Source organism: Cervus canadensis, chromosome 2, assembly GCF_019320065.1.
Source record: "Cervus canadensis isolate Bull #8, Minnesota chromosome 2, ASM1932006v1, whole genome shotgun sequence".
Lineage (NCBI taxonomy): Eukaryota > Metazoa > Chordata > Mammalia > Artiodactyla > Cervidae > Cervus > Cervus canadensis.
This window is the reverse complement of record NC_057387.1, coordinates 17,427,813-17,544,663: the sequence shown is the minus strand read 5'-3', so window position 1 is coordinate 17,544,663 and position 116,851 is coordinate 17,427,813. Positions and strand designations below refer to the sequence as shown.

Genomic DNA, 116,851 nt, shown 5'->3' with positions numbered 1-116,851 from the left:
TTTCTCATACCCTCTGTCTTTTGCTTTTCAATATAAAATCAGGACATCTCATTCAGAAGCTGTAAAGCATGTAAGATAGCCTCCAACTTACCAGATTCCCAGGTTAGAAAGCTGATTTTTCTAAGGAGGGCAAATCCTGGGTGGCACGAAGGGACCTTTACATGGGTTTGTACCATACACCAGTGACATTTTCTGGTACCAGTAAGTGGCATTGATCTCTGTCACACCCTTCCGCAAGGGAGAGACCCATTGAGAGCCAATGTTTAGTCCAGGACTCAGCTCTTCACAGCTTCCTGTATTTTATAATCATTTCTGACCCCTCCCCCCACAATTATTTACCTTGAAAATTTTCAAACCAACAAAATTGAAAACAATCATACAACAAACATCTCTATTCTGTTCATCTAAATACAGCATTTTCTCATTTTCTCTGTCGGGCTGACACACACACTCATATCACTTTATTAAATGCAGACAAAAAGCCTGCTTCACTGCTAAACACTTCAGCATGTATTTCCTGATATTAAGGGCATTGTCCTATACAACCATAATCAATGATCAAATCTAAGTACATTAACATTATTTCAATAACATTACCTCATATATGCTCGAGGTATAAATTTTCCCATTGTTTAAAAACTGTCATATCTACATGCTTATATGTGTATGGATATAGCTATTAGACACATTTAACATATGCCTCTATATTATGCATATCTGAGAGAGGTTAAGAATTGCGTGTGTTGTGGTACTGATATTTCCCCATGTTCCAATTAAAGTTTCTAAATTTTGTCCTTGTGACCTGGAACTGTCTCCTGACTTGTATGGTTTTCTTGTTTCTGATGTCTTTGAATTTCTGAAGAGGATAGGCTAGTTATCTTGTTTAGTGTTCTACATTCTGATCAAACTAAACCTTTTTTTGCAAAAGATCAGCACATCCCATTTGTGCTTCCTACTGCATCCTGTCAGGAAGCAAGCTGTCCAAGAACAAAGCTACAAAATATTGAAGGAAACATACCATCTGCCAGCCAGGCTAGTAGTCCACATCATGTCTGCAGTCCTTCAATCCAAACTGCAATGTCTATCATCTACCTTGACAGGAATTGAGTTTAGGTTTGCTTTTATTCCCAGGACCAGCTGCGATTATTACTTGCAGCCATAAAGCAGGATTTACTGCTGACTCGCCTGCTCAATGTGATCTGGAGATGGGAAGGAGAACCCACAAACAAACCTAGAGCCAGGCTACTGGCAACATTGGATGTGCCCCACGTCTTAGCGTGCTCAGAAACTACTCCCAAAGGTGAAATTCTGCTGTCAAGAAGTCACTAGCTTCCACTAATGAAATGGTGCCATTATAGACATGTTTTCTGGGTGAGATATTTTAAATATTAGTGGGGCTTCTAGGGAGAGATGAGAATGAATTTAGTGCATTTAAAATAAAATCAAATTCTTTGCTATAGTTTACATTGGCTTATCTCAATCTCCCATACTCCTTTTTTGTTTTGCATGACATAACAAAAGAGACAGAACCCAACTCTGCACCAGGGACTGGAGCCAAAGATAGGTAGATAAAAACCTTCAGGCTTCATGAATTGAGTTGTCGAGGCGCAAAAAGGAGGCAGTACCTGCGGGCTTATCAGGAGAGGCTTCTGCAGCCAGACGGAGCCAGGTCAGAGGAAGTAGTGAGGCCCTGCCCCAGGCTCCTTGGTGTTGCCCAGGCTGGAGGGGGTGAGATGCCAGGTCCGTTGAGCAGCCACTCACCTTCATCTCAGAAATTTAATGTCTTGCTTTCATCCAAAGAGAAATTGGAACTTGAGTTCCCAAAACTCAATGAGAAACAAAAACATAAAATTCTTGAAACATAACAAAAAACTTGAAATACTAACATCATATATTCTGTACTCCAACATGCAAAGTTAACATTTTCCCGTGTTTGCTTTCTCTGTATACATGACTTGCTCCACCATTTGAGAGTAACTTGCAGATGTCTCAACTCAAGATCACTGGTTGGGCAGCTCTTGCTGCCTTGGAATCTCGGCATCCTTTGGCGCCTCCCTCAAAACCAACTTCTGCAAGACCTGTCCTCCAAGGCCAGGGAAAGGCCTTGTGCTGGTGGAAAGGACCCCTTGCCCCTTCAAGAACCTGAAATCCATTCTCTTCAGGCTGTAGAGACTTTCAGACCCTGTTTTATGACCCTCTCCCCTAAGTGCAGGGCAGGTGCGCCCTGGGCTTGCAGGAACATGGCTAGACTGTCACACACACCCCCTCCGAATCACCCTGGGACTCCTCTGGGTTGTCTTGGTGGGCAGTGGGGTCTTGGTTCAGCCTGAGCTCTAGAACCACCTTCCTTGGGAGAGACCCATGGGGAAGTGCATCTGCCCCCTTGGCTCTTGCCTGGGTCTCTGTGCCCTGCAGAGAGCAGAAAGGGTTCTGACAGGTCATAAAATGGAAGCATCTTGTCCTGTGGTGGGAGGGTGAAGAGAGCTGGTGGGACATGAGTCAAGAAGAGGGGAAAGTTTCTACAGAAAGATCAGCTGGTATGGGGGTTTCCTTGAGCGCAGGGTAGCTCCTCTCGTCTGCAGCCCCTGACTTCCGACGCGGGGTAGCTCCTCTCTGCAGCGCACCGTCGCAGCCGCCGCGCTCCCAACCAGTCCATCCTAAAGGAAATCAGTCTTGGGTGTTCATTGGAAGGACTGATGTTGAAATTGAAACTCCAATACTTTGGCCACCTGATACGAAGAGCTGACTCATTGGAAAAGACCCTGATGCTGGGAAAGATTGAGGGCAGGAGGAAAAGGGGACGACAGAGGATGAGATGGCTGGATGGCATCACCGACTCGATGGTCGTGGGTTTGGGTTGACTCCGGGAGCTGGTGATGGATGGACAGGGAGGCCTGGCGTGCTGCGGTTCATGGGGTCGCAGAGTCGGACACGACTGAGCGGTTGAACTGACAGACTGACTGATGGGGGTTTCCTTGTGTTATGAGTCATTGTTTTCCTCAGGCTGCCTTTAGATTTCTGTCTTTGTCTTTCACTTTTGCCGTTTTAATTATGATATGTCTTGGTGTTAGTCTGTTTGGTCTCATCTTATTTGGGACCTCTGTGCTTCCTGTGCCTGGATATCTGTTTTCTTCTTCAGATTTGGGAAAATTTCAGTCGTTATTTCTTCAAATACATTTTTGACTCTCTTCTCTCTCTTCTCCTTCACAGATCCCTGAACTTCCTTGCTGAAATTTAAATCACGGGAAAATGAAAAAGGAGATAAGTTAGTGGTCTAGTTAATTAGTGGTCTCTGTGCCAGGTATAAGGAAAAAAATTAAGTTGACAATAAGGATAAACCTTGAATACTTTTAAAAACTTGTAAGACTTCTAAAAATTGACATATAATGGCATGGAAAATATTTATATTTCTAGAGATGACTCCTTTTATGCATCACACTGGTTTAATAATTTTGGTCTAAAAATTATTTTGCTGTCTTTCAGATTTTTCTAATAATGTAGAAAATATTGGTTGCAGAGTATTCTAGTTTATACATGCCTTGGATTTATGTTCGCTTCATAATCCTCATGACACAGAATTGCCTAAGCTTCTTTTTCTGGTTCTACTGATCCAATAAAAGAACTTTCATTTCAATACATATTTAAGTTTATAACATTTAAAATTATATGTTTCAGTAAGTTAAATATACCATCTAATAGCTATTAAATAGAAATTTACTTTTATAATTCTAGAAATCATTGTTATCATTATTCCACTTACAGTTTGGGGGTGAATGTTTTTAGGTATCATTCAATATATTAATCCAGCATGCATTTCTCTATTATGATTCAGCTCAAGTTGCATTTTTAAGATCTATCACTATCTTTAAGTGCCTAGACTGACACTAAATTAATTAATGTATAATTTTGCCTGGAGAATTTCTAATTAAGGTGGAAATAACAAAGCCTTGTTTTTACATAATGCTCATGCATATTTTTATAGACTATAGAGTGGCCATAGATTAACAGGTTAAAAGGGGGTGTGGGTACAGGTTAAAAGGAGGACGTTGGTGGACACAGCCATCATGTCATTTGAAGAAGTGTAAAACACATGGAATACGTTTTTAATCTTAGTTACCTCCCTTCTAGATCTGGGTTCGTCCATTTTCCCGTTGTTCCTTATGCTTCTTTTGTCTCAAACACTGCTAGTGCCCCTAGGCCCAGGTGGGCAGAGGAGCCAGGAACCACAGGCCTGGAACTAGTTGTGTTCCCACAGCCCTGACACTTTCTCATGCCTCCAGAAGGGGGCGCCACAGGCAGAGATTGGGTTTGCTGAGGATGCAGCATCTCTCCTGGAGCAGGGCCTGACACCTAGTAAGTGCTCAGTGATTGAAGGAATTCTAAGGCAAGATCCTAGAAAGCTGAAGAGGAGGAAAAGAATGTGGGTGGATGGGGCAGTTGAGTGTGTGAGGGACAGAGGCAGATAAAAACATACATGAAGAGGGTGGAAAGAATGTTCAAGCACTGGTTATAAAAGCCTAGGAGCTCGTGTATGCTTGTGAAATTCAGCAGAAGAACCAAGAGAGGGAGGGCCAACAACTCTTGGTATCCAGGTCTGCACAAGAAGCATTGGCAGGTGCAGGGTTCTGTTGCTTCCAACCTTTGGTCTCAAATGGAACAAGTTTTTTTGTTTTTTGTTGTTTTTGTTTTGAGAAATAACCAAGCACTGTCAAGGAATCATACAGAGCTATTGGATTACTAACCCAACTTTGGGTAGGAAGGTGACCAGTCCATAGATGGTGAGCATCCAAGAAGGCAAAACTGCAATTCACAAAAGGAAGGGAAGATGAATAAATGTCTGGCACCAGTGATTATTCCCCTCGAATTGATCAGCTATTTGGTAGAAAGGAACCCAGGGCCATTCTGGTCAGTCTTTTCTGGACCCAATTAAGTAGGTCACCATCAAAACCAATAACAACTATTGAAAGACTTTCTAAACATTTTGGAAGTTATTAGCTGGACATATGCAATACAGAATCTCTGAGTAATGTCTACATTGTCCTTCTGTCTGTCATACCTCCTGCTTAGTTGAGTCAGGAGGCCAACACCTCTTATAAGAGTGTCAGATAGATGTAGAGAAAGCTTGTTGTACTAGAAAAAATATGAAGAAAAAGGATTTTTCATAGAGTTGGACAAATACATTGGTCTATAAAAATGGTACATCTCCTTCAGAAGTCAAACTGGGAACACATGAAGAGATGCCTTCAGCTTCTGGTAAAGGTGGAGTGACAGAAATAAGACTGGCCTTTCTGCCCAAAAACTCACCCTAGCCTTCTCCCCTGTCCCCCCAAAAAATAAAAAGATAAAAGGCATAAAATATCAGTTTTCAAGACACTGGAAATCGGGCAGTGAGAGATGAGAAACAAACAAGGTGAGCCCTACCTTGCGCCCAGCTTACTGCTTTCAGAGTTTCCAGGCTGAGCACAAGGAGGGGATCTGAGGCCAACTGCTTGGATTGTGGAGATGCTGCTGAGTGTCCATGGAGAGCAAGGCAGCTAGAGTTCATAGGACACATTTAGTGATGAGAGAGATGAACAGAGAGAACCCAGGCATTTGGAAAGCGTTTCTTTCAGGTAGTCAGCTGAGTTCTGATATGAGCATGTTTGAGGAGAAATGCCTGAGATGAAAAAAAGAAACCTTGGAAAAGATCATGGGACAGTGCCGGGTGTTCACCTGGTACAGGCAATTGTACTCACTCCCCAAGCCAGACAGGACTACTCACAAGGGTCAGTGAGAAGGACACGCAAAGAAGACCGTGCCTTACTACTTGGATTAATCAGCCTTAGAGTGACTTACCTTAAAAAAATCATAAAACCCAGATTCAAAGAAATCAAACTGTTTACACGTCACTTAATTCTATGTCAGAACAAAATTCAAGAAGATTTATAGGAATACCAAAATAATTGGTCCGTAGGAAGGTAAAGTTTGGCAATATCTGGCATCCAACCAAGAATGTCAGGCATGCAAAGAGGCAGGAAAACGTGACATAAGGAGAAGAATAGTTAGTGAACCAAAACTGAACCAGAACTGACGCAATGTTAAAATCTACAGAGAGGACTTTACAACAGTTATCATGACTGCATTACAAATGTCCAAAGAATTGTAGAAATGTGGAATGTATAAAAATGGCCAAAATAAAACTTTAGAGATGAACAAAATATGAGATAACTTCTCATATAATAAAATCACCAAATGGAATTAAAAAGACATGACTAACTGAAAACATCTGAAATGAAAATCACAGTTTAGTATTTAGTGCATAGCATCATTGAATGCTAGGAGAATTTTAAGAGGCCTAACATGGGAGTGTTTGAAGCTCCTGAACAGAGCAGAATGCTTTTTGAAGAAAAAATTTTTGAAGAAAAAAGAAAATATTCTAATCTTAATGAGAATTATAAAGCCACTGATCCAAGGAGGCAAGTACAATTGCCTATACCATGTGAATACCAGGCACTGTCCCATGATCTTTTCCAAGGTTCCTTTTTTTCGTCTCAGGCATTTCTCCACAAACATGCTCATATCAGAACTCTGCTGACTACCTGAAAGAAACCCTTTCCAAATGTCTGGGTTCTCTCTGTTCATCTCTCTCATCACTAAAGCACAAGGAATATGAAAAAAACCCACACCTAGCACATTACTATTCAACTGCTTAAATCCATAGAAAAAGAAAAAAATCTCTAAAGCAGCCAAAGCAATAAGGTGTGCTAGATATAGAAAACAAAAATAAAGGCAGTAGAGCAACATCTTTAAAAGACTGAGAGAAAAAAGAAAGTCGACATGCAATTCTATTAATCTTCCCTCATGAAATATCTTTCTAAAATAAAAGATATGATGAATAATGTCACTTACAGACATATAAATGCTGAAAGACTTCATCACCAGAAGATCCACAACATAAGAAATGTTAAAGGAGTCCTTCAGGAAAAAGGAGACTGCACCAGATAGAATTCTGGATGTATATAAAGGAATCAAAGACAAAATATGGTATCTGCATGGAAAAATATATAAGATTATTTCTTATCAAGAAAATCTCTTTAAAAATATGGGATAGTTTAAAGAAAAGTAATAACCTTGGATTTGGAGTTTATAATACATGTGGAGTAAAATGCATGACAATGATAGCATAAAGGCAGGTAATGGAGAAATGTGAAGAGGTGTGATCACTTGAGGGCAAACTGTGGTAAGTTACAGATGTCTGCTCTAAAGCCTAAAGCAGTCACTGAAACAACAGAAGAGTTATGGCTAATAAGCCAAGGAAGGTTAGAGAATGGAACCATAGGTAAAACCATGTAAACTCTCTTATAGAAGAATTGTCCTTCTGGCACTCTACCCATATGCCTGTGTACAAGAATTACGACTGCAGTACTCTTTGTAATAATAAAAGCACAGAAGCAAATTAATTTCAAAGACTTGCTCCTGCTAAATTACTTCAGCCGTGCTCGACTCTTTTCACACCTATGGATCGTAGTCCACTAAGCTCCTCGGTCAATGGGATTCTGCAGGCAAGAGTACCGGAATGAGTTGCCATTCCCCAAGCCAGGGATCGAACCCGCGTCTCTTAATGTCTCTTGCAGTAGGCAGGCGGGTTCTTTACCACAAGCACCATCTGGGAAGCCCTCAAAAAAACCACACCTTCCCTGACTGGGAATCAAACCTGGGCCACAGCGGTGAAAGTGACAAATCCTAGTCCCCAGACCACCAGGGGACCCTACTGTAAACGGGGGTCAATAAATACTAGTACAAACAATAGATGAAACCTCACTGTTAAAAGGAACTCAGAGGGTAACGATGAGATGTTGACTCTCCTCTCTTTTCGCGAAATCCTGGATTCCAAATGACCTGTTTTCTTCAGGGGCTCTTTTGTCAAAATAAGATCAGCAGTGAACTTGACTTAGGTTCTCCTGTTGTGGACAAGACATCGGCGACAAGAAGGGGAAAGAAGGCGAGGCCTTCTTCCATGTTTACGTAGAAAGGATGAATTAATAACCAGAAATAAGAGCGAACCCCTAAACCATATCCAAAAGCACCGTGGAGGTAGCCGTCCCTGGGTGGGCTCGAACCACCAACCTTTCGGTTAACAGCCGAACGCGCTAACCGATTGCGCCACAGAGACTCAAGGGGTGAAGTTTGCTAAAGAGTATCTGGTCCTTCCATTCCGGGAGCAGCCACTCCCTTTCGCAGGACATCGGCTCCGGTTCCTAGCCTCAGACAACCGGAGAGGTGGAGTCGATGCAGCGTGTTCGTTCCCGCGGGGAAGCCTGGCGTCAGGCCGACTCGAAAGTAGAAGGGCAGCCGAGCTTCCGCCGCGCCTTGCTCCCCACCCGCAGCAGATGCAGCGCCCCGGAGACGCCCCGAGCCTGAGCCGAGGGGGTGCCGAGGGGGTGCCGAGGGAAGCTGACCCCCGCCCCCACCCCCTCGGTGGGCTCTGTGACGGCTCCGCGTTTGCTCCGCGTTCACTCGACCATAGGAGAAGGCAATGGCACCCCACTCCAGTACTCTTGCCTGGCAAATCCCATGGACGCGGGAGCCTGGTAGGCTGCAGTCCATGGGGTCGCTAAGAGTCAGACACGACTGAGCGACTTCACTTTCAGTTTTCAGTTTCATGCATTGGAGAAGGAAATGGCAACCCACTCCAGTGTTCTTACCTGGAGAACTCCCAGGGACGGGGGAGCCTGGTGGGCTGCCGTCTGTGGGGTCGCCCAGAGTCGGACACGACTGAAGCGACTTAGCAGTAGCATACAAGTTTAAAAAGAGGTTTCTCTTAAAATTCTGTGTTGCCATAATGACACCTGGTTCCACCTGAACTTAACCTTTCTCAAACCTTGAACTAACCAATGCATTTTTCTTATGGAAATGTTTGTCTTAAGCTATGTTAATGTACTATGTATTTACCCTAGACTCAGAACCGACTTGACAAACCAGTATGTCATACATTGTTCTCCTAATCTGTGTTAATGAAACTATATATTTGTATGGAAATCTGCCTTTTTCAAGATTCATGCCAGTCGTTTTATGGCTCAGGATGACTCACCTGGTGCCATTCTCTGAGATTTGAGACATTTCCTTTCTTTACTTAGCAGACTGCTAGTAGCTACATACCATCCATCGAAAGACTAGCAGGGGGGTACTCTTTCTGCCCATTTCTGATGTCTATGTCAGAAGCTTTCTCTATCTCTTTTATACTTTAATCAAACTTTATTACCCAAAAGCTCTGAGTGATCAAGCCTCGTCTCTGGGCCTGGATTGAGTTCTCCTCCTCCGGAGGCCAAGAATTCCGGCATCTTTCATGGTTCAGCAACAACCTTTCAATTACACTCGGTACAAATCCAAGTTACAGCAACTAGGCCCCTTAAGAAGCGGTCAGAGAGCAGAGTTTACTCCTGGCCACACAGCGCAATGCCAGGAGAAGAGGAGTAAGTCCCATAGCGCACAAACCTGCCAGTGGCTGGTCAAAGCGAAACCAAGGATGATTGCTTGTCTCACTATTGAGCAAGAAATGTCCCTAAGGGTGAAATACTGTCTCTCAGGGGGCCTTGTCTGAGCTTAGCCACTTTGCTGTTAAAGATAATTCAAATACCAGTGAGGGTTTTTACACTAAATGAGAACAAGTTTGTATAAAATGCAAAGTAGTTGTCATGGTCTACACCAGCTTGTCTTCATTCTCCAGCCACTAATTTTGAACTATATAGTTCATGTAGAGTTTAAAGCACAAATCTTTAAAACACTACTTGTGGAATTTTAGCAAACATAATTGTTAGGGGAAGCACACTGTTTGAAACCTTCCACCCTGGCCAGGCACCATAGTAACTATTTGCATAAGTTGTTTTAGGACTGGAGGTCCTGGTAAGGAACATGGTACTAATAAGCCTCCCCCAACCGGAAGAGTTCAGGAAAGGTCAAAAGGAGACACCACAGGTTGGACCACCTCCCAGAATCCTTCTCTCTAGCATCCATCTTGGCTGAACAAGGCGTGCACCACCAGGAAGGACTCTGAGTCATTATGATTGCCTAAAGACAACCCGGAAACTAATCCCATCACCATAAAACCGAGACTGCGAGCCACGTGGCAGAGCAGTTCTCCTGCGTTCCCTTACCCTACTGCTCTCCGCCCGGGTGCAAAATACAGTTCCAATCCGGGCAGGAAGAGAGTGACTTCTTTGAGTGCAGACGCTGAAAGAAAGAAAGTTTTCCCTGACCAGGAATCGAAATGAATCCTAGCCACTAGACCACCAAGGAGTTGTAGACAAAAGGTTATTTCGCTTCTTCAGGAGAAAGATGAGTGTAAGATGAATCGTCAGAAGGCAGAAAAGGAAACACCTCAGCGTCCTACAGCTGAGTGCCTACACCCCGTGCCTGTCGCCTTTGCCAATGCGAAGGCAAATCTCCGCGGTGGGGGTGGGGGAGAACAACCTGTTTCCGCCCGGTTTCGAACCGGGGACCTTTCGCGTGTGAGGCGAACGTGATAACCACTACACTACGGAAACGGGATACCCTCTAGCACTTAACACTGTATCCATGAAATTCCGTATGCTGCCACCAGCATCCAGACCACCAAATTTTAATACTCAAACAGGAACCTTGAAGCCCCAAGCTCGCTCAGACGCGGAGACAGCGGTTCGTGAAGGCCCTGCTTTAGAGTTCCTCATCTCCCCTCAAGTGAGGACACTGGCCCCCACAGGCTGCATTCGGGGTCCCGCACCCAACGCAGAGTCCTCAGACCCTTAGCTCCGCCCCCGAGCTCAGGGGTCGCCCCAGCAGACTCCCCAGCTCCCGGAAGCCGCAGGAAGCGGGGACAGTGGGTGCGTCCGAGGCCAGGAGACCCCGCAGCCCAGCGGTGTGGACGCCGCCCCTCCCGGGCTGCGGGCCCGCGCCTCGGTGGCCCTGTTCTTGGCGCAGGCGGTCAGCACTCTGGGGTCTCAGGACTGACCGCCGCTTCCAGTCCCCGGGGACCCGCCCTCCCCGCTGCTCCTTTGTACCTGACTCCTGGGCTCTTTCTCTGCCTGCCAGCTCGCTGCTGCACTTCCCGGTGTTCTCCTGGCAAAAGGGAGTCTCTTTGGTGTTCTCTAAAATCTCACCCCACCGTCCCTGGATGGGCTCGAACCACCAGCCTTTACGGTTAACAGCTGAACGCGCCAACCGATTGTGCTGCGGAGACAGCAGTACCGGCCTTTTCTAGAGTCTTTGGAGTTGACACTTCTTCCTAAGATAAAACCTCTGCCCCCAGGGAAATGGTGCCATTTCCGTGCCCTCTACCGACCACAGATGCCAGAGCCCCCAGAGATACGAGCCAGGGCTCCAATCCTTCGGGCCTGAACGGAAGTTGATCCAAGAACAGCTAACACAAGGTGTGTTCCCATGATGGCTCTTCCCGCTTCCTCGCCTACACCCAGTGAAGGAGAGTTTGCCCACCCTGGCAAAGGCCTCCGGGGCCGCGGTTGTGCTTCGGTTTCCCGTGTCCACCAGGCGGTTTCCATCAGAGTGGGCTTCCCTGGGGCTCAGACGGTAAGAATCCGCCTGCAATGCAGGACACCCGGTTTCAATCCCTGGTTTGGGCCTATCCCCCGGAGGAGGGCATGCAACCCACTCCAGTATTCTTGCCTGGAGAATCCCCATGGACAAGGAGCCTGGCGGGCTAAGTCCATGGGGTGGCAAAGAGTCGGACAGGACTTAGCGACTAAGCACAGAGGTCGCCGGGATTGTCGCTCTGTGTCCGCACGCTGTCGGGCACTCTTTGGGATGCTCTAGGAATTGGATGAATACATTGTCGTCTTTAGCCCTTGTCCCATGAAGACGGTTGAGAATGGAAATACAGAAAAGGTTTCGAAGTGAACGGTTCTTTTTTAAAAGCCTTTATCCCAGTTTTTGGATTCCGCAGCATCCAGTCAGTGGGCAACGGAAAGGCCCCCAAAGCAGCGCCAGCTGGGTGGAGCTCCCGCATCCCAGCCTGGGTAGGTTGCGTTCTGTGAGGTCCTCCTGGGAGCGGGAAAGGGTGAAAACCAAGCTGGGACGCGGGTTTGGGAGGAGGGCATTGAGGCCTCCCTGGAGGCTTGGGCAGGAATCCTTAGAGCTGAACATTGCTTCAGCCAGGTAGTAGAGTGGGGAAGGAGGGAAAGGGCTGGTGTAGGCATGAATTAAGGAAGCCTAAGGAGAGGGGAGGAAGGAGAGAATAAAAGAATTTGTGCTTCTACTCTTCCCCCCTCCCTCTCTTGCCTTCTCTCCTCTTCTTGGTCTTCTTCCCATCCCTACAACTGAGAAATCTTGATACACCCACTTTTGAGAAGAGAGACCCATCTATCTGTGCACAAATGCTGGGTTGTAAAAATAGTTCTGTCCTTATGTGGCCTTAGACACACAAAGAAAATGTCTTGGGCCTCCCTTCTTTCTGCTTTAAAATGGGAGTTATGAAAGCATTTGTTGTCAGATGTGCCTGGGTTTAGAAACTACTGGATGAATAATGTTATCAGCTGTGAAATCATAAATATTGTTGTCACTATTCTCAGAATTTTTTGACAAATGTTACCCTTATCTATTTCACCTTGAATTAACTTGATACTTCTAGAAATTTCTGTAAACGGAATCAAGACAAAGGCTCCGTGATTGCTCTTGAAGTTTGCTCCGATGTAGCTGGACCACCCTTCATCACCAGTTCTCTGCTTGCAGATCAGGACCAATGTGCAGGCTGGAGGAAATGGGAAGAACACACATCTCCACCCATCCCAGTTCTAACCTCACCTGATTCTGTCCTTGCCCCTTGTGAGAGCCTGGTTCTCCAGGTTTCCTGGCCATTCTGTGATCTCTCAACATACCTCCTATGGATTTCTTTTCTTCCTATATGAGTCAGAGTCCATTTCAGGTCCTTGAACTCATAAACCTTGACTTTGTGTTGTTTGTTACCACTCAGCAGCTTGATTTTCCAAAAAGAAGTTTCATCTTCTCACCCTGGAGCTGTAAACTTCCTCCTCATAACAAGTGCCTCCCCTTTGCCTCCTTCCTCCTTGAGTCAACCTCTCTCCTGTCTCTGGAAACAAATATGTCTCCAGACAACACTAGCCATCTTTTGGACTCTTTTGACCAGCCAAAAAATGGTGCTATTTTTTCTGTTCTGTGTATTGGTTTAGGGAAGAAACAGTTTTAGGATACAATGAAGAAGTAAAGATTGTTATTCTGAGCCCTGAGAGGGTTTATACTTATTATCCATGCAAATGTTTAATGTGGTGGTATTTTGTGTACATAAATACTGTCTGTACTTAAGACAACTTGGATGTGCATCCTCTATGATTCAGTACTTGATATTTGTACACCTTTTTTAAAACTGCAATTTCTGGATTTGATATGTTAAGAAATGGAAGAGAAACTGACTTGATCGACCTGACCCAAGTGTCTGTGACTGCCTAAGTATCAGAGTCCTGCCTCATGTCCTCCACAACATGTTGATTTTGAGTCACCCCAGGTGAATTTGGGTCTTCCCTAGTGGCTCAGCAGGTAAAGAATCTGCCTACAATGCAAGAGACCCAGGTTAAATCCCTGGGTTGGGAAGATCCCCTGGAAAAGGGATAGGCCACCCATTCCAGGATTCTTGCCTGGAGAATCTCTTGGACAGAGGAACCTGGTCACAAAGTTGAACAAGACTGAGTGAGGTTCACTTCACTTTTAGGTGAGTATAGCTGGTTTGTCTGAGTGATGTAAATGGTTATTTTTACTTATATTGTAAATCTAACAAATATACACTTGTTGTGAGAAAACCTTACCCCTCCCCCAATCAGAAATGTGTGAAGAAAAGGAGAGTTCTCCTGCCTCCCTTCTCACTCCACTGCTGACACACTTCACATGTTACAGATAAGAGGTGGCCTTGTACTATGAGAAACCTAAGGGACCCAAGAAATCCCGCCTCCTGCCCTGACAATCATCTGCCCTCTTAGAGCAATGAGAAAAGGATGAAGACAAGGAAAAGGAAAATAACACTATTATTTGCAGAAATTTTACCTCAAGATGGGACACTCTGCTTAACCAAGGCAGAATATGTGGTTGATGATGGCGAGCTAGGGGGCTCTTCCATGGCACAAAATCCAAAGTGGATTTTACCTCATTTTCTGAGGTGAGAGTGAACTATGCCTATCAACGGAGAGGAGCAGGAAGAAAGCAAAAGGGATGAGCACCTACGCAGGTCAACTATGTTCAAGTCTTGTCGGGTCCGTAGGAGAACTGCCTTGGGAGTACCAATGGGACATATGGAGGCTGAAGAAGCAGATACCCTTTTCTGGCAGTGGAGAGAAGGTAGCTGCCGAAGAGGTTCCATGATGTAATGGTGAGGACTCTGAATCCAGTGATCCGAGTTCAAATCTCGTGGGACCTTCCTGTTTAATTAAAAGGTTGTCCCTGTGAGTAAATGGTGGCGTGGAGAGGCTGTGATGTCAGCAGCCGGGAATCCCGACAGCTTTCAGGTCGAGGGTTCCAGACCTGAATGAGAAGAACTATGTTTTATTCAAGTTCTCTATTATTCCGAAATTTTATTGACCCTGTCCCAGTTTATTATGATTTCATTCAGAGTTTCTCGCCCTTAAGTCTCCGTTGGACACACAAAGCCGCTGTTCGGTCAAGATTCGAAACTTGACTCCTGGAAATCGCGTCCTTTGGTCCCAAGCGCAGCCCGAAAGAGGATTCCGGCGTTTGAGGAGACCTCAGGTCCTTGACCCACGGCCGCCCGGCCAGGCTGCTGCGGACCAAAGGGGAGACGGGACGCTCGGAGTCCGCACCCCCGGCCGGGCCCCCTTCGTCCTGCCGAGACTCTGCTCCACCGAGAAGACACCCCACGACGTGAGCGGATGGAAACACGTGTGTCCTCTACTGCTCGGGAGAAAAACACGGATGAGGCCCGTGATGGACCTGAATAGCTAATTAAAGTTTTCCCTTCGCGGTGCTAAGAAGTAAGAAGCATATAATTTGGAACTTTCAGCGGTTACAAGGAAAGATGTGAGGCCGTCGGAAAGATCTGAGGAAGGGCAAAGATCAGGAGAGAACAGAGGATGAGCCAGAAGGGAGAAAGGGACTGGAAGGGAGAGGAGCGGGCGGGTACGCGGCGGGGAGGTCGCTAGGTTGGGGCGACCACAGCGCCTCACTGTGGAGCAGCTCCCACCCTTTACTGAAGTGTCCAGGGACCCTATTCACCCCAAATCGCGAAGCTGCTGGCCTGGCATTTGTTCCGACAAAGTTCCCTTTGCGGGTTCCGTGTGGAGTGGTGAGGTGGGCTATGTAGGTCTGCAGGTGGCGGCTGCCTTGGAGATGACTGGCGGGCAGGGAAATACACACACTCCACTTTCCGCTTTGCTGGCGGGTCTGCAGGGTCCGGCTCCGGAAAATCGGAGCTTAGAGATAAGGAGATATATATAGCCAAACAGTCAATGAAAGTGGTTATCCCTGGAAAAAAGGAACATGGGAAGGGATCAGGAGACTACTGTTTTGGGGCATGTGTAACATTGTATTACAATTACGATTTTTTTCAAAAGTTCATTGCTTGTATTTTGGAATTTAAATTTGTATGTAGTCATATGTGTCACTCTAAAAATTCTGGGTCTTGTGTCATGTGTGGGGGAGTGTTTTCCACTGTAAAACCATGAATTTTTTTTTTTTTTAAGTTCAGCATTCTTGAAGCAAGGAGTTGGACCATTATTGCTCTTTTGTTGAGCTAATCAGATGAGCTGATAAACTCAGCTCCTCCCAGTCCTGGAGACTACTGCTGGTCAAAGAGGACTGCTTTACTCTTCTCTTGCCACCTGAGAAGCTGGGCGGGCCGGGGGGGTGGGGGGAGGGCAGCATGGATTCAAATTGCTGGGAGCCAGCAAGGTGCAGGTGCATGGTGCACCTGGATGCACGCGGCAACAAAGGTTCTCAGGCAGCCGGTGCCCTTCTGGCTGCTCTGGTTCTGAACCCAACGGCAGTAACATCTGGGCAAGAAGAGACCAGTAGGAGAAGGGCAGTATCTCCTTTAAGTCCTGTATGTTCAGCATCCAGCAATGGTCTTGAAGACACACGGTGAAAGAGTGGGAATAGATTAGGGGAAAAGAAGAAATCCTCAGTGATTTCCTTGTCTAAACCACTCCTGAGGACGAAGTGGGTGTAGGCAGGGACCAGGCCCTCCTGGCATTGGTGAAGGTGGGAGGCGTTCCCCTCAGCAGCTGGAGCCAAAGCAGACAATCTTGGCCAAGCAGCCAGTGAGTAAGCAGGCCTTCTTCTTCCCCAACTGGGTAGCACTTGAACTTGCAGCACTGGGACATGTCCCCCTAGGCTTTTGATGGGTTCCAAAGATACAAGAGGTAGTTTTCTTTCTTTTTAATAATTTTTTTCTTCAACTTTATTGAGATATAATTGACATATAACATGTGTGAGTTTAGGGTGTGCAGCACGTTGATTGGATACAGTTATATATGACAAAATGATTCCCACCAGAGCATTAACTGGCACCTCCATCCCATCACATAATTCTCATTTCTTTTTGTGATGAGAACATTTACAATCCAGCCTCTTGCATCTTTCAAATACACATATAATGAAGTGCTTTGACAAAGTTTAGGTAACTTTGATGTTTAGGTAACAAAGTTTAGGTAACAAAGATGTCAGGTAACTGACATCTTAAGATGTGACAAGAATTCCTTGGCAGTCTAGTGGTTAGAATTTGGTGCTTTCATGGCTGTGGGCCAGGGTTTGTGGAACTAAGATCCCACAGTCTGTGTTCAGTCATGCACGCTCAGCCATATCCAACCCTGTGGGATGCCATAAACTGTAGCCCACAAGGCTCCTCTCTTCCTGGGATTTTCCAGGCAGGAATACTGCAGTGGGTTGCCATTTCCTACTCCAACAACAGATAGGTTTCTTCTTAGTGCACTTATTAAGGTTGGTAGTGGCTGGTGGCTAGATGGCACAGCATGCTTTGTTTGCTGATATGACAGACAACCTTTATCATTCACATTTCTCCCCTCTCCCTTCTGATCTCCTTTGTTTGGCTGCACCCATTGGATTCCATGAGCAAGAAAGACCTGGAAATGCTGGTTGCCAGGGTCAGCCTCAAGCACACGGATCAGGGGCGAAAGGTAGACAGGAAGCCAGGAACCAGGAACGGCAGAGAATATTTAGCCCAAATGTAATGAGCCCAACATCTGGGGGGCCTCCTATTAGTCCTAGTGCCACCACTTACTTTCCATTTGACCTTGGGTCAACTCCAGTTTGCTAGGTCAATTTTACAAGTGTCATATGAAAGGAATAATAAGTACTTCATAAAACTGTTGTGTACATTAAATGAGAGAATCAAATAATACAACTGGTAGAGCATATGGCTAATATTAAGTATGTTCCAGGAGGAAACAATCAAAGATAAGCTGGTACTTCAGTCTTTTGTAACATTTGAATACATCTTTTAAACATTTCAATAAATTTGTCTTTATGAATGTAACATCCATTCACAAAATAAATTTGTGAATTTATAAAAAAATTTTAAATGGAATTTATAAATCATATGCCCACAAAAGGAACTTGCTTATTTCAACTTTGTTCATAATAGTTCCCAAATTGAAAACCATTCAAATGTCCATCATGAAGTGAATAGATATAATTGTGATATATTCAGTCAAAGGAATACTACTCTTCAATAAAATGAAACAAATTCCTGATACATGGCAACAATACGGATTAAAACATGACCCTGAGTGATGAAAAGAGTATGTACTCTGTGGATCCACTTATGCAAATTACTAGATGAGGCAAACTAATCCCTAGTGAAAAGAACTAGATCATTGAGTACCTGGGACAGGGAGCAGTAGGGGATTGACTGCAAAGGGGCTCAAGAGGATATTTTGGAGTACTGGAGTTGCTTTTGAACAGAGTAGTGGCTCCATGGGTACATTCAGTTGTCAAAAGTCATCAAACTTGAAATGGATAGATTGTATTATTTTAAAATTAATTCTTAAGAAATTTTATTTTTAAAAAGTAATGAGAAGAATCATTCCAAATTTTAACAACTTAATTCAATTATAATTATTATTATTAGCATTAGAGGGTTCTTTTAGAAATATATATCTCTTAAAGTAAACAATTTGACTGAAAGTTCAACAGTTTCTTCATTTTTGTGTTTTTTCATTAAATTTATGCACTGTTAAATTGAAATACTTTAAAATAGGAATAGAACCTATAAGAGCTCAATATAAAAGCATATTTATATATAACCTTCTCTCTGTTGATATACCTAAACGACTCCATCAACATTTACCAGAATTAACAGAAGTTACTTCTGAATTTAAGATGTTTCAAAATTTTACATATTTGTAGTTTGTGCATTATTTGAAATTTTTTAAATAAGCATATATACTTTAGGGGCTTCCCAGGTGATACTAATCATAAAGAACCCACCTGCCAATGCAAGAGACACAAGAGATGTGGGGTCTATCCCTGGTTCAGGAAGATTCCCTGGAGGAGGATATAGCTACCCACTCCATATTCTTGCCTGGAATCCTCTCATGGTCAGAGGAACTTGGCAGGCTACAGTCACTGGGGTTCAAAAGAATCAGACAGGACTGAAATGACTTAGTATGAACCCATGCACTTTGGCTACAACTTAGAATAAAATTTTAAAATAGATTTGAAGGAAAACATGCAAAGATGATAACAGTAGTTCCTTCCAGGAGGTGGGACTATGGATGACTGCTTATTTTCTTCTTTAGATATATTTAATATTTTTAATTTAAAAAATGAATGACCTGGAAGTGAAAGAACAGAAGAACTATGGAAGAGGTTTTGGAAAGGTGAGAGGAAAGGATAAAAGGGAGGGAAAAAATCTAGTTCTTGCAGAAGGTGTGTTTAAGTTGAGGATTCAAGGGGAGCAGCTCTTGGAATAAGAAAGGTGTTTGGGAGGCAAGTGGTTCATGAGAATATTGCAGACAATTTTATTCATGTTATGTGACTCCTCCTTGGTGTTTTGTGAAAGAAATATACAGGCTTAAATTTCTTGCCAAATATTTTTACCATTTGTGTTCCTCTTTGATCAACACCATATCCTGTGGAATCAGGCAGTCTTCCAGTTCAAAACGCTGGTTTCAGATCCCACTCACTGATTGACTAGACAAGTTACTTAACCTTCCATGTCTCAGATTTCTCATATGTGAAATGAGGATGATGATATGATAGAAGCCTGTTGAAAGAATAAAGTGAGTACACCCATGTAAAACTTGTAGACCATGCCTGGGCACATGGCACTTTACATGTCATCATTGAGTGTAAGGTCTTGTATTTTGGCACAACACTGCATAAAGTCTGGGTGTGGTTTTAAGTTACTGATATCTTTCAGTGCCAGTGGAACTTTCAAGAGAGAGTGAAGGAATCCCGTCTGACCAGCAGTAGCCTCCTGGGCTAGGGGGATCTGCCAGTTTACTAATTCATCTGATTAGCTCATCAAAAGGAGAATAGTAGTCCAATTCCTTGCTTCAAAAATACCCCAATTAAAAAAAATTAAGGTTTTACAGTGGAAAACCTTCTTACACATGACACAATACCCAGAATTTTACATAAGATATATATTTATTTATGACTACATAAAAATTTAAAGTTAAAATATAAGCAATGGACCTTACTATGTATATATGTGTATACACACACACATGCACACACACACACACATATGAATGATACCAAGTTACATATGCCCCAAAGAGTAGTCAGCTGATCCCTTCTCATGTTCCCATCCGCACTCCCCCACCAACATAACCACTTTCACTGATTGCTTGGCTATTTATCTCCTTATCTGTAAATAAATATTGACATTGGCACTCAGATTTTCCAGTTTCCCACCCAGACCAGCCTGCAAAGGGGAAAGTGAATTTGTGTGTTTCCTTGCCCACTAGTCATCTCCAAGGTAGCCCATAGGTCTTGCATTCACCTGCAAACCCACACAGTCCACCTCGCCCTTCCTCATGGAACCGGCAAAGGAAAATGCCAGAACAAATGCCAGGTCAGCAGCTTTGCAATTTGGGGTGAACTGGATTCCCGGACACCTCAGTAAAGGGTGGGAACTGCTCCAGAGTGAGGCGCTGCGATGCCCCAACCCAGCGACGGCTCCACCGCGGTACCAGCCCGCTCCTCTCCCTTCCAGCCCCTTTCTCTCTTCTGGCTCATTCTCTGTTCTATCTTACTCTTGTCCTTCCTCGGATGTTTTCGCCGGCCTCACACCTTTCTTTTCCCGAAGTCCAAAGACAGGTAAAGCCTTTGTGTGGGTCACGACAAACTGATCTCTTTCCAGCTGTAGCCACAGGGACCACATGCACTAAACCGCTGCCCAGAAGCACAAATGGTCAGATGAAGGGAGAGCAAACACCAGGAGCCAGTAGCTTCCTTCGAGGGCACCTCGGCTCAAGCTCGGGTCGTCTCTTGGGCGCTGGCATCTGCGGCGGACTTGGAGGAATGCACGGCGGGGGCGCTCAGCTGACCTTCTATCCTAGGAATATCTCGGCTTCCCAACGGCAGCGAGCAGGCTGAGTGGACTCCATCTCTCCCGTTGTCTGGAGAAACGCCACGCTACGGAAACACTATTAGGCGGAAACTGCATGCTGCGAAACACAGGTGGCTCTGCCTAGGTCCCTAAGTATGCTTGCTTTCTGTGGGAGGCAGGAATAAACTCTCCTCACGTCTCTGTGGCACAATCGGTTAGCACGCTCGGCTGTTAACCTAAAGGCTGGTGGTTCGAGCCCACTCAGGGACTAGTCTCGCTCTTTTAGAATGTAAATGAGGTACTATTGCTTCTAGTCTGTGCATCCTCTTCCAAGCTCCACTACTACCCTACTCCACTGTGTCTTGTACACACACACACACAGAAGGACGTCCGACCAGATAGTCCCTGATCCTCAGAGAGGATCTCTGCAGGAAAACAGGTTGACTGGGAATCCTCAAATTCATGAAAGAGTAGGCTCATCATCATCATCCTGTAAACTCCTTTTACCAATGAAGTTTCTTCCACTGTTAGTAGTACTCTCTATTTAACTTTTTCCATATATTTTCATGAATAATTTTGTTCCATCCTTTTCCTCCGTTTTTCATTCATTGGATCATAGAAAAAGCAAGAGAAGTCCAGAAAGACATCTATTTCTGTTCCATTGACTCCGCTAAAGCCTTTGTCTGGATCACAAAAAAATGTGGAAAATTCTTCAAGAGATGGGAATAGCAGACCACCTTACCTGCCTTCTGAAAAACCTGTATGCAGGTCAAGGAGAGATGAAACCAGTCAGTCCTAAAGGAAATCAACCCTGAATATTCACTGGAAGGACTAACGGTGAAGCTGAAGTTCCAAGCCTCACTCCACGCGGCAGGCCTCCATTTTGTGTTTAAAATATGAGTTTAAAATGTTATGGGGAAGTGGCATTGTTTCCGCCCGGTTTCGAACCGGGGACCTTTCGCGTGTTAGGCGAACGTGATAACCACTACACTACGGAAACCACTTGGGCAACGGTGCCTGGTGACATATTCAAGAATTGCATGTTTGAACACACCTGACCGTCAAATTTTCAAAGGAAGAGGACTCTAGAAACACAGGCAATCCGTCAAGTAAGGATCTGCAGTTCCTGAAAGGGCCTAATTTAGGGTTCCACGCGTCTCCAGGAGCGAGGGCCCTGTGTGCCAGCTTTGCGCCCAAGCGCAGAGGTCGCCCCCTCTGAGTCCTCAGTTCTCAGGAGCCCTAGCAGCCAGGAGAGTTAGGTGAGTCTGATCCCCAGGCGGCCCGCCGTCCTGCAAGGTGGACGCAGCCCTTCCAGGCTGCAAATGCGCGCTTTAAAGTCTCTTTTCACGGCGCCAGCGGGCAGCGAGCTCGATGCTTTAAATTCCACTGTGAAACGAAAGACGCGCCCTCTCCTCTGACCTGCCCTCCCCTCTGCGCCGACGCGCCTGACCCCTGCGCTCTCTCACAGCCCTTTCGCAGCAGCTCTTCTGTGGCGCCGTCTGGCAATAGGCGGAGGTGGGGAGGGGGTTCCTCAGGAACCGCTGAGGTAATGCAAGACTTGCATCACGTTTTCACGTTTATCAGGAAGCGCAGCAAAGGCTGAGGCTCAGGTCATTTGTTGAGTTCGTTTGCCGACCAGGCCTCGCATAAAGCCGCGGAGAAGCCAGGCGCGGTCCACGCAGATTTGACCGTCTTCATTCCTTCCTCATCAAACTTGAGATTATTCTTGAAGGACAGCTTTGCTTTACATTTTACAATGTCTGAAACATCTTTTGTTTGCCTTTTATAATTTTCCAGTTCAACATTTCATGGAGAATGAATTTTAATAGAGGTATAGGCGGTTTTCTCAGACAGCAGGTGTCTTGAAGGTTTTTCGTGTTCGCCTCACAGCAAGCAGAGTTTCTTTTCGCTGAAAGACTTTAATGCAATGTTCTCTGTGTGTCTGTCTCTGGTTTCCTTTAGATGTAAAGCTTCTCAGGTTTAGGGATGCAAGTGCTATTTTCTCCAGCAGCGTCTTTTCTCCTTTTCTTAGTGCGGTGGTCACTGCGTTTCCTTCCCGTCTGAGATGCCCAGGAAGGCGCACCCAGAGTGCGCACCGGCCCCAGGGCCGCGGGACTCCGGCTGGTTCCGAGTGGACTCCGAGTGCGGTCTGGAGGCCTGAGTCCCCAAAGAGGCGGACTTGAAAATAGCTTTAGATCAGGGCGTTCCATGAGATTTCCCCTAGCTTTCCTCCCCTGCAGGTCCTAGTTTTCAGCTCCCACGTCCAGCCAGAGGAGCGGGTTCGTCGTCTTTCTGTGGCGTCCGGCGTACTGCCGTGCCACTTGGACCGGACGAGGGGTGCGGTGGTCCTCTCTCGGTCAGGGTGGAGGCACAGCGGGCGCCCGAGGGACCACAGACACACAGCGCCCTGCAGCACCAGGGGAAGGGGTGGGGATCCAGAGCCGGCGATCGGAGCGCGCTGAAGGGAGGGATCCATCCATTACACCCTAAGAAATGCCCAGAAGAGAAACGCAGCCCAAGACAAAGCGCAACGCCGGCTGCCTCACGCCTCGATCAGAGGTTCAGCCTCATCCAAGACCGGTCAAGACCGGCCGCGGGTCGTGGGTGAAGACCTGCTATCCAGGGTTGGTGAGAGGTCAAGCTCTCTTTCTGAACCTATTTCCTTGTGAAGCAGGGGCCACTTGGTTCTCAGCCGGTGTCAGTTTACTCCCTGAGCTCTGTCCTGACTCCGGGGCCTCCCCTGATAATCGCAGGAGGACCGACTGCTTTTCCTCCGCGACCAGCTGAACCTGCAGAGCCCGACCGACCCTCTTCACATTTGGGTCTTTGGCTCGAGCCCTGGGGTAGAGTTGAATTCGTTCCCTTTTGCTCTCTGACTCAAATCGGTTTGTTCCCCACGTGAGCCAGGGTGACAGAAAGCTAAGTTTCTTCACAAGGGATGAACTTCTTGGTTTTCAGAGAGCTAATAGGTGTCAGAGATAATAGGTGTCACCAGTAGAGATGATGTAGGGCCCAGATGAAAAGGTGAGGGGATATCAGGAGATAAAAGTATCCTGCAGTCAGCCTTGTCCTGTGCCCTCGTTGGATTCAGACTGTGGCTTGTTCTGCAAGGTGATTCAGAGCAGAGAAAGGAGGAGGGCTGGTTGTAGGGCTCATTGAGCTTTCAGGTGATAAGGAACTCCTCCCAAGTTTCTTCAGTTCAGTTGCTCAGTCCTGTCCGACTATTTGCGAACCCATGGACTGCAGCATTCTAGGCTTCCCTGTCTATCACAAATTCCTGAGTTTGCTCAAACTCATGTTGAAGAATGGAATCGGTAATGCCATCCAACCATCTCATCCTCTGTCATCCCTTTATCCTTCTGCTCGCAAGCTTTCCCAGCATCAGGGTCTTTTCCAAAGAGTCAGCTCTTCACATCACGTGGCCAAAGTATTGGAGCTTCAACTTCAGCACCAGTTCTTCCAATGAATATTCAGGACTGATCTCCTCTATGTTTGACGGCTTTGATCTCCTGGATGTCCAAGGGAGTCTCAAGAGTCTTCTCAAACAGCACAGTTAAAAGCATCAGTTCTTTGGTACTCAGTTTTCTTTATCGTGCAACTCTCACATCCATACATGACTACTGGAAAAACCATAGCTTTGGTTAGACAGACTTTTGTTGGCAAAGTAATGTCTCTGCTTTTTAATATGCTATCTAGGTTGGTCATAGCTTTTCTTCCAAGGAGCAAGCATCTTTTAATTTCATGGCTACAGTCACCATCTGCAGTGATTTTGGAGCCAAAGAAAATAAAGCCTGTCACTGTTTCCAATGTTTCCCCATCTATTTGCCATTAAGTAATGGGAACAGATGCCATGATCTTTGCTTTTTGAATATTGAGTTTTAAGCCAGCTTTTCCACTTTCTTCTTTCACTTTCATCAAGAGACTCTTTACCTCCTCTTTGCTTTCTGCCATAAAGGTGGTGTCACCTATATATCTGAAGTTATTGATATTTCTTCCAGAAATCTTGATTCCAGCCTGTGCTTTATCTAGCCTGGCATTTCACATGATGTACATTGCATAAAAGTTAAATAAGCAGCATTACAATATACAGCCTTGACATACGCATTTTCCAATTTGGAACCAGTCCATTGTTTCATGTCATGTTCTAACTGTTGCTTCTTGACCTGCATACAGATTTCTCAGGAGACGGGTAAGGTGGTCTGGTATTCCCATCTCTTGAAGAATTTTCCATCGTTTGTTATGATCCACACAGTCAAAGGCTTTGGCATAGTCAATAAAGCAGAAGTGGATGTTTTTCTGGAATTTTGCTTTTTCTATGATTCAAAAGATGTTGGCAATTTGATCTCTGGTTCCTCTGCCTTTTCTGAATTCCGCTTGAACATCTGGATGTTCTTGGTTCACATACTGTTGAAGCCGAACTTGGAGAATTTTGAGCATTACTTTGCTAAATATGAGATAAGCGCAATAATGCAGTAGTTTGAACATTCTTTGGTATTGCCTTTCTTTGGGATTGGAATGAAAACTGAGCTTTTCCAGTCCTGTGGCCACTGCTGAGTTTTCCAAATATACTGGCATATGAGTGCAGCACTTTAACAGCATCATCTTTTAGGATTTGAAATAGCTCAGCTGGAATTCCATCATCTCCACTAGTTTTGTTTGTAGTGATGCTTCCCAAGGCCTGCTTGACCTTGAACTCTAGAATGTCTGGTTCTAGGTGAGTGATCACACCATTGTGGTTATCTGTGTCATGAAGATCTTTTTTGCATGGTTCTTCTTGTATTCTTGCCACCTCTTTTTAACATCTTCTGCTTCTGTTAGGTCCATACCATTTCTTTGCTGAAATGTTCCCTTGGTAACTGTAATTTTCTTGAGGAGGTCTCTAGTGTTTCCCATTCTACTGTTTTGCTCTATATCTTTGCATTGATCACTTAGGAAGGCTTTCATATCTCTCCTTGCTATTCTTTGAAACTCTGCATTCAAATGGGTATATCTTTCCTTTTCTCCTTTGCCTTTAGCTTCTCTTCTTTTCTCAGCTACTGGTAAGGCCTCCTCAGACAATCATTTTGCCTTTTTGCATTTCTTTTTCTGCCCCCTGTTTCTTGGGTCAAGGAAAATGTAAGTGCACCTGCTGCCACACCTTCCACCCTGCTTTGTATTTCTTGAATGGGAATGCAAATCTCAGGAAAAGGGAAATTCTGTTTCCTACTGGGACCTTTCACCTGTGAGGTGAACATGATAACCACTACACTATGGAAACAAGGCCTATGTTTTGCTTGATGCTATGTCCATGTAAACCTCTGGTCCTGCCCACATTCTCCTAGTCAACCAGTTTTTCAAACTGAAGAATGAACCTGGACCCACCAGTGATATGTCAGATGAGGAGACTGCAGCTCCCAAGAGCCCCTTGCTCTAGGGCTCCTCCTTTCCTCTTGAAACCAGGACCCTTGGGCCCCCAGAGTCTGGCTTCCAGATCCCACACCCAGTGCAGAGTCTTCAGTCCCACTGCTATGCCCCTGATAGCAGCGGTCAGCCCGGCAGATGCCTCAGCTCCAGGAAGCTATAGGAGTGGGGAAAGTGGGGTTATCTTTGTTTGAACCCAAGGGAGCCTGTCGCCCAACAGTGTAGACCCTGCTCCTCCAGTGCTGTGGACCCACACCTGGGTTGCCCTGTTTATCACTCAGGGAGTCAGTGGCCTCGGCTCTCAGAAATGATCAGAGCTTTGAATTCACTCAGGAGCTATACAATCTGCTCTCCTCATCCTCCACTCTTCTCCCAAGCTTGAAGTTCAGGCACATCAGTGAAATGCTTCTGGTCAGTTACTTGTTCAATTAGCAAGGCCCAGATGCTTTAGGGAGCTGATAGTTGAAAAGCAAACATCAGAGTACTGCAAACCTTTGGGATTCTGCCTTCAAAAAAAAAAAAGGAGGCAGATGAGGAGGCCCCCAGCTGAGACATGGGTTCCCAAATATCACTAAGGACTGTGGATTCAGGAAAGTGGATGGCCTCAATGGATAATGCTATCAGGGAAGGTCCCAGGGTTCCAAGCAAAATTCTGGGTCTTTCCCCTTCCACCCCTGTGACAAGGGTATTTTCCCATCTTACTTGATGCTCTGTTTGCTCAGACCAAACACACTTCTCTTTGACACCAGTCTTTCACACCACACTGCCAACTTGTCAGAAAATCCTGTTTTTCTTTGATTAGTTGCTCATTTTGATGCACATAATCTTTTTCTTGGTCTGATTTCACCCCTCAACTTTCCTCATAAAGGCGTGGAGATGGATTCAATTTGAGATCTAGCTCTGCTGAAAGTTGAGGGTTTGAGAATTTTAACCTCCAGTGTGTGGGCTGAGCCACAGTTGAGACTTCTCTTGGCCAGTCCGGTCAATACTGGCCTCTCTCCGGCCTGTCCTCCAGGGTCAGGGGCAGGACCAGGCAGCCTCAGGCAGCCCCTGTCACCAGGTTGAGAGCCCCACACCTCACGTGGAGCTGGTGGAGAAGCTCCAGAGGGGGCATAAATTCAAATTGCCCAGAGCCAGTGAGGCTCAGGTGAGCAGTGCACCTGGGTTCACGTGGCAACTTTTGGTTCTCAGGCAGCTGGTACCCTCCTGGCCCCTCTGGTTCTGATCCCGTGGCTGGTAATGTCCAGGTAAGAAGAAACCAATAGGAGAAGGGCAGCATCTCCTTTAAAACCTGTACAGTCAGCATCCAACTATGGTCTTGAAGAGATGCAGTGAGAGGTGGGCATAGTTTAGGGGAAAAGAAGAAATCCTCGGTGATTTCCTCATCTAAATGCCTTATGAAGATGAAGTGGGAGCCTGCAGGGATCTGGTCCTCCTGGTGCTGGTGAAGGTGGGTGGAGTTCCCCTCAGCAGCTGGAGCCAAAGCAGACAATCTTGGCCAGGTGGCCAGTAAGTAAGCAGTCCTTCTTCCTCCCTAGCTGAGTAGCACTTGAACTTGCAGCACTGGAACGTGTCCCCCTTGGCTTTTGATGGATTCCAAAGATGTAACAGACAGGTTTCTTTCTTTTTTTAATTATTTTTTTCTCCAGCTTTATTGAGATATAATTGACATATAACACTGTGAGTTTAGGGTGTGCAGCAGGTTGCTTGGCTACAGTTATATATGGCAAAATGATTCCCACCAGAGCATTAACTAGCACCTCCATCCCATCACATAATTCTCATTTCTTTTTTGTAATGAGAACATTTACGATCCAGTCTCTTGCATCTTTCAAATACACATATAATGAAGTGCTTTGACAAAGTTTACACCCAGGTAACTGACATCTTAAGATGTGACGAGAATTTCTTGTCAGTCTAGTGATTAGAACTTGGTGCTTTAACAGCTGTGGGCCAGGGTTTGTGAACCTAAGATCCCACAGCCTGTGTTCAGTCATGCATGCTCAGTCATATCCAACTCTGAGGGACGCCATGGACTGTAGCCCACAAGGCTCCTCTCTTCATGGGATTTTCCAGGCAAGAATACTGCAGTGAGTTGCCATTTCCCTCTGCAATAGCAGATAGGCTTCTTTTTAACAAACTTATTAAGGTGGTGGGACCAGATGCCATGATCTTAGTTTTCTGAATGTTGAGCTTTAAGCCAACTTTTTCACTCTCCTCTTTCACTTTCATCAAGACGCTCTTTAGTTCCTCTTCACTTTCAGCCATGAGAGTAGTGTCATCTCCATATCTGAGGTTATTGATATTTCTCCCAGCAATCTTGATACCAGCTTGTGCTTCTTCCAGCCCAGCGTTTCTCATGATGTACTCTGCATATAAGTTAACTAAGCAGGGTGACAATATACAGCCTTGACATACTTCTTTTCCTATTTGGAACCAATCTGTTGTTCCATGTCCAGTTCTAACTTTTGCTTCCTGACCTGCATACAGGTTTCTAGTTCCCAAATTGAAAACCATTCAAATGTCCATCATGAGGTTAATACATATAATTGTGATATATTCATTCAAAGGAATGATACTCTTCAATAAAATGAAACAAATTTCTGATATATGGCAACAATATGGATTAAAACGTCACCCTGAATGATGAAAAGAGTACATACTCTGTGGACCCATTTGTGTGAATTACTAGATGAGGCAAACTAATCCCTAGTGACAAGAACTAGATCACTGAGTACCTGGGACAGGGACTGGTGGGAGGATTGACTGCAAAGGAGCACAAGAGGATATTTTGGAATACTGGAGATGTTCTTCTACAGGGTAGTGATTCCATGGGTACATTCACTTGTCAAAAGTCATCAAACTTGAAATGGATACATTGCATTGTTTTAAAATTATATCTTAAGAAATTATATTTTTTAAAAGTAATGAGAAAAATTATTCCAAATTTTAATTGCTAGATTAAATTATAATCATTGTTGTTGTTATTATTAGCATTAGAGTTCTTTTAGAAATGTATCTCTCAAGATAAGTTGAAAGTTCAACAGTTTCTTTGTTTTTGTGTTTTTCCATTAAATTTATGCACTATTAAATGGGAATATTTTAAAATAGAGATAGAACCTATAAGAGCTCAAATATAAAAGTTTATTTGTATATATTCTTCTCTCTGTTGATATGTCTAAATGACTCCATCAACATTTACCTACATTAACAAAGTTACTTTTGAATTTAAGATGTTTCAAAATTTTACATATTTGTATTATCTGCATCATTTGAATTTTATAGAATAAACATATATACTTTAGGGGCTTCCCAGGTAATGCTAATGGTAAAGAACCCACCTGCCAATGCAAAAGACACTAGAAATCTGGGCTCGATCCCTGGGGCAACAAGATTCCCTGGAATATTTCACTCCAAAATTCTTGCCTGGAGAATCCCATGGACAGAGGAGCCTAGTGGACAACAGCCCATAAGGGTCCAGAAGTGTCAGACAGGACTGAAGTGACTTAGCATGCACCCACGCACTTTTTGCCAAAACTTGGAAATTTAAAAATAAATTTGAAGGAACATATGTAAAGATGTTAACAGTAGTTCATTCCAGGAGGTGGGACTATGGATGATGGCTTATTTTCTTCTTTATATGTATTTAACATTTTTAGACTTAAAAAATGAATGACCTGCATATGGTGACTGCAGCCATCAAATCAAAAGACTCTTGGTCCTTGGAAGAAAAGCTATGATCAACCTAGACTGCATATTTGAAAGCAGAGATATTACTTTGCCAACAAATGTCCATCTAGTCAAAGCTATGGTTTTTCTGGTAGTCATGTATGGATGTGAGAGTTGGACTATAAAGAAGGCTGAGCACCAAAGAACTGATGCTTTTGAGCTGTGGTGTTGGAGAAGGCTCTTGAGAGTTCCCTGGACAGCAAGGTGATTAAACCAGTCAATCCTAAAGGAAATCAGTCCTGAATATTCATTGGAAGGACTGATACTGAGACTGAAGCTCCAATACTTTAGCCACCTGATGGGAAGAACTGACTCATTGGAGAAGACCCTGATGCTGGGAAAGATTGAAGGCAGGAGGAGAAGGGGAAAACTGAGGATGAGATGGTTGGATGGCATCACCAATTCAATGGACATGAGTTTGAGCAAGCTCTGCGAGACGGTGATAGACAGGGAAGCCTGGTGTGCTGCAGTCCATGGGGCCGCAAAGAGTCGGGCATGACTGAGTGACTTAACAAACAAAGACAATTCTGTCACTGAATCCTTCTTTAACCACTGAAGGTTCCCAAATATAAGAATCTGAGAAGTGCTCCTTAGCAACCGGGAGGGAACACTTTAATTAGCTAAAGTCCATCACGGTTCTCATCCATTTTTTTCTCCCAAGCAGTAGAGGACACAATTGTTTTGATCCGCTCACGTCGTGGGAAGTCTTCTCGATGGAGCAGAGTCACTGCAGAATGAAGGACCTGGCCCTGCTCCGGACTCCCAGTGGTTCGTCTCCCCTTTGGCCCCAGAGCAGCCTGGCCCAGCGGCTGTGTGTCAGGGACCTGGGGTCTCCTCAGATGCCAAAATCTGCAACCCATGCTCCTTTTTTGGGCTGAGCTGGGACCAATGGACGAGATATCCAAGAGTCAAGGTTCAAGTATCGGCCGAACAGCGGCTTTGCATGCTCAGCAGAGACTTAGGAGCAAGAAACTCTGAATAAAATCATAATAAACTGGGATAGGGTCAACTAATATTCAGAATAGTAGACAACCTGAATAAAACATAGTTCTTCCCAGTCAGGTCTGGAACCCTGTACTGGAAAGCTGCCATCCTGGCTAATCAGCGACATCACAGTCCCTCCCCGCCACCATTTACTTACTGGGACAACCGTGCAGTTACAAGGCATGTGGTGTGAAGCCCCCCCCGGGGGCCGGACTCAGGGGTCGCAGCCTCTCCCTTTTGCCCCCAAGACCCTGGGTAACCTGACGAGGGCGTGGCACTGGCTGGGTCGCTGCTCCCCTGGGCGGGGGATGGAGGGGAGGGCAGGGGCCAGGCCTCCGATGGCCAGGGATGTGCAGAGCCGCCTGGGTCCAGCGAGGACACCCTGGGTCAGTTCCACACTTGTCCACCGGGTCCATGTGAACCACGCCACTGGGGGACATGGGAGCTGGAAGACAGGTCCTATTAGGGGAGTAAAAAGTGTCCTAGTTCTAATTAACCAGAAAGGTCCCACTCAGTTTTCAGATTACTGGATTCAGAGTTCAGAGTGCTCACCATTACACCATGGAATCCCTTTGAAAGATACCTGCTCTTTCTCACCAGAAATGGATAAGGGCTTCTTTAGGCTCCATATGTCTGGCTGGTAATCCCAAGGCAGTTCTTCTAGGGACCCGACCTGACTTGTACACTGTTGACTAGTGCAGGTGTTCATCCCCTTTGCGTTCTTTCTGCTCCTCTCCTTTGATTGACTTCTCTCACTTCACTTCTTTTACCTCAGAAAATGAGGTAAAATCCACTTTGGGTTTCAGCCATGGAAAAACCCCTGAAATCTCCATTGTCAACCATGTATTCTGCCTCCGTTTGCCAGTGTCCCATCCTGAGGTGAAATTTCTCCAAATGAGAGTGCTGTTTTCCTTTCCTTTGCTTTCACCCTTTCACCATAGCCCAGAGAGGGCAGATGGTTGTCAGGAGGTGGGATTTCCCTTGCTCACATAGCATGGATTACCTCCAAAGCCACAACCATCTCCTATGTGTAATATATAAATGGTGTCAGCAGTCCAGTGAGAGTGGAGCTGGAAAATTCTATTCTTCTTCACACTTCTGATGGGGGGATAGTCTTTTTTTTTTTTTTACAAGTGTATATTTGTTAAATTTACAAGATAAGTAAAAATGAACAAAACACTCAGACAAATCAGGCCAAACTCACCTGGGGTGACTCAAATCAACTACATGCCACAGGGGCCACAGGCAGGGCTCTGACATTTAGGCAGTCACACATTTTTTGTCAGATTGGTCAAGTCAATTTCATTCCAATTAACATATAAAGATCCAGAAACTTCACAATTTTTTTAAAAAGCACACAAAATCAAGGTACCCAAGAGCACTGATTGCTGGATCATAGAAGGTATGTATCTAAGTTGTCTTACAGTGTAGACAGTATTATGTACACAAAATACTATTACACTAAATATTTACATAAATAATAAGTATAAATCCACATTATGGCTCAGAGTGATAGTCTTTCCTTCTGCATTTTTACCCAATGTCATTTCTTCCCTTATCCAATACACAAAACAGAAAAAGTAGCATCTGTTTTTGATGGCCAAAAACAGGGTCAGAAAGAAGCCCAGCGTTGCCTGGAGACTTATTTTGTTCCCAGAGACTGGACAGAGGTTGACTCAAGGAAGAAGGAGGCAAAGGGGAAGTTCTTTTATCAGGAGGAAGTTCATAGCTCTGGGGTGAGAAGATGAAACTTTTTTGGATAATGAAGAAGTTGAGTGGTAAGAAACAACACAAAGAGCTCTTCCAGGAGAAACTGAAGGTCAGTCAAAGTTTATAAGTGCAAGGATCAGAAATGGTCTCTGGCTGATATAGGAAGAAAAATATGTTGAGAGATTATAGAATAGCCAGGATGCCTGGAAAACTGTGCTCTGACAAGGGGCAAGGAGGGAATCAGGTGAGGTCAGATTGTATTGGGTGGAGATGTGTGTACTTCCCATTTCCTCCAGCCCATAAATCGGTTCCAGACCTGCAATCAGAGAATTTGTGAAGAAGAGCAGTCACAGTAGCCAGTGCCTTGATTCTGTTTACAGAAATTTCTAGAAGCAACAAGCTAAATTAACATGAAATAAATAAAGGTACGGGTTGTCAAAAGATTCAGAGAATAATGACAACAGTATTTATTATTTCACTGCCTATAACGTTATTGATACAATAGTTTCTAAATCCAGGCACATCTGACAACAGAATGAAGAATGGTCTTATTGCTTTCACTTTACAGAAGAAAGAAGAGAGGTACAAGAAGTGTGTTTATCTAAGACCACACATGGGCAGAACCATTCTTACAACCAAGAGTTTATGCTTCTGAGCACAGATTAGTTGGGTCTTTCTTCTCAGATGTGGTTGTGTCAGGATTTCTCAGTTGTAGAGATGGGAAGAAGAGCAAGTAGGAGAGAGAGGGCAAGAGAGGGAGGAGGGATGGGTAAAAGCACAAATTCTTTGATTCTCCCCTCCCTCCCCTTCCCCTCTCATCTCCCCCACTTCCCCACCTCCCTTGCCACCTGCTTTCCTTTTGGGGAGAGCTCTTTGCCTCATTCCCCACTCTTATGGGGACTGAGACAATGCTCCTCTCTCCCAAGCCTCCTGGGAGGTCTCCATGCCCTCCCCCCAAACCCACCTTCCCCGCTTGTTTTTCAATTCCCACCCCTTCCCATTCCCAGTGGACCCCACAGAATGCAGTCTACCCAGCTGGGCTATCTGAACTCTGTCCAATAGGCAGTGTCCAATAAGCTTTTCCATGGCCCACCCCACAGCATGCTGATAAATCAAGTAGCTGGGATAAAGGCTTTTTTAAAAGAACTGTTCACTTCAAAAACTTTTCCACATGTCCTCAGGGGTCTTCATGGGACAAAGGGCTAAAGACGACAATATAGCCATCCAAGTGTTAAGAGTGTCCCGCTGAGTACCAAACCCTGTCCCATGGGTGCAGACACAGGGCGACCAACACCAGACCTCTGCACTGGTGGAAATTACCTGGTGGACACAGGGAACCTAAGCACAACCTTCGGCCCCGGAGGCCTTTGCCAGGGTGGGCAAACTCTCATTCATTGATTGTAAGCGAGGATATGGGAAGAGCCATCATTGGCGCCCACCGAGGGTTCAGCTGTCCTTGGATCTCATTCGGTTCAGGCCCGGAGGGTCCGAGCGCTGGATCCCGGTATCTCTGAGGGCGCTGGCATCTGTGGCGGGTAGGGGGAAGGACGTGGCACCCTTTCCCTGAGGGTAAAGGTCTTACCCTGTGAGTGAGTAAGTAAGTAAGTAAAGTCGCTCAGTCGTGTCCAACTCTTTGCGACCCTGTGGACGGTAGCCTACCAGGCTCCTCTGTCCACGGGATTTTCCAGGCAAGAGTACTGCCATTTCCTTCTCCAGGGGATCTTCCTAACCCAGGAATCAAACCTCAGGTCTCCAGCATTGCAGGCAGACATTTTACCGTCTGAACCACCAGGGAAGTGTCTACTACATGCAGAGGCAAGCAAGAGTTTGCGTCATCGTCTCTGTGGCGCAATCGGTTAGCGCGTTCGGCTGTTAACCGAAAGGTTGGTGGTTCGAGCCCACCCAGGGACGGCGGGGTGAGGTTTTAGAGAATACCAAAGAGACTCACTTTTGCCAAGAGGACACCGGGCAGCGACCGCCGGCGCCGCGAAAAGGGCCACTGAGGTCCGCCTCGCGGGAGGGAGGGGCGGCGTCCACACCGCTGGGCTGCAGGGTCTCCTGGGCCTCGGGCGCACCCCCCGCCTCCTGCGGCTTCCGGGAGCTGGGGAGTAGGCGGGGGCGACCTCTGCTCTCGGGTGCGCAGCCAAGTCTGAGGACTCTGCGTTGGGTGCGGGACCCCGAAGGCAGTCTGGGGGGGCCCGAGGGTCCTCACTTGAGGGGAGATGAGGATCCCTAAAGCAGGGCCCTCGGGAGCCGCCGTCTCCGTGCCTGAGAGAGCTTGAGGCTCCAAGGTTTCTGCATGAGAGTTAAAAGTCGGTGGCTTCGATAGTGGCGGCAGAACCTTGGGTTTTCCTGGGTACAGTGTTCGGTGGCAGCGGTTGTCCCGTTTCCGTAGTCTAGTGGTTATCACGTTTGCCTCACGCGTGAAAGGTCCCCAGTTCTAAACCAGGCGGAAACAGATCGCTTTTTCTCCCCCAGAGATTTGCGTTCTCATTGGCAAAACGAAAAGGCGTGAAAGGCACCGGGTGAGGCAGCTGACGCAGCTGTAGGAGGAATTGGTGACCACCTGAAAGTCCAAGAAAGCAGCCCTCCTTTCTCTGCTCCGAGTCCCTGCGGAGTCCAAGCCCAGTTCATCCCGGGGGGGAAGGACAAGGCTGACTTCGGGTCACCTTTACGTCTGGAAACCCTTTCGGCTCCTTGTCGGGCTCCTGCATCTCTTTCACATGTTCACAGATTGTCACTGAAAACCAAGGAGCTCATTCCCATAAAGTTCACTTGCTTTTTCCACCTCAGCACACTTGAGGAGCAGTCTTATTTTCCTGGTAGAAGAAAAGAGACCGCACCCAGGTCTCACCGTGGGCTCCAGCCAAAGACACGAAAGTGAAGAATTTAAGGCTCCGCAAACTGAGACGGTCGCGGAGGGAAAGGAACCGGTACCTCTGCGGCCGTCAGGAGCGGCCCCGGGGCCAGGTCAGAGATCTGGAGGTAGACGGATCCGCTCATCGCCCGCTGAAAGCCAAGTCAGCGCCTGACTCGAGGGAAGACCGAGGTTCACAAAGAGAGACGCAAACAGTGCTAGAGCTAGACCAGGAGGGACCCAGTTAGATACTTTGTGACATGGTCTCAGAAACAGAAATGTCCCGCAGGAAAGGGGGTTTGAAGGGCGATGAGCAGCCGGTCAAGGGCTGGGAGCCTTGCACAGTTCCACACAGCTCTGGTTTGCTGGGCAATTTTCTGTTCTCTGCATCTCTGGTTTCATCTTTTACACTCTCAATTTTCACTTGGAGGCGCTAAGTCATCTTTTGTGTACAGCTCCCTGGTGGTCTAGTGGCTAGGATTCGGGGTCCACCGCTCTGCGGCCTGAGTTTGATTCCAGGTGAGGGGAAACTCCGTGTCTGTACTCACAGGAGACTTCCTCTTCCTGCTCAGATCAGAATTGTATTTTGCATCAAGATCCAATGCGAAAAAGTTTCTGCACTGAGTTCCTAAATGTCACTGAGTCTGGACCTCAGCGCACTTGACCTGGAACTGGCTGTTGGAGGTGAGATTTCAAAGAATAGCAAAGAGAGATAAGAAAGCCTTTCTCAGCGATTAATGCAAAGAAAGAGAGGAAAACAATAGAATGGGAAAGACTAGAGATCTCTTCAAGAAAATTAGATACCAAAGGAATATTTCATGCAAAGACGGGCACAGTAAAGGACAAAAACAGTATGGACCTAACAGAAGCAGAACATATTAAGAAGAGGTGGCAAGAATGGATGGAAGAACTATACAAAAAAGATCTTCATGACACAGATAACCACGATGGTGTGATCACTCACCTGGAGCCAGACATCCTGGAGTGCATGATCAGAAACAAAGTTAGTGGAGGTGATGGAATTCCAGCTAAGCTATTTCAAATCCTAAAAGATGATGCTGTGAAAGTGCTGGACGCAATATGCCAGCAAATCTGGAAAACTCAGCAGTGGCCACAGGACTGGAAAAGCTCTGTTTTCATTCCAGTCCCAAAGAAAGACAATGCCAAGGAATGTTCAAACCACTGCACAACTGCACTGATTTCTCATGCTAGCAAAGTAATGCTCAAAATTCTCCAAGCTAGGCTTCAACAGTATGTGAACCGAGAACTTCCAGATGTTCAAGCTGGATTTAGAAAAGGCAGAGGAACCAGAGATCAAATTGCCAATATCTTTTGGATCGTACAAAAATCAACAGAATTCCAGGAAAACATCTACTTCTGCTTCACTGACTAAGATTCTAGTCAAAGGAAGCCTTTGACTGTGTGGATCACAAAAAACCCTGGAAAATTCGTAAACAGATGGGAATACCATACCACCTTACCTGCTCCTGAGAAACCTGTATGCAGGTCAAGAAGCAACTGTTAGAACTGGACATGGAACAATGACTGGTTCCAAATTGGGAAAGGAGTACATCAAGGGTGTATAGTGTCACCCAGATTATTTAACTTCTATGCAGAGTACATCATGTGAAATGCCGGGCTGGATGAAGCACAAGCTAGAATCAAGACTGCAGGGAGAAATATCAGTAACCTCAGATATGTAGATGACACTACCCTTATGGCAGAAAGTGAAGAGGAACTAAAGGGCCTCTTGATGAAATTGAAAGAGGAGAGTGAAAAAGCTGGCTTACAACTCAACATTAAAAAAACTAAGATCTCACCAGCCCAGGTTGGATGCATGAGACAAGTGCTCGGGCCTGGTGCACTGGGAAGACCCAGAGGGATCGGGTAGAGAGGGAGGTGGGAGGGAGGATCAGGATGGGGAATACATGTAAATCCATGGCTGATTCATGTCAATGTATGACAAAAACCACTACAATATTGTAAAGTAATTAGCCTCCAACTAATAAAAATAAGTGAAAAAAAAACAAAAACAAAAAACTAAGATCATGGCATGTGATCCCATCACTTCATGGCAAATAGATGGGGAAACAATCTAAACAGTGACAGATTGTATTTTCTTGAGCTCCAAAATCACTGCAAATGGTGACTGCAGCCATGAAATTAAGACACATGCTCCTTGGAAGAAGAGCTATGACAAACTTAGACAGCATATTAAAAAGTGGAGACATTACTTTGCCAACAAAGGTCCATCTAGTCAAGGCTATGGTTTTTCCAGTAGTCATGTATGGATGTGAGAGTTGGACTATAAAGAAAGCTGAGTGCTGAAGAATTGATGCTTTTCAACTGTGGTGTTGAAGAAGACTCTTGAGAGTCCCTTGGACTGCAAGGAAATCAAACCAGTCAATCCTAAAGGAAATCAGTCCTGAATATTCATTGGAAGAACTGATGCTGAAGCTGAAGCTTCAATACTTTGGCCACCTGATGGGAAGAACTGACTCACTGGAAAAGACCCTGATGCTGGGAAAGACTGAAGGCAGGAGGAGAAGGGGATGACAGAGGATGAGATGGTAGTATGGCATGACATGGTAGGATTGATGGACATGAGTTTGAGCAAACTCTGGGAGTTGGGGAAGGACAGGGAAGCCTGGCGTGCTGCAATCCATGGGGTTGCAAAAAACCAGACAAGACAGAGACTGAATTGAACTGAGACATAAAAATGCTTCAAGACTTCATCAGCTACATTTCAAGAAATGTTAAAGGAGTCCTCCAGGAAGACAACACTGACACCAGCTGGAAATCTGGATTTACACAAAGGGATGAAGGGAAAATATAAGATTTTAAATTTAAATCTCTTAGAAATATGGGACAGATTTTTAAAAATAACGGAAGATTGTAGGGTTTATAATGTGCACCATAAAGGAGAAACGTGAAGAGATACAGTTGCTAGTTGTAGCAGGATATTCTGGACTCTCAGTGACCCTGACGGGGCAACCTGATCTTGGTTTAGGTCCAGAAACGAGGGACAGAAGGGTAGTGAAGGAGGCATTTTTTGGAAAGGAAGTGCAGAGTAGAAAGAACCACAAAGGCTTGGAGTACTTACTTAAAAGGTACAAGGAGAAAGTTATCCTTGGGTAGGCTTAGAACCACCAACTTTCCGGCTAACAGGCAAAGGCGCTAAACGATCGCGCCACGAAGCTCAATACATTAAATGGCCTTCTCATCGCCTTGGGTGCCGAATGCCCCAGCCACGCCTCGCTCCCCTCCCCTCGCAGAAACAGCGCCCCTGAGGCGCCCCGGGACTGAGCCGGGAGGATAGGATGGGGTCGAGGGAAGCTGAACACTCGCTGAGCTCCAGTATTTCTTGGGTTCTTTGCTCCGCCTTCACCCGGCCGTCTGAGCCGCTGGCGCTGCCCTCCCTCCGCTCGGCCGCGGTCGGTGAGGCGAGAGCTGGGACCGGCGGCTGGGGAGGGTCGGTCCAAGGGACAAACGCGAGGAGCCGGGGAAGAAGCCGGCGACTTGGGGACGAGGACAGTTAGACTTCCCAGACAGCACGTGCCGGATCTGGGGAGATGAGAACTGGATTTTTATTTTGTTTTGTTTTCTCATCGTGTATCAGAATTGAGAGGAAGAGAGCGGAAGCCAGTGAAAGAGAGAATAGGAACACCTGAGTAAAGTTTCCAAGAATAAAGTAGGGCAGTAATTGAAATCATTTCATGTCAAATGACATAGATTAAGGACAATTGTCAACGCTTGGGTTGTGGTGCGCCGTGATCGTATAGTGGTTAGTACTCTGCGTTGTGGCCGCAGCAACCTCGGTTCGAATCCGAGTCACGGCATTAGGTTACACCTGGCATCTCCCTGTTTTTTTTTCTTTTCTTAAAGCCCTTAATGGTCTACACTGGGTTCTCTGAAATGTGACCGCCAATTCTATCCAAAAAGGAAATTATTAAGGTGTGTAATCACAGAACAAAATGTACAAATCATTAATGAACAGCTATTTGATGTGAAATCATCACCAGGATCAAAATGCAGAAAAATTTTTATCAACATAGTGTGGAAGATACACTTTGATATATGATGAAGCCCTTTGATAGATTTTCCGGGTAATGCCTATCCATCTCCTGCTACTCTAAGCTATTCTGATGGCCACCCCACAGATTAAGCTTGTCCTTTCTTCAAACTCACCTAAATGAATATACACATTTTACTATCTAGGGATTATCAAGCTGAAATTCTGAAGTCGAGCTTCCCACTAGTAAGGCAATCACGGAGTTCAGCACAACGCGTAGGCAGTGGACAAGTCTTTGCCCTGGAGAAAGCCCCTTCAAGATCAGGTTATCTCTGCTGCCAGCTAACTATAAGCACCGTACCCCGAGGGCCACCATCTTCCATTCAGGGTCACCCTCCTCCCCTCTACCCTTACCAAATCACTCTCTGCAAAGTAATTCTAGCAAAGATCTCCCAATTCTCCTGCCCCTCCCCACACAGGCAGAGCACACTCTCTCATGCACCAGACTGACTGCCTTTCAGCAGCTCTTCCAGAGCCACACACACCCACAGCCACTGTGCTGTCTCATCTACTGCTCCCTCTGCAAGCTTGGTCCACACCCCTACCCTCCATCCACCACCCCCTCTTCCTCGCTCACCTCTTGCCCTACAGTGGACATAACATTTATCCTAACAGGTCTTCTCAGTGAGTGTCCAAGGGAAAAGGGACAATGTGTCCCCTACTTGATAGAGACCACAGGGATTCCAAACAACAGCAGCTGGAGAGTCAGGACATTTACCTGGATCACCATTGTATTGATATTCTGGTATTGATTTTTACACATACTTTCTGCTTATGCCAACAATAACAGTTTTCCCTTTGTGGTAGTGAGATGAATTGGAAACTCAAATACTAAGGAAATGAATGTGAATGAATGGATTGAAAGAGAATATTTAAAAAATGTAATCTACCCTCACTCTACTGAAGAGTAGGTGGAAATGGCAAAGGCCTGAGAGGTTGGGTGAGTCTGCTTTTGGTGGGTCAGTCATTGGATTTGAAGCAGCCACTCCTGGGAACTCCCCAAGCTTGGGTCTGGTCTCCAAGGAATGCTTCAAAGGATTCATCTGCACTGCAGTGATGACCACAGGACCTGATTTCATTTTCCTGGGAAGCCTAAGCCAGGGTCTTACTGGATCACAAAGGTGGATATTTTAATAACCAAAAGTTATAAGAAAATATTCTTGACATTTTTACTCATCAGGGAAATAAACCTTAATACTACATGGAGATATCGTTGCCCTTCAGCATGCTTGTATTTAAAAGAATTTTACATCAAAAGCTGACAGTAGTGGAGCAATTGCATCTATAGTAGTCAGTTTGAAATCATTCTAGAAGACTGTTGGCAATTTCTGATAAAGTTAATCTTGTACCTACTCCATGACTCCAAAATTGCAGTACATCCATGAATGCAGAAGTATACAGAAAGATTGATATGGAATACTCATCAAAAGACCAAGAATATTCATCAAGGACACCAATTAACATCAAAAAACCCACCAAAATTACTCCAATAACACCAAATTAATAAGTGATATACATAACAGTATGAATATGTTTAATGAACAAAATGTTGGATAAAACAAAAATCAATAACAAAAAATGTACATTCATTCATTTGAGTTTCAAAAGTAGGCAACAATACATGATTGCAATAGACTTCAGAATTAGTAATTAAGCGATCCTGTGTAGGAATTGCCTGGAAAGGGTCTCAAATGACATTTCTAGGATGGTAGCAGTTTTCTATAACTTCCTCTGGGTGGTGATTACATTTGCCCAAGGTCACAAATTGTGCCTTTGAACTAAAGATGTGTGCTTTTTACACGATGTGGAGTATAGTTCAATGATTTACTGTTTCCATAAAAATTAGTGGATGGTGGGTGGAGACAAGCTGCTGTAAACTGTGATGACTAGTTTGCATTTTATTGTAAACCCATTGAAAACTCATTCTCCTTTAGTGTAAAAAAAAATACTGATATTAGAAATACCTTTTCCAGAAAAAAAGTCATTGACCATGTCATTTCGTTAGTGCAAGCTACAGACAAAGCTCCTTGAGAGGCGATATTTCCACTTTGGGGATATGTTCTGCTCAACAGTGAGACAAGCAGTTGACCCAGGTTTTGCTTTGACCAGCCCGCTTGTGTGCTGTGGGATTTATTCCTCACAGAATACAGATGCAGGGCCAGCAGCAAAGTGCTCTCTAACCACTGCTAAGCGGCATAACTCATGCTGGAATTAAAAGCAAAATGAATATTACTCAGCCATTAAAAAAAAAAAGAATGAATGAAATAATGCCACTTGGGGCAATGTGGATGACCCAGAGATTCTCATATTGAGTGAAGTAAGATGGACAAATATGGTATCACTTATATATGGAAACTAAAACACAAAAACAAAAATGATACAAATGAAATTATATACAAAACAGAAATAGACCCTCAGGTGTAGAAAACAAGCTGCTGGTTACCAAAGGGAAAAGGGTGGAATGAGGGATAAATTAGGAGTTTCAGATTAACATATATACACTACTGTGTATCAGATAGATAACCAATATGGACCTCTAGTGCAGGGAGGGACCTAAACTCAATGTTTTGTAATTAAATAAATAAATACAATATTTTGCAATAAAAACCTATACAGAAAGAGAATCTGAAAAAACAAAATGAATGTATAACTGAATCACTTTGTTGTACACCTGAAACTAACAACACTGTAAATCAACTATACGCCAATTTAAAAAAAAAAAGCAAATGGAAAGAGGTTATAGACACTAACTTGATATAGCCTGGATATGAAGCAAGGTTGCTGCCACCACAATCCGGCACTATACACTATACAAATACAATGCACAACGTGACTTCAGGTAAATATCTCGACAGAAATAAATCCACACTGTTTTATTCCTGGACATTTAACAGAACTTCGTGCTTTTCTCTCTTTCATGCTCTTCTCCGATTCTTCCTCCCCATTTTGCTGCTTTAAAAAGCAGTTTTTCTTTCTCAGGATCTGGCCCGAGCCTCTTCACAGACTTCCTGGAAGGTCTCCTGGCAGGTTTCATCCACGTCTTTGCTCTCGCTCCTTTTCACGTATCCTCTTTGGACGTGATCTCTTTCCCGTTAAGCCACACGGACCACACCTACTAAACCGCTGCCCAAAGGTGCAGATGGCCGGGTGAAGGTGGAGCAAACCCGGAGCCGTCACTGAGGCCACCGCGGGTTCAGCTTCCCTCGGGCCCCCCTCGGCTCAGGCCCAGGGCGTCTCCGGGCGCTGGCATCCGAGGCGGGTGTGGAGTAAGGCGTGGCAGGGACGCTCGGTTGCACCTCTGTCTTCCGAATCGCCCGACGCCCGGCTTTCTAACGAGAACGAACTCTGAGTGGACTTTTCTCTCCGACGGCCCGAGGCTTGGAGACCGAGCTGCTCTCCCGCGAGAGGCAGGTGGCTTCGCCTGCCTTTGTAGGTATGCTTGCTTTCTGCGGGGATGAGTGAGTGAGCGAGTGTTAGTCACTCTGTTGAGACCAAGAAACAGCAGGTGTCTAGTCTCTGTGGCGCAATCGGTTAGCGCGTTCGGCTGTTAACCGAAAGGTTGGTGGTTCAAGCCCACCCAGGGACGTGTCCCAGCCTTTTGGAGTGTAAGTGATGTGACTGATCATTTCTAGTCTGCACATCGTCTCCCAAGCTCCACTACTACAGTCTTTTCCCTTGTGTCTTGTATACACAAACACGAAAACCTATATCCAGATAGTCACTGATCCTCAGATAGGGTCTCTGGAGGAAAACAGGTCACTGAGAGTCCTGGAATTCAGGCAAGAGTAGGCTCATTATCTTTACCCTGTAAATTCCTTTCACCAATGAAGTTTCTTCCACTGTTTGTAGTAGCCTTTATTTATCCCTTTCCATATACTTTTGTAATTAATTTGGTTTTATGCTTTCCTTATGACAGTCATTCTTGCATGCATGGCTACAGGATAGAATCCTGGAAGAGTAATTGCTCTGTCATAGCCTTTACATGGTCTGTATATAATTCCTTTTTCTTGCCTTTGTTGACTTATTGGGTGTAAATATTTTATTATTTCAGCAACTGCTTTGGGCATTATAGCTTACATACATCTGTAACTTAGCACAGTCTGCCTTCAAGGGATGGCACACTTCCTCACATTTCTCCCCTGCCTGCCCTTATGCTTATGTTGTCCTGTATTTTACTTGGCATATGTTTTGAATCCAAAATCCAAGGTTATTACTTTTAAAAAAAACTGCCCCATGTTTTTAAAGAGATGTAATTGATTAAAAAAATCATAATTTCCCACACATATACCATATCTCTTTTCCTTCCTTTGTGTACATCAGGAATTCCAGTTCATGTGAGTTCCCTTCTTCTTGGAGGGCTCCTTTAGCTTCTCTTGCTGTGTGGCTTTTCTGGTGACGAAGTCTTTAAGCATGTGTATGTCTATAAATGTCATCATTCAACTTCTGTTTTCAAAGAGATTTGGGGATTGGGTGAGTAGGCGTAGGATTCCACCCTTTTTCACTCTCAGTCTTTAAAAATATTGCTTCACTGTCTTCTCACTTCCGTTGTTTTTGATGAGAAATCTGACATAATCTTTACTTTTGTTTTCTGAATGTACTGTGTATTTTCTTTCTGGCTCATTGGACATCTTTTTTTCTTTTATAATTGATTGGAGCACTTTAATTACTCTGTGACTAGGCGAAGTTTTCTTCCTGTTCCTTGTGCTCACAGTTCATTTGGCTCTTTAGATGGGTTTATAATTTTCATTATGATTGGAGTGTGTCTTCTTGGGTTTCTTCAAAGTTTTTTCCTTCAAAAAGTTTCTCCTGGTATTTTTTTAGACTCCAAATACTCTTATGTTAAGCCTTTTAAAGTTGCTCTACCATTCAGTGATGCTATTAATATGTTCAGTTAAAAAAATTACTGCTATTTCATTCTGAATAGTTTCAGTGGTTCAAGGCTTTGTATTCCCTAATTTTTTTCTTGCAATGTCTAACTTGTTGCTGATTCACAGATGTTATTGTTTTTATCTCTAAAGTTTGCTTTTTGCCATTTTTGTATGTTCCACATTTCTAATGAACCCTTTGGACATATGTAACATAGTCATGGTAACTGTTTAAAGTTCTCTCTGTTGATTTTTTCATCATGCCAGTTCTGGTCAGTTTTGACTGAGTGATTATATTCTTCCTTTTGCATCATATTTTACTGCCTCTTTGCATGCCTGACATTTATTGTTGTTGTTTAGATGCTGGACATTATCAAAATTTCCTTTCTGGATACTAGCTACTTTGATATTCCTATGAATTATTTTGAGTTTTGTATTGAGGTACAGTTAGGTGACTTGTAAACAGTTTGATCTGTTTGGATCTTGCTTTATGATTTTTTTTTTCAGTAGGTCAGTGTAGGGCTGATTATTCTAGAGCTGTGTTCTTGCCCTAAGGCTCATGAGTTACATAAATAGTCTAGTCTGGCTGATGACATGAGTACTATTGCCTGTCCCATGTGAACACCAGGCACTGTTCCATGATCTGGCCCAAAATTTCTTTTCTTGGTCTCAGGTAATTCTCCACAAGTGTACTCTTATCAGAACTCTGTTTATTACTTCAGGGAGATTGTTTAGTATCCCTGGATATCTTTTTCTCTTTCATCACTGGACCTTTGTTCTCTGAACCCTGGCTGCCTTGCTCTCCACCAAAACTCAGCTTCCTCTCAACAATCCAAAGAGCTGGTCTCAGATCGCTCTCCTCATGCCCAACCTGGACATGCTCTGAAAGCATTCCCGTGGGCCAATGGTGGGACTCACCTTGTTTCTCATTCTCAGGGACTGCTGTCCTCTTTTGCCTAATTTCCTGTGTCTAGAAACTGACATTATATATTTTCCTTCTTTTTTTCCTGTGGGGGCAGGCAAGAAAGGGAGGGTGAGATTTCAAGCAGGAGGGTAAATCTGATTTTTGTCACTCCAAATACAAAAAAGCAAAATGGCTGTCTGAGGAGGCCTTACAAATAGCTGTGAAAAGAAGAGAAGCCAAAAGCAAAGGAGAAAGGAAATATATACCCATTTGAATGCAGCATTCCAAAGAATAGCAAGGAGACTTAAGAAAGCCTTCCTCAATGATCAGTGCAAAGAAATAGAGGAAAACAATAGAATGGGAATGACTAGAGATCTCTTCAAGAAAATTAGAGATACCAAGGGAATATTTCATGCAAAGATGGGCTCAGTAAAGGACAGAAATGGTATGAACCTAGCAGAAGCAGAAGATATTTAGAAGAGCTGGCAAGAATACACAGAAAAACTGTACAAAAAAGATCTTCACAACCCAGATAATCACGATGGTGTGTGATTTGTAGGTGTAAATATAACTTTCTTTCCACAACACTTCCTAGGATTATCTGGCATGCCACGACGCTACTCCGATTACCCGGATGCATACACAATATGAAACACCATTTCATCCATAGGCTCATTTATTTCTCTAACAGCAGTTATATTAATAATTTTCATTATCTGAGAAGCGTTTGCATCCAAACGAGAAGTCTCAACTGTAGAACTAACAACAACAAATTTAGAGTGACTAAATGGATGTCCCCCACCATATCATACATTTGAAGAACCCACATACATCACTCACCTAGAGCCAGATATCCTGGAATGTGAAGTCAAGTGGGCCTTAGGAAGCATCACTATGAACAATGCTAGTGGAGGTGATGGAATTCCAGTTGAGTTATTTCAAATCCTAAAAGATGATGTTATGAAAGTGCTGCACTCAATATGCCAGCAAATCTGGAAGACTCAGCAGTGGCCACAGGACTGGAAAAGATCAGTTTTCATTCCAATCCCTAAGAAAGGCAATGCCATAGAATACTCAAACTACCACACAATTGCACTCATCTCACATGCTAGCAAAGTAATGCTCAAAATTTTCCGAGCCTGGCTTCAACAGTACGCAAACCATGAACTTCCAGATGTTCAAGCTGGTTTTAGAAAAGGCAGAAGAACCAGAGATCAAATTGCCAACATTCACTGAATTATTAAAAAAAGCAAGAGTTCCAGAAAAACATCTACTTCTGCTTTATTGACTATGCCAAAGCCTTTAACTGTGTGGATCACAATAAACTGTGGGAAATTCTTCAAGAGATGGGAATACCAGACCACCTGACCTGCTTCTTAAGAAATCTGTGTGCAGGTCAGGAAGCAACAGTTAGAACTGGACATGGAACAACAGACTGGTTCCAAATAGGAAAAGGAGTATGTCAAGGTTGTATATTGTCACCCTGCTTATTTAACTTATATGCAGAGTACATCATGAGAAATGCTGGACTGGATGAAGTACAGCTGGAATCCCGATTGCTAGGAGAACTATCAATAATCTCAGATAGGCAGATGACACCATGCTTGTGGCAGAAAGTGAAGAAGAACTAAAGAGCATCTTGATGAAAGTGAAAGAGGAGAGTGAAAAAGTTGGCTTAAAGCTCAACATTCAGAAAACTAAGATCATGGCAACCAGTCCCATCACTTCATGGGAAATAGATGGAGAAACAGTGGAAACAGTGGCAGACTTTATTTTGGGGGGCTCCAAAGTCACTGCAGATGGTGACTACAGCCATGAAATTAAAAGACGCTTACTCCTTGGAAGGAAAGTTATGACCAACCTAGACAGCATATTAAAAAGCAGAGACATTACTTTGCCAACAAAGGTCCATCTAGTCAAGCCTATGGTTTTTCCAGTAGTCATGTATGGATGTGAGAGTTGGACTATAAAGAAAGCTGAGCACCAAAGAATTGATGCTTTTGAACTGTGCTGTTGGAGAAGACTCTTGAGAGTCCCTTGGACTGCAAGGAGATCCAACCAGTCCATCCTAAAGGAAATCAGTCCTGAATGTTCATTGGAAGGACAGATGTTGAAGCTGAAACTCCAATACTTTGGCCATCTGATGCGAACAGCTCACCCATTTGAAAAGACCCTGTGATGCTGGGAAAGATTGAAGGCAGGAGGAGAAGGGAATGACAGAGGATGAGATGGTTGGATGGCATCACCGACTCAATGGACAGGAGTTTGGGTAAACTCCGGGAGTTGGTGATGGACAGGGATGCCTGGAGTGCTGCAGTCCGTGGGGTCACAAAGAGTTGGACATGACTGAGTGACTGAACTGAACTGAACTGAAGGCATCTTATGTGTTCCTAAGTTGATTTCAATAGTTGGTGTGCCAGTTTGAATTTCCATCTCTCCAAATCCATGAAAGAGCTTTTTTCTTCATATTTTTGCCTTCATGATGAACTTTGCACCCATCTATATGATTATCTAGTAAAAGAACGGGTACCGTCTTGATTCAGCTAAGCCAGAGGTACAACAAAAGTCTAAGTGGACATTACCTAGATATACCCTACTGTACATGTTCAACAGCTTAACTTCCAAGCTGTTTAGAAAGCATTCCAATAATTGCAATTATTTTTGGTAGTGACCTACTTATTTGAGTCTGAGAAGACTGAACAGAATGATTTCCAGTTGCTTCACACTAAACTTCCAGTTTATGGATAGGACAGGGGAAAAAAAAACACTGGTCTCAGATATTTGTTCTTCTTCCCTTTTCTCTATGAATACATTTTTGCCATCTGGATGCACACATTTAATGACTGGTCACCCTCTTATTCAAGACTGTGTTGGAATGCCAATAACTCTGTCTTTATGATTCCTTGACAGTGTTTGGCTCTTTCTGCAAAAATTATCCCATTTGAGACAAATTGTTGGGACCAATAGGATTCTGCACCTGACAATCCATCTTGTGCAGACCTGGTACCAAGAGTTATTAGTCGACCTTCCCTGAGCTCTTCTGTTGAATCTCATGAGCACTGAGGCTTTCACACAGTAAATCTAGTTCATGGACATTCTCTCTACTCTCTCAGTGTGTGTCTTTGTCTGTCACTCTCTGTCCCTCATACTCTAGGCCTCCCCCAATCTACCTAATTTCTTCTCCTTTTCATCTTTCCAGGACATTGTACTAGATTGCCTTTAATCACTGAGCAGTTCTCAGGCACTTATTAGATGCTAGGCCCTGCTGTGGGCAGGGGAAAGGAAGAAAGATGCTGAATGGTGAGTCAGCTCAAGGTCTCTGCCCTGTGGAGCTCACATCTGGAGGCAATGAAAAGGAGTAGTGGAGCAAGAGCAGAAATGGTTCCTGGCAGTTTCCCCCAGGCTAATCTGCTCATCTTGGCCTAGGGTTCTAGCAGTGATGAAAATAAGAGAAGCATAATAAAGATGGATGACTTCAGATTTAGTAGGCAGAAAACTAAGAACCAAAACAATTTATTTTTTAATTACATAAACAAGCACTTCAGGAAAACAGTAGACGTTCAGCAACAGCTTCCCACTTCCTGGAGCAGACATTCCGTGTGTTCCACAATTCTTATAGTGACATTGATGGAAACAGTCACCAATTTCCCATAAAAGGCACCTGAGCCTCCTCTCAACCTGTTCACATATGGCCATTCTATAATCTACAAACATAGGAGGCAGCATCATAGGAAAATAGTGTTTCTCATTTCTATCCTGGTTATACATGATACAGGCAAAGATCACACAGTGGTTAATTTAATATCAGTCAAAGAACTCAGATAAACATAGACCTTAAAATCAAAAGTTGAGCTGACACATAATAGAGAAATGCATATTGGAATCATACAGTAAATGATACCCCAAAGTCTAAGTGGATTGATTATGATTTCTACAATTATAATACTATATCTGCATGTAACATATATTATACAGTATATTTAGTTTCTTGGAACACATAATTTTAAGTTTATAAACTTAAATATTTAACCAATTAAAATTTTTATTAATTTATTTCTTTATTTGTGTTATTTATCTGCACTAGGTCTTCCTTGCAGTATGTAGGATCTAGTTCCACAACTGGGGATGGAACCCAGGTTCCCTGTATTGGGAGCAAGGAGTCTTAGCTCCTGGACCACCAGTGAAGTCCCTTAAATCTTTTGATAAACACGTAAAACCAGTAAAGAAAACTTAGGTAGTTCAGTGTTATTAGAATTTGAAGAGAAAATAAATCCAAGACTGTGCAAACTAGAGTACTTTGTTACCAATATTTTCCATATTATTACAATATTTGAATTTAGACCAAAATTATGAAACTGTGTGATACATATAAGAAATATTCTCTATAAATATAACATTTTCTGTGTGATTTTATGTCAATTATTAGAATAGAATGTTAATAATATTTGAGAATTCTTATTTTCAGCTTGATTTTTTTCTTATACCTAGCATACCAGGTACATACTAACTTATCTCTATGATAAAGTAAAACCAAACTTTCTGTTTTTTCTTCTTCATTTCAGTAAGCAATGAAGCTATATTTCAGTAAGAAAAGTCAAAGTCCCCTTGGATGTTATCCGCTGGAGTTCTCATTGTAGAAGCAGTATCAGTACCCCCACTTTGGACATCCCCTTGGGAAGGAAATGGCAAACCACTCCAGTATTTTGCCTGGAAAATCCCATGGACAGAGGAGCCTTGCGAGTCACAGTTGATGAGGTCCCAAAGAGTCAGACTCGCCTGAGTGATTGAGCACACGCACATACACACACTACAATTTAGAATGCCAGAGAGAAAAAGATTTCCCTGGCCAGGAGTCTAACATGGTCTGGAGTGGTGAAGGTACCAAATCCTAGCCACTAGACCACAAGCGAATCTTGCAAAGTATCTGGTTTTGTGTCTCCGGGTAAAAACTATAAAAGTAAAAATTAACTTCTTGAGATGCTAAGAGCAGGAAAGGAGGTGATTGCCAGTGGTGCAGGGCTGAATAAAGCTGTGCAAGTCTCCCAGCTCTTGCCCTTGGGTTCCATCCTCGCCTAGCTTTAGCATTGTGTGCAGCAGAGCCAAGGTCAAGCTCCCTTTCTGAACCTCTGCTGTCTGTATCAGAAAAAGGTGCAGACGGGCTCTCAGGGGGTGATGGGTGGATCTGTCTACTTCTTGATCTCTGACCTGGCTCAGGTGCCTCTCCTGATAATGGCATGTGTATGGACTCCTTTCATTCCCGACAGCTCAGTTAGAGAATTTCTTTATTTGTGTCTTTGGCTCCAGCCTCAGGTGAAGACTTGGGTTTGGTTTCTTTTGTTCTCTAATGCAAACCAAGTGTGCTTCAGAGGGATGAACTTCTTGGTTTTCAGAGCCATACTGCATGTCAGGGTGTAGAGGAGATTTACGTGACAGAGGAGCTGAGGGGATTTCTGGATGGTAAAGGTGATATTTTTCTATTGTTTCCCCATCTATTTGCCATGAAGTGATGGAACTAGATGCCATGACCTTAGTTTTTTGAATGTTGAGTTTTAAGCCAAATTTTTCACTCTCCTGTTTCACATTCATCAAGAGGCTCTTTAGTTCTGCTTCACTTTCTGCTATAAGGGTGGTGTCATTTGCGTATCTGAGGTTATTGACATTTCTCCTGGTAATCTTGATTCCAGCTTATGCTTCATTCAGCCTGGCATTTCGCATGATGCACTCCACATAGAAGTTAAATAAGCAGAGTGACAATATACAGCCTTGACATACTCCTTTCCCAATTAGGAACCAGTCCATTGTTCCATGTCCGATTCTAACTATTGCTTCTTAACCTGCATACAGATTTCTCAGGAGGCAGGTCAGGTGGTCTGGTATTCCTATCTCTTGAAGAATTTTCCAACAGTTTGTTGTGATCCATACAAAGTCAAAGTCTTTGGCATAGTCAATAAAGCAGAAGTAGATGTTTTTCTGGAACTCTTTTGCTTTTTCAATGATCCAGTGGATGTTGACAATTTGATCTCTGGTTCCTCTGCCTTTTCTAAAACCAGCTTGAACATCTGGAAGTTCATGGTTCATGTATTGTTGAAGCCTAGCTTGGAGAATTTTGAGCATTACTTTGCTAGCATGTGAGATGAGTGCAATTGTGTGGTAGCCTGAACCTTCTTTGATATTGCCTTTCTTAGGGATTGGAATGAAAACTGACCTTTTCCAGTCCTGTGGTCCTTGCTGAGTTTTCCAAATTTGCTGACATATTGAGTGCAGCACTTTATTTTTGGGGCTCCAAAGTCACTGCAGACAGTAACTGCACCCATGAAATTAAAAGATGCTTGCTCCTTGGAAAAAAAGCCATGACCAACCTAGACAGCATATTAAAAAGCAGAGACATCACTGTCAACAAAGGTCTGTCTAGTCAAATATGGCTTTTCCAGTAGTCATGTATGGATGTGAGAGTTGGACTGTAAAGAAAGCTGAGCACCGAAGAATTGATGCTTTTGAACTATGGTGTTGGAGAAGACTCTTGAGAGTCCCTTGGACTTCAAGGAGATCCAACCAGTCCATCCTAAAGGAAATCAGTCCTGAATATTCATTGGAAGGACCGATACTGAAGCTAAAGCTTCAATACTTTGGCCACCTGATGGTAAGAACTGACTCATTGGAAAAGACCCTGATGCTGGAAAAGATTGAAGGCAGGAGGAGAAGGGGATGACAGAGGATGAGATGGTTGGATGACATAACCAACTCAATGGACATGAGTTTGAGTAAGCTCCAGGAGTTGGTGATGAACAGGGAAGCCTGGCATGCTGCAGTCCATGTGGTCGCAAAGAGTCGGACACGACTGAGCAACTGAACTGAACTGAACTGAACTGAACTGAAAGGTGACCTGAAGTTGGCCTTGTTCTGTGCCCTCCTTGGAGTAACTCATTGTGGCCTGGTGTCCACAGTGACTCAGACAAAGGAGGCCTAGTTTGTAGTGCTGAGTAGGCTTTCGGGAAGTCACAGAACTCCTTCTATGATTCTTGCAGGCTTTTTTATGTTTAAAATGCAAATCAAAAACTTTGGGATAAAGTGAAGCTGTTTCTGCCTGGTTTCGAACCAGGGACCTTTTGCGTGTTAGGCAAATGTGATGACCACTACACTACAGAAACCACATGTTCAAGTGGATCTAGTGACATCCCAGAAAAGTATGTTTGGACACAACTTGCCCTCAAACTTTGAAAGGAAGAGAGCTCTCTGAGCATAGAGGATCCCTCAGGTATGGAGACTGAGGTTCCTGAAAGGCCCTGGTTTAGGGTTCCTTGCTTCCTCCAGAGCGAGGTCCCTGTGAGCATCCGAGCAGTTAGACCTCAGGATCCTGCAAGGAACGCACAGCTTTGGGCCGGAGTGCAGCGGTCACCCCTGCTGACTCTCCAGTTCTCAGAAGCTGCAGGAGCCAGGGCAGTTAGATGTCTCTGAGCCCCAGGCAACCCGACGGTTGGGTGGGGTGGACAAAATCCCACCTGGCTGCAGACCCACACCTCCGTGGCCCTTTTCACTGCTCCTGCGGTCACTGGGCTTGGCTCTTGGAAATGATCGACGCTTTAATCCTACCTGGAAACAAAGAGCCTTCCCCTCTCCTCTAAAGCGCCTGACCTGCATGCTCCTTTTGCAGCATCGCTTCACTGGCGTCGTCCCAGGCAAAGGGGTTTCTCAAGTTACTGCTGCTATAGCTTATTCTAGTCATCTAGTTTAAGTCCAAAACTTTCATCACACTTTCACATTTAGCAGGAAGAACAGCAAAGGCTGACATTCCCAGTCATCTGGCTGTTTGAAAATATCAAACGTTGGAGAAAGAAATGGCAACCCACTCCAGTATTCTTGTCTGGTGAATCCCATGGGCAGAGATGCCTGGTTACTACAGTTCATGGGGTCCCAAAGAGTCAGACACCACTTAGCAACTAAACAACAACATATAATAAGATTAGTTTTTCATCATTGTGGAAATGATGTTTTAACAATTGATTATCCATGCTACAAATGAAAAAGAAAGCATATCTTACAAAGAACAATGAGTCAATTGTATTTAGTGGCTCTAATTATGAAACAATATGTTAGAGGCAAACACAGAGAGGAGGAAGGCTTTACTGAGTAGGACATGGACCCCTGAAAGAGAGTAAGCCAACTGTACAAAGATTTAAATAAATTTCAGCATGGCAAAAGGTGCCAAAAAGATGTAATATACAACTGGCAGAAAATCACAACATGTATGAATGAATATGTCCTTTAAGAACAGAGTGCTAGGACACATACAAAGCTGTCAGGGAAATAGGCAGTGCATACCAAGAGGTGTGTCATACTTGAAGAACTCTAATAAAGAAAATGTGTTAGGCTCTTAACCCCCTTGGTCAGAAAATTACAGCTATATAACCAATTTTGACCTCAGATGGACTAAAATCTAACCTGGTTAATAGGCTGTACCTTTATCAGTGTGGAAAACAGGAGGCTGTTCATCACAACCCCTGTAGTGTATCTCCTCTGGTTTGGGATGGCAATGTGGCATGGCCTGTCCACTCTATAAATGTGTGTGCCTTTTGAAACAGTACTTCTAGATCTAGGAGCTTCATCCACTGGAATGTATAGACACAAATGTAAAGAAAAGAATATACTGAACATCAACGCTGGCCGAGTTTCGCTTCCTGGCCTGTATTGAATTCGTTTGCCGACCAGGCCCGGTATAAAGCCGCGGAGGGATCAGGGTGGGTCCTCGCAGATCTCACGGTTGTGTATTCCTCCCTTACTGTACTTGAGATTCTTCTTGAAGGACAGCTTTTTTTTTTTTTTACCTTTCATAATGTTTGAAATGCCTTTTATTTGACCTTTTAAATTATCCGGTTCAACAGGTCATGGAGCGCGAATTTTAACCTTGGACAGCAGAGAGGTAAAGGCGGTTTTCCCAGAAAACAGGTGTCTGGAGAGGTTTTTGGTTTCACCTCACAGGGCACAGAGTTTCTTCTTGCTGAAAGACTTTAATGCAATGTTGTCTGTGTGTTGTCTGTCTCTGGTTTCCTTTAGAAGTAAAGGGTAACAAGTTTGGGGATGCATTTGCGTTCCCTCCCGCAGGGGTTTTTCTTCTTTTCTCAGTGCGGGGGTCACCGCGTTTTCTTCCGGTCTGAGGTTCAGGGGCACCGACCCGAGGGAGGCGCGGGCCGCGTGCGCACCGGCCCCCAGGCCGCGGGGCTCCGCCTGGTTCCGCGTGGACTCCGACTGCAATCGAGGGTCCGACCGCGCAGCAGCATCCTCACCAGCGCTGGAGCCTGAGTCCCCAAAGAGGCCGACTTGAAAGCAGCTTTAGATGGGGACATTTCATGAGCTTTCCCCTGCTTTCCTCCCCTCCATGTCCGTTTTCACCTTCCAGGTCCAGCCAGAGGAGCGGATTCGCGGTCTTTGCAGTTGCATCCGGCGCTGCCGTCCCATGTCTACTGGACCAGGGGACGGTGGTCGTTTCCCGGACGGGGTGGAGGGACAGCGGGTGCCCGAGGGACCACAGACACACGGCTCCCTGCAGCCGCAAGGGAAGGCGCGGGACTCCAAAATCGGCGAAAGGATTGGCTGAGGGACCCGGCCCTGCCCCTGCCCATGAGGCCGGGCCCAGAAGAGGGAAGCCGCCCAGCACGGAGCCTAACTGCCGCCCACCGCCCCCCCCCCACCCCCCATCCTCATCCGAGCTTCAGGGTGAGGGAGCCGAGTGTTCCACTGATTTCCCGCCTTTATCAGGAGAGTCGTTTACACAAATCCAGAGTATAGAACAAGAGGGCCTGTGTAGACCAAAGTCCACATGGACCGAGAAGCAAACACAAAGTCCTAACTGGACGTGGGGTCTGACGAAAGCCCTGCATCAGAGACTACTCTTGGTCTGAGCGCGAGGAAGCTGGCGTGGTCCAAGGCGGGAACAGGGCAGGTGTCGTAGGTCATAGGGGAAGAACTGGAATCCAGGTTTGGTGAGAGGCTCTCTTTCTGAACCTGTTTACTTGTGAAGGGGGGCCACTTGGCTCTCAGGCGGTGGTGAGCAGTCCATCTACTCCCTGATCTCTGACCTGACTCCAGGCCCCACCCTGATAATGGCGGGAGGACAGGCTGCTTTTCCTCTTGATGAGCTCAATTTGCAGAACCTGACCCTCTTCACCTTTGGGTCTTTGACTCCAGCCTGCGGTGTAGAGTTGAATTCGTTCTCTTTTGTCCTGTTACAGAAATCAGACTGTCCTATCTGTGTGCTGGGGCGAGGGAAAGCTAAGTGTCTTCACAAGGGATGAACTTCTTGGTTTTCAGAGACATAACAAGTGTCAGCGGGAATAGACGATGTAGGGCCTAGATGAAAAGGTGAGGGGATTTCAGAAGGTAAAGGTATCCTTAAGTCAGCCTTGTCCTGTGCCCTCCTTGAATTTACTGACTGTGGCTTGTTCTGCAACGTGACTCAGGGCAGAGAAAGAAAGGCTGGTTCTAGGGCCAATGGGGCTTTCAGGTGGTAAGGAACTCCTCCCAAGCTTCTTGGGTTAAGGAAAATGCAGGTGCACCCACTGCCACACCTTCCACCTTTCTTTGTAATTTCTTGAATGGGAATGTAAATCTCGGAGGCGGGAGGGGGGGGGGGAGGGGATGGAGAGGAAATCTGTTTCCACCCGGTTTCGAACCGGGGACCTTTCGCGCGTGAGGCGAACGTGATAACCACTACACTACAGAAATGAGGTCTGCATTGGAGTTTGACCCTATGTCCACCGAAATCTCAGGTTCTGCCGGCACTCTCCTGGTCACCAGTCCTTCAAACTGAAGAATGAACCTGGAACCACCAATGATCTCTCTAGCGAGGAGACTGCGGCTCCCAAGAGCCTCTGTTTTAGGGCTCCTTCCCTCCCCGGAAACCAGGACCCTCGGACCCCCACAGTCTGGCTTCCGCATCCCACACCCAGCGCAGTCTCCAGTCCCACTGCTATGCCTCTGCGGACTCCTCCGCTCCGGGAAGCCACGGGAGCTGGGATGGGTGGGGGTGGGGGGTATCTTCGTTTAAGAACCAGGCGACCCCGTCGCCCAGCAGTGTAGACCGCTCTCCTCCCGCGCTGCGGACCCGCCGCAGGTGGCCCTTTCCACCGCCCAGGCGTCGGCACTCTCAGCTCTCGAAAACGATCGATGTTTCGAATCCACCAAGGAGCCGTAGGGCTTGTTGTCCTGGCCCTCCCTCTGCTCCGAAGCGCCTGACCCCGCGGTCACCTTCTCCGCTGCGCTTCCCCGATATCCTCCCAGCCGAGTCCTGGGAGTGGGGCTGTGGGCGCCCCCAGTCCTGCTGCTGTGGTGTATGCTAATCTGCTATTATGCTAAACAAGTGAAACGTCATCTCGCTGTCACCTTTTAGCAGGTACTGTAACAAAGGCTGTGTTTTAGGGCATTTGGCCCTTTGACAGTATCGAACATCAACGGCTAGCCGATCAAATTTTCTTGGCCTGCGGTGAATTCAGTTGAAGATCTAGCCATCAGACCGTTATGAGCCGTAGGGGTTCAGAACCTGCCTGAAGATCCTAGAAGATGCTGAGATTCTTTTTAAAAGGGCAGTTTAATTCCAACTACTAGAACACCCCAAACTTCTTATTATTTGCCTGCTTAATTTTCCTGCTTAACAAGTCATGGAGTTGGAATTTTAACCGCAAAGTAGAGACAGTTATCAAAGAAAAGTTGTTCAGTTGCTAAGTCATGTCTGAAAGTAGTATCTGAAAAGTTTCCACCTTTGTCTCACCACAAAAAGACCAAGGGAAGAAAGCACTTCTTTTGTTGAAAGATACTATTTCCTCTTCCTAAGGACTTTTTGACATAAAGTTAAAGTAAAAGCTGAGGGGATATTCTTTTTTCCCCATCAGTTGCTTTTCTTTCCTTCTTTTCAAAAATACAGGTCTTTATTTGTCTACTTTCTTTTGTTTTTAATGGCTGCGCTTTGTTTTCATTGCTTTGCTGGGTCTTGGTAGTAGTGTGTAGCCCCGGCAACACTGTGGAATCTTCCAGGATTAGGGATCAAACCTGTATTGCCTGCATTGGCAGCTGGATTCTTAACTACTGGACCACCAGAGAAGTCCTCAGCAGTTAACCTTTTCTTGGTTCAATGATTTCCTCCATTGTTCACACCCACAGTTCACCACTGCCCCCACAAGACCAGAATAGATTGTTTGTTGGACATCCTGTTGCCGAGGTCGACCTTGTTCTCCTTTGGCTTAGTTTTCCAAGCTGTAAACGGGGACAGGAATTGACTCAGCAGCACCAGTAATTGGGATGACAGTTCCAGGTAAGGCAGACATCCTGACAGCTCTCATCATGAAATTTCATTACACTTTCCCCTTTTCCCTTCCCTCTCTGATCTATCACCCTGCTCTCCCACCTACTCAGAGGACAGGATTCTTCCTCCTCCTGCCTTGGAGGACCCTTTGGGGTCCCTTCTAGACAGCATAAAGGAAGTGGTTGCCCTTTCCTCTATAGGGGTGAAAGGGCTAAGGGCATCAAGGGAATCACAGGCTCACTTTTTAGACCCATCGGCACCTGTGCCTCAGGGGATCCTGGAAACCCCCAAAAAGCACTGCCTGAAGCTTCTCTGCAGGCGGAACAGGGATATGTGGAGTTCCTCAGTTAGAGGAGCAGCCCAAACAGTCCTCACATGTGTCCCTGGTTTCAGGGACAGGCCAGGAAAAAGCTGAAGTTGAGGACAGAGACAGAGAAAAGATACAAAGACAGGCTAACCCCATCATCCTGAGAGTTTCTGGAACCTAAGGTCTTGAGGGAGCTGAGGATCAAGTGTTAAATTGGTCTTCCCACTTTTATCAGATCTCATTTAGAGAACAGGAAAGGGTAGGATTGTGGAGAGCAAAGTCCAGACTTAACCAACAAGAAAACACATATTCCTGACAAATTAGATATGGGATTTGAGTAAAACATTGGGGTCAAACATCAGGGCTTCCCTGATGGCTCAGGTGATAAAGTATCTGCCCACAATGCAGGAGACCTGGGTTTGATACCTGGGTTGGGAAGATCTCCATAGCAACCCACTCCAGTACTCTTGCCTGGGAAATCCCATGGATGGAGGAGCCTGGTAGGCTACAGACCATGGGGTCACAAAGAGTCGGACATGACTGAGCGACTTCACTTTCTTTACTTTCCTTGGGGTCAAAAAGAACTCTATGTGGGATTTTTAACTCTAAGTATTGGAAGCATGGGAACAAAGAATTCCAACTAAGATAGAAACAGTAGGTGCAAAAGGTTGTTTTGTTTGTTTGTTTGTTTGTTTTTGTTTCTGAGGGGGGAACATCCGAAGTTCTTTTCTGGGCCCCTAGGCTCTAATTAAAAGAGATTTCCATCCACCCTGTCTCCATTCCCACATGAATCCCAGTCCTCCTCTTGTTGATTTTGGAATCTCGCTGCAGAATGTGGAGAGTCCTTATCAGTAATGCCATGGCCAGGGCCTTGCAGCTAGATCACTAACTTTCACCAATCTTCTGCCAACTTCCTCTTCTCATCAGGAAACACCCGGTAACCTCCTGTAAGAACCCTTAGGCTTTCAAACAAAGCATGGCCCAGGGCTAAGCTCACACACCTTAGGGTCACCTCCTACACAAGGACCTGTGACGTCTAAGGCGGGGGGGCGGGGGGGGGGTTGACACATGCTTGAAAAATACTGAAGACCTCTGAATAGAGCTTGTCCAGCACTGGGAAAGGAGTGGCCCCCTTTCAGTATGACTTTGTGGGTACTAGGAATGAATTCCTCTCTACTAAATACCTCTCCCACCTGATTTATGACTGAACATCTATAAGAGATGCAGAGACCTCTCTATGCACCTCAGGGTGAAAGGGGAAGCAAAAATGAAGATGCTTTTGTAAGGGAATGGACTTTTGTAACAAAAGGTATGTATTTATATCCATCACGGGAAAAAAGACAAAACCCTGACATCGTTTATATCATTATGAAAAACTCAGTTAATAGTGGGCATATTAAGATAGTCTTTTTCTCTCTAGAGAAAGTAAAATGTATTGTCTTGAGGGGGGATGGGCACTAGTGCTTAAACTCAGGAACCATGACAGGTGGACCTCGAATATGAGCAAGAGGGCCAATAAACTTGGACAACTAGATGAGCCTAAGTGACACCGTTCTGGAACTGTAATTAGCAAGAACATTTTAGAAAAGCTAAGATACTTCATCTTAAATAAGGAATTATATTATGTACATGTGCTTGCTGAAGGGTGGCAGAGAAGTTGTCATGATCCCTTCACTCTCTGCACTCTGGTTTGCCCAGGGTTCCTCAGCTTGCATACATGCCAGTGGGGGCCAGAGAAACAGAGGTGAGGTGTGGACCAGGGAGAATGCAAATGAACAAACACACCAGGGACATAAAACTTGGTCCCAGGAATGTGTTCAACCTAATCACTTTTTCAAAGTTAGTTCTTAGGGTCTGCCTGCAGAGATGATCTCAATTAGCCTAGACAGCGATGGTGAGCAGGTAGAAGGTACCAGAGCTTTACTATTCAGTCTTATGGTTGTCGGAGGTTATTCTCTTTGTATTGGGAGTACTCACTGGCTCAGTCTACATCAGAGTTGGTGTCCTGCACATCACACACAGAGGCATTGCTGCTGGAAGACTGGTGGGAGTCATGGCGACTGGAATGGTCAGATACTTTTCATCTAGTGAGTCCTCCGGGACTACATTCACTTCTTCCTCCTGGACCCCCATGCTGAGCCTGAGTGGGGGATGGAGAAGGAGGCAAATAAGACAGGAGATGAAAATAAGGCAACCAGCTTCAACCTGACAGCTGGTGCTCATCTGAAGCCCATGGAAGAGACACCGGTAACCAAAGCGACCATCCTTTCAGAGAGAAAGCATAGGATCCATTTCTGACTGGTGTTTCAGTGCACCTAGAGTTGGGGTAGGAGAGACAGCAGTAGGTGTTCCACATACTGACCTCATAACATGGGTGAGGAAGTAGACTCAATAACCTCTCTAAAATACACTCTGACACACAGGACACTCAGAGACCTAAATACTGGCTTTAAAGTGCTGTGGACAAATTTGTGTGTGTGTGTTAGTTGCGCAGTCATGTCCTATTTGTTGTGATCCCTTGACCAGGCTTCTCTGTCCATGGGATTCTCTAGGCAAGAATACTGGAGTGGGTTGCCATTTCCTTCTCCTGGGGATCTTCCAAACCCAGGGATTAAACCTAGCTGTCTCTTATTACAGGCAGATTCTTTATCATCTGAACCACCAGGGAAGCCCAAAATAAAAAGACCATGATACATTGGCCAGGAATCAAACCCCGGTCTCCCACATGGGAGGTGAGAATTCTACCACTGAACCACCAATGTCTCTATAAATATTGGCTTTAAAATGCTATAGACAAATTTAATACAATAGTATATGAAGGGTTCCACTGAACAGTGTCTCCTCAGGCAATGTAACCTCCTAGGGCTCTTGTAACTTTTAGATCTCTCTCTCTCTCTGAATATTTGATATGATTTATTTATTTTTCAAGGTATTTCTGGCTATAATCACCTATCAACATATCTCAAGACAACTGTGCAGAAACCAGATAGACATCTCACTTCAGTTTTTAATAATACAGATTTTTAGAAACTAGAGGCCATGGATCTCTGGTTGGTTTACTTTTAGGTCAGAATGCCTCTAGTTCAGGGGTCCCCAACCAGAGGGCCACAGACCAATACTGGTCCACGGCCTGTTAGGAACTGGGCCAACAGCTGGAGGTGAGTGTCTGGCAAGGAAGCAAAATGAAAGATTCATGTGTGCTGCAACTAAGACCCTACACAGCCAAATAAATAAACATTTTTTGAAAATGTCATTTCTCCTTAAACTTTTCATAGATTTAATGCAATGCCACTCAACATCCCAACAGGCTTTATTATAGATAATGACAAGCTCATTGTAAAATCTACATGGAAAAGCAAAGAACCTTGTTTTAGAGAGAACTACAAAATGATGATCCATAAGTTGGACTTCATAAAAAATAAGAAATTCTTTGCTCTGAAAGAGAATTAAAACAATGAAAAAATAAGCCACAGGTTGAGAGAAAATACTGACAAATCAAATATCTGTTATAGGACTTGTATCCAGAAATACAAAGAACTCACAAGACTCAATAATAAGAAGATAAGCAATTCAACTTTAAAATGGACAAAATAGTTGGACACTTACTTTTCCAAAGATGTATGGATGGTCAATAGACATGAGAAAAGGTCTTCAAAATCTTTAGTCACTAGGCAAATTTATTAAAACCACAACAATAGACAACCACACACCTGTTAAAAGACAAAAAGCCAAAGAGCAACAACCTGAAAATGTCAAGACCTGGCTTTGGGGAACAGCTGGAACTCTGACCATCACTCCAGGGAACGTGAAATGGTTTCACCACATTGGAAAACAGCTTGGCAGTTTCTTTTAAGTTAAACATACACTCACCATATGACCCAGCAATCCCACTCCAAGGTATTTATCCAAGCAAATTGAAGTGAAAATGTATTTTCACACAAAAATCTGTATGTGAATTTTAATAGCTATTACTCATAATTGCCTCCAACTGAAAACAATCTAAATGCCCATCAGTGGATGAATGAATTAACAAAAAGTGGTACATCTCTATCATGGAATAGCACTCAGCAATAAAAAGGAACAAACTACTGATACATTCTGGAGATTAAAAAAAAAAAAAATCTAAAGGGGCAGAAAACAGACCTAGTGGTTGCCAGGTACTTGGTTTGGAGGAAATGGTTAACTACAAAGAGGCACAATGGAATTTTTAGGAGTGATGGACCTGTTCTATATCTTGATTGTGGTGGTATACTTACCACATTTTTCAACGCTTACAGAACTAATACTACAGTGGTCATTTTATTAGATTATCAATTATTCTTAAAATCAAAAAGTGATTGGATGGCTGCTGCCTCCTGCCCCAGAGCCCATGATAACAGAGGCTGTTGTAACAATGTGGCCTCCATCCCTGTGTATTCTCCACTGTACTCACCAGTCCTGACATTGTCATGGTCCCCAGAATATGAAGTGAGAATCAGGTATACAGTAAGCACATAACAGACCTTTTATTTTAAAATTATAACTCAAATGTCTGATAGTAAGCTACCGATTCCAAAGGCATTCACTTCAAAGACAGCTATCTCAAAGAATCACATGGACAGCTACATAACAGATGGTGAGGCACACTGTCCCAACTCTGAAGTTTCTCTTGTTTTAGAGATCCCTGGCTGATTTAAATAACTGATGTTTGACCACTTCTTTTTCTTTCTGACACTTTAATTCCCTCTTTTCTGTTTTAAATTCACCAATAAAGAGTGAATCTATGAAACCCTAGGTACCCCATCGTCGACCCAAGGTAGGCAGAACCACTAGCCCAGCCTCTCTGCCTCTTGACCCTGACCTCACTGGGTGGCCCTGGGTGAGCCAAGCATCCTTCTGGAAGTGTGAGTGATATACCTTGTGTTTTTCAAAGTTCCATGGTGGTTGTTGCTCAGGTTTATCTTACAATCATAATAAGAACCACAAGGGTTGGTCCAGCCACAACTTTGGCTAAAAGGGAAATGTCTATGGAAGCTTGCCTCAGACCCAGGGGAGGACCCCTCAGGTATTTCTAGCTGATAGTATTACTGTCCTTTGGCTGAGACCAGCATGAAACAGCAGGACACCCAGCTACTATGTCACTCGAGGAATCATGGAGGCGAAGAGTCTCATGTGAGGCTAGAACCTCAGGAGGAACTAAGGGTCCTCAGAGCCTGTAAGACAACTTACCAGTGGTCAGTTTGCTGGCAAGTCTCTCTACCAGCTGGTTTCCTTGGGCCAGGAGCTCACAGAATTTCTGTCTCTGGAAGTAGGTAGGCCATGTCAGTGCTCCCGACGAGACTCTCAAAAATCTTGACTGTGTTCTTTGCAAGCTGTGTGAATAGATAACAGACACCTTTCCCTTCCTGTATCTTCTGGAGTTTCAGCTTCAGCATCAGTCTTTCCAAGAATATTCAGGACTGATTTCTCAAAAGGAATTCCCTAGGAAGAATACTTGCACAGGTTGTGTGACTTGCCTATAACAGAGGGAAAGAGGAAATAGCAGTGGATTTCATTCTTTCTCTCTTTTTTATTAGCTTCACTTTAAAAAGAAACCCTTTTAGTTCTTCACTTCAGCCCACATTCATTTCAATACCATATGCATCATCAAGCATTATGTAGACATTGCAGGGGCATGGGGGGAAGCCAGGTACAGAGTGTTGGACAGGTATATCTGGTATTAACTGAAAGGATGAAAAGAAAAATCAGTGAGAGGGTCAAGGTGAAGAGCATTCATTTGAATGACATGAAGATAAGCCATAATTATAATAAGCCTTTAAGAGTAATTAAAATTCTGAGTATCAATTGTATTACTCTATGTGGAATTTCACAGTTTTCTAATTACTTTTTTAAATATTTATTTATTTATTTGGCTGTACCAGGTCTTGGTGGCAGCATGCAGGATCTAATTCCCTGACCAGGGATCAAACCTGGGCCCCCGCATTGGGAGAACTGAGTCTTAACAACTGGACCACCAGGGAAGTCCCTCAAGTTTTCTAATTATTATACAAATATTTCTCATAGATTTCCAACTAGACTGTGAGCTTTGTGAGGCTAGAGACAGTGCTGTAGGACCCAACATACAGTAGACAATAAAGCATACACACCAGAATAGGCAATTGGTTAATTCTTAGAACCACATAATCCTAATGATAGACTAGACATTGATGGTCATCTACTCCATGTAATGTCTGAATCTCCTCACTACTAAGTGACCTTCTACAAACTGTCTTTCAAACTCTGTTCCTTAGAGTTCCTATAAAGTGTCAGAGGAGGTGAAGGCAGAGATTAGGGAGAAATAGGGTCTCCAGACCTAGGCCTCCTTCCATCAAGTATCTCCACTTTAGTGGCTCTGACACATTTGGGCTTCTCAGATTTCATCTTAACCGAGGTTAAAAGGCATCTTGAATGCTGCGATCTACCTTATATTTGAAACTCTCTAAGGTAGGGCCATGCTGGGCCTTTGTACTCTTCACACTCTGGGTAAACAGAAACGCTGTCTCAGGAGAAGCTGACCCTGCTGCTGTGGTCCAGCCTTCAAGGGAGAAGGTGGGGCCACCCCAGGACAGATGTCACCTGGGTACCAGGCTCTATGCAGGGATTCCCACATCTGATTCATTAGCCTCTCAGCTGTGAATCATTTGATTCCTCCCAAGTTAGAGCTGAGGAGAGAGAACATCAAAGAAGGTAAAATAACTTTCTCAAGATGATTCACCTGGAATGAAGCAAAGTCAGAGTTCAGATACGCTGAGTTGTGGCCCCAAATCTTGAGCCACTTTACCAAGCCTTGCAGCCTCTTAAGGAAAATAGGAACCTGGGCACAGAGTAGGAATTCCCTGTGTGTTTGGGAAGGCTCCAAGGACTGTAGAGCTGACAGTTCTCCCATGTTAAGAGTTGCAGTAATCCCCCTAATATTTCAAATATTTTAAAATTTATCTGGATTCAACTGTATAAAAAGGTACATGAAGAGAAAAATGTCTGAAAGATATATGCTCAAATGCTAAGGGTGTTGTGTTAAGTTGGAGGGAGAACTAATACACAGTGTTTGCCAAGGCCCTGTTGTAGTAGATTCTAGAGAATTACCCTGCAATCATCACCACTCCCTGAGGAGGTAGATACTAATCTTATTACCATTACAATGAGGAAATGGAGAAGATAAACAACTTGGGCTTGAACCCAGGAAGTCTGGTCCCAGGGCACATGCTCTTAATCTTTGCACTGTTACTTTTACATGAAAATGTTGGGTGATACCTTTCTTCTTCTACAGTTAAAAAAAAACAACTGTATTTATGATTATAATAAATGATTAAAAAAAAAAATAAAACACCTTCCATTCCCATACTTCGAAACTCTTCTTTTCACTTTTGTGATAACTAGGCTTTAATTTTTACTTTTTAGTCCATATCAGTAAGTTGGATAGCAAATTTTATCCCCCATTGGTTTATTGAAAAATAATGGTAGATATTTGATAACAAACTCAATTTCAGTGTCATTAAGAATTGTCCCCTTATATCCCTGTCCCTCTGGTGCCCTCACTCCCATGTTCTTTAGTCACTTTAATTCCAACACTCCCCTCAATTGTGAACAGGTTTGAGATGTTCCAATGGATTTCCAAAAGGAAAGACTGACTTTGGAGCAGGAAGCGGTAGCCTTTGCACTGACCTGGCCTGTTACTGAACTGCAGGCCTCATTCTCATTTTGGCCCTGTGTCCCAAAGTCCAGATCCTGGAGTTACTTTCTGTCTGCAAATCATATTCAGGGAAAGATAACAAAGGGGTGTTATGGATTCTCTAATTTCCTGGAAATAACCTCAATCTCACAAGAGTGTCAGGAATGGCTTCTTTAAACATATATGGGGAAAGGATCTTGCTGCCAACATCAGGACTTCCCTCTATGTGTGTTATTGATGTTCTCATCTCTAGATACCTGTGGTTTAGTTGGGAGCAGACAGCTTTAAGCTCCTTTAAGGTAGGCAGGATATTCTATCACTTCATTCACCCCTCATGCAGCTAGCACAGTGCTTTGCAAATGAATGAGCTGCAAAAATTTGAATTAATCCTAAGACATTTAAGCCAATGATATTATGTGTTTATAGAATCTGAAATGTATTCCTGGGAGAGAAAGGAAAGTTTAGTGCCTGAATGAGATCTTAGCCTCTATTCCTCCTACACTTCCATGGCAAACTTTACTCCTTTATGCCTCAGCATCCTCTGCAAAGTGAGGTTAAATTACCTGCTTCTACCTTTTTAGGAGTGTAGTAAGGATGAGTTTCGGAGAAGGCAATGGCACCCCACTCCAGTACTCTTGCCTGGAAAATCCCATGGACGGAGAAGCCTGGTAGGCTGCAGTCCACGGGGTTGCGAAGAGTCGGACATGACTGAGTGACTTCACTTACACTTTTCACTTTTATGCATTGGAGAAGGAAATGGCAACCCACTCCGGTGTTCTTGCCTGGAGAATCCCAGGGATGGGGTCTCACAGAGTCGGACACGACTGAAGTGACTTAGCAGTAGCAAGGATGAGATTATTTTGATGAAGGAGGGAAAAGAAGTCTGGAGCTTGTTTAGTTTCTATGGGAGAAGATGGACAATCATTTATCACCATGGTGACTGTGACCCCAAGTACTTAACTGTATTTCTGCAATTGGTTGGCAAGGGAGTAAGCAGTAGCTTGGGACATGGGGAATTTCTCTGTGACGTCTCAAAAGTCCTGTTTGCTTTTTTCCAGCTGGGAGTGCAAGTACTTGTTGGTTTCCAGGATGTGCATTTCAGGAACTCCTGAAAGAGACCTAGGAATCCATGTTTTGCTGGGATGAAATCTTTATTCCATCTTTTAAGACTAGGACAGTAAATTACAATTTATGTGCCTCAAATTTTCCACTTTAAATAAGAGATCAATGCTTAGTATTTGCTCTATCAATTATGTTATTAGAGAAACTATCATCATAGTCATTCTCTGCATAATTTTTGACAAAGGCATTTCTTCATGGTTTGTGTATTATTTGGTTTCATGATTATGAATTTGCTGCAGCCATCGTTATTGTACACTTACCACTGACCACTAGTGCAGGTATTTCTATGGCCTAGAGAATGAGATAGTTAGATAGCATCACTGACTCAAGGTACATGAGTCTGAGCAAATTCTGGGAGATAGTGAAGCGCAGGGGATCCTGGCATGCTGCAGTCCACGGGGTAGCAAACAGTTGGACATGACTCAGTGACTGAACAAAACCAAGTCAGCTGGTAGTGCAGTTACTACGTTTATTGTTTATATACTTTTATCATTGGTAAACCCTGCAAATTTTCCTTCTATAGAAGTGGGATTGAATCATATTTCAATTTGTTTTCTAATCTTTCAGTGTCCCTTTCTTCATTTACTTGCCAACACAATGGACTTTCTATATATCTCTATGATATTCTAACTAATAAAGGGAACAGTGCCCTCCTGACACAACTAAGGGGAAGGACAGCAGATGGACACTGTGGACATTACACAGACATATTCTATATTGGAAAATTAAACATTCAACATTTTTAAAGTCCTCCAATAACTGTAATTACTTTCTCTGATAACCTAGTCAAGTAGGTCCAGAGAAGACTGGTCAGAATGACTTCTTTGACAACTTTCTATCAAACAGCTTATCCAAGGAGAAAAATCCCTCGCTGACCCCAGACATTTTTTCTTTCTCCCCTTTCCTCTTTTATTTACACTCGGGCTTGATGAAAATAATCTAATGCCTATCCTCCTTCCTATAAAATGGGGAATTGGCATGTGAATTTGTCTATTATTCCTTTTTTCCCCCCATTATGTCCATAAGATTAGCACATCACCAGAGTCAGTAGAATCCTGCCCCCGACAGGCTCCTCCTTCAGACCTGGACCCTTGGATCTAGTGGCTCATGTTTACTCTGTTCTACTGTTGAACCCCATGAGCAAAATTGAGCCCTTTGGCTTTTACACACCATGTGTGTTTATTGGACAAGTCTTTTTTATTCCTCTCATTTATGCATTGTTACTTTCTCCCCTCACTGTGGGATTCTGCTTATAATTTTAATAAGTGAACTTCTGGGGATCATCCATGTTGAGTGTGGTTGACAGGGATCCATTCCCTGTGAGGTAGAAGTTGACAGCTAATCTGGGCTGTGAGTCTTTTTCAATTGCTGCTTGTCCTGAGGATTCTGGTGTTTCATTAGTATGAAATACTAACACCATAGCAGGGAGAAGGTGTCCACCTGTTGTCTTTCCACAATTTGGTAAAAACCATATGAGCCCAATCAATAGTGGTCAATAACTGCAAAATGGGAATATCTAAAATAAAGATGATCTTAATATACAATGTTCCCTCCACAAATAAATAGCTACTCTTAAAAAGAATTAGTACAGGAAGAATACTGTTGCATGTTTCAGCATGCAACAGGCAGCTGTCTTTCATTGGTATACTCAAGTTCCTAAATAACTGCAAAAATCAAATAGATGACCTTTAAGGATTGTGTAAATCAGACTATACAATGCAGAAGAAAAGCCATTTATATCATTACAAAAAAGCTGAAGTCAGCAATATGAGCACTCTGATAACTACTAATCAAGATTGGATACTCCCAGAACTGTAAGCAAGTTCAGTCCTTAATAAAAATGGATGAAAAGCAATGACTTCATGCACAGATTCATACACTGGAGACTCATAAGTGTATCACAGCATTACTCTGGTTTTCAACAATGAGTGTCCTTCAACAGTAAGCAATCGTGTTGTTTAATTATTTCATTTTGTTTCCCTCTCTGGCAAGTGCTTTTATTAGATATCATTGCCTCTGCTTCATCTTAAATAGTGCCCACTAGTTTGATGGAATTTTGCCCTTTTAAATAGATTTTCTCAGAAACAAATCTTTATACTTTCTCTTCCTCTGGAAAGAAGAGACAAATTAGGTGTCTAAAAATTTACAGCAGCTACTGCCCCAATTAGTTTAGGGAAAGTAATAATAATTTACATAATTTAAAATAAGAAAATTAAGAATTTTAGAGAAAGAGGTTTATACTTACATTTAAACGCTGTATTTCCTGAAGTAAAAATATGTTGCTGAATTCCTAACATCAGAAAATAAAAGATTTAGCTATAGATTCAATTGATGTTCTTGATTAGTTAGCACAAAAAAAAAAAAAAGAAGAAGAAGAAGAAATGAAATTGATTACAGGTACATCTTAATACATTTTAAAAATTAAATAATTTAAATATTTTATATTTGAGGTGACTCAGAAAAGTTACATGCTTTAATAATTTTGGTCTAAAAGTGACTATATATTTTCTTTCAGATTTTCTTATAAAGTGGAAAATAATAACAGCATAGTACTCCACTCTATACAAGTCTTGGGTTTATATTGACTTGAAAATCCTAATTAAATTGCACTTCCTAAATTTCCTGTACTGGTTGTACTGGTAAAACTGGCAAATGTTACATCCAATAAATATTCAATTGTATAAAGTTTTAAATGTATGTGTTCAAATATATTAAATATACTAGATAGATAATATCTTTAAATGGGAATTAACACATAATTCTAGAAACCAGAGTACTCAAATATTCCACTTAACAATTTCTGGTAAATATTTTTAGGTGTCATCTAATATGTGATTCCACATATATCGAAAAGTAATTCCAACATTCTCATGTCCCAACTTGTGCAGCTTAATTTACAATGTCAAGGTCTAGAGTTCACTTGAAGTGTTTGATTAATATTTAATTGATTTAAGTAATGCATAATATTTCATTGCCAGAAAAGCTCTCTCTCCCCCACTTTCTCTTTCCTCTTTGCCCTAATTTCCTGATAGATTTTGGTTGACAACAGAAATACCACTTTGGCTGGAGAATGCTGTTGTTTTCTGAGTTCACATACCTTTCTGTATTTTATAGTTATGTGCCTGATCTATGAGTATTCTAATGTGTTCCTCTGACAAAAGTTCAGCATAGTGGTTTGTTGTTTTCAGGGCTCCGATATTTCAGAATCATAACCTTAATCTGGAGCACTGCACAGCTTCTCAAACCTTTTCAAAGCACCACATTATTTGTTATACTTTCATTTTTTGCATGAAACTTGCCTTTTTTCACAGCAATCACTGAAATCTAGCTTCACAAAGAAATTATATCATTGAAGAGAATGTAGCATAATCTAAGGTCAGTGAAGTTTACTGAATTTAAATTACATCTCAAGAAATCTGACTTTAAAAAGATAAAAGTAGAAAAGGACTGACTCCCAAATATTGGCAAGATGGAGAACACTGGAAATTCTCTTCCATTTCTGAAGAATATAAATAAGCTTAACAACGTTGGAAAAAATTTTGCAACACCAGTTAGAGGTCATGCATACACAGTTACATTCTTGGCCCAGAAATTCAACTTTTACCTGTAGTATACATTTGACCTCTGTTGTCCAAAATGAGAGGTACAAACCACTTGGAGCTGTTTAAACACTTGATATATTGCCAGGGTCACATGCTGTAATGATAATATTTTTATATGGTAAGTCTCATATAATGTTAAAATAGATTTATTCTCTTTCATTTTACTTAAAAAAAAAACCCTACTAGAAAATTGAAAATTCCATGTGACTGGTATAAAAACTAATAAAGGGAAACCTTATCAAAATGGAATTGGAAGGCCAGAAGGGGAATATATATATGCGTGCATGCTAAGCCCTTCGGTCTTATCCAACTCTTTGTGACCCTGGAATGTAGCCCGCCAGGTTTCTCTGATTCTCCAGGCAAGAATACTGGAGTGGGTTGCCATGCCCTCCTCCAGGGGATCTTCCCGACCTAGGGATCAAACCCACTTCTCTTATATCTCCTGCATATTGACAGGCGGGTTCTTTACCACTAGCACCACCTGGGAAGCATATATATATTCTTTTCAGATTATTTTCTGTTATGTGTGTGTGTGTTACCTGCTCAGTCGTGTCTGACTCTTTACAACTCCATGGACTGTAGCCTGCCAGGCTCCTCTGTCCATGGGGTTCTCCAGGCAAGATACTGAAGTGGGTTGCCATTTCCTTCTCCAGGGCATCTTCCTGACCCAAGGACCAAACCCAGGTCTCCCGCATTGCAGGCAGATTCTTTACCATTTGAACCACTAGGGAAGTCCATTTTCCCTTATAGGGTATTATGAAATATTGAGAATAGTTCCCCTATGCTATACTGTAGGTCCTTGTTTGTTTACATATTTGTTAATCCCAACCTCCTATTTTATCCCGTCCCCACACTTTTCAGCTTTGGTAAGCATAAGTTTGCTTTCTATGTCTGTGAGTCTATTTCTGTTTTGTAAATAAGCTTATTTGGATCTTTTCTTATAGACTCCACGTATAAGTGATATCATGTAACATTTGTCTTTCTCTTTCTGGCTTACTTCATTTAGCATGATAATCTCTAGGTCCATCCATGTTGTGGCCAGTAGCATTATTCCATTTTTATATGCCTAAGTAGTGACGCTTTTGAACTGTGGTGTTGGAGAAGACTCTTGAGAGTCCCTTGGACTGCAAGGAGATCTAACCAGTCCATCCTAAAGGAGATCAGTCCTGGGTGTTCATTGGAAGGACTGATGCTGAAGCTGAAACTCCAATACTTTGGCCACCTCATGCGAAGAGTTGACTCATTGGAAAAGACCCTGATGCTGGGAGGGATTGGGGGCAGGAGGAGAAGGGTAAGACAAAGGATGAGATGGCTGGATGGCATCACCGACTCGATGGACATGAGTTTGAGTGGACTCCAGGAGTTGGTGATGGACAGGGAGGCCTGGTGTGCTGCAATTCATGGGGTCACAAAGAGTCGGACATGACTGAGCGACTGAACTGAACTGAACTGAACGAAGTAATATTACACTGTATGTGTGTATATACACCACATCTTCTTTATCCATTGATCTGTTTATGGACATTTAGGCTGCTTCCATCTCTTGGCAATTATAAACAGTGTTGCAATGAACATTGGGGTACATGTATATTTTTTTAATTATAGTGTTCTCTGGATATAAATCCAGGAGTGGGATTGCAGAATCATATGGTAACTCTATTTTTAGTTTTTTAAGGAATCCCCATACTGTTCCCCATATTGATTATACCAATTTACATTCCCACCATAAGTAGAGGAGGGTTCCATTTATTCCTCACCCTCTCCAACATTTATTATTTGTAGGTTTTTTATGATGGCAATTCAGACCAGTCTGAGGTAATAGCTCATTGTAGTTTTAATTTTCATTACTCTAATAATTAGCGATGTCGAGTGTTTTTTCAGGTGCCTGTTGTCCATCTGTGTTTCTTATTTGGAGAAATGTCTGTTTAGATTTTCTGAGCATTTCTTGATTGGGTTGTCTGTTTTTGTTTTTATTGAGCTCTATGGGCTGTTTGTGTATTTTAGAAATTAATCCCTTGGTTGTATCATTTGCAAATATTTTTTCCCATTCTGTAGGTTCCCATTCTTTTCGTTTTGTTTATGTTTTACTTTGGAAACTTAGGAGGCAAAAGACCTATACTCCCAAAACTGTAAGACACTGGTGAAAGAAGCTGAAGATGACACAAAGAGATGGAAAGATATATTGTGTTACAGTGACTGTATGACCCAATGTATAGATTCAATGCAACTCCTATCAAATTACCAATGGTATTTCCCACAGAACTAGAACAAAATTTTTTAAAATTTTTTGGAAACACAAAAGACCCAGAATAGCCAAAGCAACCTTGACAAAGACAAACAAAGCTGGAGGAATCGGGTTCCCTGACTTCAGAATATACCTCAAAGAAACAGCAAACAAAACAAAAACAGTATAGTACTGGCACAAAACGGAATAGAGATCAATGGGAGAGAATAGAAAGCCCAGAAATAAACCCACACACCTACAGTCAATTCATCACGACAAAGAAGGCAAGAATGTACAACGGAGAAAAGACAGTCTCTTCAGTAAGTGGTGCTGGAAAAATGACCAGCTATTTGTAAAAGAATGAAATTAGAGGGACTTCCCAGGTGGTCCAGTGCTTAAGAGGTGGTCCAGTGGTTAAGAATCCACCTGCCAATGCAGGATACACAGCATTCCTGGTCCAGGAAGATCCCACATGTCGTGCAGCAACTAAGCCAGCATTCTGCAACTACTGAAGCCTGTACACCTAGAGCCTGTTCTCCGCAAGAGAAGCCGTAGCAATGAGAGGCCCGCACAGCGCAACCAAGAGCAGCCTCTGCTTGCTGCAACTACAGAAAGCCCACACCTAGCAATGAAGATCCAGTGGCGTCTAAAAAAAAAAAAATAGAAATTAGAGCTTTCTCTTAACACCGTAAAGAAAAAGAGACACAAAATGGATTAAAGACCTAAATGTAAGGCTAGATACTATAAAACTCCTAGGGGAAAACATAGGTAGAACACTCTTTGACATAAATCTCAGTAATAGAGTTTTGGATTGGTCTCACAGGGTACTGGAAATGGAAACAAAAATAAACAAATGGGACCTAATTAAACTTCCAAATTTTGCACAGCACAAGAAAACGTAAACAAAATTCAGTTTCAAAAAGTTTAGAGCCACTTGGCTATTGCCAGAGTGATGTTGATTCTTATGCTTTCGCCTAGGCTAGGAGACAAAGTCAATTCAAAATACTGTGATACTTTGGCTACTGTCAGACTTACGGCTCTCCTTCACTGTCAGATATCTGATGACTTATGTACATGTTGCTCACAACCATTATCTTACGCTGACGTCCAACTGTTAATACTGTATCAAAGAGAAAGCAAAGTGTTCATGATCAAATCTGCTCTTTCAGGAACAATTATGAGCCAAGGAAGAAGAGGTTAAACTGAGAAATCCTGATGAGGAAGGTAGTTCAATTAGGCTTAACTAACTTAGACTGAAAGGAGATCAAACCAGTCAATCAGTTAAAGGAAATCAACCCTGAATATTCATCACAGGACTAATGCTGAAGCTCCAATACTTAGGCCACCTGATGCCAACAGCTGACTCATTGGAAAAGACTCTGTTGCTGGGAAAGATTGAGGGCAGGAGAAGGGGACAACAGAGGACAAGATGGTTGGATGGCATCACCAACTCAATGGACATGAGTTTGAGCAAGCTCCCGGAGATGGTGAAGGACAGGGAAGCCTGGTGTGTGGCAATCCATGGGGTCGCAGAGTCAGACACAACTGAGCAACTGAACAACTCAAGAGATGCCAAAGGGAGGATACTGGCAGCTATTACACCTAGAAAACCTGCCATATTCATTTCACAATTAAACGTTCAAGAATTAATGGAGTGTCCACATATTGCCAAATCTATTTACCAGATTAACTATTCAGCTTCACCAGATCAACCCATCCAGACTAGCAGTTTGATGACTTTCAGTTCAACTATTCCAAAGAAAAGAAAAACCAGAACTCCCTATTTCCAAACATTTTGTGTGTGTGTGTGTTTTCTTTCTTTTCTCTTTTCTGGCTCTTTCACAAATCCTTTTTTTGGCTCTGCTTAATGACAACATTCTAATAACTCTAATTTTTCTGAGTAAATATGTGAGATAGCTCATTCAAAATCTCTTTACTACTAATATAAAAGTATAATTTTTATATTAATGTCTGTACACACTACATAGGTATCTTTGACATCTGTTCTAGAGTGGAAATTTTCCTTTCATGGAAAAGTTAGTCCTTGAACTGTTGGAACACTAGTACCTCTTACTCTTTAAATAAAGCCAGTTTCTGGTTAATGTATGGGTAACAAATACATCATAATTCTCTCGGTGTCTAAATCTCTTTGCTTTTCCATTGTGCTCCTCATGTCTCAGCCTCTGTTCCTGGTGGATCTGGGAGGACTGTTGTGCTTTTAGTTTGCTCCAGGGTGCTCTATGCTCTCAGGAGGAACTTGGGGAATGACGGAGTAAAGGCCTCCAGAGTGGAAACCCCTTGGGTGCTGAGCTTCCCTGGGCTTGGTTGTTTGGCTCCCATTGAAGGTCAAGACCTTTCCAGGACCCCTCAAGCCCTACTGTAAAACTTTTTTGTATTGTCCGCTAAGGGAGTTGTTTCTCTGATTCTGCAGTCTTTTTGATTTTGCAGTCTTATCTGTGTAATAAAGAAATAGCTTTGAAAAATTCAGTAAATCCCAGTTCTTGGGAATTGAAAGCAGTGTCCAGGGGATGGGACAAAAGTTCTACCACTGTCCAGCTATTGCTGACATGACTGCCTTACCCTTGTTCCAGGTGCCTTCCAGAACAATGAAACCCCTGTCGTATACAGCACTGGGCCTACAAGTGCTGCAGCAACATTAATCAAAGGTGGGAGGAAAGGAGGGAAGCAGTAGCACAGAGGTGGGGCTTTGTTACCACCAAGGCAGCTCAGACCCCATCTGTGAGACAGCAGGACAGGTGAGGCTCTTGGTCCCTTGGTGAAGGTGTGGGGATCTATGAGGAAGCAAAGGCTGCTGCAGAGCTGCCACTAGAGATGCTGGGGATGAACTGACATTCGGCTGTATCTAACCAGATAGAGAAAGGCATTGAAAATTGTTAGTAGACATGAGATCTTATGAAAATCCATTTATTGCTACAAGGAGATACAGCAGATGGCTTTATGGCACACTGGCTAATCTCACCCTGTGCTGTCCTACAGTGTAGCCACTAGCCATGTGTAGGTATTTAAATTTAAATTAATACGTAATATGAAGTAAAAAAAGACCTGTTCAACTATTCAACATCTCCACAGTTGCCATGTTTTAAGCACTCAACTATCTCATCTGTCTAGCAGCCACTGTATTAGAAAATGCAGATCTAGGCCATTCATCTAGTGAATCAGTGCATGTAAGATTTTTAATTCCAAGGTTCTGTCTTCTTACTCAATATTATTGACATTTTAGTCCATTTCCTTCATCCCTAGTACCAGTAGCTTGTGAGTCTGTACTGATCCGTGTGCCGTCCCTGAGCTTTGGTTGCAAGGAGGAATTTAGCATGTCACTTGCTGCTATGAAGAGCCTTCCACGCTCTAGGGGGCTACTACACTGCAGTGGTAAACCAGGCACCACCCAGGTTTTCTCACAGTGACCACTCCAGCCTCACTGCTGCTCTAGGTTCCTCTAAAGGCTGCCCTTGCCCAGGCCTCCTGGGAATGTTTGTGCAAACTCGAGCTCCGCTTATTAACTCTGTTATTAACCATAATAACACCTGCTTCCTTTTTATTTCATTTTATAATTCCATCCTGCTTGTGGCAATCGATAGTGGCAGTTCAGCTGTGGTTGTGGTTATTCGGTCGCTCAGTGGTGTCCAACTCTGAGACCCCCATGGACTGCAGTATGCCAGGCTTCCTTTCAGTTGTGATAATGAGATATAATTAATTTTCAAAACACAATTTCAAAATGAAAAATGTGGATCTAAGTATGGGAAATGTCAGGTAGCCAATGATAAAGATACATGGATGTGGCTAAACATTAAAGTGATGTGTTCATTAATGAACTGTAAAAAGCATGCTTTTGTCTGATTTTTGTTGGATGTCCTCCCTACTTCTTTTCCCTTCAGGAGCATTCCCTCTCCCTGAAGTCAAGAAAGGCAGGAATGCTTAGCTGTTCCCTCTACCCTTTGAACACAGAAGGTACTGCTACCTCTTTTTCCTATGAGCTCCTCTGGGAATGCCCTTGTTTCAGACCAGGAGATTCAAGGCCCATAAACACTTCTGGTTGGGAGGTGTGATTGAATCATCTCCAGAGTCAGGGAATCTGTTTCTGGGGAAGGATAAATGGTTTTGTTTACTCTCCTTTTCTTCTTCTTTTCAGTAATTGGTTCTGAGTATTCATAGGCCTTCCTTTCAATATTATTCTTTTTGAAATCTTGAGGTTGAACATGAAGGAGGAGATGCAAATCTTAGTGAAGTCTTCTCGGTGACCACTGAGCATGATGGCCAAGGGGAAGGGCTCTGGAGGCAAACTGCCTAAGTCTGAGTGCTGGCTCTCACCATCACTGAGGTGCACGCTAAGCTGCTTCAGTACTTACTGTCCAACTCTTTGTGACCTGTGGACTGTAGCCCACCAGGCTCCTCTGTCCATGGGAATTCTCCAGGCAAGAATGCTGGAGTGGGGTTTTCATGTTCTCCTCCAGGGGATCTTCCTGACCCAGGAATCCAACCCATGTCTCTTACGTCTCCTGCATTGGTGGGACCCTTAAAATTAGCTCAGCCTTTCTGGGCCTCTGCGTTCTCATATGCAACAAGGGAGTGGTAATAGTCTACATTATCTTTTAGGTTTGTTATGTGGACTTAATAAGTAGCTACACAGTAAAGCTCCAAGAAAGCTGGTATTGTTTCCACTTCTAACTGTAGGTACCAATTCTGACTTTCTACATTCTCAGAGTAAATTAGGAGTGTTTAATGGTTTGGCTGATCTCCTCTCCCCCATATTAGTGACCACCATCCAGAAACTAGTTGGGTTTGCTGGTGATCTAGCTGCAGCAGCAGACTGGATTCAGCTTCACCATATTCTTGGGCCTTGGACAGGCATGATGATTATTTAGCTCATGATAGACAGTACTGTGCACATGCTTCTAGAAAGAACTTTTAATAACAGTCAGAGTGATCTCACATTTTGAGAAATGTTCAAGTGTGTACCCATGACCCATGGGTTTGTCTGTTTGTTTGTTTGTTTGTCTGTTTGTTTGTCTATTTTTTTGTAAAAAATCAAAGGAGGGAAATATGATTTATCTAGAAGTTGTAGATAATTTCCTCTCTCAGTTATAATGGAGTATTTGTAGCAAAGTAGCTTTCACCCTGAAGGCAACCAAATAAACTCTGGTTTAAAGAAATTCTGTTTGAGGTCTTTGAAGAAATACAGTGCAGCTAGGACCCACAGGATCAGTGCCAGTGAGAGAGAGAGGCTCATTGGAATGAAACTGGTTCTCTACCTTTCCCTCTCAGGGCATTTGCCAGTTTTTGACAAGGCACAAGCCACCCAGAAGCTAGGGAGAGGGCAACTGATGAGGGTCAGGGAAAACAGTAACACTTTAAGTAATCTAACAAATCTGGAGAGAACAAATGAGGAGGATGGAAAGGAGGTGGGAGAAAGAAGGAACGGGGAAAGAGGAGAAGAAGGAAGATAAAGAGATGGAGCAGGAGGAAGAGGAGGGAAATGAGAAGGGTGGGGAGGAGAAAAAGAGTCACGGACTATCCAAGTATTCAGACTTGAGGAGCCAAGATCCTGGAGTGCGGTGATGAGTGAGCTGGATGCTTGCTTCCAAGCATTTCCCCTTAAGACATCTGCAGATTAAGCCATGTTCATGTAAGAGGTTATGAAGTTGGACAGTGTGGCTGAAAGAGAGTGGAATTTTTAGCAGCAGCATGGTACTAAGGAGATAAAAACTGAAGTTCAGAATTCACCCAGAGTCAGGGCCCAGGAAAACCCTCAGAGTCTCAGGGACCCTAGCCATCTACAGCGTGGCAGTATGAGTGAACTAGTTATGGACTGAGACTTCCCTTGAGTGCAAGCAAGTTGCAAATCAGCTCAGTCAAAGATTGAATTGAGGGGATGGGCCTTCTGCTGCCTGCTGGGGCAAGAGGGTAAACAATCTTCAGGGAAAGATAACATCATGAAATTATGCATCACAGGTTCATCATTCACTCACAATATTCTAGGACTGAAAAAGAATAGAATGTGTCATGTCTTACTTCTAAAGGTGACTCCTTGTATGTATGACATCAGTTTAAGAACTTCTATCTAAACACTACTTTATTTTTTTTTTTTTATTAGTTGGAGGCTAATTACTTCACAACATTTCAGTGGGTTTTGTCATACATTGATATGAATCAGCCATAGATTTACACGTATTCCCCATCCCGATCCCCCCTCTCACCTCCCTCTCCACCCGATTCCCCTGGGTCTTCCCAGTGCACCAGGCCCGAACACTACTTTATATTGTCTTCCAGATTTTCTAATGATGTGGAAAATATTGGTAGCACAGTATTCTAGTGTGCACACATGTTGGATTTACTTTCTCTTCAAAATTGTCATGGCACTTAACTGCCTAAATTTCCTGTTTTGATTTTACTGATCCAAATAGCAAATTTTCAGTTCAGTTCAGTCTCTCAGTCATGTCCGACTCTTTGCGACCCCATGGACTACAACATGCCAGGCCTCCCTGTCCATCACCAACTCCCAGAGCTGAAGCAAATTTTAGTTCCAATAACTATTTAAGCTCATAAAATCTAAAATTGTGTGTTCCAGTAAAATAAAGGCTCCATATAGTATCTTTTAAATAAAGAGGTCTCATAATTCTGTAAAATCATAGGGACCTAATTATGTCAGCTATAGTTGGGGGATAAACAGTTTTAGGTATCACCCAATATGTGATCTAACATGCATTTCTCTATTATGAATCAGTTTTAGTTGCAATTATAAGATCTATTGTTCTAAGTTCTTTGGCTGATATTAAACTCAGTTCATTAACATATAATCTTTGTCCAGAGAATATCTAATTAAGACAGGAAAAGCAAACACTGTCTTACTATAATGCTGAGCCATATTTTTATAGGCTGCAGAGTGGTCAAAGTTGCACGGGTTAAGAGGAGGTGTGGGTACATGTAGGGGATGTGGTGAACACAGCCAATATGTCACTTGAAGGCAGATAGAACACATGGTGTGTCTGCTCCAGGAAGTAAGGAGCTGTCCCTGGAGATCTGCTGTGTTTCTCAGGTGTTTGATTAAAAAAAAAAACAATCCTAGTTCTTGGTTACCTGCCATAGAAATGAAGTCATAACCATTTTCCCATTCTTTGCTATCCTTCCCTTATTTCTCTCACAGTACGTGCCATTAGGCTCTGGCAGATGGTTGAGGCTGATTGTGCTCCCACAGGGCTGCCCCTTTTTCATGCCTCAAGATCTGGGCACAGTGGAAGCAGAGACATTGGGTTTGTTTACAATTCAACATCTCTCCTGGAACAGGAGGTGACTGAACAGGACTTGGAACAGGACCTCATAGGCACCTAACTAAAGATTTGGTGTTGAAGGCCTTCAGTGCAAGGTCCTGGAAAGCTGAACAGCAGAAGACATTGGGTAAGACTGTGGGCAGCCTAGAGTGTAAGAGACAGAAGGAAACAGACAGACACGGGCACACAAAGAGAGAGGGAGAGAGAGAATGTCCTTCCAGATCTGGTATGGAAAAGCTGAAGAGTTTGTTTTTGCTTATGAAATTCAACAGAACCATGCAAAGGGAAGGCAAAAACCATAAGGACCCACATCTGCATAATCTTATGCATTATCAACTGCAAGATCCTGTGATCCAACAATTTGTCTCAAATGGGAGAATATTTTCAGAAATAGCCCAACATTGTTGAAGAATCCTACAGAGACAGTTAGGGTCACATAAATGCAACCTGGAGGTATAGCAAGGAGACCAGTCATCAGATTGCATTCATCCAATGAAAGCAAAAACACAATTCAGAAAGATAAGGGAAGAGGAATAAATATCTGGGACCAGGAAGAAATCAGGAGTCATTCTAGTCAGTCTTCTCTGGACCTGATTAAATCAGGCACCACCAAAAACAATTACAAAAATTTTTGGAAGACCTTCTAAACATCTCAATAGTTTAGGTGCTGAACCTATGCAAAATATGGTACCTCTGGGCAACGTCTACATTGTCCTTCTACTGTATCTCTGGCTTACATGAACCACAAGGGACTCTCTCCACTTGATAGCATATCAGATGGAGATGGCAAGAGTATGAAGGAAAGGCTCTTTCATTTAGTTAGTAAAATACATTGAAATACAGATTGGTATACCTCTTACTGAATTGAATATTGAACCTAGGAACACAAAAAGAGTGTCTTTAGCTTCTGGCAAAGGTGTAGTGATATCAGAGTCACCACCTTGCCTGAAATCTCACCCACACCCCAAACACCACCCTCAAGATGAAAAAGATAAGAGACATGAAATAACCAGTTTTCCAGACACTAAACCAGACAGCAAAGGACTGCAACCCATGAGACATGAGAAACAAGATGAGCCCTGCCGTTGACTCAGCTTACTGCTTTCAGAGAGCGTCCAGGCTGCACACCAGGAGGGGGGAATCTGAGGCCAAATCCTTGGATAGTGGAGGTGAATCGCATGTTGGTTGGACAGCAAGGAAGCTAGAGTTCACAGAACAAAAATCCGGTGATAAGTGGATCAAAGATCCAGGGCTATGAAAGGGTCTGCCTCAAATACTCATTAGTGGTCAGAGAATCCTTATGAAGAAGCTGCCTGAGGCCAAGGAAAGAAATGTTTTAAAAGATCATGGTACAATGCCTAGTGCTCACATAAGACAGGCAATTGTATTCCACCCCACAGCCAGACTGCACTACTCATAATTCATGGGCCATTGGGAAGAACATTCAACAAACTCTTGTTTCAGTAGTGGGAATAATCACCCTGAGAATAACCTACCTTAAAAATGATAAAAGCAAGATCCAAAGGGATCTGTTTACAAGTCACTTAACTGTACCCCAGAACAAAACTTAAGATGACTTATAGGAATACCAAAATAGCCAGTGTCTAAGAAGTGAAACTTTGACAATGTCTGTCAAAGAATGCCAGGAATACAAAGAGGCAGGAAAATGTGATGTGTTAAGGAGTAGACTGATCAATCCATTGAAACTGAACCACAACTGACATGATGTTATAATTAGCAGAAAGATAGCTATCATGACTATGTTGCATATGACCCAAGAGTTAAGTAGAAATGTAGAACATATACAAATGGCCAGAAGCAAACTTTAGACATATAAATGATAACATCTAGTATTATATAATTCACCAGATGGAATTAATAGCAGATTAGACGTTGCTGGGGCATGGAGGTGGGGGGGAAGATTAGGAAACATAAAGCCATGAAGAATTGACCATATCCAAAATGAAACCATACACAAAAAAATGTTTTTTAATGAACATAGCATCTCTGAAGGATAGGGTATGTTTAAAATGTCCAATATATGAGTGATTTGGAGTTTCTGAAAAGACCAGAAGGGAAGAATAATTTTTTAAGAAACTTTGACAGAAAAATTTCCAAAGAGCCAAATGAACATTATGAGCACAAGAAACTTTAAACAAACCACAGGGAGCCATATCAGAATTAAACTGCTCAACTCCATTGAAGAAGAAAAACATTTCAAAAGAAGTCAGCAGGAAAAGACACAGTACAAACAGAAAATGAAAATAAAGATTATGTTAGATTTCTCATCAGAAGCAGTGAGCAGAGAGTGGAGAAACATCTTTAAAGGACTGGAGGGTAGCAGTCAGCCTGACTTGCTACCTCCCCAAGAAATATCTTTCAGAAATGAAAGTGAAAAATGACATCTACAGACTGACCTACAAATGTTAAAAGGATTCATCACCAACAGACACACATTGTAAGAAATGTTAAAGGAGTCCACTGACCTCAGATGGAAATCTGGATATACACAAAGGGACCAAGGACAACAGAAAAGATATCTGTGTGGGAAAATACATAAGCTTTTTCTTATTATTTCAGTCTCTTTAGAAACGTGGGGCTAATTTTTATTAAGTAATCACAAGGGATTTTGGGGTTTATGACATATGCAAAGTAAAATGCATGATGACAATAGCAGAAGGGGCCGCAGCAAAGAAATGTGAAGATGTGAACTTGAAGGCAGATTGTGGTAAGTTACAGATGTCTGCTGTAAAGCTTCAAGCAGTCACTTAAATAAGAAAAGAAGGAGTATATAGCTAACCAAGAAGGAGCAGAAATGGAATTGTATATGAGACATGTAAACACTATCAGTTCAGTTGCTTCAGTCCAACTCTTTGCGACCCCATGGACTGCAGCACAACAGGCTTCCCTGTCCATCGCCAGCTCCCGGAGCTTACTCAAACCCATGTCCATCAAGTTGGTGATGCCATCCAACCATCTCATCCTCTGTCGTCCCCTTCTCCTTCTGCCTTCAATCTTTCCCAGCATCAGGGTCTTTTCAAATGAGTCAGTCCTTCCCATCAGGTGGCCAAAGTATTGGAGCTTTACTTTCAGCATCAGTCCTTCCAATGAATATTCAGGACTGATATCCTTTAGGATTGACTGGTTGGATCTCCTTGCAGTCCAAGGGACTCTCAAGAGTCTTCTCCAACACCACAGTTCAAAAGCATCAATTTTTCGGCGTTCAGCTTTTTTTATAGTCCAACTCTCACATCCATACATGACTCCTGGAAAAACCATAGCTTTGACTAGATGGACCTTTGTTGGCAAAATAATGTCTCTGTTTTTCAATATGCTGTGTAGGTTGGTCATAGCTTTTCTTCCAAGGAGCAAGCGACTTTTAATTTCATGGCTGCAGTCACCATCTACAGAGATTTTGGAGCCCCGCCAAAATAAAGTCTTTTATTGTTTCCCTATCTATCTGCCATGAATTGATGGGACCAGATGCCATGATCTTAGTGTTCTGAATGTTGAGCTTTAAGCCAACTTTTTCACTCTCCTCTTTCACTTTCATCAAGAAGTTTTTTATTTCTTTTTTGCTTTCTTCCATAGGGGTGGTGTCATCTGCATATCTGAGGTTATTGATATTTCTCCCAGTAATCTTGATTCCAGCTTGCGCTTCATTCAGCCCGGCATTTCACGTGATGTACTCTGCATATAAGTTAAATAAGCAGGGTGACAATATACAGCCTTGACATACTCCTTTCCCAATTTGGAACCAGTCTGTTGCTCCATGTCCCATTCTAACTGTTGCTTCTTGACCTGCATACAGATTTCTCGGGAGGCAGGTCAGGTGGTCTGGTATTCCCATCTCTTGAAGAATTTTTCCACAGTTTGTTGTGATCCACACATTCAAAGGTTTTGGCGTAGTCAATAAAGCAGAAGTAGATGCTTTTCTGGAACTCTCTTGACTTTTCAATGATCCAACGGATGTTGGCAATTTGATCTCTGGTTGCTCTGCCTTTTCTAAATCCAGCTTGCACATCTGGGAGTTCACAGTTCAGGTACTATTGAAGCTTGGCTTAAAGAATTTCGAGCATTACTTTGCTAGCATGTGAGATGAGTGCAATTGTGCTGTAGTTTGAACATTCTTTGGCATTGCCTTTCTTTGGGATTGGGATGAAAACAGAGCTTTTCCAGTCCTGTGGCCACTGCTGAGTTTTCCAAATTTGCTAGCCTATTGAGTGCAGCACTTTCACATCATCTTTTAGGATTTGAAATAGCTCAGCTGGAATTCCATCACCTCTGCTAGCTTTGTTCATAGTGATGCTTCCTAAGGTCCACTTGACTTCGCATTCCAAGATGTCTGGCTCTAGGTGAGTGATCACACCATTGTGGTTATTTGGGTCATGAAGATCTCTTTTGTACAGTTCTTCTGTGCATTCTTGCCACCTTTTCTTAATATCTTCTGCTTCTGTTAGGTCCATATCATTTCTGTCCTTTATTGTGCCCATCTTTGCATGAAATGTTCCCTTGGTATCTCTAATTTTCTTGAAGAGATCTCTAGTCATTCCCATTCTATTGTTTTCCTCTATTTCTTTGCATTGATCACACTATGCATTGTAAACACTAAGTGATAGAGCAATTGCTCTTCCAGGACTTGTCGCTATAGAAGACCTTGTTAAGGGGCCAACGATGTGTGTACAAGGATAACTACAGCATTATTTGTAACCCTGAAAGCATATGGAAAGAGTTAAATAGTTTTAACAGTAGGTGCCAAAAAAAAAAAAAAAAAGACTAGTAACTCCCTCGTTAAAAGCAATTCAGAAAGTAACTATGACATCTCAGGAATGTCCAGGGGACATATTTTCCAGGTGAGTTCTATCCAGCTCGGTGATGGCCTTCCGATCCCGCCTTATGTCCCTGTGAGGTGGACAGGAAACAGGAGCCAAGAGGGTAAGAGTGAAGGAGCCTTTCCCGCCTTTACAGTAGAGGATGGGCAGAAAAGAAAGAACCAAAAAGCTTTCACGTTTTAGAAGGGTGTAAAGCGAAAGGCGTCCCTGGGTGGGCTCGAACCACCAACCTTTCGGTTAACAGCCGAACGCGCTAACCGATTGCGCCACAGAGACTACCGAGTGTCCCATTTTTCTCAACACCGTAGAGAAAAAACAGCCCTTCCACGCAAGGCGGAGCCACACGCCTTTCCCCGGCGTGCTACACCCTCTCAAACCCTCGGACAACCGGAGAACTGACTTCGACGCACCGCGTTGCTTCTCGTGGGGAAACGGCAGTCGGGCGATTCCGAGGCCAGAAGGGCAGCGGTTCGTCCCCGCCGCGCCTGGCTCCTCACCCGCCGCAGATGCAGCGCCCCCGAGACGCCCCGGGCCTGAGCCGAGGGGGGCCCGAGGGAAGCTGAACCCGCGGTGGGCCCTGTGACGGCTCTCCGATTGCTTCGCGGGCGCTGCCCTCCCTGCGCTGGTCCGCGGTCGGTGGCGCGGGAGCCGGAACCAGGGGGTGCGGGGGGTCGGTCCGAAGGGACGAACGCGACGAGCCGGGAAAGAAGCCGGCGAGGTGGGGACCAGGATGAGGAGACTTCCCTGGAGGTCTGTGCAGAGGCACGTGCCTGATTCTGGGAGGCAAGACTTGGCTTCTGTTTTGATTTAGTCACCATGTATCAAAACTGAGAGGAAGGGACTGGAAAACAGGGCGGGGATGGAAGAAAGTCTATGAATACCTGTTGTCCAGCAACAGCGCAGTGACTGGAATGAATTTACGTCCGCCTGGTAAGAGCAAGGGCTGCGACGGCAGCAGGAGCCGTGGCGCGCCGTGATCGTATAGTGGTTAGTACTCTGCGTTGTGGCCGCAGCAACCTCGGTTCGAATCCGAGTCACGGCACTCTCACCCGTCGCCCCTGACGGCTGCCACCTTTTTACTTCGCCTGGAAACTTACACAATTGTAACCCCACAGAGTACTCATCTCAACGTTCTCATCCCTGGTCTGAGCAGAAGGAAACTGAAGGCGGCGATTTCTCCTTCCGCGCTGCTGTGGATATAGGGAGCCCAGCAAGGAGCCTCCTGTGCTGTACTTGGTGGAACGCCTAGTTTCTTTGTTACTCAAGACGGGCAGGAGAAAGACCCGAAAAAATCTGTGTCAGATAAGCGACTCCTCCTCCCTAGACTTGTTTTGCCGATTTCGTCTGGGCTCCTGGGAATCCCTGCTCCGAGGACGTTTTCAATCCTTGGCCATTGTTCCCTGGCCAGTCATCATACTGACCTCTCTAGTGCCCTTCGTTTTATACCCTCAAGGATCTTAACTGCCTGTCGGCAGCCACTCACTAGACAAATGGTATCCATCAGGACGGGACTACAGGAGGAACTTAACAATCACCGCTTATAAATGATGAAGAACCGTGACTACAGCACCCTCTGCTCTGACAACCAACTAGTGGAAATAGCGAACATGTGATTCTTCTGCCTGACTACAGCTTTGCTGGCAACAGACAGGAACGTTATACTGAGAGCAGGACCCAAAGCAGGGAGTTTGGGTCAATCACAAATGGAGATCAGACTTGAAGATTCCCTGAGCACAGAAACCTGTTTAGTCGTGCAAACAAAAGCTGCCTTAGCTTATTTTGCAAAATGAGTGAAACTTCAGTTCAGTTCAGTTCAGTAGCTCAGTCGTGTCCGACTCTTTGCAATCCCATGAACCTCAGTACGCCAGGCCTCCCTGTCCATCACCAACTCACTGAATTCATCCAAACCCATGTCATCCTCTGTCATCCCCTTCTCCTGCCCTCAATCTTTCCCAGCATCAGGGTCTTTTCAAACAAGTCAGTTCTTCACATCAGGTGGCCAAAGTATTGGAGTTTTAGCTTCAACATCAGTCCTTCCAGTGAACACCCAGGACTGATCTCCTTGCAGTCCTGGACTGGTTGGATCTCCTTACAGTCCAAGGGACTCTCAAGAGTCTTCTCCAACACCACAGTTCAAAAGCATCAATTCTTCCACGCTCAGCTTTCCTTATAGTCCAACTCTCACATCCATACATGACTACTGGAAAAACCATAGGCTTGACTAGACGGACCTTTGTTGGCAAAGTAATGACTCTGCTTTTTAATATGCTGTCTAGGTTGGTCATAACTTTCCTTCCAAGGAGTAAGCACCTTTTTATTTATGGCTGCAATCACCATCTGCAGTGATTTTGGAGCCCAGAAAAATAAAGTCAGCCACTGCTTCCACTGTTTCCCCATCTATTTGCCCTAAAGTGATGGGACTGGATGCCATGATCTTAGTTTTCTGAATGTTGAGCTTTAAGCCAACTTTTTCACTCTCCTCTTTCACTTTCATCAAGAGGCTCTTTAGTTCCTCTTCACTTTCTGCCATAAGGGTGGTGTCATCTGCATATCTGAGGTTATCGATATTTCTCCCAGCAATCTTGATTCCAGCTTGTGCTTCCTCCAGCCCAGCGTTTCTCATAATGTACTCTGCATATAAGTTAAACAAGCAGGGTGACAGTATACAGCCTTGACGTACTCCTTTTCCTATTTGGAACCAGTCTGTTGTTCCATGTCCAGTTCTAACTGTTGCTTCCTGACCTGCACACAGGTTTCTCAAGAGGCACGTCAGGTGGTCTGGTATTCCCATCTCTTTCAGAATTTTCCACAGCTTATTGTGATCCACACAGTCAAAGAGCTTGGGCCATTCTTGTTTATGCCTCTGAAAACCATAAACAAAACAAAACTGTTGGCAAAAAATGATAGGAGGTAACCACTTTTCACCATATCCCCATCACAAGGAAAACTCTGATATAACCAATCACAGTGAAGAATAAACAGTCATTGCCTCCTCACTGTATAAGCTGCTTTATAACAATATACCTCTGAGCCTCCTTCCATAGTTTGTTGGAATACTCCCTCTTCCTAAACCGTCTTTTTGGGCACCGTCAACCTTTACTAATTGTTGTTTTGGTGACCTGATGTTTTTACTTCTTTTGTATTTGGACTTTGACAGTGCCTCAACGTTTTCACCTATCATACTGGGCCAACAAGGAAACTCCCCATCATACTATCATTGTCCCCTGTGCCTGAATTTAGTGACAATTCAATCAGCAATGAGGAATCATTAAAATCATTGTCATTGGCCTCTGATTTATTTGTTGATCATCACTGTCCAGACTCCTTTCAGTTGTATGTTTGCCTCTTCTAAAATGTCATGGAAATGCAACCATAGTAGAAATACTCTTTCTATACCTCTTTATCTGTATATCTCTGACTTTATCCATTGTTGAGTAAAGCAGATGTCATTTCTCTTTCATTGTTGACATGTATTCCATGGCAATAACACAGCACTGTCTATTTACCATTCACTCGATAGACAGCATTTGAGCTGTTTCCAGTATTGGCTATTGTGAATGAAGCTGCTTTGAGCATTCTCTCCACAAGAGATGTGTGGACACAGGTTCTCATTTCCCTTAGAAAAAAACAAAACCTAGGTGAAGAATTGACGGTACCAAAGAGCAGTATATCCTCAACAATATAAAAGCCACAAAAGCTTTTCCCAAAGCAGTTGTACCATTTTATATTACCCCCAACAATATGGAGAGAGTTGTAGTTATTCCACATCTTTGCAAGACTGTTTGTGTTTTGCCTCCTTATAATTTTAGCCATCCTACTAATAGTGGTAGTATCTCGGTGTGGTTTTAACGTCCATTTCTTTAACAGCTAAAAATATTGAGCGCTCCTTGTATTCTTTGTTGGCCATGTGCACATCATCTTTTCTGATGTACCTGTTCATATCTTTTACCCAACTGAAGAAAGTTGTATGTTCCTTAAAAATAGGACTTTCCTGATACTAAGAATCTGCCTGTGATATAGGAGACCCTGGTTCAATTCCTGGCTCTGGAAGATCCCTGGAGAAGGGATAGGCTACCCAGTCCAGTATTCTTGGGCTTCCCTTGTGGCTCAGCTGGTAAAGAATATTATTGGATCAGAGGAGGTCATTATATATTATAATCACGGGGAGGCAGGATCATAAGCTATCTTTTGTAAATATTTTCTCCCTCTTTGTAGCTTGCTTTTCCACTTTAGTGGCATCTTTGGCAGACAAGATATGGTTAACGTTGTTGACGTCTAATTTATCATTTGTCTTGGTTTTATTTTAATACATTATTTGTGTCCTGGTTAGTAGATCTTTGCCTATGACCAAATCATAAAGTATCCTCAAAATGCCTTCTACCATTAACTTTTATGTCTTGGGTTACAATTTAACTCAGACTAATTCTTGTCTGTGAGATAGAAATAAAGCTGCCCCCACCCCCAATATTGAACCTATTTCCTTTCCCTATTGAACTGCTATTCCTGAAAACTCATTCACATATTGAGCCATAGGTCAGTTTGAAATCTCTCAAATCAGTCCATTTTCTATTTGTGTACCGTGATACCACTTGTACATTGCTGATCTATAGGAGGTCATAGTAACTCTTATAGTCAGGTAGAGCACGTTTTCCTGTTCTGTTCATTTCCATTTCCACACCAAATGATACATTTTTGAACATGTAATAATTCACACAACCATCACGCAGGCCAAGATATGTCATCACTTCCTCCTCTCCTTTTGCTATGGGACACCAGCCCTTCCTCACAGGTACTGGCTGCCCCTTTGTGGCAAATATCCTCTACTGTGGCCTCTGGGGAGGACAAATGCCCAGATGCCTGCAGGGCTGAAGAACTTGCAAGAAAGATCTGCAAAAGTGTCAAAGCAGTTTGCATTTCCAGGTGCACGTTGAGGGGGCAAGTTAAGGGGTGCTAGTGGTGACGGAGGGGCGAGGAGGCAGCAGGAAGTTAGCTCGTTTCTCAGACCTTTGATCAAGAGAAAGTTTTCTTTAGTAATTTCTAACTGTGGAAAGTACAAAACTTTGTGCTGTTTAACATTTCCTCTTCTTTCTAGGGAAAGAGACTCCAATGGGGGGTACCTAATTTGCAGAGTTGATCACTGGGTGTGGTGTTGAAAACTGAAAGCTAGGGGAGAGCTCTTGTGTTTCATGCCTATAAAAGAAGATGAGGGAGAAGGGGAGATACAGAGAAGGGATAATAGGCTGGAGCCTGAAAACTGATCTTAGGGTCTGGCCCTGGATGTCAGATTTGGGGGAAATAGGAGACATTGTTGATCATATCCAGGGAAGAAGGACTTTAGTGGAAATAGAGACACTTAAGGCCACCTTATGACATTTTGCATACATTTATATGTAATTCTTATTTCCCTTTTATTTTTATAGATAAGGCTCAGGTGAGATTAATTCATTCATTTCTTTTTGGAATGCACATTTAAATAGAAATGAGTACCTTACTTCAAATAGTCACCCATGAACCTCATGGACTCTTCATAGATTCTACCAGCTGTGCATTAAAAGTAAAATGGGCCCAACCTGGGGACCCTACTTGGGAAAGTGCAATGAATTTTAAAGGGGGTGGGTGGGAGAAATGAGACACTCTCAATAATACTTGCTTTCCTCACCATAGTGATTTTCATGTATGCTCCACACCTGCTCAATCCTTTCAGTCAAATAAGAGCAGTTTGGAAAATAAAAAGAATTCAGTTAATTGCATCCTGGAAATGTATGGAAATCATGCCTAGGGAAGCTCAAGTACTACCAGATGGGAAAATTGGGAATTGCCTACTCACTGGTACCCAGGCCATCCTTGTCTGCTTTGTCTATTTAGGTAGACTGGACAAGGGGACTCCATTTACCTTCACCAGCAAGGAGGATATTCCAGAGGTGGTCACCTTCACTGGTACCTCTAGATCCTGAAACTTGATAGGATTTTTCTTCATTTTCTCTTTGATCTCTCTTCCGCCTACTTAATAAGAGAAGATTCACTGCCTTGTTTCTGTCAGGACCCTTTTGGGGTTCCTTTGGGGCAGACTGAAGTGGGCATCTGGTTTCCTCTAGGTGTCCCTCCTGGCTTGGGTGTTTCAGGAGCTCAGGGTGACCCAGTATGGAGTTCCTAGTGGGTGGGACACCTGGGAGACCAGAAGGCTGTTTGCTAGTGTGGCTGGAAGTGTGGTTCCGTGTGTTGGGCACCACATTGAAACCTTATTCTTCACATGCACTTCCTCCTCAGGGAAGCCCAAATAATGTAGCCTGTAAAGTTTCTCTACAGGCTGTACTCAAAGAGAGGAGAAATTATGGAAGGGGTGAGAGGAGCCTCACTGAGAAGACCCAGACTTATTCCTGGCAGCCCCTCATGCACAGGCTCAAAAGAGGTTGATTTCAAGATTGGAAACAAAAAAGACCTCATGGCAGAAAACCCCAGGATCTAGAGATGAAAATCTAAAATCCTAATGTCTAGATGAATAGGGGACTGAGTTGAATCCACACCTGCATGCTGAGCAGGAGAGTCACCTGCCCAAATTCAGAGGCCAGGAACAGGAGACACTGGGCACATTGCTGGTTCTCCATCAGAGACAATTTGGTCTCCCACATGCACCCTGGCCCCATCTGTGACACTAGGCCCTGTGTGGAGACATCTTTTACTTTTTAAGACTGGGGGAGGGGGATGGAGACTTTCCCCCTGGAGGAAGGGTGAGAGAGAAGGTCACTAAACATGCTTCAGTCCTCAGGCAGACTCCAATCCCATGAAGAATGATCCCATTCAAAATATCAACACTGTAGAAGTTGAGAAATCCTGGTGTAGATCAATATCCATATACTTGAGAGTCGAGAAAACACCAATTCCTGAGTAACTGGATGTGGGGTCTGAGGAAAACTGAGGCAGCAGAGAGAACTCCAAGATTTTTGACCTGTGTATAGAGAAGGATGGAGTTGGCATGGACTAAGGTGGGAAAACTATAGGTGCAGCAGGTTGTAGGGGGAACTCATCCTCTGGGATTTTTCCCAGCAAGAACACTGGAGTGGGTTGCCAACTCTTTCTCCAGGCAGTCTTCCTGGGTACAGGAATCAAACCCATGCCGCCTGTGTCTTCAACATTGCAGGCAAATTGTTTACCCACTGAGGCATCAGGGAACCCTGTAGTGGGGAAGATCTGTTTTCAAATGGCACTCGGGTCCTCCAGCCCATTGCACGGAAGAGCCAAGCAACTGACCACGTGGTGGCAAAGGAAAGTACCCCTTTCACTGCAGGGTTCTCAGCAAGGAGAACAGGCCGCTGATGCTCAAAAGACCCCAAGTCACGGATGGCTTTCAGGCAAGTGTCAATACAGACAGTGTGGAGGAGAGGGTGCCAGGGTGTCTGATCAGCTCCCTGATCAGACTGTAGTCCTCTGACTGCTTGATGGTGAGGTAGCAAGGTGAAGTTTCTGGAATCAACATCATCATAATGACCCTCTAACCTCTACTGGGTCTATGTGCTTGTTGTGGTCAGCAGTTTCCATCTGGGTTCTGTGAAAACAACCTCAGAACAGGCATCAAACATTGTCATCTATGTCCTAAAGGGAGAAACTTCAGGTCCTGTGATGCTGCTATGTGACTCATTTATTGTGAAAATTGTTAGCAGTCCTCCTACCCGACTGCTGCTCTTTGTCTCTGCATGTTCTCACTCCTCTCAAAACTAATTCTTGAGCCAGACTTCTGGCAACTCAGGGATGGCTCAGGAGACAGGAATTTTTCTCCACGCGGAACTGGGGAACACTGAGGTATGGGTGAACCGAGAAAGCCATTTCAGGGATTGCTGGACTTTGGACCCAGACTCCAGATCGCAGTCTTTGAGCCAGACTCCCGAGAGCTTTCCGTTCAAGCCCTCTCCGTTGCTGCACCCGCCCGAGTCCTTCTGGACCTTGGAGATGCGGGCTCTCCGTGAGCGGTCCCTGTCCCGGGCACAACGCCTCCCGCCTCCTCCGGGCCCCTGGCCGCCGCTCCAGCTCCCCGGGCCCCAGCGACCTTCTATGCTATTCACTCCCGGGCACCTCGCTAAGGCGGGTCACCAGTCCAGTTCTGAGGTGCGGCCGGAATGAGGCAACTTGCTCCTGACTTGGGGACCAGGCGGGACTCGGGGGCGCTGGGTGCCTCACCGGCAGGTGCCTTTTCTGGGGGAAGAAGGGAAGGGATGGCCTTTGGAAAGGATTTCTGGAAGTGAGGGCGAAGGCTCAAGACCTTGGAGAAGGCGCAAGACCTCCCCCGGGGAGAAAGGAAAACGGTGATTGTAGTCAGAGCCAAGGTGCTCGCTTCAGCAGCACATATACTAAAAATAATAGTCAGAGGCAAGAACCTCCCTGGTGGTCTAGTGGCTAGGATTCGGCGCTTTCACCGCCGCGGCCCGGGTTCGATTCCCGGTCAGGGAAGCCTTTTGTGCATCCCCTGATTCACCGTATCGAGAAAAACTACAGTCGCGGATCCTCTCACCAGATGAAAGCAGCTTGTCAATTATGCGAGTGGAGTCGGTAGATAAGACGCTGCTGGGTCGGAGGGTCGGGCGGAGTGGGCAGTCGGCGCCGTTCCTTGAACAGCTTTGCGGAGCGCGGTTTGGGAGAAGAGCGCGGGCCGGGGGGAGAGCAGGGTGTTGACCGTGAGTATCGGTGGAGGGATGGGAGGCTGCACCGTGCCTGCGGGCGGTGGGCTCACACTTAACCGGGCACCGGAGAGACTGTGGCTACGAAGGTAGTCCTTCTCAGAATGAGGCTCGTCTATTGCACTCGGGACCTCCAGATGCCGGGATCTCCTCTACTGCGAACCGCCTTCGTGCTCTCCGCCGATATCCCGCGGTTCATGACAGGCGACATGTCTTCCGTGGTGCCTCGCTGTGCTCCGCTCCCCAGATCCAGAGCGGCAGGCTCACCCCCAGCCAGCGCGCCGCTGCTTGGAAATAGGGTCTGCACCCCCATCTGCCCGCTTTCCTATTTCGTGACCAAAGCGTCTGGATTTGTCCTGCGTCTTGAGGCACGCCTCCGGTCTGTCCGCAAGTGCCAGACGTGCCTTCTCCCGCAGCCTGCAGCCGGCCACGCGCTTGTGGGTGCGCGCGCCTGGGCCCCACCCGCCGGGCTCCGCACTGGAACGGGCGGTCCCTGCAGGCTGGCCCGGAGGGCATCTGCCGGGGAAAGGCCGCGCGGCCCCGGTGCCGGGAAAGCGCGGGAGCATCGCTCGGAAGCCTCGCGCTCCACAGTCCCTTTGGGGCCAGGTCAGAAGGAGGCACCCCTTCCAGGAATGCGGAGGTCCGAGACCTCCCTCCGCCAGGAGGCTCCCGGGGCCGGCGCGCAGTATCCCTGGCCCGGCCTAGCCAACTCCCCACCGGCTAGCCCACCCCCCTTCTCCTCTTCCACCCCAGCCGTGTTCCGGCGGAGAGTCAGCGCTCCCTCCACGAGCCCCTCGCCCGTCGGCCGCGCAACCCCCAGATATCACCTAGCCGCCTCTCCGGTGCCTGCGGAGGGACTTGGATCTCTATTTTCCTACAACCGGAGGAGCGAGAACGTGCGGACTCAGGCGGCAACCCGTTCCCTTGCCGGCTCTCTGCGCTCTGCCCATCGAGGGGCCTAGCTCAGGACCCTGGGTCTTCCGCGGTCCAGGGAGCCGGCCACGCTGGGCCGGCTCTCCCACTGCTCCTCAAGAAAGAGCAGCAATGTCCTGCGGGGTCCAGAAGAGGCACCCGGGAAATCATCCAGCACAAGCCGGGACACTGCGCAATGGAGCCCTTCGGAGCAACGCTTCGGTCGGCGCGTCCTTCCCTCCGAGGGCTTCGGGCAGACAAGAATCACCCAGGACGATGAGCTCTCCACTGTCCTGAGACCAGAGGAAAGGAGGGCATCTTCCAGGAGAGCAGCAGCACTGAAGCCTGTGGTCGCAGAGAGGCTTCCGGAGCCAGAGCGCCCTCCCGCCAGCAGAGCTATCCCCGGGCTGTAGAATCTCACCCGCCGAGTCCGCCTCCTCCCCTGCCCCTCCTTCTACACCTTCCCGCGTCTCCTACCCCCTCCGCCCGTCTTCGTTTTCTACCTTGGTGGTCTTCGAGTGCCTCGGGACCTCTCACCTCCGCCACAGATTGCTTATTTCCGGCAGTTCTAAGCTTCAAATAAGGAAATGTATGTAAGAGGGCAACGAACGCTCAACAATGGTGACCACCCCCCCCCCCAACTTTTTTTAAAATCAGTAACATTATCTGAATTATCAGGATTGCCTCGTTTGTAACAATTACATTTTCATTGTCGGAATATACTGATGGACATTTAAACCTTACATGTTGAGTAATGAATCGGTTCTGCTATTTTCTTATGAATAATGATGTGCAGAAGAATATTTTTACACATACATCCTTGGCAATTCTGCAGGATAGAGACCGTTCTTTTATTTGTCAGAGGACACTTGCAGGTAGAAAGACAGAAACTGGCCAGCGAGGTGGTGACTGGGAGGCACGCCAAGTGCTGCTCCCTCACAGCCCTGGGGCTCTGGGACAGTCCAGTCCCAGTTCCCACGACTCCTTAAGTATCTTCTGCTCAGGGCTGCCTTCGGATTACAGTCCCTTTTCTTACTCCTTGTCGGTAGAACCACGACCTAACTGGACTTGGCGCGGGGAGCAGGCAAAACCACGCAGTGAAAAGTCTGGGATGAAAAACTAAGACGAGCACGTTGCATTGGCCGGGAATCGAACCCGGGTCTCCCGCGTGGGAGGCGAGAATTCTACCACTGAACCACCAATGCCTCGGTTGTCTGACTTTCTGACGGCCCTGGGGAAGGAATCTCCAAAGCGACTGCGACACCCTCGGCGGCGAAACAGGCTTACACCGCTCTGTTTGGAAGACAGAGTTCACAGACTGACAGGCACTCGAGGCAAAGGCTCGCCAAGAAGGGCTACAATCAGGCAACAGCGTAAATTGGGAACATTCAAATGAAAATATCAAAATATCGGCGTTATCAGCTCAGGCCACAACTCTGAAAAAGGCTCTTTATGACCATACCACAGACCCCTGCAGAAGAAACATCGGAAATCCAGCCAGATCCCTTGTTTATGACCCTACACCTTCAACTGGCAACCTCAGACTCTTAGAGGGTCTGAGAAAATTATCCAACTGGCTAGGTTAGGCAAGTGAAATTCTAATACAGGTATGAAATAAGAAACAGAGGCAGAATCAGACTGTAATTAGAGGACGGAAAGGGCCAGAATCTAAATAGAGATAATGAAGAAATACACCGTTTTTCGGTATAAACAAGTGAGGCAGTCTTGTAAGCATTACAACAATAGTATGTGTCAGGTTTCTGAGGTGTTCAAAGCATTTCGATGGATAGGTGAAATGTCATAACTATTTAGAGATTAATTAATACTGTTTGTAACCAATGTTTGATTAAATGGAAGAATCTCATCTCCTAAACTGGACTCTGTGTTGTGCTGAGTTTTAGCATTTGTGACTCTGAGATGCATATGGGGCATTCGTAGGCTTTGGTGTCTTGGTTGTATAAGGAACAGACTAAACTCTAGAAAAGTATTGACGGGTGAAATGTTAACATATAGGTCCTCTGATGAGACTGAAGTACAGAGTGATGTCTTTCCCTAATTTTCCCTGAGTTATTTACACTGAAGAAAGGAACCTGGTGTGGGGACTCCCCCACATGTTGGGACTTAGGAATCATTATGACTTTTTGAAAGATAGGAGCTGCAGATACGCGGTTATGGTTCTCTTGCTGAGAAAGCAAGCTAGGTGGAGGCTGAGTCATAAACTTGAGCTCAACAAGGAAACTGACCATCACCTCAACCTTGAAGAACTTTGGCTCTGTCTGCCCTCTGTCCAACACCAGGGTTCACACCACCTCTGGCCAACACGCTTTCATTTACCACCCACATCAACCAGATCTACTTGTATTCCCGCACCTCTTTCTAAACTGCAAACCTGCACTTTCAACCCACAACTCCTACTTCACAAGTCAATGCCTCTTATACGTCTGAGAGTCACAAATGCTCAAATGCAACACACCATCTAGTTCCCTTTCAGCATCACATACCACCCTCTGCTTCAGCCCTCTAGGAGCAGACCCAGGCACAGCATCTTCCTAAGAGTAGTGGGCACTGTCTCCCAGTGTTTCCGTCAATCACCAGTACACACCCAAATCCATTCCCACCCTTACCTGGTGTGTTTACCCTCACCACCGGCCACCCTGTTGTCCAAACCAGATCTTGTTAGTCTCTTTTTATAAACTCTCATCCTCCTGGCACCAAAGTTTATGTCCAGTATAACCAACAGAGAATGCCTAACTAACTGGGTGTTTTTTGTTTTTTTCCTTCAGTTTTTCTCTGCCCCTCTACCGAACAGGCCTGTTCCAAAAAAAAAAAAAAGAAGTCCTTCCTGAGCCACTTTCTGTGGAGACCTAGTGCATCCCAAAAAGCCAACGCATTGGTGGTTCAGTGGTAGAATTCTCGCCTCCCACGCGGGAGACCCGGGTTCGATTCCCGGCCAATGCACATACTTTTTGATCCGCTCTCCTCTTTTCTATGGCCAATATCCTTAGGCTAGACAAGTCGTTTCCTACCTGGAATTTTACCAAGACCTGAGAACTCGGATCTACCTCACCAGGAAGGTCTGAGGCTCCATTCCTCAGCTTCTTGTGTCTCTGAAGGAATTGCTCCGACAAAGTATCCTTCTCCCTGGACCCCTAACACCTCTCCTGCTACAGCTACTGTCTTTCAGTGATCTTCATTTCTAGAAGACAGGATAAAAGTAACAACGGTTTTAGTTTGAAATCTTCCAAAATGCAGGGGTTCAGCAAACACACCTGGAGCTTAAAAGTATGTGAGGGCTGCAAAATTCCTGATGTCGAGAGCACTTTCTAAAACGTACGGTGAGCGGGTACCTGTTGCTGTTCTCTCTTTACGACCTTAGATGCTGGTGGAAACCTAAGTTTTGGGAGAGCAGGCCAGAAAACCCACGTGTATTGTGTATTGTCTAGGAATCGAACCCAGGCCTGCAGTGCAGGAGGCGACAATTCTACCACTGAACCACCTTTTGAGCTGGACTAGGTCTCCTCAGAAAGTGGCTCAGGAAGGACTTTTTTGGGGGGGCGGGGCGGGGGAACAGGCCTCTTCCATAGAGAGGCAGAGAAAAACTGAAGGGAAAACACACACACACACACACACACACACACACACACCACCTGGTTGGTTAGGCATTCTCTGTTGGTTATACTGGACAGAGCGGTGTAAGCGTTTCCCTGTCGAGGGTGTTGCAGTCGCTTTGGAAATTCTTTCCGGGAAAGCCCTCAGAAAGCATAACAAGCGGGGCATTGGTGGTTCAGTGGTAGAATTCTCGCCTCCCACGCGGGAGACCCGGGTTCGATTCCCGGCCAATGCAACGTGCTCGTCTTAGTTTTTCATCCCAGACTTTTCACTGCGTGGTTTTGCCTGCTCCCCGCGCCAAGTCCAGTTAGGTCGTGGTTCTACCGACAAGGAGTAAGAAAAGGGACTGTAATCCGAAGGCAGCCCTGAGCAGAAGATACTTAAGGAGTCGTGGGAACTGGGACTGGACTGTCCCAGAGCCCCAGGGCTGTGAGGGAGCAGCACTTGGCGTGCCTCCCAGTCACCACCTCGCTGGCCAGTTTCTGTCTTTCTACCTGCAAGTGTCCTCTGACAAATAAAAGAACGGTCTCTATCCTGCAGAATTGCCAAGGATGTATGTGTAAAAATATTCTTCTGCACATCATTATTCATAAGAAAATAGCAGAACCGATTCATTACTCAACATGTAAGGTTTAAATGTCCATCAGTATATTCCGACAATGAAAATGTAATTGTTACAAACGAGGCAATCCTGATAATTCAGATAATGTTACTGATTTTAAAAAAAGTTGGGGGGGGTGGTGGTCACCATTGTTGAGCGTTCGTTGCCCTCTTACATACATTTCCTTATTTGAAGCTTAGAACTGCCGGAAATAAGCAATCTGTGGCGGAGGTGAGAGGTCCCGAGGCACTCGAAGACCACCAAGGTAGAAAACGAAGACGGGCGGAGGGGGTAGGAGACGCGGGAAGGTGTAGAAGGAGGGGCAGGGGAGGAGGCGGACTCGGCGGGTGAGATTCTACAGCCCGGGGATAGCTCTGCTGGCGGGAGGGCGCTCTGGCTCCGGAAGCCTCTCTGCGACCACAGGCTTCAGTGCTGCTGCTCTCCTGGAAGATGCCCTCCTTTCCTCTGGTCTCAGGACAGTGGAGAGCTCATCGTCCTGGGTGATTCTTGTCTGCCCGAAGCCCTCGGAGGGAAGGACGCGCCGACCGAAGCGTTGCTCCGAAGGGCTCCATTGCGCAGTGTCCCGGCTTGTGCTGGATGATTTCCCGGGTGCCTCTTCTGGACCCCGCAGGACATTGCTGCTCTTTCTTGAGGAGCAGTGGGAGAGCCGGCCCAGCGTGGCCGGCTCCCTGGACCGCGGAAGACCCAGGGTCCTGAGCTAGGCCCCTCGATGGGCAGAGCGCAGAGAGCCGGCAAGGGAACGGGTTGCCGCCTGAGTCCGCACGTTCTCGCTCCTCCGGTTGTAGGAAAATAGAGATCCAAGTCCCTCCGCAGGCACCGGAGAGGCGGCTAGGTGATATCTGGGGGTTGCGCGGCCGACGGGCGAGGGGCTCGTGGAGGGAGCGCTGACTCTCCGCCGGAACACGGCTGGGGTGGAAGAGGAGAAGGGGGGTGGGCTAGCCGGTGGGGAGTTGGCTAGGCCGGGCCAGGGATACTGCGCGCCGGCCCCGGGAGCCTCCTGGCGGAGGGAGGTCTCGGACCTCCGCATTCCTGGAAGGGGTGCCTCCTTCTGACCTGGCCCCAAAGGGACTGTGGAGCGCGAGGCTTCCGAGCGATGCTCCCGCGCTTTCCCGGCACCGGGGCCGCGCGGCCTTTCCCCGGCAGATGCCCTCCGGGCCAGCCTGCAGGGACCGCCCGTTCCAGTGCGGAGCCCGGCGGGTGGGGCCCAGGCGCGCGCACCCACAAGCGCGTGGCCGGCTGCAGGCTGCGGGAGAAGGCACGTCTGGCACTTGCGGACAGACCGGAGGCGTGCCTCAAGACGCAGGACACATCCAGACGCTTTGGTCACGAAATAGGAAAGCGGGCAGATGGGGGTGCAGACCCTATTTCCAAGCAGCGGCGCGCTGGCTGGGGGTGAGCCTGCCGCTCTGGATCTGGGGAGCGGAGCACAGCGAGGCACCACGGAAGACATGTCGCCTGTCATGAACCGCGGGATATCGGCGGAGAGCACGAAGGCGGTTCGCAGTAGAGGAGATCCCGGCATCTGGAGGTCCCGAGTGCAATAGACGAGCCTCATTCTGAGAAGGACTACCTTCGTAGCCACAGTCTCTCCGGTGCCCGGTTAAGTGTGAGCCCACCGCCCGCAGGCACGGTGCAGCCTCCCATCCCTCCACCGATACTCACGGTCAACACCCTGCTCTCCCCCCGGCCCGCGCTCTTCTCCCAAACCGCGCTCCGCAAAGCTGTTCAAGGAACGGCGCCGACTGCCCGCTCCGCCCGACCCTCCGACCCAGCAGCGTCTTATCTACCGACTCCACTCGCATAATTGACAAGCTGCTTTCATCTGGTGAGAGGATCCGCGACTGTAGTTTTTCTCGATACGGTGAATCAGGGGATGCACAAAAGGCTTCCCTGACCGGGAATCGAACCCGGGCCGCGGCGGTGAAAGCGCCGAATCCTAGCCACTAGACCACCAGGGAGGTTCTTGCCTCTGACTATTATTTTTAGTATATGTGCTGCTGAAGCGAGCACCTTGGCTCTGACTACAATCACCGTTTTCCTTTCTCCCCGGGGGAGGTCTTGCGCCTTCTCCAAGGTCTTGAGCCTTCGCCCTCACTTCCAGAAATCCTTTCCAAAGGCCATCCCTTCCCTTCTTCCCCCAGAAAAGGCACCTGCCGGTGAGGCACCCAGCGCCCCCGAGTCCCGCCTGGTCCCCAAGTCAGGAGCAAGTTGCCTCATTCCGGCCGCACCTCAGAACTGGACTGGTGACCCGCCTTAGCGAGGTGCCCGGGAGTGAATAGCATAGAAGGTCGCTGGGGCCCGGGGAGCTGGAGCGGCGGCCAGGGGCCCGGAGGAGGCGGGAGGCGTTGTGCCCGGGACAGGGACCGCTCACGGAGAGCCCGCATCTCCAAGGTCCAGAAGGACTCGGGCGGGTGCAGCAACGGAGAGGGCTTGAACGGAAAGCTCTCGGGAGTCTGGCTCAAAGACTGCGATCTGGAGTCTGGGTCCAAAGTCCAGCAATCCCTGAAATGGCTTTCTCGGTTCACCCATACCTCAGTGTTCCCCAGTTCCTCGTGGAGAAAAATTCCTGTCTCCTGAGCCATCCCTGAGTTGCCAGAAGTCTGGCTCAAGAATTAGTTTTGAGAGGAGTGAGAACATGCAGAGACAAAGAGCAGCAGTCGGGTAGGAGGACTGCTAACAATTTTCACAATAAATGAGTCACATAGCAGCATCACAGGACCTGAAGTTTCTCCCTTTAGGACATAGATGACAATGTTTGATGCCTGTTCTGAGGTTGTTTTCACAGAACCCAGATGGAAACTGCTGACCACAACAAGCACATAGACCCAGTAGAGGTTAGAGGGTCATTATGATGATGTTGATTCCAGAAACTTCACCTTGCTACCTCACCATCAAGCAGTCAGAGGACTACAGTCTGATCAGGGAGCTGATCAGACACCCTGGCACCCTCTCCTCCACACTGTCTGTATTGACACTTGCCTGAAAGCCATCCGTGACTTGGGGTCTTTTGAGCATCAGCGGCCTGTTCTCCTTGCTGAGAACCCTGCAGTGAAAGGGGTACTTTCCTTTGCCACCACGTGGTCAGTTGCTTGGCTCTTCCGTGCAATGGGCTGGAGGACCCGAGTGCCATTTGAAAACAGATCTTCCCCACTACAGGGTTCCCTGATGCCTCAGTGGGTAAACAATTTGCCTGCAATGTTGAAGACACAGGCGGCATGGGTTTGATTCCTGTACCCAGGAAGACTGCCTGGAGAAAGAGTTGGCAACCCACTCCAGTGTTCTTGCTGGGAAAAATCCCAGAGGATGAGTTCCCCCTACAACCTGCTGCACCTATAGTTTTCCCACCTTAGTCCATGCCAACGCCATCCTTCTCTATACACAGGTCAAAAATCTTGTAGTTTTCTCTGCCACCAGTTTTCCTCAGACCCCACATCCAGTTACTCAGGAATTGGTGTTTTCTCGACTCTCAAGTATATGGATATTGATCTACACCAGGGTTTCTCAACTTCTGCAGTGTTGATATTTTGGATGGGATCATTCTTCATGGGATAGCGGTCTGCCTGAGGACCGAAGCATATTTAGAGACCTCCCCTCTCACCCTTCCTCCATCTAGACGCCAGTGGAAACTTTCCATCCCCCTTCCCCCAGTCTTACAAAGTAAAAGATGTCTCCACACAGGGCCTAGTGTCACAGTGTGGGCAGGTAGTGAGGGTGGGAGCCCAGAGAGAACCAGCAATGTGCCCAGTGTCTCCTGTTCCTGGCCTCTGAATTTGGGCAGATGACTGTCCTGGTCAGGGTGCAGCGGTGTTTTCAACTCAGCCCCCTGCTCATCTAGACGTTAGGATTGAAGTTTTTGATCTCTAGATCCTGGGGTTTTCTGCCATGAAGACTTTTCTTTGTCTCCATCCTTGAAATCAACCTCTTTGAGCCTGCCTGCCAAGTGCAGCCAGATGTCGGGTCTGCTCAATGAGGGTCCTCTCGCCCCCATCTGGAATTTCAGGTCTCTTTGAGTTCAGCCTGCAGAGAAGCTTTGGGGCTACTTTATTTGGGCTGCCCTAGGCTTCCCTGAGGAGGAGGTGCACAGGGATGAATAGGGTTTAAATGTGGTGTCCGACATGTGGGGCGACACTTCCAGCCTCCTGCTTTGCAGCCTCTGGTCTCTCAGGGGTCCCGCCCATTGGGAGTTGATACTGGGTCAGCCTGAGCTCCTGAGACACCCAAACCAGGAGTGACATTTAGGGGAAATCAGATACCCACTTCAGTCCTGTCCCCAAGGGACCCCAAAAGTGTCCTGACTGAGAAAGAAAGGCAGTGAATCCTCTCTTTTTGGGTAGGCAGAAGAGAGATCAAAGGGAAAGTGAAGAAAAATCCTATGAGGTTTCAGGATCTAGAGTTACCATTGAAGTCCACCACCTCTGAAACATCCCCCTGGCTGGTGAAGGGCAATGGAGTCCCCTTGTCCAGTCTACCCAAGTAGACAAAGCAGACAAGTATGGCCTGGGTACCAGTGAGTAGGCAATCCCCAGTCTTTCCACTTGGTAGTATTTGAACTTCCCTAGGCACAATTTCCTCTTCATCAAAGGACTAAAAACTGAGCTAACTTCCCGCTGCCTCCTCACCTCCCTTCACCACCACCACCCCTCAACCTACCTGCCCCATCATCTGGAAGTGCAGAGTGCTTTGACACGTTCCTGCAGGTTCTTCAGCGCTGCAGGTAACTGGGACTTTGTTCTCCAAAGAGGGAGCAATAGAGGGTCTTTGGCCACAAGGGGGCAGCCAGTACATGTGAGGGAGGGCCTGTGTCCCAAAGGGAAAGCAGAAGAGGAAGTAACATATCTTGGCCTGGGTGATGGTTACATGAGTTATTACATGTTGTAAAATGTATCATTTGGTGTGGAAATGAACAGAACAGGAAAACTTGTTGCTCTATCTAACTAGAAGAGTTACCACGACCCCCTATAGACCAACAAAGTGCAAGTGGCATCAAAGTACAGAATTACAAAATGGACTGAGTTGACGGACTTGAAACTGACCCATAGCTCAGGAAGTGAATGGATTTTCAAGAAAAGCAGTTCAATGGGGAAAGGAAATCGGTTCAATATTGGGGACAGGGCAGTTTATTTCTATCTCACAGACAAGGATTAGTCTGAGGTGCATCGTAGACCAAGACATAGAAGTTAGAAGGCATTTTGAGGATACTTCGTGATTTGGTGGTAGGCAAAGATTTATTAACCAGGACACAAAGAATATAAAACAAAGACAAATGATACATTAGATATCATCAATGTTAACCATGTCTTCTCAGCCAAAGATGCCACTGAAGTGGAAAAGCAAGCTATAGACAAGAAGAAAATATTTACAAAACATAGCTTACAACCCCACCTCCCCATTATTATAATGTATAATGTCCTTCTCCAACTCAATAATAATTTTTTTAAAAAGAACAATCAACCAACTTTTTTTTTTTCAGATGGGTAAAAGATATGAACAGGTACTTCAGAAGATACGCACATGGCCAATAAAGGATACAAGGAGTGCTCATTATTTGTAGCTGCCAGAGAAAAGGACATCAAAACCACATTGAGATACCACTACTCTTTTAGTAGCATAGCTAAAATTATAAGGAGAAGAAACACCAACAATATTGCAAAGAAATGGAATAACCACAACTCTCATTCATATTGTTGGGGGTAATATAAAATGGTACAACTGCTCTGGTAAAAGCTTTAATGTTTCATGAAATTGAGTATATACTACTCTTTGGTACCAGCAATATTGCCTATTCACCTAGGTTTTTTTCCAAGAGAAATGAAAACCTATGTCTACAAAATCTCTTGTGAAGAGAATGTTCAAAGCAGCTTCATTCACAATAGCCAATACTGGAAACAGCTCAAATGTTCTCTATCGAGTGAATGGTAAACAGACTGTGCTGTGTTACTGCCATGGAACATATCTCAACAATGAAAGAGAAATGAAATCTGCCTGACTCAACAATGGATAAAGTCAGAGAGACTATGCAGATAAAGAGGTGTGAAAAAACAGTATTTGCACTATGATCCCATTTCCATGACATTCTAGAAGAGGCAAATATACAAATGAAAGGAGTCTGGACAGTAAATGTTAACAAATAAATCAGAGGCCAATGACAATGATTTTAATGATTCCTCATTGCTGATTGAGTAGTCACTAAATCCAGGCAAAGGGGAAAATAACAGTAGGGCTGAGAGTTCCCTTGTTGGCCCAGTCTGATAGACAAAAATGTTGAGGCACTGTCAAAGTCCATATACAGCAGAAGTAAAACCACCAGGTCACCAAAACAGCAATTAGTAAAGGTTGACAGTGCCCAAAAAGATGGTTCAGGAAGAGGGAGTGTTCTAACAAATTACGGAAGGAGGCTCAGAGGTGTCCTGGTATAAAGCAGCTTATACAGTGAGGAGGTAGTGGCTGTTTATTCTTCACCAATGATTAGTTGTATCAATAAATTACAGTCTTCCTTGTGATAGGGACTTGGTGAAAAGTGGTTGCTTTCTACCAATTTGGGCGAACAATTTTGTTTGGTTTGGTTTGGTTTGGTTTTCAGAGGCATAAACAAGAATGGCACAAGGTAGGTTTTGTTCATTTTGCAAAATAAGCAAAGGGAGCTTTTCCTCGCACAATTAAACAGTTTCCTTTACTCAGGGAATCTTCAAGTCTGATCTCCATTTGTGATTGACCCAAACTCCCTGCTTTGGGTCCTGCTCTCAGTATAGCTTTCCTGTCTGTTGCCAGCAAAGCTGTAGTCAGGCAGAAGAATCACATGTTCGCCGTTTCCACTAGTTGGTTGTCAGAGCAGAGGGTGCTGTAGTCACGGTTCTTCATCATTTATAAGCGGTGATTGTTAAGTTCCTCCCGTAGTCCCGTCCTGATGGATACCATTTATCTAGTGAGTGGCTGCCGACAGGCAGTTAAGATCCTTGAGGGTATAAAACGAAGGGCACTAGAGAGGTCAGTATGATGACTAGCCAGGGAACAACGGCCAAGGATTGAAAAAGTCCTCGGAACAGGGATTCCCAGGAGCCCAGACGAAATCGGCAAAACAAGTCTAGGGAGGAGGAGTCGCTTATCTGACACAGATTTTATCGGGTCTTTCTCCTGCCCATCTTGAGTAACAAAGAAACTAGGCGTTCCACCAAGTACAGCACAGGAGGCTCCTTGCTGGGCTCCCTATATCACAGCAGCGCGGAAGGAGAAATCGCCGCCTTCAGTTTCCTTCTGCTCAGACCAGGGATGAGAACGTTGAGATGAGTACTCTGTGGGTTACAATTGTGCAAGTTTCCAGGCGAAGTAAAAAGGCGGCAGCCGTCAGGGGCGACGGGTGAGAATGCCGTGACTCGGATTCGAACCGAGGTTGCTGCGGCCACAACGCAGAGTACTAACCACTATACGATCACGGCGCGCCACGGCTCCTGCTGCCGTCGCAGCCCTTGCTCTTTCAAGGCGGACGTAAATTCATTCCAGTCACTGCGCTGTTGCTGGACGGCAACAGGTATTCATAGACTTTCTTCCATCCCCGCCCTGTTTTCCAGTCCCTTCCTCTCAATTTTGATACATGGTGACTAAATCAAAACAGAAGCCAAGTCTTGCCTCCCAGAATCAGGCACGTGCCTCTGCACAGACCTCCAGGGAAGTCTCCTCATCCTGGTCCCCACCTCGCCGGCTTCTTTCCCGGCTCGTCGCGTTTGTCCCTTCGGACCGACCCCCCGCGCCCCCTGGTTCCGGCTCCCGCGCCACCGACCGCGGACCAGCGCAGGGAGGGCAGCGCCCGCGAAGCAATCGGAGAGCCGTCACAGGGCCCACCGCGGGTTCAGCTTCCCTCGGGCCCCCCTCGGCTCAGGCCCGGGGCGTCTCGGGGGCGCTGCATCTGCGGCGGGTGAGGAGCCAGGCGCGGCGGGGACGAACCGCTGCCCTTCTGGCCTCGGAATCGCCCGACTGCCGTTTCCCCACGAGAAGCAACGCGGTGCGTCGAAGTCAGTTCTCCGGTTGTCCGAGGGTTTAAGAGGGTATAGCAGGCCGGGGAAAGGCGTGTGGCTCCGCCTGGGGTGGAAGGGCTGTTTCTTCTCTACGGCTTTGAGAGACGTTGGGCACTCGGTAGTCTCTGTGGCGCAATCGGTTAGCGCGTTCGGCTGTTAACCGAAAGGTTGGTGGTTCGAGCCCACCCAGGGACGCCTTCTGCCTACCTTTTTAGAAGCTATAGGTTTTCTTGGCTCTTCTCTGCCCATCCTCTACTGTAAAGGCCGAAAAAGGCTCCTCCTCTTGTCTCTTGTGTCTTATCCACCTCACAGGGACAGTAGGCAGGATCAGAAGACCATCACCGAGCCATACAGAAGAGCTCACCGGGAAAATAAAGTGAAAGTGAAAGTCGTGGCCGACTCTGAGACCCCATGGACTGTCCATGGAATTCTCCAGGCCAGAATGCTGGAGCGGGTATCCTTTCCTTTCTCCAGGTAATTTTCCCAACCGAGGGATCGAACCCAGGTCTCCCGCATTGCAGGCGGATTCTTTACCAACTGAGCTATCAGGAAAGCCCCAACCGGAAAATAGGTCCCCTGGAAATCCCTGGGATGTCAGCGTTAATTTCTGAATTGCTTTTAACGACGGGATTACTACCGTCTTTTTTTCTGCATGTAGTATTAAATAGAGTATTTAACCCTTTCCATATGCTTTTGAAATTAAGCTGGTTTTATGATTTCATGGTTACAAATAATGCTGTAGTCCATCCTTGTACACACATCGTTGGCCCCTTGTACAAGGTCTTCTATAGCAAAGAGTCCTGGAAGAGTAATTGCTCTGTCACATAGTGTTTACACGGTTCGTATACAATTCTATTTCTGCTGACACATGTGGGAACATAAGAATCTTGCAGTCACTTTTTTGGTATATGTGGAATCATATATTAGATGGCAACTAAAAATATTTACAAAAAATTTTAAATGGAATAGCTGAGTACTCTGGTTTCTAGAATTATAAGTGTTAATTCCCATTTAAAGATATTACCTCTCTAGTACATTTAATATACTTGAACACATAAATTTAAAATTTTATATTTATTGGATGCAATATTTGTTTATTTGATCAGTACAACCACTAGAGGAAATTAAGGAAGTGCAATTTAATTTGGATTTTCAAGTCAATATAAACTCAAGACTTGTATAGAGTAGACTATTATGTTATTATTATTTTCTACATTATGAGAAAATGTGAAAGAAAATATATAGTTACTTTTAGACCAAATTATTCAAAAAAAATGATATAAACCTTTCCAATACCATTATACATCAAATATTTAAATTATATAACTTCTTAAATATACTAAGATACAATTTATTATCAATTTCATTTCTTCCTTTCTTTTTTTTTTTTGTACCAAGTAACCAAGAACATCAATTGAATCTATAGCTAAACCTTTTATTTTCTCATGTTAGGAATTCAGCAGCATATTTTTCTTTCAGGAAATATTGCATTTAAATATAGGCATAAAACTTTTTCTCTAAAAATTCTTCATTTTCTCATTTAAAATTTACATTTAAAGTTATGTAAATGATTATTACTTTCCCTAAACTAACTGGGGCATTAGCTCCTTTAAATTTTTACATACCTAATTTGTCCTTTCTCTCTGGAGGAAGGGAGAGTATGTTGATTTGTTTCTAAGAAACTCTATTTAAAAGGAGAAAATTCCATCAAACTGAGGGTATTATTTAAGGTGAAAGCAGATGCAATGATATCTAGCAAAACCACTTGCCAGTGAGGGAAACAAAATGAAATAATTAAGCAGCACTATGGCTTAATGTTGAAGGACCCTCACTGCTGAAACCGAGAAGGCAATGGCAACCCACTCCAGTACTCTTGCCTGGAAAATCCCATGGACGGAGGAGCCTGGTAGGCTGCAGTCCATGGGGTCTGCTAAGAGTGAGACACAACTGAATGACTTCACTTTCACTTTTCACTTTCATGCGTTGGAGAAGGAAATAGCACCCCACTCCAGTGTTCTTGCCTGGAGGATCCCAGGGACGGGGAACCCTGGTGGGCTTCTGTCTGTGGGGTCACACAGAGTCAGACACAACTGAAGCAACTTAGCAGCAGCATTGCTGAAAATCAGAGTAATTCTGTGATACACTTATGAGTCACTAGTGTATGAATCTATGCATGAAGTCATTGCTTTTCATCCATTTTTAATAAGGACTAAACTTGCTTACAGTTCTGGAAGTATTCGATCTTGATTAGTAGAGCTGTCACAAGTGCTCATGTTGCTGACTCACTGCTTTTTCGTAATGACATAAATGTCTCTTCCTCAGCTTTCTGTTGTCTGATTTAAACAATCCTTAAAGGTCATTTACATGATTTTTTATTTAGAAACTTGAGTATACCAATGAAAGAGAGCTGCCTGTTGCATGCTGAAACATGCAACAGTATTCTTCCGGTACTAATTCTTTTTAAGTGTAGCTGTTTATTAATTTTAAGAGTTCCCTATGGGGGGAACCATTGTGTATTAAGATCATCCTTATTTTAGATAGTCCCATTTTGCAGTTATTGACCACTATTGATTGGGCTCATATGATTTTTACCAAATTGTGGAAAGACAAGAGGTGGACACTTTTCCCTACTGCAGTGTCATTATTTCATACTAATGAAATACCAGAATCCTCAGGACAAGCAGCAGTTGAGAAAGCCTCACAGTCCAGATAAGCTGTCAACTTCTACCTCACAGGGAATGGATCCTTGTCAACCACCACTCAACATGGATTATCCCCAGAAGTTCACTTCTTAAATTACAAGCAGAATCCCACAGTGATGGGAGAGAACAATGATGCACAAATGAGAGGAAGAAAAGAGACTTGTCCAATAAACACACTTAGTATGTAAAAGCCAAAGAGCTCAATTTTGTTCATGAGATTCAACAGTAGAATGGAGCAAAGATCCAAGGGTCCAGGTCTGGAGGAGGAGCCTGTCGGGGGCAGGATTCTATATTGACTCTAATGATGTGTTAATTTTTATGGACATAGTTGGGGCGGGGGGAGGAATAATAGACAAATTCAAATGCCAATTCCCCATTTTATAGGAGGGAGGATAGGCACTAGATTATTTTCATCAAACCAAAATGTATAAATAAAAGAGGAAAAGGGAGAAAGAGAAAACATCCAGGATCAGCGAGATTTTTCTCCTTGGAGAAGTTGCTTGGTAGGAGGTTGTCAAAGAAGTCATTCTGGCCAGTCTTCTCTGCACCTCCTTGACTAAGTCATCAGAGAAAGCAATTACAGTTATTGGAAGACTCTAAAAATATTGCATGTTTAGTTTTCCAACATACAATATAGAGTATCTCTGTGTAATGTCCACAGTGTCCGTCTGCTGTCCTTCCCCTTGTTGTGTCAGGAAGGCACTGCTCCCTTTATTAGTTAGAATATCATAGAGAGATACATAGAAAGACTGTTGTGTTGGCAAGTAAATGAAGAAAAGGACATTGAGAGATTAGAAAATAAATTGGAATATGACTCAGTCTCACTTCTGTAGAAAGCAAATTGGCAGGATTTGCCAACATAAGAAGTGTATAAACACTGAAGGTAGCAATTGCACATCTAGTTCTCTAGACTATGGAAATACCTGCAAAAGTGGTCAACGGTATGTGTACAATCATGATGACTGCAGCAAATTCATAATCATAAAACCATGAAACCAAGTAATACACAAACTATGGAAGAAATATCCTTATCAAAAATAATGCAGAGGATAATTATGATGATGATTTCTCTGATAACATAATTGATAGAGCAAATACTAATCACTGGTCTATTAAAAGTGAAAAACTTGAGGCAAATATATTTTAACTTACTGTCCAAGCCTTTAAAGACTGAATACATATTTCACCCCAGCAGAACATAGATTCTTAGGTCTCTTTCCAGAGTTCCTGAGTTAGAACACTCTTAAAGAAGGTGTGTTGTGAGAACATAGCTAGCGCTAACCTGACAGTAGTTGTAAGGTAGACAAGACCCAGAATAGACAACCGTGAATGAAATGGAATGAAAACCACTCCCACCATTCTTGGATGGGTTAGAACCACCAGCCTCCTGGCTAACAGCCTACTGCATTAATAGTATGCACCAGAGACAGTAGTAGTCACATTTTCTGGACTCCATATGGAGTGCCTGCCTGAGTGAATGCTAAGTCACTCAACTGTGTCCAACTCTTTGTGATGCCACGGTCTGTATCCTACCAGGCCTCCTCTGTACCTGGGATTACCCAGGCAAGAATACTGGAGTAGCTTGACAAATCCTCCTTCAGGGGATCTTCCCAAACCCTTCTCTCCTGCATTAGCAGCTGAATTCTTTCCACTGAGCCACCTGGGAAGCCCTGGAGTAGACACATACTAACTCCCAGGATTGGTAGGGAGGAGTAGGAAAGAATTTGTGCTTCTATCCCTCCCTCGATCCCTTTCTTGTCCACTCTCTCCTGACTCTTCTTCTCATCTCTACAACTGAGAAATTCTGATATACAGACATCTGTGAAGAAAGACCCAACTAATCTGTGCTCAGGAACACAAACTCTGGGTTGTAAAAATGGTTCTGCCCTTGTGTGGCCTTGGATAAAGTAAATCTTTTGTGCCTCACTTCTTTCATCTGTAAAATGGGAGCCATAAGAGCATTCTACTTCATTTTGTTGTTTTTAGATGTGCCTGGACTTAGTTACTACTGGATCAATAATGTTAAATGCAGGGAAATCATAGACAAGATGATTTTCATTATCCTTTTCATCTTTTGACTATCACTATCCCTATTTATTTCACCTTAAATTAGTTTTGCATCTTTTAAAAACTCTTGCATTCAGTATGTCATTACTTTTTGTTGCTAAGTAGTAATCCATTGCATAGATATTTTACAGTTTCTATATCATTCTCCTTATGTTGGATATTTGGATTGTTTTAAGTTTTGGTTGTTGTGAAAAAGCTTCTATGGGCATTCTTATTATAAAGTGTTTTTGTGGGCACACTCCTCTTCCCCATTTCTCTGGGTTGACTACTTGAGGAAGGATCTGATGGAACCTAAGAGGAAGGGTGAGTATTTAATTCTACAAGAAACTGCCTAAATATTTCCCCAAATGCTTTTACCAATTTACATCAACACATGTATGAGAGCTATGGTTGTTCACAAAAATTCTCTCCTTGACCAAAGTCTAGATCAGGCTCCTCTGAACTCTCTTCTCAACTACAGCCTGAATTTTAATCTTCAGAATTGGTCTTTGCATTGTCCAATTTCAGCACAAATCCTGCTAAGTCATTTTAAACAGAACACTGCTACCATGATTCCTAACAAGGCTCCTCCGCCTCCACCACCACCACACCCCAGCTGATGCCTGATCACTTTGGCTGATATTCAGCAAGAATCCCTTAGGTTGGCTTAGCATAATCTCCCCGTAACTCCCGATATTTCCTCTTAGTAACGTTCCATCAACTAACCCTCACCGTGCATCTTGGCTATAAATTCCAACTTTTCTTTGCTGTTTTCACAGTTGAGCCTGATCTCTCTCTCTTACCACCAGCCCACATTGCAGGAGTCCCCCTGCTACATATAATACGTATTTATTTGAGTTCCACAAATGATGCATTGAAAGAAAAATGGGCCCAATCTGAGGGTCAAACCTAGCTGGCTGAAGTGGCCCTGGGTGTGAGATATTTTCAGTAGTGTCTGGTTGTTTTGTCTCGTTTCCCCGACACCTACAGGTCTTCACTTTAAAACTCTTCAGAAATCACTTTCTTGGCTAAAAGATTTTAAAGTACTCTTACCCCAAGTAAGGGCTTCCCTGGTAGTGCAAATGGTAAAGAATCTGCCTGCAATGCGGGAGACTTGGGTTCAATCTCTGGAATCTCTGGGTCAGGAAGATCCCCCGGAGAAGGAAACGGTAACCCACTCTAGTATTCTTGCCTGGAAAATCCCATGGACAGAGGAGTTTGACGGGCTACAGCCTTTTTGCATTTCCTTTTCTTGGGGATGGTTCTGATCACCACCTCCTGTATAATGTCACAAACCTCTGTCCACAGCTCTTCAGGCACTCTATCAGATCTAATCCCTTGAATCTATTTCTCACTTCCACTGTGTAATCATTAGTGATTTGATTTAGGTCATACCTGAATGGTCTAGTGGTTTTCCCTACTTTCTTCAATTTAAGTCTGAATTTGGCATTAAGGGGTTCATGGTCTGTGCCACAGTCAGCTTCCAGTCTTGTTTTTGCTGACTGTATAGAACTTCTCCATCTTTGGCTGCAAAGAATATAATCAATCTGATTTCAGTATTGACTATCTGGTGATGTCCATGTGTAGTCTTCTCTTGTGTGTTGAAAGAGAGTGTTTGCTATGACCAATGTGTTCTCTTGGCAAAACTCTACTAGCCTTTGCTCTGCTTCATTCTATACTCCAAGGCCAAATTTGCCTATTACTGCAGGTATTTCTTGACTCCCTACTTTTGCATTCCAGTCCCCTATAATGTAAAGGACATCTTCTTGGGGGTGTTAGTTCTAGAAGGTCCTGCAAGTCTTCATAGAACCATTCAACTTCAGCTTCTTCAGCATTACTGGTTGGGGCATAGGCTTGGATTATCGTGATATTGAATGGTTTGCTTGGAAATGAGCAGAGATCATTCTGTCATTTTTGAGATTGCATCCAAGTACTGCATTTTGTACTCTTTTGTTGACTATGATGGCTACTCCATTTCTTCCAAGGGATTCTTGCCCACAGTAGTAGATATAATGGTCATCTGAGTTAAATTCACCCATTCCAGTCCATTTTAGTTCGCTGATTCCTAAAATGTTGATGTTCACTCTCCTCTTTGACCACTTCCAATTTGCCTTGATTCATGGACCTAACATTCCAGGTTCCTATGCAATATTGCTTTTTAGAGCATCAGACTTTATTCTCATCACCAGTCATATCCACAACTGGGTGTTGTTTTTGCTTTGGCTCCCTCTCTTCATTCATTCTGGAGTCTCCACTGATCTCCAGTAGCATACTGGGCACATACTGACCTGGGGAGTTCATCTTTCAGTGTCCTATCTTTTTGCTTTTTCATATTGTTCATGGGATTCTCAAGGCAAGAATGCTGAAGTGGTTTGCCATTCCCTTCTTCAGTGGACCACGTTTTGTCTGAACTCTCCACCATGACCTGTCCGTCTTGGGTGGCCCTACACGGCATGGCTCATAGCTTCATTGTTAGACAAGGCTGTGGTCCATGTGATCAGACTGGTTAATTTCCTGTGATTGTGGTTTTCAGTGTGTCTGCCTTTACCCATCAGAGGGCAGACAGGGTGCTTTTAGATGAGGAAATCACCGAGGATTTCTTCTCCCTTAATGTATTTCCACCTCTTCCTCCGTCTCAGGATCGTTTTTGGATCCTGACTGGACAGGACTTTAAAGGAAAGGCCGCCCTTCTCCTACCGGTCTCTTCCTGCCAGGACGTTACTGCCCTGGGGGGTCAGAAGGAGGCGGGCAGCGGGAGCCGCAGAACCACAAAGTCTCCGCATGCGCCCGCGAGCAGCTAGGCCTCTCAGGCTTCAGGCAATTTGAACCCACTCTGCCCGAAGCTCCTCTGCCAGTGTCGCACGAGGTGTGCGGCTCCAGATCCCGCGAGAGCAGCTGCGCTGAGGCAGCCGGGCAGTCAATAACCTGCCCGGGAGAGGCAGATTTTGACAGACTAGGCAGAGGAAAGCCTCAACTGCTGCGAAATCCGTGCACCGGAGGTTAAAAGTGTCAAACCTGTAAAAAGCAGTGCTAAGGGGAAGGTTCACAGCAATACAGGCTTACCTCAAGAAACAAGAAAAAAGTCAAATAAATAATAATAATAATAACCTAAAGCAACCTGAAAAGGAAGAAATGAAGAACCCCAGGGTTAGTAGAAGGAAAGAAATCTTAAAAATTAGGGCAGAAATAAATGCAAAAGAAACAAAAGAGACCGTAGCAAAAATCAACAAAGCCAAACACTGGTTCTTTGAGGAGATAAATAAAATCAACAAACCATTAGCCAGACTCATCAAGAAACAAAGGGAGAAAAATCAAATCAACAAAATTAGAAATGAAAATGGAGAGATCACAACAGACAACACTGAAATACAAAGGATCATAAGCGACTACTATCAGCAACTATATACCAATAAAATGGACAGCTTGGAAGAAATGGACAAATTCTTAGAAAAGTACAACTTTCCAAAACTGAACCAGGAAGAAATGGAAAATCTTAACAGACCCATCACAAGCATGGAAATTGAAACTGTAATCAGAAATCTTCCAACAAACAAAAGCCCAGGACCTGATGGCTTCACAGCTGAATTCTACCAAAAATTTAAAGAAGAGCCAGCACCTATCCTACTCAAACTCTTCCAGAAAATTGCAGAGGAAAGTAAATTTCCAAACTCATTCTATGAGGCCACCATCACCATAATACCAAAACCTGACAAAGATGCCACAAAAAAAGAAAACTACAGGCCAATATCACTGATGAACATAGATGCAAAAATCCTTCACAAAATTCTAGCAAAGAGAATCCAACAACATATTAAAAAAAATCATACCTCATGACCAAGTGGACTTTATCCCAGGGATACAAGGATTCTTCAGCATCCACAAATCAATCAACGTAATACACCACATTAACAAATTGAAAAATAAAAGCCATATGATTATCTCAATAGATGCAGAGAAATCCTTTGACAAAATTCAACACCCATTTATGATAAAAACCCTCCAGAAAGTAGGGATAGAAAGAACATGCCTCAACATAATAAAAGCTATATATGACAAACCCACAGCAAACATTATCCTCAATGGTGAAAAACTGAAAGCATTTCCCCTAAAGTCAGGAACAAGACAAGGGTGCCCACTCTCACCACTACTATTCAACATAGTTTTGGAAGTTTTGGCCACAGCAATCAGAGCAGAAAAAGAAATAAAAGGAATCCAGATTGGAAAAGAAGAAGTAAAACTCTCACTGTTTGCAGATGACATGATCCTATACATAGAAAACCCTAAAGACTCCACCAGAAAATTACTAGAGCTAATCAATGAATATAGTAAAGTTGCAGGATATAAAATTAACACACAGAAATCCCTTGCATTCCTATACATTAACAATGAGAAAACAGAAAGAGAAATTAAAGAAACAATTCTATTCACCATTGCAATGACAAGAATAAAATACTTAGGAATATATCTACCTAAAGAAACAAAAGACCTGTATATAGAAAACTATGAAACACGTGAAAGAAATCAAAGAGGACAAAAATAGATGGAGAAATATACCATGTTCATGGATCAGAAGATCAGTATGTGAAAATGAGCATACTATCCAAAGCAATCTATAGATTCAATGCAATCCCTATCAAGCTACCAACAGTATTTTTCACAGAACTAGAACAAATAATTTCACAATTTGTATGGAAATACAAAAAAACCTCGAATAGTGAAAGCAATCTTGAGAAAGAATGGAACTGGAGGAATCAACCTGCCTGACTTCAGGCCCTACTACAAAGCCAGTCATCAAGACAGTATGGTACTGGCACAAAGACAGAAATATAGATCCATGGAACAAAATAGAAAGTCCAGAGATAAATCCACACACCTATGGACACCTTATCTTTGACAAAGGAGGCAAGAATATACAATGGAGAAAAGACAACCTCTTTAACAAGTGGTGCTTTGAAAACTGGTCAACCACTTGTAAAAGAATGAAACTAGAACACTTTCAAACACCATACACAAAAATAAACTCAAAATGGATTAAAGATATAAACATAAGACCAGAAACTAAAAAAAAAAAAAGACCAGAAACTATAAAAGTCCTAGAGGAGAACATAGGCAAAACACTCTCCAACATAAATCACAGCAGGATCCTCTATGACTCACCTCCCAGAATATTGGAAATAAAGGCAAAAATAAACAAATGGGACCTAATTAAACTTAAAAGCTTTTGCACAACAAAGAAAACTATAAGCAAGGTGAAAAGATAGCCTTCAGAATGGGAGAAAATAATAGCAAATGAAGCAACTGACAAAGAATTAATCTCAAAAATATACAAGCAACTTCTGCAGCTCAATTCTAGAAAAATAAAAGACCCAATCAAAAAATGGGCCAAAGAACTAAACAGACATTTCTCCAAAGAAGACATACAGATGGTTAACAAACACATGAAAAGATGCTCAACATTGCTCATTATTAGAGAAATGCAAATCAAAACCACAATGAGGTACCATTTCACGCCAGTCAGAATGGCTGCTATCCAAAAGTCTATAAGCAATAAATGCTGGAGAGGGTGTGGGGAAAAGGGAACCCTCTTACACTGTTGGTGGGAATACAAACTAGGACAGCCACTATGGAGAACAGTGTGGAGATTCCTTAACAAACTGGAAATAGAACTGCCATATGACCCAGCAATCCCACTGCTGGGCATACACACTGAGGAAACCAGAATTGAAAGAGACATATGTACCCCAATGTTCATCGCAGCACTGTTTATAATAGCCAGGACATGGACGCAACCAAGATGTCCATCAGCAGATGCATGGATAAGAAAGCTGTGGTACATATACACAATGGAATATTACTCAGCCATTAAAAAGAATACATTTGAATCAGTTCTAATGAGGTGGATG

At 44.5% G+C, this 116,851-nt stretch overlaps 17 non-coding genes across 17 annotated transcripts; 8 read left to right on the top strand and 9 right to left on the bottom strand.

The window, feature by feature from the left end:
• Nucleotides 1-8,078: 8,078 nt before the first annotated feature.
• Nucleotides 8,079-8,152, bottom strand: TRNAN-GUU. Its single transcript has one exon. It is a non-coding gene; the product is annotated as a tRNA-Asn (tRNA).
• Nucleotides 8,153-10,450: 2,298 nt separating this feature from the next.
• Nucleotides 10,451-10,523, bottom strand: TRNAV-CAC. Its single transcript has one exon. It is a non-coding gene; the product is annotated as a tRNA-Val (tRNA).
• Nucleotides 10,524-21,433: 10,910 nt separating this feature from the next.
• TRNAV-AAC lies at nt 21,434-21,506 on the bottom strand. The gene has a single exon. It is a non-coding gene; the product is annotated as a tRNA-Val (tRNA).
• Nucleotides 21,507-34,166: 12,660 nt separating this feature from the next.
• Nucleotides 34,167-34,240, top strand: TRNAN-GUU. The gene has a single exon. It is a non-coding gene; the product is annotated as a tRNA-Asn (tRNA).
• A 4,713-nt stretch (nt 34,241-38,953) lies between these two features.
• Nucleotides 38,954-39,025, top strand: TRNAH-GUG. Its single transcript has one exon. It is a non-coding gene; the product is annotated as a tRNA-His (tRNA).
• A 3,745-nt stretch (nt 39,026-42,770) lies between these two features.
• TRNAN-GUU lies at nt 42,771-42,844 on the top strand. The gene has a single exon. It is a non-coding gene; the product is annotated as a tRNA-Asn (tRNA).
• Nucleotides 42,845-52,102: 9,258 nt separating this feature from the next.
• On the bottom strand, nt 52,103-52,175 carry TRNAV-AAC. Its single transcript has one exon. It is a non-coding gene; the product is annotated as a tRNA-Val (tRNA).
• A 3,498-nt stretch (nt 52,176-55,673) lies between these two features.
• TRNAV-CAC lies at nt 55,674-55,746 on the bottom strand. The gene has a single exon. It is a non-coding gene; the product is annotated as a tRNA-Val (tRNA).
• Nucleotides 55,747-84,581: 28,835 nt separating this feature from the next.
• TRNAN-GUU lies at nt 84,582-84,655 on the bottom strand. Its single transcript has one exon. It is a non-coding gene; the product is annotated as a tRNA-Asn (tRNA).
• A 694-nt stretch (nt 84,656-85,349) lies between these two features.
• TRNAH-GUG lies at nt 85,350-85,421 on the top strand. The gene has a single exon. It is a non-coding gene; the product is annotated as a tRNA-His (tRNA).
• A 7,328-nt stretch (nt 85,422-92,749) lies between these two features.
• Nucleotides 92,750-92,821, top strand: TRNAE-UUC. The gene has a single exon. It is a non-coding gene; the product is annotated as a tRNA-Glu (tRNA).
• Nucleotides 92,822-95,094: 2,273 nt separating this feature from the next.
• TRNAG-CCC lies at nt 95,095-95,165 on the bottom strand. Its single transcript has one exon. It is a non-coding gene; the product is annotated as a tRNA-Gly (tRNA).
• A 1,682-nt stretch (nt 95,166-96,847) lies between these two features.
• TRNAG-CCC lies at nt 96,848-96,918 on the top strand. The gene has a single exon. It is a non-coding gene; the product is annotated as a tRNA-Gly (tRNA).
• An 815-nt stretch (nt 96,919-97,733) lies between these two features.
• TRNAG-CCC lies at nt 97,734-97,804 on the top strand. The gene has a single exon. It is a non-coding gene; the product is annotated as a tRNA-Gly (tRNA).
• A 2,273-nt stretch (nt 97,805-100,077) lies between these two features.
• Nucleotides 100,078-100,149, bottom strand: TRNAE-UUC. The gene has a single exon. It is a non-coding gene; the product is annotated as a tRNA-Glu (tRNA).
• Nucleotides 100,150-105,552: 5,403 nt separating this feature from the next.
• On the bottom strand, nt 105,553-105,624 carry TRNAH-GUG. Its single transcript has one exon. It is a non-coding gene; the product is annotated as a tRNA-His (tRNA).
• A 697-nt stretch (nt 105,625-106,321) lies between these two features.
• On the top strand, nt 106,322-106,395 carry TRNAN-GUU. Its single transcript has one exon. It is a non-coding gene; the product is annotated as a tRNA-Asn (tRNA).
• Nucleotides 106,396-116,851: the final 10,456 nt, after the last annotated feature.